This window comes from Coregonus clupeaformis, chromosome 33 (assembly GCF_020615455.1).
Source record: "Coregonus clupeaformis isolate EN_2021a chromosome 33, ASM2061545v1, whole genome shotgun sequence".
NCBI lineage: Eukaryota > Metazoa > Chordata > Actinopteri > Salmoniformes > Salmonidae > Coregonus > Coregonus clupeaformis.
This window is the reverse complement of record NC_059224.1, coordinates 5,733,394-5,868,681: the sequence shown is the minus strand read 5'-3', so window position 1 is coordinate 5,868,681 and position 135,288 is coordinate 5,733,394. Positions and strand designations below refer to the sequence as shown.

Below are 135,288 nucleotides of genomic sequence, written 5' to 3'. Positions count from 1 at the left end.
AACGTAGAGGTGATTGTCAAGGAGCCTCTGGAGAACCCGGCTAACATGCCCCTCATGTTCCTTCAGTGACCTCGAGAAGATGAGGATATCGTCCAGGTACACGAAGACGAACAGATTAAGCATATCCCGGAGAACATCATTAATCAGGGCTTGGAATACTGCGGGGGCATTGGTGAGCCCGAACGGCATCACCCGATATTCATAGTGTCCCGTGGGCGTGTTGAACGCCGTCTTCCATTCGTCCCCTGGCCGGATCCGCACGAGATGGTAAGCATTGCGGAGATCCAGCTTAGTAAAAATGGAAGCCCCTTGAAGCAGCTCAAAAGCAGTGGCCATGAGAGGAAGAGGGTATCGATTCGAACCGTGATCTTGTTGAGTCCCCGGTAATCAATACAAGGCCTCAGACCCCCGTCTTTCTTTTCAACAAAAAAGAAGCCCGCCCCAGCCGGGGAAGTAGAGGCATAGATGAGGCCGGCTGCCAAGGACTCCTTAATGTAGGTGTCCATAGCTGCGTGCTCGGGGAGGACAAGGAAAAGATCCGACCTCTAGGAGGGCAGCACCCAGGGAGTAGATCAATGGCACAGTCATAAGTGCGATGAGGCGGTAAGGCAGTAGCCCGGGCCTTGCTGAACACCGCCTTGAACCGATGGTAAACACTGGGGACTCGGGAGACGTCAACAGACTCTTGAAACTGGGTACTAGGGGCTGAGGAACTCTGAAGCATGCAGGTGAGTTGGCAAGTGGGACCCCAGCTAAGAATGGTGCCAGTAGGCCAGTCGATCTGGGGATTATGTCTGCATAGCCAAGGGTGACCCAGGATAATAGGATACTCGGGAGAGTCAATGAGATAGAAGGTCTCCTCCTGCTGGTGTTGAGAGATGGTAAGTCGCAGGGACTGAGTCGCCTCAGTAACTTCTCCTGGTTCCAGAGGTCTGCCATCTAAGGCTGTAACTGCCTGGGGTTGAGGAAGTAGTTGGGTAGGGATCTTAAGTTCCTTAGCCAAGGTTACATCCATAAAATCACCTGCGGCACCGGAATCGATCATAGCCTGGACCCGATGCTGGTGGCCCTCCCAGGACAGAGTGGCTGGAATAGCTAGGACCGCGTTAGTAGGAGGAGCTCTAATTTTCCCCATCACAACCCTCCTGTAGCTGGGCGGGGACAGGCGTTTCCCGAAAGCTCGGGGCAAGTGGAGCGGAAGTGGCCGGCAACCCCGCAGTAGAGGCACCGACGCTCCCTCCTGCGACGTTCCCTTTCGTTGGAAGAAAGCCTGGAACGGCCTAACTGCATGCTCTCCGGGGAATCCTGGGGCAGTTCAGGAGCCGGGGCAGCTCTGAATGACGGAGTCCAAACAGGAGAAACAGAGCTGCTCAGAGGAACTTGGGACTGAGACACCTGACGGCGAGCCGTTCTCCGCTCTCTTAGACGATTGTCCAGGCGGATGGCCAAGGCTATGAGGGACTCGAGATCTTCAGCTGGTTCACGGGTGGCTAACTCATCTTGAAGGGGCTCAGATAACCCTCCCTGAAAGCAGACCCTCAGCGCTTCATCATTCCATCCGCTCCTTGCTGCTATGGTTCGAACTCAATGGCAAAATCTGCCGTGCTTGGGGGCCCTGACGGAGAGACAGTAGGCGCTTGGAAGCCTCCCGCCCACTGACAGGATGATCGAACACCCGCTTGAACTCTTCTACAAATGCAGCGTGGGAGTCACAACAGGCCTCCTGGGACTGCCACACCGCAGAGGCCCAGGCGAGCGCCTTGTCTGAAAGAAGGGTAATGAGGTAGGCAATCTTGGAACGGTCTGTGGGAAAACTTGAGGGTTGGAGCTCGAAGGTGAGGGAGCATTGGGTGAGGAAACCCTGGCAAGAGCTTGGATCCCCAGAAAAGGGCTTGGGAGGTGGTAGTCGGGGCTCCGCCAACCGAGAAGGCCTGTCGTCACTGGGAGGTGACCGGGGGAAGGGGGAGGACCAAGGAGGCGTTCAAAGAGCTGGTGAAGGGAACTCATCATTTCGGCCAGGAGTTGAGAATGTCTAGCCATCAGCTCCTCTTGTCGGCTGAGAACGGCTTCATGGCGCTGGAAAGAAGCCTCATGTCGAATGATCACCGCCAACAGGTCCTGGGAACTGAGTGTTTCTGGGTCCATGATTGTCTTGGTTATTCTGTCACAATCCGGGTTAGAACTCCGGTCTCAGAAGTGTAGAGCTGGGGGTACCACCCCTTAGCCACAGAGGAGATGTTGTAGGACCCAAATGAAACACCCAAGGCAATACTCCAGGCAAGTAGATTTAATGTTCCAAAACAGAAGGCAAAACAAAACAACTCCACGAGGGGAGAAAAACGAACTAAAGATAACTTCAAAAACTTACTAGGACAGACACGGTGAGACAAAGCAGGAGACACACAGTCAGGACGCAATAACCAAGTGAGAAACAAGGGGAAAACACACAGCTAAAATACACAAGGGGAAACAAGGCACAGGTGACCTGGATAAGCTAATTAGGACACATGAGGAAGAACTAAGGCAAAGGGGAACACAGCTGACCTCTAGAGGCCAGGAGACAAACAGGGGAAGCAGGAAGCTGACACCTAACAAATACTAAATACTATTATTTACCCAAGATGCCCTGGTGCACCCTCCTCTTCCATACTAGGTTGTCCAACAGTGTGTGTGTGTGTGTGTGTGTGTGTGTGTGCGTGTGTGTGTGTGTGTGCGTGGACGAGAGGCATGTTGTTCCATTGCAATAACTACATGTGGTTATGTAATTACGCTGTGCTATGCTAAGTAGGGAAGAGAATAACCCACAAACCTGGTCTGGGAATGGAAAAATAGGGCTTTTCCTGGCCAAAATGACTGGTATTTACATACTTTATCCCAAATATGCTTCCAGCTCCAGTATTAGTAGGTTTCAGTCTCTTTACATGACAATGCTGTATATAGGACTATGTTGAGCTTTACTAATGTATGAACAAAGATTTGACTCTGGGAGAAAACAGCATTTGTTTTCTGGCAGAACAGGGTTTGTATTCCTCTGCTTTCTTTTCTGTTTACTTTCTTACTTAAGAGGGCACTGGGGTAGTCTGTATGTCTATCCATCCAGCCCACCTCTGCTATCTCCCTACCCCAAAATAGATACACAAATAAACAGATCTATCCTACAGTGTTGCATACAATTATAGAATTTCTAGTTTCTCAAGTCTGGCATCAGACTTCAAATTCTATAATTGTATGCAACACTGTAGGGGGTAGGGACTTGGGAACGCTATCGGACCACAGGCTGGGTTCCTGTAAATGAGAAGCCTGATGATATCCTAAAACAAACATGTTGGCTTTGCTAAAGACGTGACGACTGCCAAGGCACAGTGAGGTCCAGCCACTGACCGCGAGACCAGACCTCCCAGTCTCTCTCTGTCTCTCCCTCCCCTACCTCCCCCCAGGCCTGAGAGGGAAATAGAGAGAGAAAGAGAGAGAGAGAGTGTGAGAGAGGGGGGGCTTCCATTACCCAGGGTGCTCTGCAGTCGGAGTGTGTGATGACCACAGGAGAGGAGAATTCCACTCCGACCGCAAGCAGTTCAACAAGTTCAGCCAAGGTTGCTCAACATAGCGGTCACTCTCCGGGGCAGGGTTTGGCCTGAACCCTTGCCTAGTCACGGTCACGGTCACAGAGGTTAAACACTAAGTGACCGCTGGCTGGTCATGTGCCCAGGGTGATCACAGAACACCAGTGTGTTTTTGCTGCCTTTTCATTGTGCTCTTCCTCAGTTTTAAAGTTGTGGATAAGAATGGACACTTCCTAGAACACTGTATCATGCTGACCCAACACATGCATTAACACTGACCAAGTGTCGTAGCTTTGCTTAAGGAGCCTAGCTACTCCACCTCAAGACCATCACATCATTTATTTCACTTTTATTGAAGCAGGGAGATGAGCCCTGCATGAACACATCAATAAACAACAATTACACTATGCATATATACACATCAATTACACTATTGCATATCTACATACAGTGAGGGAAAAAAGTATTTGATCCCCTGCTGATTTTGTACGTTTGCCCACTGACAAAGACATGATCAGTCTATAATTTTAATGTTAGGTTTATTTGAACAGTGAGAGACAGAATAACAACAAAAAAATCTAGAAAAACGCATGTCAAAAATGTTATAAATTTATTTGCATTTTAATGAGGGAAATAAGTATTTGACCCCTCTGCAAAACATTACTTAGTACTTGGTGGCAAAACCCTTGTTGGCAATCACAGAGGTCAGACGTTTCTTGTAGTTGGCCACCAGGTTTGCTCACATCTCAGGAGGGATTTTGTCCCACTCCTCTTTGCAGATCTTCTCGAAATCATTAAGGTTTCGAGGCTGACGTTTGGCAACTCAAACCTTCAGCTCCCTCCACATATGTTCTATGGGATTAAGGTCTGGAGCCTGGCTAGGCCACTCCAGGACCTTAATGTGCTTCTTCTTGAGCCACCCCTTTGTTGCCTTGGCCATGTGTGTTTTTTGTCATTGTCATGCTGGAATACCCATTCACGACCCATTTTCAATGCCCTGGCTGAGGGAAGGAGGTTCTCACCCAAGATTTGACGGTACATGGCACCGTCCATCGTCCCTTTGATGCGGTGAAGTTGTCCTGTCCCCTTAGCAGAAAAACACCCCCAAAGCATAATGTTTCCACCTCCATGTTTGACGGTGGGGATGGTGTTCTTGGGGTCATAGGCAGCATTCCTCTTCCTCCAAACACGGTGAGTTGAGTTGATGCCAAAGAGCTCGATTTTGGTCTCATCTGACCACAACACTTTCACCCAGTTCTCCTCTGAATCATTCAGATGTTCATTGGCAAACTTCAGACGGGCATGTATATGTGCTTTCTTGAGCAGGGGGACTTTGCGGGCGCTGCAGGATTTCAGTCCTTCACGGCGTAGTGTGTTACCAATTGTTTTCTTGGTGACTGTGGTCCCAGCTGCCTTGAGATCATTGACAAGATCCTCCCGTGTAGTTCTGGGCGGATTCCTCACCATTCTCATGATCATTGCAACTCCACGAGGTGAGATCTTGCATGGAGCCCCAGGCCGAGGGAGATTGACAGTTATTTTGTGTTTCTTCCATTTGCGAATAATCGCACCAACTGTTGTCACCTTCTCACCAAGCTGCTTGGCGATGGTCTTGTAGCCCATTCCAGCCTTGTGTAGGTGTACAATCTTGTCCCTGACATCCTTGGAGAGCTCTTTGGTCTTGGCCATGGTGGAGAGTTTGGAATCTGATTGATTGATTGCCTCTTTGGACATACAGTGGGGAAAAAAAGTATTTAGTCAGCCACCAATTGTGCAAGTTCTACCACTTAAAAAGATGAGAGAGGCCTGTAATTTTCATCATAGGTACACGTCTACTATGACAGACAAAATGAGAATTTTTTTTCCAGAAAATCACATTGTAGGATTTTTAATGATTTTATTTGCAAATTATGGTGGAAAATAAGTATTTGGTCAATAACAAAAGTTTCTCAATACTTTGTTATATACCCTTTGTTGGCAATGACACAGGTCAAACGTTTTCTGTAAGTCTTCCAAGGTTTTCACACACTGTTGCTGGTATTTTGGCCCATTCCTCCATGCAGATCTCCTCTAGAGCAGTGATGTTTTGGGGCTGTCGCTGGGCAACATGGACTTTCAACTCCCTCCAAAGATTTTCTATGGGGTTGAGATCTGGAGACTGGCTAGGCCACTCCAGGACCTTGAAATGCTTCTTACGAAGCCACTCCTTCGTTGCCCGGGCGGTGTGTTTGGGATCATTGTCATGCTGAAAGACCCAGCCACGTTTCATCTTCAATGCCCTTGCTGATGGAAGGAGGTTTTCACTCAAAATCTCACGATACATGGCCCCATTCATTCTTTCCTTTACACGGATCAGTCGTCCTGGTCCCTTTGCAGAAAAACAGCCCCAAAGCATGATGTTTCCACCCCCCATGCTTCACAGTAGGTATGGTGTTCTTTGGATGCAACTCAGTATTCTTTGTCCTCCAAACACGACGAGTTGAGTTTTTACCAAAAAAGTTCTATTTTGGTTTCATCTGACCATATGACATTCTCCCAATCCTCTTCTGGATCATCCAAATGCACTCTAGCAAACTTCAGACGGGCCTGGACATGTACTGGCTTAAGCAGGGGGACACGTCTGGCACTGCAGGATTTGAGTCCCTGGCGGCGTAGTGTGTTACTGATGGTAGGCTTTGTTACTTTGGTCCCAGCTCTCTGCAGGTCATTCACTAGGTCCCCCCCGTGTGGTTCTGGGATTTTTGCTCACCGTTCTTGTGATCATTTTGACCCCACGGGGTGAGATCTTGCGTGGAGCCCCAGATCGAGGGAGATTATCAGTGGTCTTGTATGTCTTCCATTTCCTAATAATTGCTCCCACAGTTGATTTCTTCAAACCAAGCTGCTTACCTATTGCAGATTCAGTCTTCCCAGCCTGGTGCAGGTCTACAATTTTGTTTCTGGTGTCCTTTGACAGCTCTTTGGTCTTGGCCATAGTGGAGTTTGGAGTGTGACTGTTTGAGGTTGTGGACAGGTGTCTTTTATACTGATAACAAGTTCAAACAGGTGCCATTAATACAGGTAACGAGTGGAGGACAGAGGAGCCTCTTAAAGAAGAAGTTACAGGTCTGTGATAGCCAGAAATCTTGCTTGTTTGTAGGTGACCAAATACTTATTTTCCACCATAATTTGCAAATAAATTCATTAAAAATCCTACAATGTGATTTTCTGGATTTTTTCTCCTCAATTTGTCTGTCATAGTTGACGTGTACCTATGATGAAAATTACAGGCCTCTCTCATCTTTTTAAGTGGGAGAACTTGCACAATCAGTGGCTGACTAAATACTTTTTTTCCCCACTGTATGTCTTTTATACAGGTAACAAGCTGAGATTAGGAGCACTCCCTTTAAGAGTGTGCTCCTAATCTCAGCTCGTTACCTGTATAAAAGACACCTGGGAGCCAGAAATCTTTCTGATTGAGAGGGGGTTAAATACTTATTTCCCTCATTAAAATGCAAATCAATGTATAACTTTTTTGACATGCGTTTTTCTGGATTTTTTTGTTGTTATTCTGTCTCTCACTGTTCAAATAAACCTTCCATTAAAATTATAGTGGGCAAACGTACAAAATCAGCAGGGGATCAAATACTTTTTTCCCCTCACTGTATATACACATAAATTATACTATTGCATATCTACATATATACACATCAATTACACTATTGCATATCTACATATATACACATCAATTACACTATTGCATATCTACATATATATCCATCAATTACACTATTGCATATCTACATATATACACATCAATTACACTATTGCATATCTACATATATACACATCAATTACACAAAACACGAAAAGCAAAATACAAACACATTCTTCAGTAAAAAGTCCCTCTAACATTGCCTGAATTACCCTACAGCAGGGCTCTCCAAGCCTGTTCCTGGAGGGCTACAGTCCTGTAGGTTTTTCCCACCAACCCTAATCTAGCGCACCCGATTCTAATAATTAGCTGGTTGATAAGCTGAATCAGGTTAGTTACAACTGGGGTTGGAGCGAAAACCTACAGGAGGGTAGTCCCATGTAGCTCAGTTGGTGGAGCATGGCGCTTGCAACGGCTGGGTTGTGGGTTCGATTCCCACGGGGGGCCAGTATGAAAATGTATGCACTCACTAACTGTAAGTCGCTCTGGATAAGAGCGTCTGCTAAATGACTAAAATGTCAAATGTAAATGTAGCTCTCCAGGAACAGGGTTGGAGAGCCCTGCCATAGAGGCACCAATTCCACCAACTTTAAGGACTTTTGGAGATCATTCCACATGAGATGCACAAAAAAGCTAAAAGCAGATTTACCAGGGTTAGCCATCCCTGAGTCCATGTCCGGTAACTGGGTGGAGAGTGAAGGGATCTCCAGGGTTAGCCATCCCTGAGTCCATGTCCGGTAACTGGGTGGAGAGTGAAGGGATCTCCAGGGTTAGCCATCCCTGAGTCCATGTCCGGTAACTGGGTGGAGAGTGAAGGGATCTCCAGGGTTAGCCATCCCTGAGTCCATGTCCGGTAACTGGGTGGAGAGTGAAGGGATCTCCAGGGTTAGCCATCCCTGAGTCCATGTCCGGTAACTGGGTGGAGAGTGAAGGGATCTCCAGGGTTAGCCATCCCTGAGTCCATGTCCGGTAACTGGGTGGAGAGTGAAGGGATCTCCAGGGTTAGCCATCCCTGAGTCCATGTCCGGTAACTGGGTGGAGAGTGAAGGGATCTCCAGGGTTAGCCGTCCCTGAGTCCATGTCTGGTAACTTATATGTCTGAAGGTTAACAATGAGGTAAGGTATGGCAGAAGTTGATGCAAGAGGGCTTTATAGACAATGCATCGATCTATGAGACTTCAAGGAGGGCCAGCCTACTTTCTGATACAAAATGCAATAATGTGTCCCTATCACCCGTAATAAAGAGCAATGCACTATGATAAATTGCGTCCAATGGCTTTCACAACACTCAATGTGTTGTGAAACCTATTGTGAATGTATTGTAATGTTTTAAGAATTGTATACTTCCCACGGGGGGGGGGGCAGTATGAAAAAAATAATAATGTATGCACTCACTACCTGTAAGTCGCTCTGGATAAGAGCGTCTGCTAAATGACTAAAATGTAAATGTAAATGTATGTCACGCCCTGGCTCTGGGGACTCTTGTATGTTGAGCCAGGGTGTTAGTTTCTTTGTGTAGTGTCTATGTTTCGTTTTCTATGTTCTGTTCTAGGTTATGTGGTTCTATGTTGGCCGGGGTGGTTCTCAATCAGAGGCAACGAGAATCAGCTGTTGCTTGTTGTCTCTGATTGGGAACCATACTTAGGCAGCCTGTTGTGCACTTGTGTTTTGTGGGATCTTGTTCCGTGTTGGTTTGTGTTCATGACCGAGGACTTCACGTTTCGTTTTGTTGTTTTGTATTTTGTATCGTGTTGCTAGTACACTATTAAAGAGATGTACGCATATCACGCTGCGCCTTGGTCCAATCATTATGACGATCGTGACAATGTAAAAATGTATAACTGCCTTAATTTTGCTGGACCCCAGGAAGAGTACCTGCTGCCTTGGCAGGAACTAATGGGGATCCATAATAAATACAAACACACATACAGTTGCAGCTGCATTCACATAGAGGATAGCCCATGGGTCATTACTTAGCTTGGAGACACAAACAGAGAGATAGAAAGAGAGAGACAAACAGACCCCACAGAGCCCCAGGACACAATTAGACCTAACCAAATCATGAGAAAACAAAAAGATAATTACTTGACACAATGGAAAGAATTAACAAAAAAACAGAGCAAACTAGAATGCTATTTGGCCCTAAACAGAGAGTACACAGTGGCAGAATACCTGACCACTGTGACTGACACAAAATTAAGGAAATCTTTGACTATGTACAGACCCAGTGAGCATAGCCTTGCTATTGAGAAAGGCCGCCGAAGGCAGAGCTGGCTCTCAAGAGAAGACAGGCTATGTGCACACTGCCCACAAAATGAGGTGGAAACTGAGCTACACTTCCTAACCTCCTGCCAAATGTATGACCATATTAGAGACACTTATTTCACTCAGATTACACAGATACACAAAGAATTCGAAAACAAAACCAATTTTGATAAACTCCCATATCTATTGGGTGAAATACCACAGTGTGCCATCACAGCAGCAAGATTTGTGACCTGTTGCCACAAGAAAAGGGCAACCAGTGAAGAACAAACACCATTGTAAATACAACCTATATTTATGTTTATTTAGTTTCCCTTTTGTACTTTAACTATTTGCACATCGTTACAACACTGTATATAGACATAATATTACATTTGAAATGTCTTTATTCTTTTGGAACTTTGTGAGTGTGATGTTTACTGTTCATTTTGAATTGTTTATTTCACTTTTGTTTATTATCTATTTCACTTGCTTTGGCAATGTAAACATATGTTTCCCATGCCAATAAAGCCCTTTAAATTGAAATTGAATTGAGAGAGAGAGGGGGGAGAGAGGGGGGGAGAGGGAGAGAGACAGAGAGAGACCCATGTTCATGTAGTGTGAGAGGGTAGAGATCCACCAGAGTCTGGGAATGTGAACACAAACAGTGTGTGTGTGTTTGTGTGTGCGTGCGTGCGCGTATGCATGTGTGTACATGGGTGTATGTGGTTGCGTGGGTACATGCGTGCGCGTGCTTGCGTGTGTGTTTGACAATGAGGAGGAATCTCAGTCAGGAGCCCTCACAATGACCCTGCAGCCACAGTACTCATGTCACCCATCCACCCTGTTACAAAAGGCAGGAGGAGAAGCTCCTACAATGGGGAAAAAAAGTATTTAGTCAGCCACCAATTGTGCAGGTTCTCCCACTTAAAAAGATGAGAGAGGCCTGTAATTTTCATCATAGGTACACGTCAACTATGACAGACAAATTGAGATTTTTTTTTCTCCAGAAAATCACATTGTAGGATTTTTAATGAATTTATTTGCAAATTATGGTGGAAAATAAGTATTTGGTCACCTACAAACAAGCAAGATTTCTGGCTCTCACAGACCTGTAACTTCTTCTTTAAGAGGCTCCTCTGTCCTCCACTCATTACCTGTATTAATGGCACCTGTTTGAACTTGTTATCAGTATAAAAGACACCTGTCTACAACCTCAAACAGTCACACTCCAAACTCCACTATGGCCAAGACCAAAGAGCAGTCAAAGGACACCAGAAACAAAATTGTAGACCTGCACCAGGCTGGGAAGACTGGATCTGCAATAGGTAAGCAGCTTGGTTTGAAGAAATCAACTGTGGGAGCAATTATTAGGAAATGGAAGACATACAAGACCACTGATAATCTCCCTCGATCTGGGGCTCCACGCAAGATCTCACCCCGTGGGGTCAAAATGATCACAAGAACGGTGAGCAAAAATCCCAGAACCACACGGGGGGACCTAGTGAATGACCTGCAGAGAGCTGGGACCAAAGTAACAAAGCCTACCATCAGTAACACACTACGCCGCCAGGGACTCAAATCCTGCAGTGCCAGACGTGTCCCCCTGCTTAAGCCAGTACATGTCCAGGCCCGTCTGAAGTTTGCTAGAGTGCATTTGGATGATCCAGAAGAGGATTGGGAGAATGTCATATGGTCAGATGAAACCAAAATAGAACTTTTTGGTAAAAACTCAACCCGTCATGTTTGGAGGACAAAGAATGCTGAGTTGCATCCAAAGAACACCATACCTACTGTGAAGCATGGGGGTGGAAACATCATGCTTTGGGGCTGTTTTTCTGCAAAGGGACCAGGATGACTGATCCGTGTAAAGGAAAGAATGAATGGGGCCATGTATCGTGAGATTTTGAGTGAAAACCTCCTTCCATCAGCAAGGGCATTGAAGATGAAACGTGGCTGGGTCTTTCAGCATGACAATGATCCCAAACACACCGCCCGGGCACGAAGGAGTGGCTTCATAAGAAGCATTTCAAGGTCCTGGAGTGGCCTAGCCAGTCTCCAGATCTCAACCCCATAGAAAATCTTTGGAGGGAGTTGAAAGTCCGTGTTGCCCAGCGACAGCCCCAAAACATCACTGCTCTAGAGGAGATCTGCATGGAGGAATGGGCCAAAATACCAGCAACAGTGTGTGAAAACCTTGTGAAGACTTACAGAAAACGTTTGACCTGTGTCATTGCCAACAAAGGGTATATAACAAAGTATTGAGAAACTTTTGTTATTGACCAAATACTTATTTTCCACCATAATTTGCAAATAAATTCATAAAAAATCCTACAATGTGATTTTCTGGATTTCTTTTTCTCATTTTGTCTGTCATAGTTGACGTGTACCTATGATGAAAATTACAGGCCTCTCTCATCTTTTTAAGTGGGAGACCTTGCACAATTGGTGGCTGACTAAATACTTTTTCCCCCCACTGTATACCACAACTCGTCCCCTGTACCCTGCAGTGCTCTCTTCCTATCTCCCCCTCCTCTCCTCTCCTCTCCTCCTCTCCTCTCCTCTGTCCTCTTCCCCTCCTCTCTTCCTCTCCTCTCTTCCTCTCTTCCTCTCCTCCTCGCCTCCTCTTTCCTCTCCTCTCCTCTCCTCTCTTCTCCTCTCCTCCTCACCTCCTCTCCTCTCCTCTTCATCTCCTCTCCTCTCCTCTCCTCTCCTCCTCCTCCTCTCCTTTCTCCTCTCCTCTCTCCGCTCCTCCTCTCCTTTCTCCGCTCCTCCTCTCCTTTCTCCTCTCCTCTCCCTCTCCTCTCCTCTCCTCCTCCTCTCCCTCTCCTCTCCCTCCTCTCTCCTCCTCCTCTCTCTCCTCCTCCTCTCCTCTGTCCTCTTCCCCTCCTCTCCTCTCCTCTCCTCTCCTCTCATCTCCTCTTCATCTCCTCTCCTCTCCTCTCCTCTCCTCTTTCTTTTTCCCTCCTCTCTTCTTCTTTATTCTCTGCATTCACAACCGCAAAAACATTATCTATTTTCTTTGTAGGCCTACTCCCCCTCTGACCTCTCCACCCGACCCCTTCTCTTTCTATCCCTCATCACAGACTGAAACGGAAGGAAGAGAAAGAATAAGGAAAAAGAAAAGAAAAGTGGAGGCTGGATGACTTCATCATGGTTAACTGTCCTTTGACCTGTGTGAAATGTTGGCTTGCAGCCAAACAGGGAAACAATACTCTTTCCAGGCCAAGAGTCATTAACTGCGTGTGTGTGTGTGACTGTGTGTGTGTGACTGTGTGTGTGTGTCTGTGAATGTGTCTGTGTCTGTGTGTGTGCGTCTGTGCGTGTGTTACCTAACTACCTTAAGATGAATGCACTAACTGTCAGACTAACATCTGCTAAATGACTCAAATGTAATGTTAATGTAATTAAGGAGAATCCTATCATCCACCCCAGATGTTACAGAATCCTTCTGGACTTTGTCTCTGACCGTGTCATGGCTGACGGTCTGTCTATCTCTGCTGGAGAAATGGTTGGATAACCACATGAGAGTTCATCATACCTCTCCCCCCTCCTCCTCTCCACCCTCCTCTCCTCTCCTCTCTTCTCCCCTCTCCTCCTCTTCTCTCCTCTCCCCCCTCCTCCTCTCCTCTCCTCTCCATCCTCCTCTCCCCCCTCCTCCTCTCCTGTCCACCCTCCCCTCTACAGTCTACATAACATGGAGGACAGTAAAGGAGGAGGAGGAGGGGGGAGAATTGGACAACATGTTGAAGAGTAATGGGTGTCTGAGAACACTAGGCCTTAGGGTTAATCCAGCCACACTAGTTACACAACCCACCTGTTTCCTCTTCCCCACTCCAGATATTGTGGTTAAGTCTCAAAAGGCACCCTATTCCCTATATAGTGCACTACTTTTGGTGAGGGTTCATAGGGCCATAGGGCTCCTGTTGATACCTAGAGTGTTGACACGTTGTACTGTAAACGTTATAAATCTTAAGAAATGTAACACAGAGTGATTGTCTATTTGCTTTGGTCCTAACGTGGACACTCCTCAATGACAATGTGTTTGAACTATTTCATAAAATCTTTGAATCGGCTTGGCACACATCTATTTTGTTTGAGTCCAAACTCCTGTTCTATTCTGTCTGAGTAAGCAGACCAGTTGTAGAGTTATCTACTTCCTACAGTATGGGGACTTTGGACAGGAGGAGTGGAGCTGAGACATGAAGGGAGGAGGGGAGGAGGAGAGGAAGAGGAGAGGTGAAGGTAGGACTTCAGAGGTGAGTGGGTCTATCCTGCTAAACTCATCAGCGGTCTTGTAGGTTGGGGAGACGTCACTCATAGGGGCCCATTTTACTTCACAGAGGCTGCATGGATTCTGCCCTGATTATATCATCGTTATGTGTAATGTCAAACACACTGTACAGTTCTGTCTATTTACCAGCAATTGGTGCACTTTCCCCAGTGGCTTAAGAACCATAGACAAAATTACTTGTTGTGTTTTATTGGTTGCAATGAGATCAAACTATTTCAGTTAATAATAATAATAATAATAAACTTTTTCTTGTCCTGAAATAATATTCACCCTTGATTGGAATAAAACTGGAAAGGCTATTGACTCATTTATGTGTATTAATCTGTGAGTACTTGCACCTGTTAACCACTTGTAATGTACTCTGCCCCAGTACTACAAGCTATGTGAGTGTGTGTTATGTAAGGGGGGTGCTGTAAAAGACTTATGAAATAGCTCAAAGTTGAAAGCAGAGCGCTGTTTATCAGGAGTAGTGTGCCAATGATTGTCTGCTCCTATCTATGCCAGACAAGGTTAAAGGGCGACTGCGTTTCCTGATATGGCCTCGTTTTAGATTTAGTTCATTAAGAAATGCCAGCGGCCATGACTGAATTCAAACGTGAGTTGGTTTCAGGGTTTGGTTTGATGTGCGTGTCTCTTGTGTGTGTTCGCAGGTGGGAAGAGTTAGCCAAATTATTTTGCCAATTAACTTCAGCCGACTGGTGTGTGACTGTGGCAAAGTTAGGTTATCCAAAGTGAAACTATCTCCTATAGTTAGGGGCCATCAATAAATTACAATGTAAATTAGACAATATTTTCATGTTGCACACCTTTTAGTTGTCTCATGAAATGCTTTCAATATTTATATATTAATTTCTACAATTTATAGTTGGTTTGAGGTTTTTAAGTCATTGACATTTGGAGCTATTGGAATTTCTACATATTGTCCCATGTAATTTACAGATGGTACTTAACTAGCCCCATAGGGATATCCAAAGTCAACCCAAATTTACTATGAGCATTGCGAGTCGTGTGCTGCTGCACTCGGAATTGATGATTACTTGTATGCTGTGGGCATGTGGGCAGAATTGAAACAAACCCAACCTTCATTTACGTTGTGATGCAGTTACTGACTTTATGACCAAAACTATCCTATTTGGTCCTAGAGTGGATTTCATCATCTCTGAATCGGCTTGGCACAAATCTGTTGTGTTTGAGTCCAAACTCCTGTTCTATTCTGTTTGAGTAAGCTGACCAGTTGTAGAGTTATCTACTTCGTACAGTATGGGGACTTTGGACAGGAGGAGTGGAGCTGAGATATGAAGAGAGGAGAGGAGGAGGAGAGGAAGAGGAGAGGGGGAGGAGAGGAAGAGGAGAGGGGGAGGAGAGGAGGAGGAGAGGGGGAGGAGAGGAAGAGGAGAGGAGAGGAAGAGGAGAGGAGGAGGAGAGGGGGAGGAGAGGAAGAGGAGAGGGGGAGGAGAGGGGGAGGAAAGGAAGAGGAGAGGGGGAGGAGAGGAAGAGGAGAGGGGGAGGTGAGGAAGAGGAGAGGGGGAGGAGAGGAGAGGAAGAGGAGAGGAGGAGGAGAGGGGGAGGAGAGGAAGAGGAGAGGAGGAGGAGAGGGGGAGGAGAGGAAGAGGAGAGGGGGAGGAGAGGAGGAGGAGAGGAGGAGGAGAGGGGGAGGAGAGGGGGAGGAGAGGGGGAGGTAGGACTTCAGAGGTGAGTGGGTATATCCTGCTAAACCCCTCAGGGGTCCTGTAGTACATCTTGACAGTAGAATAAATGCTTCTGACTCATATCGATGACACATAGGCTGTTTTCTAAATTAGACGGTTACGCTTTAACATTGTCATGCTGTGTATGAGACAGGAGGAGGCAGAGAGAGTGTATGGGGGAGGAGAGAGGGTGTGTGTGTGTGTGTCTTTCCATGTGTATGTACTGTATGTCTGCGTACAACTGTCTGTTTACCATGTGGCAAATCCCAAATCCCCTGTACGTAATGACAGATCTTGGCTGGGGTCAGGGGTCAGGGGGCTGAAGGGAGCATGGTGGGAACTAAGGCTCCTATCCCCATCTATGTTATTGGAACCAGGCCTTAGCTATCTCATGGAGAAGAACCGTCTACATGAGACCCCATCCTCTGATGGCTCCCCACAAACCTCTACAGAGCGCCCCCCACCTCCCAAAGCAGCTCCACTCTCCCCCCTGGAGCCCCACACTCCTTCCCCTCAGCCCCTCCTCCTCTCCACTCCTCTTTCTTCCCCAGTCAGAACTACAAAGCCATGCAACCGAAGTCTGTGGCCTACAGTGTCTCACTCGGGACCAGTCTGTGACAGGAAGCCACATGAGAGAAAGACACTGTCAGGGAGAGCAGAGAGAGGCACTTATGGCTGTAAGAGAATCTCCCTCTCTCTGTTCCTCTATTCCCCCACTGGAAATTAGAGAATGAGAGGTTCCCAGCCACATGGTTCTCTCTCTCTCTCTCTCTCTCTCTCTCTCTCTCTCCACATCAACTCCAATAAGGCTCACAAACTCTATATCTCGATCCCCTTCCTCATAACATCCTAAATTCCAAGTGGGCTACATATGCTTACTACAAGTGGAGATAGACTGATCTCAAATGAGCATAATAGTCGCTCAACTTGCATCTGATAGATATTTACACCCTGTAAACTAGATTTCAGCTCCTCTACACAAAATCAAGGTGCCTGCTGATCAGGTACTGTACCTGTGTGGCCTTCAGCGATAACTCCATGAGTACTGGACATGGCCCTGGTCAGTGTGTATGTTGTGGTTTCTTGTAGGAGCCCACAGACAACAGAGAGGAAAACACAGGTTATCGTCAAAGAGTACTGTCCTTTCACCTTTTAAAATTAGCCTTGACCAGACCCCTTTCTGAGCTCTGTGTCCAGCTAAGCCAAACGCCACTAAAATCATTCCATCACACTAATTGCTCAAGCGAAAAACAATATCTAATAAAGCATACTGATAAATCACAATCAATATTGTCTGTATGACTTTAATCAGTTGAAAAAGACCACAACAATAATAAAATACCATATACAATACATCATAAACAAGGTTGTCTGTATGACTTAAGACAGTTGAAAATAATATGGCATTCATTAAAATCATCTTCAAGCCAGAGCGTTCTGGTTCTGGGGGGGTATTAAAACGCTTTCCTGTATAACGATTTCTCTCTGGCTCTGCGGGATTAAGTTGCATCCTGGGAAAGTGGTGAATGACACACATGCACAAATGACAGTCTTCTTTTTATTTATTTCATCACATTCCCAGTGGGTCAGAAGTTTGCATACACTCAATCAGTATTTGGTAGCTTTGCCTTTCAATTGTTTAACTTGGGTCAAACGTTTCGGGTAGCCTTCCACAAGCTTCCCACAATACATTTTCCTTCCTCATGATGCCATCTATTTTGTGAAGTGCACCAGTCCCTCCTGCAGCAAAGCACCCCCACAGCATGATGCTGCCACCCCCGTGCTTCACTGCTCCAAAAAGTACGATCTTTGTCCCCATGTGCAGTTGCAAACCGTAGTCTGGGATTTTTATGTTGGTTTTGGAGCAGTGGCTTCTTCATTGCTGAGCGGCCTTTCAGGTTATGTCGATATAGGACTCGTTTTACTGTGGATATAAATACTTTTGTACCTGTTTCCTCCAGCATCTTCACAAGGTCCTTTGCTGTTGTTCTGGGATTGATTTGCACTTTTCGCACCAAAGTACGTTCATCTCTAGGAGACAGAACCTATATCCTTCCTGAGCGGTATGACGGCTGCGTGGTCCCATGGTGTTTATACTTGCGTACTATTGTTTGTACAGATGAATGTGGTACCTTCAGGCGTTTGGAAATTGCTCCCAATGATGAACCAGACTTGTGGAAGTCTACAAAAAAGGTTTCTGAGGTCTTGGCTGATTTCTTTAGATTTTCCCATGATGTCAAGCAAAGAGGCACTGAGTTTGAAGTTAGGCCTTGAAATACATCCACAGGTACACCTCCAATTGACTCAAATGATGTCAATTAGCCTATCAGAAGCTTCTAAAGCCATGACATCCTTTTCTGGAATTTTCCAAGCTGTTTAAAGGCACAGTCAACTTAGTGTATGTAAACTTCTGACCCACTGGAATTGTGATACAGTGAAATAATCTGTCTGTAAACAATTGTTGGAAAAATTACTTGTGTCATGCACAAAATAGATGTCCTAACCGACTTGCCAAAACGATAGTTTGTTAACAAGACATTTGTGGAGTGGTTGAAAAACGAGTTTTAATGACTCCAACCTAAGTGTATGTAAACTTCCGACTTCAACTGTATGTGTGTGTATGTGTGTGTGTTTGTATGAAACAGAGAGAGGAAGAGAGAAAAGGAAAGAAAAGAGAGAGAAGATTCACGGTTGTCATGGCTCCTCTTCAGACCACTGCACTCTACACATCTCAGTTAGGACCAATGGAATCAACATTTTGACTCATTCATGTCAAAACCTGTGGAGTAGCTGTCATATTCACTAACTTGTAAATAATTGTCTTCACAAGTGTCCATGAGAAAGCATGCAACAGTCAGTCATAGAAAGGGTGTTTCTCTGTTCATGTACACACCATTTGCTACTGAACATAAGAGAGAGTGATCGAAACAGGGTTGGAATAGTGTTGTTTGGACGGTTGTATTAGCTGTCAATTCTTGCATCGCTCCTAACCCTGACTCATGGTAATGCTAATTGAAACCAAATCTCCTGTAGCTCGGTTTCTCCAACTGGTACCGGCCCAATACCAGAAGAGGTTTACTATGGCTTCACCTGTTCCATCCAAAGCATTGACCTGCAGTTATTAAATGTCCCCCCTGGCCTTGTGTGTCACTTCCACTGCCATTAGTTGAATCCCTAGATGATGTTAGGGCTCCAGGGAGCTGTGTCTCCTCCCCACATGTGGAAACCATCGAGGCCCAGGCCAGAGACAAGGGACTGGGCTCGGATAGGAACACTGCTCCCTCGGAACACGCTTTGGATCGGGCTCTGTGTGTGTGTGTGTGTGTGTGTGTGTGTGTGCGCGTGTGTGTATCCATGTGTATTGGCACGCTCTGTCTCCAGGGCAGGGTCTGTCTCAGCCTCAGGGCTCACTGATGGGCCCGTTTCATTGACAGGAAACTCCCCCACATTCCCTATTTTCTCTCTTCCCACTACAACCGGACGATTGGGAACAACAGCTGATTCCGGGAAACAGGCTTGCTGCACCGTCAGTTTATGATTAACAAACAGTCGTAGGAACTCAAACACTATGTAATGTTACAGTGTGCTCACTGCTCTCTGGGGGCTAAAACTGGGGGCTTTTGTTTGCAGACAGACAGACAGACAGACTGTGATTTGTGATGCAGTTAGATGTAGATCTAGGTCTAAGGCAATGGACCACTTTCCTACATCTCTCCAGACCTGACAACACAACCCTCCCTGCCTGCCTACCTCCCACTAGCATCCTAGTAAAGTCTGAGTTGAGTATTGAATCTATGGCACAGCAACTACAGCATGATATGAACACGATTGTAAACACGCACACACGCGCACACACACACACACACACATATACACACATACACGCACACACACACGTACACACACACACACACACACGTTTTTATCCATTTAAAATGTAAAAGACAAAAGCCCAGTTCCCCGTCTAAAAAGTACAAACATTTGATATAAAAGAGCTGCCTTGCTATCTGACGTCAAATGCCATGAACGGGAAGGATAGAAATTACGCAACAGGAATTGAAACAGGATGTTTTCATATAGTGTATATTATGCATTACGCTGAGCACTTAGTTTCCCCACGCTTCATTAACTTGGCAGTTGTTTTCATTAAAAGAAACCTTTGCACAGCCAGAAGAAGTGAGCAAAGAAAATCTAGAACCGGCAGAAACCAGGCCGCAAAAATAACAATACGGTCAAAGGGGCACAACCTCAGGAGGAGGTTTACTGTAGAACATACAGCAGCTGTTCAAATCGTACGCGTGTCAAATTGCCTTGTCACTATAACATATGTAAAAAGATAGGGCCTGGAGTTTTTCCCGCCCATGTGGCCTGGTCAAGATCATACTATGACCTAGTTACAGGATACTGGTACATTTAGGGCCCAGAGTTTTTCCTTCTCAATGCTCAGGTCACATGGCCTGGAAAAAACCCTGGCCCCAATCCTAGAGACTGACAGTTAATGATCTCTAGAAGTCTAGTCCTAATGGGCTCGTGTTCCTAAAGCATCTCAGTGTAGGAGTGCTGAACTAAGGGCGGCATTTAGCCTAGCGGTTGAGAGCATTGGGCCAGTAACCGAAAGGTCGCTGGTTTGAATCCCTGAGAAGGTGAAAAATCTGTCAATGTGCCCTTGAGCATGGCACTTAACCCTAACTGCTCCTGTAAGTCGCTCTGGATAAAAGTGCCTGCTAAAATCAAAATGAACTAGGATCAGGTCCATACAATCGTATTAATTATTATCTAAAAGCGCAAGTACTAAACTCACATTAGTTTGCAATATGAGCATGTAAAAACTGTCACTGTTCTTCGGCTTGCAAGCAGCCCCCTTTTTCCTCCAAACATAACGATGGTCATTATGGCCAAACAGTTCTATTTTTGTTTCATCAGACCAGAGGATGTTTCTCCAAAAAGTACAATATTTGTCACCATGTGCAGTTGCAAACCGTAGTCTGGCTTTTTTATGGCGGTTTTGGAGCAGTGGCTTCTTCCTTGCTGAGCGGCCTTTCAGGTTATGTCGATATAGGACTTGTTTTACTGTGGATAAAGATACTTTTGTACCTGTTTCCTCCAGCATCTTCACAAGGTCCTTTGCTGTTGTTGTGGGATTGATTTGCACTTTTCGCATCAAAGTACGTTCATCTCTAGGAGACAGAACGCGTCTCCTTCCTGAACGGTATGACGGCTGCGTGGTCCCATGGTGTTTATACTTGCATACTATTGTTTGTACAGATGAACGTGGTACCTTCAGGCGTTTGGAAATTGCTCCCAAGGATGAATCTGACTTTTGGAGGTCTACCATTTTTTTTCTGAGGTCTTGGCTGATTTCTTTTCATTCTCACATTATGTCAAGCAAAGAGGCACTGAGTTTGAAGGTAGGCCTTGAAATACATCCACAGGTACACCTCCAATTGACTCAAATGATGTCAATTAGCCTATCAGAAGCTTCTAAAGCCATGACATCATTTTCTGGAATTTTCCAAGCTGTTTAAAGGCACAGTTAACTTAGTGTATGTAAACTTCTGACCCACTGGAATTGTGATACAGTGAATTGTAAGTGAAATCATCTGTCTGTAAACAATTGTTGGAAAAATTACTTGTGTCATGCAGAAAGTAGATGTCCTAACCGACTTGCCAAAACTATAGTTTGTTAACAAGAAATTTGTGGAGTGGTTGAAAAACGAGTTTTAATGACTCCAACCTAAGTGTATGTAAACTTCCGACTTCAACTGTATGTGTGTGTATGTGTGTGTGTGTGTGTATGTGTGTGTTTGTATGAAACAGAGGGAGGAAGAGAGAAAAGGAAAGAAAAGAAACGACTGGTCACGTCTCTGGCAACCTAACCAGACTGAACGGCCAGCCGGCTTGGCTAGCAACCATAGATGAGTCGGGACTAGGTCTATATTTTTGCTGAGGGATGAAATGGTAGCCTATGAATACATTTATCAAAATAATGTTTTTTATTTCATTGGTAGCCTTGCAGAAAATATCAAGTACACTCGAGGTTGTGGAAAACAACTTTTTTAGCACGGCTGTGCTTATCTACGGCACTCGGCTCTGCCTCGTACATATGACCGCAGCACAGCCATGCTAAAAAAGTCATTTAGCACGCCCTCTCGTGTACAATTGCTTTATTTACCATTTCACATGAATAAAAATCAACCCCTCTGTAGGTTAGCCTTACACTAGGCCTATAGGCTATAATGAAGACGGGTTCAACAGCAATCCGTTGTCTTTTTCATCCTGGCTATTTTATATTCTTCTGACCCCAAGCTATTTAGAAATATTTTGTTGTTTAAAAAAATCAGATTGCTTGTTTTTCGTTTAATTGGATTAAAAACATAAAAGACAGTCAATACAAAACTTGAAGCAACCACATATTTAGCCATGGAGCACGTTATGATTGGCCAGTGAGGGGTCAAGCCCCCAACTTATTTATTCATCAAAACCCAGCCCTTGCACGCCACCGCCAGCTACTGCGCCCATAATTCCCGCAGGGAAAATAGCAAAAATATTTCTGACACACCCCTGAACCTATAGCGCTACTGCCAGCGCTAAGATTTACCACCGCGTTAGGTTTGTTAAAATAGTGCCCCTAGTCTGACATGATGTAGGAATACAGGCCCTGTACGGGGCTGTTTGAAGGAAATGTTAATTACACTATGACGTTAATAAGAAGCCTAACAGACCAGCTCCCACTTTGTGACCTGGTGTCCTACTGGGACGTCCCACCAAATGAGGGCCTTTTGCATCCTTTTGATAAGTACAAATTGTGCACCAATATTGCATTTTAAAAGCCTGTTATATTAAAGCTGCAATATGAATATATTTTTTCATTGTTTTATGTTCAAAAGCTCCAATAAATCACTAGTGGTCATCCAATGTGATGCAACAGTAACAATAGTGCACCCCTAGCCTGCCTCTGGTTGGATTTTCCCGCCAGATTTTGTGGTGCACACAATGAGTGACGTGTTTTCCGACAGTGAGGAGGCGGTGTGATAGCTAGCTAGCTGAGTCCATAGCCAACACTTGGCGAATGACTAGCGGAGATAGCTAGCTTACAGACAAGTGTACCAGCATGGAATAGCCACAAAGCCCAGTTCAGATACATAAGATGAGAAACGACGCAACGGTTTATTTGATCTGAACGGTCTAGTTTTAGAACGTCTCATGTCGTTTCCTGGAGTATTCAAGATTCAACATGTGAACTTTAGCCAAAGTCTGGTGACGAGACGGATCCATTTAGCCATTCAAAGAACAGTGCGCTAACATTCTTTGTTCAGCTAAGCAGCTAGCTAGCTAGCCAAGCAGAGAGCTTGCTGTACATAGCTAGCCTGGCTTGCTGACATTTCTGACAAGTAAAAAACTGTACCCTGTTTCTGGTGCATGTATTTCATGACACTTGTTTGTTACAACAAGTGGCAACTTTGTTTCAAAGTTTAATCACGGAATTGTAAAGTGGCACCGTTACCGTGGAAATGTTATTGATCTGAATGCCCGTCTTTAGTCAGCTGTTGTACAACACAACATTTAAAACTAGCTAGTTTAATCTCTGGTCTAGGTCAGGGATGGTCAACTCCAGTCCTCAGGGGCTTGATTAGTGACACACTTTTGCCCCAGCCCCAGCTAAGACATGACTCCAATAATCAAATAATCATGGCCTTCAGTTTAGAATGCAGTTAGTTTAATCAGGAGTGATAATCTTTCAGCTAAAGGAGACTCTACAATAACATGTCTCGAAGGTGAAGTGTCTACGCATTGAAAACTGCAAAGGACTTTACCGACATCGCAGAACTTCATAAAGCAGTGTTGAGAAGACTGGGCTCTCAGTTTGGGCTACCAAGGAGAATGGGCCTGAAATCAGATGACCCAAGACTCCCTGAAGTGCCACCACCAACAACTGCTGAGCTGCTACAACTTTGAGGTGATGTAGCGACGCAACACAGGGTGCAGTAAGCAGATCAGGTCAAATAGTTTTATTAGGGAGATAAACAAGAATACAAAGGTAGTCTCTGTAACCTTCCTCAAAATAACAAAAGCACAGTGTAAGGGAAACATTCTGATAAAGTACTGAGCTGATATCACCCAGTCCAAGGAGGAATGTTTTAATATGGTGAAACTATTCCTTTTTATAAATATGTATAAAAAAAACATAGACCATTTAATTAATCATAGTGTACAAGCAGGTGAGCTGGTTCTACTCTTTTTGGACATTTTCTGGTGTTTTGTGGTGGAAAATTGAGTGGGTCGAGCATAACACGTCAACCCTGTTACCCATATATAGACTGGATTTTGTGAAGCTTGCATTCAATTGCCACTCCCTGTCGCACACAACAAGCTTCCATTCCCCCTGTCACAAGGGGATTTATGGCTGATTTAAGATGAAATTGCCAACCCTCTTACGATCAACCTTGTTACGGTCAACCCTGTTACGGTCAAGCCTACAACGGTCAACCTTGGCACAGTCAACCCTGTTACGGTCAACCATGTTACTGTCAACCCTGTTACGGTCAACCCTGTTTCGGTCAACCCTGTTTCGGTCAACCCAGTTACGGTCAACCCTGTTACGGTCAACCTTGTTACTTTACTTGGCACTTAATAGGCACTACTATAGTATTTTTTTATTTAACCTCTTGATGGAAAACATGTTTTTTATGAAGTTGAAGATGTGCTCTTTATGACAATGTTCATATATATATATATATATATATATATACAGTGGGGGAAAAAGTATTTAGTCAGCCATCAATTGTGCAAGTTCTCCCACTTAAAAAGATGAGAGAGGCCTGTAATTTTCATCATAGGTACACGTCAACAATGACAGACAAAATTAGATTTTTTTTCTCCAGAAAATCACATTGTAGGATTTGTAATTAATTTATTTGCAAATTATGGTGGAAAATAAGTATTTGGTCACCTACAAACAAGCAAGATTTCTGGCTCTCACAGACCTGTAACAACTTCTTTAAAAGGCTCCTCTGTCCTCCACTCGTTACCTGTATTAATGGTACCTGTTTGAACTTGTTATCAGTATAAAAGACACCTGTCCACAACCTCAAACAGTCACACTCCAAACTCCACTATGGCCAAGACCAAAGAGCTGTCAAAGGACACCAGAAACAAAATTGTAGACCTGCACCAGGCTGGGAAGACTGAATCTGCAATAGGTAAGCAGCTTGCTTTTAAGAAATCAACTGTGGGAGCAATTATTAGGAAATGGAAGACATACAAGACCACTGATAATCTCCCTCGATCTGGGGCTCCACGCAAGATCTCACCCCGTGGGGTCAAAATGATCACAAGAACGGTGAGCAAAAATCCCAGAACCACACGGGGGACCTAGTGAATGACCTGCAGAGAGCTGGGACCAAAGTAACAAAGCCTACCATCAGTAACACACTACGCCGCCAGGGACTCAAATCCTGCAGTGCCAGACGTGTCCCCCTGCTTAAGCCAGTACATGTCCAGGCCCGTCTGAAGTTTGCTAGAGTGCATTTGGATGATCCAGAAGAGGATTGGGAGAATGTCATATGGTCAGATGAAACCAAAATATAACTTTTTGGTAAAAACTCAACTCGTTGTGTTTGGAGGACAAAGAATGCTGAGTTGCATCCAAAGAACACCATACCTACTGTGAAGCATGGGGGTGGAAACATCATGCTTTGGGGCTGTTTTTCTGCAAAGGGACCAGGACGACTGATCTGTGTAAAGGAAAGAATGAATGGGGCCATATATCGTGAGATTTCGAGTGAAAACCTCCTTCCATCAGCAAGGGCATTGAAGATGAAACGTGGCTGGGTCTTTCAGCATGACAATGATCCCAAACACACCGCCCGGGCAACGAAGGAGTGGCTTCGTAAGAAGCATTTCAAGGTCCTGGAGTGGCCTAGCCATTCTCCAGATCTCAACCCCATAGAAAATCTTTGGAGGGAGTTGAAAGTCCATGTTGCCCAGCGACAGCCCCAAAACATCACTGCTCTAGAGGAGATCTGCATGGAGGAATGGGCCAAAAATACCAGCAACAGTGTGTGAAAACCTTGTGAAGACTTACAGAAAACGTTTGACCTGTGTCATTGCCAACAAAGGGTATATAACAAAGTATTGAGAAACTTTTGTTATTGACCAAATACTTATTTTCCACCATAATTTGCAAATAAATTCATTAAAAATCCTACAATTTGATTTTCTGGATTTTTTCTTCTCATTTTGTCTGTCATAGTTGACGTGTACCTATGATGCAAATTACAGGCCTCTCTCATCTTTTTAAGTGGGAGAACTTGCACAATTGGTGGCTGACTAAATACTTTTTTCCCCCACTGTGTATATATATATATATTTTATATATATATATATATATATATATATATATATATATATATATATAGTTTTTTTTATCAAGTTACACTTCTTAAAAGACAACGAATTGGTGGAATGATACCCAATTACACTAGGAGGTAAATGAGGGGCCTAACAGACTCTCTGCAAGCCTGCACTTTGTCCCGGTCTCCTACTATAATTACAGCCCTTTGTCATCTGTGTGCTGTTGTCTGCTGTCTTTAGGTGTGGTGACATGCTGAAATATTTGTAAACAACCCTCCTGTTTGTTTGTCGGGTCTCAAACCCTAACCATTTGTCTGACCATGCAGACATCAAGAGTTGTGAAAGACACTCTTTCTGGCCTTGTTCTGTGTGTGTGTGTGTGTGTGTGTGTAACTCGAGAACTGGAACAAAATCATGTGGGACAGGTGTTGTGCGCAGGAAAGCACTCCCTCCCCATACATACTGACCCATTTCTGTTGTTACCCAGCAACACTGTTGCCATGTGCAGGTTAGACACACACACACACACAAACTGTGCTGTGTGATGACACAATCGCCAGAGTCATCGCCATTATTCAGTACAAAGACCTTGAATAAAATCCAGGCTGCCACATCACTACTAAAAAACATCTTATGGAACAGCGGGTACTGTGAAGAGACACACACAGGTACAGACACGCATACGCACACACACACACTTAGCACATGCACTCTGCACACACATACCTTGTAATATTGTTGTATGGTGGTATTATACATTTTGTATTGTAGATATGTAGTGGTGTAATAATGATGTACTATTTTATATTTAAGCAATAAGGCCAGAGGAGGTGTGGTATATGGCCAATATACCACGGCTAAGGGCTGTTCTTAGGCACGACGCAACGCTGTGGTATATTGGCCATATATCACAAACCCCCAAGGTGCCTTATTGCTATTATAAACGGGTTACCAACGTAATTAGAGCAGTAAAAATTAATGTTTTGTCGTACACATGGTATACGGTCTGATATACATGGCTGTCAGCCAATCAGCATTCAGAGCACGAACCACCCAGTTTATAATTTGTTTTATGTCTGATGTAAGTGCCTTAATGTGTTTGGACCCCAGGAAGTGCCTTGGCAGCAGCTAATGGGGATCCCTAATACATAAAAATACAAATACATGATCTATAGAGTGCTGCTGCATACTCTAGATGGCCAAAAGTATGTGGACACCGGCACGTCGAACATCTCATTCCAAAATCATGGGCATTAATATGGAGTTGGTCCCCCCTTTGCTGCTAGAACAGCCTCCACTCTTCTGGGAAGGCTTTCCACTAGATGTTGGAACATTTCTGCGGGGACTTACTTCCATTCAGCCACAAGAGCATTAGTGAGATTGGGCACTGATGTTGGGCGATTAGGCTTGGCTCGCAGTCGGCGTTCCAATTCATCCCAAAGGTGTTCGATGGGGTTGAGGTCAGGCCTCTGTGCAGGCCAGTCAAGTTCTTCCACACTGATCTCGACAAACCCTTTCTGTATGGACCTCGCTTTGTGCACTGTGGCATTTTCATGCCGAAACAGGAAAGGGCCTTCCCCAAACTGTTGCCACAAAGTTGGAAGCACAGAATCGTCTAGAATGTCATTGAATGCTGTAGCATTAATATTTCCCTTCACTGGAACTTATGGGCCTAGCCCGAACCATGAAAAACAGCCCCAGACCATTATTTCTCCTCCACCAAACTTTACAGTTGGCACTATGCATTCGGGCAGGTAGCGTTCTCCTTGCATCCGCCAAACCCAGATTCGTCTGTCGGGCTACCAGATGGTGAAGCGTGATTCAGTACTCCAGAGAACACATTTCCACTGCTTCAGAGTCCAATGGCGGCGAGCGTTACACCACTCCAGCGTTCGCTTGGCATTGCACATGGTGATCTTAGGCTTGTGTGCGGCTGCTCGGCCATGGAAACCCATTTCATTAAGCTCCTGACGAACAGTTATTGTGCTGACGTTGCTTCCAGAGGCAGTTTGGAACTCGGTAGTGAATGTTGCAACCAAGGACAGACGATTTTTACGCGCTACCCGCTTCAGCACTCGGCGGTCCCGTTCTGTGAGCTTGTGTGGCCTACCACTTCGTGGCTTTGCCATAGTTGCTCCTAGATGTTTCCACTTCACAATAACAGCACTTACAGTTGACCGGGACAGCTCTAGCGAGGCATACATTTTACGGACTGACTTGTTGGAAAGGTGGCATCCTACGACGGTACCATGATGAAAGTCACTGAGCGCTTCAGTACGGGCCATTCTACTGCCAATGTTTGTCTATGGAGATTGCATGGCCGTGTGCTCAATTTTATACATCTGTCAGCAACGGTATGGCTGAAATAGCCTAATCCACTAATTTGAAGGGGTGTCCAAATACTTTTGTATGTGCAGAAGATATCTAAAGCTTTAGAGGCTGAAATATGTGTCTCAATGTTTTAGCGCTGAAATGGTCTGTGACGTGATTTAAGGCGATAGCATTCCTCAGAACCCCTGAGATAACATAAAGCAGTGGAAAGAAAGGAGGGAAGAAAGAGTGAAAGAAATAAAGATAAAAGGGAAAGAAAGAAAGATATGAGGGAAAGAAAGAAAGATATGAGGAAAAGGAAGAAAGCCTGTTTGTGTTCGTTCACTCTGCACTAACAGCCGTGATCATCTCTTTCATTCTAACTCACATGACACCTTCTCAGGTCTCTACGGCAACCGTCCACAATGACCAAGATGCAACTGGGAATAATGACCTCATGATTCCGCTTCTGAGGCCGAGCAGTGACATTGGAGTTCACACTTGACACAAGTGCTGCCCATTGCCATTAGGCCTTTGAACACTTAGGAGAGAAAAATGTACTTGACAATTCTGTCATCTTCGGTCGAGTGCTGAAGCACAGCAAAGCTATGATGGTCACGGTTCATTATGGCGGGTTCACTTGAAAGCTAACATCCTGGCTGTAATTCAGATAAGGCAGTTGACTGTGTGTTTATCAAGGTTTGAAGGGAAGGGACAGATGCATTGTGAAATATGGAGTGTTTGATTTGGCAACCCAGCCGCAGTGCAAGGTCCACTGTCTGGGGTATGAGACAGAGACAGAGACAGAGACAGAGACAGAGACAGAGAGACAGAGAGACAGAGAGACAGAGAGACAGAGAGAGAGAGAGAGAGAGAGAGAGAGAGAGAGAGAGAGAGAGAGAGAGAGAGAGAGAGAGAGAGAGAGAGAGAGAGAGAGAGAGAGAGAGAGAGAGAGAGAGAGAGAGAGAGAGAGAGAGAGAGAGAGAGAGAGAGACGGATCAAGCAAGAGAGAGTGTGTGTTGTGTGGGTGAGTGTGTGTGTGCAAGTGCGTGTGGCCAGTGTGTGTGTGTGTGTGCGTCGGCCAGGGAAAGTCCCCAGATTCTCCAATCAGAGAAACACTCACCCTCCTCTGTCCATTTCATTTTGATGAATGATGGCCCAATTTTACCATACCAATTAGAATGCCACAATTACAAAAAAATTTCCAGGCACTGTTTGGAAACAATTTAGTGTAAAAAAGGCTTATTTTCCTAGAAAAAGTGGAGGAATCATTCAAGGACATAACCACTTCCATCTCTGTGGCTTTGAACATCCTGAAATAGTGTGCTGACTCCTCAGCACAAAGGATCTTGGTCTTTCATGTGACATGACAGAGTATTTCTGTCATGTTCATGGTCGACAATGAGGCGACCATGAACACAGGCCACTACTGAACCGTCACCTCTAACCACACAGGCTGGGGTAGATGGTCGGTTCACCTTCCAACCGTATGGTTTGATATCACCAAATCCCCAGAATGTCACGTCCATGTCATGTCCTGTCCATCCTGAGGCTATGGGCCAGTGACCTCAAAATACAAACCCAGGTAACACATAACATGTAGAGGAATCCCATGTGATAGTAGAAGAAACAAGCTATTCTCTCAGAGAAGTGGAGGGAAATAGAAGACAGCAATGTACTGTATCTACAGTCAATGACACTGTGATCACACAGAGCATAGCTCGGTCCCAGATCTATGTGCTTCTGTATAGACAGCTTATTTGGCATGACATTGACCACAGGAGTTGGCAAGACAGCAGATCAGGCTACATACAGTTTAGAGAGCTCAACAGGAGAACGTTATTACCATCGACCTACAGTCAGGGTTAGTGGTGGGAAAAAAAACACTATGTCGGATCAAAAATAATCAGATAAACATTATGTCATTCAAGTCAGGTGACTAGCATGGCTCTGAGCCAGGAGTGACATCATCATCACTGTCCACAGAGCTCAAAACATAGCTTGCCTTACTTCCTAAAAACACGTTAGCTCTCTTCAAGATGCACTAGGAGGCCTCACCAAGGGTTGAGTTTCATAGCAAAGTCTTTAGCGATGTTAACCTCTGATCTTTACCTCTCGACAGCTCTGGAAATACGTTATCTGTGTGTGTATGTGTGCGCGTGTGTGAGTGTGTGCTTGTGTGTGTGAGTGAGTGCATGCTTGTGTGTGTGTGTGTGCTTGTGTGTGTGCATACGAGTGTGTGTGTGCGTGTGCACGTGCGTGCTTGTGTTTGTGCTTGTGCGTGTTTGTACAAGCATGTTCCTCATAAATATCTGCCCTAGAAACCTTTGGCCTCACAAATCGTCTCGTTTCATTATGTGAGGCAATGGGTTGGGAATGTGGAGCATGGGGGATATTGCGTGACCAGGGGCTATTTCTGGTTATTGGATATTTACCCTTTACTATGAACAGATAGACATTTATGAGACTATGCCATCTATGACTATACAAATGAGAACAGACATGGCTTGTGTCCCAAATAGTAGCCTATTCCTTATATAGTGCACTACTATTGACCAGAGCCCTATCTCAAACATAGTGCACCAAATAGGGAATAGTGTGGCATTTGGGACACAGAGGAAAGAGCTATATTGTTTTCATCTCTTCATATTCTTCATGTGTTTGAATGTTGGTATTACGTCAGTTGGAAATTGTGCTGTTTGCTAGCCAGCTAGACAAGGGTTAGGACATATCCAGAAACATACACAGCGATCATACCTGGCTAGAACAAATGCTCTAGATAGTACTCTGTGTTCATATAGATAGTGCTCTGTGTTCATACAGATAGTACTCTGTGTTCATACAGATAACAGCTATTTGGTCATTGGAGCATAAAAGATCAAATCGAACTGGAACTGAATGCTTACACAATGAAGAGCTGCTATGGCATCCTTATATTCTCATATTACTCATTATAATATTATTCAATAACATTTTTGATCGAAACTGTTTTATTTATAGGATTGTATCATATAGAATCATTAGACTACATACAGTGGCTTGCGAAAGTATTCACCTCCCTTGGCATTTTTCCTATTTTGTTGCCTTACAACCTAGAATTAAAATGGATTTTTTGGGGGTTTGTATCATTTGATTTACACAACATGCCTACCACTTTGAAGATGCAAAATATTTTTTTCTTGTGAAACAAACAAGAAATAAGACCCAAAAAAAAGAACTTGAGCGTGCATAACTATTCATATTTTTTATAACCCAAGCCTGATCTGTACTTCTCCACAACTTTGTCCCTGACCTGTTTGGAGAGCTCCTTGGTCTTCATGGTGCCACTTGCTTGGTGGTGCCCCTTGCTTAGTGGTGTTGCAGACTCTGGGGCCTTTCAGAACAGGTGTATATATACTGAGATCATGTGACACTTAGATTGCACACAGGTGGACTTTATTTAACTCATTATGTGACTTCTGAAGGTAATTGGTTGTACCAGATCTTATTTAGGGGTTTCATAGCAAAGGGGGTGAATACATATGCACGCACCACTTTTCCGTTATTTATTTTTTAGAATTTTTTGAAACAAGTTAATTTGTTCATTTCACTTCACCAATTTTGACTATTTTGTATATGTCCATTACATGAAATCCAAATAAAAATCAATTTAAATTACAGGTTGTAATGGAACAAAATAGGAAAAACGCCAAGGGGGATGAATACTTTTGCAAGGCAATGTAATTGTAGTATATCATCACACTTTCTCTTTATGATGTATGCCTTAGTAATAGCTAGATTATTATCTTATCATTTTGACAGTTCTGATTCAGTATGAAACCTAATGGTGATGTTCCTTTCCAGATGTAATTCTAGATGATGAGACCCATGAGTCCAATGCTTTTGGCACTGCCAGAGGAACAACGCGGCTTACGTAATATTATTGACCCTCATACAAACATCTGCTCATGAACTCAAGGTGATCAGTCACCCAATGACAGTCACGATTGTGCAGGTGAGGGAGGCTGTCCCAGTCCCAGAGACTAACCGGCCTCCTTCGGAGGCCCACTCTTCCATATGTCACTCAGCGGTCAGATAAACATGTTACAGGAAGACGAGGAGGGGTGAGGGGGGGTGAGAACGGAGTGGACATGGGAGGGAGAGAGCGAGAGAGAGAGGGGGAGAGGGAGGGGAGAGAGGGAGAGAGAGAGAGAAGGGGGGAGAGAGAGATCGGAGAAAGAGAGGGGGAGAGAGAGAGAGGAATGAAAACTGGGTCGACTACGTGTGACCCCTCCCCTCCTCCATCTCCTCCCCCTTGCCTTTCCTCTGCCCTCTCCCTCCTTCCCTCCTCTTACTTCCTCCTCCCAGCCATGCAGCATGTTGCCAACACATGGACGGCTTCCTCAGTCGTGAGAAATGGTTTAGTCACATCAGCAAGCATTTCTGAGACATGACAGAGCATTTTGTCCGCACACACTATCTCTCTACAACTCTGTTCCTCTCTTTCTCGCTTCACAACTCTCTATTTTTCTTTGACTCACTGCACTCCAGTCGAAACATTCTCTTTCACTTTGTCCTCCTTTGTTTTTGCTGGTCTCCTTCTCTTCTTCGCTTCGTTAGAATAGATCATCCTTCTCTACCATCTCCAATACAACTAAATCAAATGTGTGTGTTAGTGTGTCTGTGTGTATGTGTGTTAGAATGTGTGTGTGTGTGTTTGTATGTATTTGTGTGTGTGTGTGTGTGTGTCCCCTTACAGTCCATGCTGTTCCATGAGATGTTGTTTCATCTTTTTTTACGGTAATTTTGCTGTTTACTTGAGTAATTGGAGATGGAAGGTAGTTCCATGCGATCATGGCTTTGTATAATACTGTGCGTTGCCGTGAATTCGTTTTGGACTTGGGGACTGTGAAGAGACCCCTGGTGGCATGCCTTGTATGGATGTCTGAGCTGAATGTTATTTGATTATGCAGACTATCTGGAATCTGTAATACTTCTCATAAAAACTAGAAGAGAAGCAGTTAATCTCTCATTAACTCTCAACCAGGAAAGGCTGACATGCATGTTGTTGATGTTAGTTCTGTATGTGCAGTTAAGGGCAAGGCGTACTCTTCTGTTTTGAGCCAGCTGCAGCTTTGCTAGGTCTTTCTTTGCTGCACTTGACCATATTACCGGACAGTAATCAAGATGGGACCAGACCAGAGCCTTAACAACTAGTAAAGTTGATCTTTGTGTCAAAAACACGGCACATCTTTTTATAACCGACATACCCCTCCCAATCTTCATAGAAACTTTGTCAATATGACTTGACCATGATAATTGACCATCCAATGTTATACCAAGGAGTTTAGCTATCTCAGCTTGCTCAATGGTCACACCCTTTATACACAACTCCAGTTGAGGTTTAGGTCTTAGAGAATGTTTTGAACCAAATACAATGCTTGTAGTTTTAGATGTATTATTACATTGCCCATTCTGATACTGACTGTAACTCCTTATTTAGAATTTCAGTGAGCTCACTGGCTTTTGGTGCTGACATGTAGTGTGGAATCATCCGCATACATAGTCATTCTAGCTTTGTGTAAGACCAATGGCAAATTATTTGTAAAAATAGAGAAGAGTAACAGCGCAAGGCAACTGCCCTGAGGGACACCGCACTGTACATATCTGATGTTAGAGAAGCTTCCATTGAAGAACACTCTCTGGGTTCTATTGAATAAGTAACTCTCCAACCATGTAATGGCAGGTGATGTAAAGCCATATCAAGTGAGTTTCTTCAACGACAATTTATGATCAATAAAATCAAAGGCTGCACTGAAATTTAACAACACAGCTCCAACTATCATCTTATTATGCATTTATTTTAACCAATCATCTGTCATCTGAGTGAGTGCAAAACAAGTTCAGTGGACCTTCTCTATATGCATGCTGAAAGCCAGTAGTTAACTTGTTCTCTGAAAAATAGCATTGTATTTGGTCAAACACAATTCTCTCCATCAGTTTACTAAGAACAGGCAGCAAACCGATTGGGTGGCTGTTAAAGCCAATAAAGGATTATTTACTATTTTTAGGCAGTGGAATTACTTTAGCTTCCTTCCACGCCTGTGGACACACACACTCCTTTAGGCTTTGGTTAAAGATATAGCAAATAGGGGTGGCAATACAGTCTGCTACCATTCTCAATAGTTTCCCATCAAGGTTGTCTATACCTGGTGGCTTATCATTATTGATGGATAACAATAGTTTTCTACCTCTTCCACACAAACTTGACCAAATTCAAAACAGCAATCCTTCTATTTCATTATTAGATATTTTATACAAAAAACATGATGGTTCAATGTTGTCATTTCACTTCTGAGTTTTCCCCTTTACTAGTGAAATAGTCATTAAATGACCATTAGGCTGCTCTGCGGCCTCACACTCACCGCCTGTGGGGGAGGGAACGGGGTGTCTGTGTGGAGGGAGGTGAGTGAAGGAGAGATTTATTTAAACAAATGGGGCTTGATAGAGGAGAGCATGAAGTGAGTGAGTGGAGATTGGAAGTTTGGGGGTGGAAACATCTAAACGCAAGTGGTCAGAGACATGCTGTCCATGTTTACATGCCCAGAAACTGACTTCTCTTGTGGAAAATGCAATCCGTGGAACACCCCTGAAATCCGTGGAACACCCCGCCTTCTGCGGTTGTTTTTTGTTATTTCAAGCTTTCAAATTGTTGCATGTGTCTTCTTCCTAAGGGGGTGGAAAGCTCTGTTTTTGGTTGAGTGGTCTGAACAGAACCAACTGTGACATGGACCACACAACTCCAGATGTGTTCATTCGTCTGGCTCTGAGCCTCTTGTCAGGCTTTCTTCCCAGCTGCGGTGGGGCCTCTCCCTGCGCAAACATTGCTTTTGTACAACATTCAATGTCAATCGGCTCGACATGAAGAAATCTCCCCCACTTATTATTAGGCTAAGACTTGACACTTCCTTGCATAATAACTTAACAGGCTCTTTCCTGCCTTTCAATCATCTTTCTTTCATTTGGTGGGAAAAAGAGAGAGAGTTAAAAAAGAGAAGACTGCACGCACGAAAGAGTTGTCTCAAAGGCTAAACTAACGCTTTGCATCCAATCCAGTTCATGTGATGGTGGAGTGACTCGATCCTTCATGGATTTTAATGGGGAGCTCTTATCTTGCCATGAACTTCTTGTGAAATAACATACCATGAATGAACTCAAATATATCACAGATGTGCTATTCAAACAGATAACCCGCCACTTTCCCACCTTTCCTCTCTTCCCCCCTCCCTCACTCTCTCTTCCTCTCCCTCAATCAAAAGCACACAGACTTTAATCCATTAGAACAATAACAAAGAAAAAATATGGGAAAATTGAGTTGCAACATGGTAGAAGGAAAATATGTTCTCAGAAAATAAACCACAGTCAATTTTGTATTGCAAAACAGCACCGTGTCAACAGGGTTAGACGTCCAACACTCTGCGCCAAGGTCTCTGGGCTCTGGTGAAGCAAAACATTCTGGTCGGAAGATTGCCATGGGGAGACTGAAATGGAGACTGTATGGAGAGATGGAAAGAAGGGGGAGAGGAGAGAGAGAGGAGGAGAGAGAAATATGGTTTAATCGTAATGTGGTTTTGTACAATTGGATTACTGCTTCCCGAAATCTGCAGATTGAAAGCTTTGTGGGACAACAACCAAATACCGTAGTATACTGTAGCTATAGCTGTTCCCTTATATTCCTCAGCTACCAGAACAGCAACATTTAACAAAAATGTTACACTATCTACACTCCTTTGTTCTCCGTTTCTCCCTCTCTTCAGATCATCTGTTCATCCTGCATACGCCGTAACTCTTATGGTATTTTCCAAACACTGTCATTCTCACAGAGGAAAAAGTTCCTGTCCTACATTCAATTCTCTGAAAGTAATTACATCATTTGTGTAATTAATCATCCGAATTGACATAATGGATTTTTCCTGACAGCCTGTTTCCTTGACTTGATGAGGACCAGTTAACTCAAGCCTAATGGGTCGTCTAACTAAAGAGCAAACATTAATCCATTTGACTTGGCCATCACTACAGATCAGTCAGACTTGGCCATCACAATAGATCAGTCAGACTTGGCCATCACAATAGATCAGTCAGACTTGGCCATCACTACAGATCAGTCAGACTTGGCCATCACAATAGATCAGTCAGACTTGGCCATCACTACAGATCAGTCAGACTTGGCCATCACAATAGATCAGTCAGACTTGGCCATCACAATAGATCATTCCACACTGATTATTTTGGATCATTGGTCAGTGAATCCTTGACCCTTTGTACTATCAACGAGTCCTCTGTAGCTCAATTGGTAGAGCATGGCGCTTGTAACGCCAGGGTAGTGGGTTCGACCCCCGGGACCACCCATACGTAAAAAAATGTATGCACACATGACTGTAAGTCACTTTGGATAAAAGCGTCTGCTAAATGGCATATTATATTAATATAAAAGCATTTTTAGACACTCTGACACAGAAATCAATAATTGTCTTACACACCACCATTTTCCACATCAGATCTTCTTTGCCTCCTATGTTCTGGAGAATGCTTTATTTTTACAAAACCGAATGTAAATAGTTGAAGGAGTCAGTCGCCCACATTGCATGAGGATGACTCTCTCCCTCTGAGTGTACCCTCCACCCAGCACCAATGAGAAAACGTAGGCCTACATTGTGTGTGTGTGTGTGTGTGTGTGTGTGTGTGTCAAAGCATACATTGGTCTCTTTGGTACCAGGCTCACCCGGAGAGAGATATTGAAATGGCAGTGGAAAAAGGAAGCAGTAAAGTTACATTTCCTTAGTGCCTCAAGCAAACCAGCACCTTCCACACAAAGCTAGCCATCCTGCATGACCTGGGGAAGTAAGCATCTCTGTGTTTAGTCATTTACATTTTACATTTTAGTCATTTAGCAGACACTCTTATCCACAGCGACTTACAGTTAGTGAGTGCAAAAAAAAATTCATACTGGCCCCCCGTGGGAATCGAACACACAACCCTGGTATTGCAAGCGCCATGCTCTACCAACTGAGCTACACGGCTAGATGTCATCCACCTACTGGGCACAGACGTAAATTCAACGTCTATTCCACGTTGGTTCAACGTAATTTCGTTGACATTTCGTGGAAACAACGTTCATTCAACCAGTGTGTGCCCAGTGGGCAGTTACTAGTCTTTCTAATGAATCATCTTGAACGTCTCAGTTAAATGTTCTTTGGATGGAAACTTAGTTTAATTCATCACTTGATAACATCTCTTATCTCTTATACTATTTAGGAGGTTAGGAAAAACTGTGAACATGCGTGATAATTACAGCCCTGTGTTTTGGTTAATCATGTCACATGACCTGGATTTGAACCTTTATTTAAAGTTTTTTCATCAAACTGTCCCCTTTTCTTTTTATGTCAGACGGTCCAGCGCCATCCTCAGGCAATTGCTTTCATTTTTGGTCTAACTCTCATTTCTGTCACACCCTGATCACACCCTGTCACACCCAGTTCCTGTTTTCTACTTTTCCCAGTTTTTACCATTCTGTCTGCCCTTGACCTGTCATTTGCCTGCCCCCTGTTTTTGTAATAAACTTTTGTTACTTCGACATTGTCTGCATCTGGGTCTTCTCCTGAAACGTGATAGTAACAACTGGTCATGACTGACCCAGCAGACTCGGACCAGCTCCGCAACGCCATCTCCTCCCAAGGAGTCACCATTGGAATGCACGAGGAGTTGCTTCGTTGTCTCGTTGAAGGGTTTCAGACCTTGGCCGAACGCCGTGACCGAGCATTTAACACATTGATGGAGCAATTCCGCAGGTTGTCAATTAGGCAGCCTACCACAACGGTAATCTCCCAGCCCCTCAGTAACCCGACTGTTAGCAGCGCGGCCTCCCCGGCAACCCTGGTTTCCCGAGAACCCTGCTTACCTCCCACGGAACGCTTCGCTGGAGAGTCGGGAACCTGTCGGGCATTTCTCGCTTAGTGTTCGCTCATCATCGAGCTACAGTCCTCCTCCTTCCCTTCGGACCGCTCTAAGATAGCGTACCTCATCACGCTGATGTCCGGGAAGGCTCTCGCCAGGGCTACGGCAGTGTGGGAACATGTGTATGCTTCAGTCTGGAGGAGTTCACGCAGGAGGTAAAGAAGGTTTTCGATGCTCCATTGTCTGGGAGTGAGGCTGCCCGGAAGTTACTCCAGCTTCGGCAAGAATCCCGCAGTGTGGCAGACTATGCAGTTGATTTCCGCACATTGGCAGCTGAGTATACCTGGAACACGGAAGGGCTGTTCGACACGTTCCTGCACGGAGTATCGGAGGAAGTAAAGGACGAGTTTACAGCCCGGGAACAACCGACGGATCTCGACTCGCTCATCGCCTTGACCATTCCGATCGATGGGCGACTACCGGAACGAACAGAAGGAGAGAAAGGATTTCACCCCGGAAGTGCCCGACGGCTCCGTTGCCGAGAGAACCCGAGGCTACCCGAGTTCCCCCTAGAGTCTCCGAAGTCTGCTGATTCACCTCTTCCCGAGCCAATGCAACTAGGCAGAGCTAGGCTGTCTCCAGCCAAACGGCAATACAGGCTTCACATGAAGAGTTGCCTGTATTGCGGGACTACTGGTCATTTTGTGTCCACCTGTCCACTAAAAGACCAGGCTCACCAGTAGGAGCGAGTAATCTGGTGGGACTTACGGATAACTTTTCCTCTCCCCTTACTTGCACCCCCTTTCATGCCATCTTGCTGTAGGGGAACCAGTCAAAATCTCTCCGGGTACTCAACGCCTCTGGGGCCGATGAGAGCTTTATGGACGCTACCCTGGCATCCGAGCTGGGTTTCCCCACTCAGCCCCTCTCCATTCCCATGGACGTTAGAGCGATGGACAGGCGCTCTATAGGCCGGGTCACCCACAATTCCACCCCCATCAACTTACGAGTATCAGGGAACCACAGCGAGACGATCCAATTCATGTTAATTAAGTCTCCTCAGGTTCCTGTGGTATTGGGTTTCTCTTGGCTCCAGCGACACAACCCCTTTATTGACTGGTCTACTGGTGCCATCATGGGCTGGAGCCCGTTCTGCCACGCTCATTGCCTGAAGTCAGCGCAGCCTGCCCCGGGACGTCTTCCTGGGGGCTCGGAAGTTGCCTCTGGCCTCTCCGCCATTACCACGGTGTACCGGGACCTCCGGGACGTGTTCAGTAAGGCCCGTGCCACTTCGCTTCCGCCGCACAGACCCTACAACTGCGGAATCGACCTTCTCCCAGGCACCACTCCGCCCCGGGGACGACTGTACTCGCTGTCGGGTCCTGAGATCAAGGCTATGGAGACCTACATTGAGGACTCCCTAGCAGCCATGTTCATCCGTCCTTCTGCTTCCCCCGCCGGCGCAGGGGTCTTCTTTGTGGAGAAGAAGGATAAAGCCCTGTGCCTGTGCATCGACTACCGGGGCCTCAACGACATCACGGTGAAGAACCGCTACCACTCATCTCCTCGACCTTCGAGCCGCTCCAGGGGGCCAACGTGTTCTCCAAGCTGGACCTTCGGAACGCCTACCACCTGGTGCAGATACGGGAGGGGGACGAATGAAAGACTGCCTTCAACATGGCCAGCGGTCACTACGAGTATCTGGTCATGCCATTTGGCCTTACCAATGCTCCAGCTGTGTTCCAGGCCCTGGTTAATGATGTTCTCCGCTACATGTTGAACCGGTTCGTCTTTGTCTACCTTGACGACATCCTTGTCTTCTCCTGCTTCGCCCAAGAACACGTGCTCCATGTCCGACAGGTCCTCCAACGCCTCCTGGAGAACCAGCTTTTTGTGAAAGCGGAGAAATGCGAATGCCATCGCTCCACCATCCCCTTCTTGGGCTACATCATCACTGCAGGGAGTATACAGATGGATCCCGGGAAGGTGAGAGCCGTGGTGGATTGGCCCCAGCCTACGTCCAGAGTGCAGCTGCAACGTTTCCTGGGGTTCGCCAACTTTTAGCGCCGCTTTATCCGGGGTTACAGCACCCTGGCTTCCCCCCTGTCTGCACTCACCTCTCCCAAGGTTTCGTTCACATGGTCCCTAGCTGCTGACCGGGCGTTCCGGGACCTCAAACACCGTTTCACCACTGCTCCCATCTTGGTTCAGTCCCTCTCATACACAATGAGGACTCAAACCAATAACCAAAGACAGGACAAAAATGAGCTGACTGCTGCAAAACTGTGGTGACCACCATCCAAAATGGCTGAATCTAACCGCCTCTCTCCATCTCGCTCTATTTTGCACGTTCACACACACACACTATATCAGAGAGAATATTGTCAAACCAAATCATGAAACGTATTTCAATTTTTCATCAATAAGAAAAACAAACGTGCTTCGACCAACAGTTCATCCAGAAGACCCTACTCATACAACACACCTGTAAGAGTGTAATTGTCTTTAGGACAGCGGTTCTTTAGTTATGACATTTGTGTTTCTTTACGTAATATGTAATTGTTGTACTGTATGTGTGTCTATAGCTTTGTTCAATGTTGTGTTAGTGTATGTATGTATGTTGTTTTGTCTGAAACTTTGTTCCCCCTGCTGCTGTTGGACCAGGTCTCTCTTGAAAAATAGATTTTATCTCAATGAGAAAAAAACCTGTATAAATAAAGGTACAAAAAAATGGAACCAACAGCCAAGGCAGCCGAATCACAACTTTGAGTCCCCCGGTGATGAATTATAAATGTATCAAAAGGCAAGCAGTGTTGGGGAAGCTACTCTGAAAATATAGTTTACGAAGCTACCAATTACTTCACACTGGAAGAAGTTAAGCTACTCTAAAGCTACCCTTAAGAAACATACAGTATAGTTTACTTTACTAAAGTTACTTTGAAAAAGTAGTTCACTACATCCAAACTACAAAAAAGTATAATATCTACCCACATGAAAAAAATACTATAGTGTATGCTATGGTAGGACTTTACGGTAGTATTCACAGTAGTGTTTTTACGGACTGAAGTCTGCAAAAACACTACAGTTAATACTGTAGTATTTACTGAAGTATACTGTAGTATTTACAGATTACTATAGTATAAATACTGTAGTAAAAAACAGCATTTACTACTTTAATTACTGTAGTGTTTTTGCGGACTGTAGTACAGTATACTGTAGTATTTACTGTAGTGTTTTTGCAGGCTGTAGTATACTGTAGTGTTTTTTGGGACATTACTGTAGTATTTACTAAAGTGTTTTTATTTTATTATCTTTGACATAGAAGTGGGGACTTTCTCCTTGAGGAAACCTACTGGAGAAACACTAAAAGAGCAAAGTTTCCATAACCTGTAGGTAGGTAGGACCGGGTTCTGAATGGGCGCTTACAAAGAAAGATTGCAGTCAGAGTGCAGTATAACTGCAGTATGCTGCAAATACTGCGTCCAAAAGAACACCATATTTTTTACTGCAGTAATTTTGCAGTGACACTGCAGTTATTCTGCAATTACTGCGTCCAAAATACCACAGTCGACTGCAGTTACTGCACTTTTACCACAGTTTCAAGGTCATTGGCCACAGATTAAATTAAGTCAAATCACGTTATATCTACAGTAGCTTTGATTGGACTGATCATGTCAACATCATACTTTCAAAATTTTAGCTAGCAGTCATCATCATGAATCAAGTGGACAATCTACTGGCAAATCCTTTTTAATCCTTGCCATATGAAGAGAAATAATGAAGAGAAATTATAGATAAAACATATCGGTGCTCATCGGCCATTGGACATAAACATTACACAACAAGTTGGAAATCGCAAATTCAACAATGAGTGGTTTGGAAGGAATCAGTGGCTAACTGCAAGCATTGCAAAGCAATCACTAGCCTGCTATTCAGTGGAGTGGCTGTGTGGTCCCAAGTCTGGAATGAAGGGTCTCTTTTCAAAGCTTAAAATGATAAACATTCAACATTGGCCATGCTGTCAATGAAGCATGATTTGTGCCGCGGTCAAAACAACTGCGAAATCTAAATTCAGTGAGTTCAAGACAACTGGGAACTCGGGAAAAACAAGCTCCGACTGGGAAAATACGTTTTGAACGGTCATCCAACTCGGAATTGTAAATCCGGAACTCGGGCCTCTTTCTAGAGCTACGACCTGAAGATCACTGACGTCATCATGATTCGACCTTGTTTTTTTTCAGAGTTCCCAGTTGTCTTTAAAGCATCATAAATCCAGAGAATGCCAGAATTTGATGACAACGTTTGATGACAAAATTTGCCAACGAAGGACCGCCGCGCCACCTTCCTGTTCAAGTGAGCACAGCACAACAAGGTGGGTCCAAAAATGTATTGTATGCTGCTGCATAAATTATGTAATATGCCAGGGAGATATGTATACTGTAGCTAAGAAAGTAATACTAAGTGTATGCTGTGTAGTAAGCTTTTAGTAGCCCATGTGCCTCACCCTAATCATTTGGTCTATTTTCCCCTCTTAATTTTGCCTACTGTTCTGACTTGGTGGTGCACATGTAGCCTATAACCTATTTTAGAAAAATTTAATCATTGAATATTGTAAGAGCTTTCATTGTCTGCTTATATGCCCCCTTTATTTATCCTATACGGTTCTGTACAGGGAGAACACTGTAAGAACGGCCCATGTTCTGAATTCTGTCGCTGTACATTTCAAAAGTGCTGAACAAATAGTTATATTGACTACGTCCGTCCTAGCTCGCTCATTAATGTCTTAATCGAAATGATGGATTGCCTCTTATCCACTTGTCATCCCCTTATGCCATAGTTTGTACATCTCAATTGTCAGTAGAGACCACATTTGTTTAAGCAAGTCAGCCATATCAGTTATGTTTTTTTTTAAGGCAGTAAATGAGGCTGAATGAACTGTTTCGCTGCCAGACAAGGCTCCGCTGATAGCCAGGTGTAGCAGTGGTAAGGTGTTGGGACAACTTTATGTAGGCCCTAACAGTTTGTGGGCACTGTTTGTCACCGTTATAGTGCAATTAATGTATTGTTTAGTGTTGTGTAGTGGCTTTGCTGGCATGCATCCTACATCATTTTATTTTTAGCCCCACCAAGATGTACATGCTAAAATCGCCACTGATGTTAACAGAATGTGAAATTTAGCCTATTAAACACAGCAACTATTCATTAGAATTAGGCAGGTCTGATGCCATATTTATTTTATTTTTCAAAAAAAAAAAGTAGTGTGTAGTTCCAGTAGTTAGCTACACCACTACATGGCAAAAAAAAGTAGTAACTACTGAAAACACTACCAAGATTTGAATTTAGTTCAACTACCACCAAGCTACAGCAAAATGTAATTAAATGAATAATTGAACTACATGTAGTTCACTATTCCCCATCACTAAAGCCAAGACCTGGGTGAAAAATGCATTTTTACTCTAAAACAAAGAAAACAATGTAATTAAAGTTTGGACCATAACTTGTCTAAAGATTCATCTCTACGCACGCAGACCAGCAAGACAGAAGTAGTGGGGGCGAGACAGTTACTGTACTTCATATGTCAATCGAACTCAGGCCCCTCCCAGCCAACATAACCATGCATACATGCCGCGTTTTAAAAGCGAACTGCGCTCAACTTTTGCAGGACAGAGGGGGCTCTCTGCAGGGCAGAAAGGACACTTACATCTGGACTAACTACCAGCCCTGTGTTTTAGGTAACTTTTTTTTTCTTTACAATATCCACAACAAAAATGACAGCAACTATCGTTTCTCCTTTCTTCGAATACACCGAAGTGAACAAGGTAACGAATGTTCATTGCTTGCTTTGAGCTGAGGGCTGGAGCTAACGTACCTGGCTAGCTAATTGCTAACTTGGCTAGTTATCATCGCCTAGCTAGTGCGTTAACTTTTTCGGGACTGTTTAGCAAACGCCAGCGAGTATTAACTATATGCACGGATTGTAGGTGACAAACTGACAAAGTATTTACTGGCTGTTAACCATTCAGTACATTATAATAATTCGCTTACCAGGCAACTTATGTTGCCGCTGTTTCTGTCACATGTTATGTTCATGTCTGGGTCTAGATCGGAGTGGTTAGCGTCGCAAGTTTATAATCTACCATTTTAAATGTTACCTAACTAGTTTATGTAGTAGCTAAAACGATTATTTGAAAATGCAACGCGTAGCCATCAAACTATGGGTTCACATAGCATGGTATTGAAAATGATTTGATGAACAAGCATATTCAACCCTAGCTGCTACTAGTTTTCTTGCAACCTTTTGCGCCGTTGACGTGTGCATGCATGCTTTGCTGTGTCGCGCAGAGCCTGTGTACGTGACTATTTTATTGGTCACATACACATGTTTAGCAGATGTTATTGCGCGTGTAGCGAAATGCTTGTGTTCCTAGCTCCAACAGTGCAGTAGTAGCTAACAATTCACAACAATACACAAATCTAAAAGTAAAATAATGGAATTAAGAAATATATAAATATTAGGACGAGCAATGTCGGAGGGGCATTTACTAAAATACAGTAGATTACAGTATGTAAACATTATTAAAGAGACTAGTGTTCCATTATTAAAGTGTCCAGTGATTCCATATCTATGTATATAGGGCAGCAGCCTCTAAGGTGCAGGGTTGAGTAACTGAGCAATCCACACTCAGTACGAATTGTAAACAGCTGTGCCTCAGCTGAAAACATTGGATACCGAAAGTAACATGTCAGCATTTGAATACAGTGTTTATCTATATCCCTTTTGAAATAGATAACCAGTAAACATCTGATGAAAGTTTTAATCGATTGTCTTATCTATGTAACTGGCATTAGTGCATATCACTGTGGCGCGCACATACTATGGCCTTAATTGTTTGCCAGTGCTTTTTATTTGCTTGACAGTTTGCTAGTTAGCTAAACTAATTGCCCATTTGTCATTACCATGTGACTATGGAGATGAGTCTTTCTATAGCTACCTAGTAGAATGAATATTCTGGATCTACTTGTTCAATGCGAGTAGTAGTGAAAGGTCTGGACTGTAACCTCGATCCAAGTACTGCTAGATCAAAACTTTTTTTTGAAAAGTGAATTGGGGTATTTTTTTCCATTCACTACTGATTGACATTGACACTTTATTTATTTTTATTAAGCGTGACTGTGTTTTTTTATTTGCAGAACAATAAGATGTTGAACTACAACAACAACACCTTCAGTGGGCCCAACTCCACCTCTGTCCCAGTCTGCACTAGTGCCAACAATGCCTCATCCTTGCTGGACAGGAAGGCAGTGGGGGGTGGTGGGCTGTTGCAGCACCGCCACTCGATCACCATCCCCAACTCCAAATTCAACCAGAACCAGTTCATCAACAGTCTAAATGTGGACTCCTCCTCGCTCCTGATTGGTGGTGGCGGTTGCGGCAGTAACAACAAGGAAAACCGCTTCCGGGACCGCTCCTTCTCAGAGACTGGGGAGCGCCTCAAGCCGGGAAGTCAGCTCCAGTGTCTCGGTGGCATCGGACAGAGCCAGGGCCAGCAGCAGGTCAACTCCAGCCGCTATAAGACTGAGCTGTGCCGGCCCTTCGAGGAGAACGGCACCTGCAAGTACGGTGACAAGTGCCAGTTTGCCCACGGCATGCAAGAGCTGCGCAGCCTGAGCCGCCACCCCAAGTACAAGACAGAGTTGTGTCGCACCTTCCACACCATGGGCTTCTGCCCCTACGGCCCCCGCTGCCACTTCATCCACAACGCAGAGGAGCGCCGCGGCCCACCGCCACCCCTCTCCACTTTCAACAAGATGGAGCGCCCCCGCCTCCAGCACAGCTTCAGCTTCGCTGGCTTCCCCAGCCATGGCAGTCTACAGGACAGCCCCACCTTGGTCACCCCGCCGACAATCTCCACCGAGGACCTGAGCGAGTGGCCCAGCAACCCCTTCACCTACTCCAGCCAGGAGCTGGCCAACCTGTTCGGGCCCAGCCTAGGTGGGGGCCTCCCTGTCTTGGAGCCTGGTCTGCTGGCCCCAGCAACGCCCTCACCGACCGCCCCCTGCTTCTTCCGGCCAATGTCGGAGTCTCCCGCCAGTCCCCCGGACTCTCTCTCTGACCTGGAGGGCTACCAGAGCAGTCAGAGCGGCTCTGAGTCCCCCAGCCTGGACGCCTCACGCCGCTTGCCCATCTTCAGCAGGCTCTCCATCTCTGATGATTAGAGTGTCTACATCCCCTCCCAGAGAGAGAGAGACTCCCCGTCCGTCCGTCCCGTCCCTCGCCTTGTTTACAACCCAGAAGTGGACATGGTGGTTCTATGCAGCAGTATTGTAGCCACTTAGTCCAATGAAAAAGCAGATTGCCTCCTCTCTGCAGAGGAACCTCCGCTCCTCCCCTGCCCTCCTCATCTCAGATAAATCCGATTAGCCAATGGACAGAGGTGTCTTTTATTTTACCCAAATGGTCATTCAGCCAAGTGGTCACTGAAGAATCATGATGAGTAGCAGTTAACATGAGAATCCTAGTTCAAGACAAGTTGTCCCTGGGTGAAGGGCTACAATAATGGTGAACAGTAGAAGAGATGGATAAGGACATGTCAGTGGAAAGCTTCGGTGTGTCGCATGCCAGGATTCCCCTGTCGTTTTGGTGTGTAGCAGTTCTGCATATCTTCACGTGGCCATTGCTGCCTGTTCAAACCTCTCATCCTTTTACGCCTCGAGAGGACTTGTGACAAATCAGTGCTGCATTTTACAAAGGGTCACCTTTCTCTTAAAATTAAACCAGCAACAATATTATTGGACAATCAGTTCTGATGAAGTGCCTTGGTGATGTCTGATCAATGTGTACCAAGACATTTGTGGGACTATAATGGTTACTTATTTTCACTTTTAATGATCCCACATTCTTTCCTGCTCCTCTATTTTTGAATTGTGTAATGTTTGGATATGAGGACTGGACAAACACACAGATGGCTTTTTGTTTAGAATCAGGGCGGGAAGAATTATAATTTTATTTTGGTGCTACTATGTGCTCTCTGGCGCCATGACGACAACCCCCAAGAAGAATCTGTGGTGCCCTTAGAAAATGTCTATCTGTAGTCATGTTGGAGAGTCTGTGGTGCCCTTAGAAAATGTATATCTGTAGTCGTTGGAGAAGGTGGGACGAGTAGGACTTCATATGTGTCAACTCTGGCCAATCAATATTAATATTGAGCTTGGCCTGTCCACCTTTCCCCCAGGCAACCCCCCCTCCCTCCACCACCTAGCTTAATAGCTGACTGAGATGACCCCTCAGTCTCCACTGTCAAAAATCTGAGTGAAACGCTCTTCCATCAATTCCACCTTGTTCAACATTATTATTATGATTATATTATTGTTTAGTTTGTTTTGAAAACCTTAATGTTTTTCCTTGTCACTGCTTATTTAACTTATCAGAATGTATTTATTGCTGATCTTAAGGCATTTTTTGTTGTTGGTGTATTTATCTGGATAATGAAACAATAGAATATATTTTCTTTTATGTTAAATTATGATCTTCCGTATTGATTGTGAAGACCTGTTTTTTTTTTTTCTCCCACAGTTAATATATTATACTGCAATTACTTTTTTGTTTTGTAACTACACTTTGATTTATTTACAAAGTTAATCTTAATTTAAACACTTTTTTTTGTTTTTGTATTTATTGTTTTTCCTCTTTCCTGATGTTGGACTGCGGTTTTCAGGTTCTCTTTTCTGTTCTAATCCTTCTTCCAGTTGTGGAATGCAGCAGCTCTCCAAGGTCCTCTAGAATGCAGACTGGGTTGGGTGTCGGTCCTTTTCCTGTTATTTCACTGTCTTTTGACCAGGACAAACATACATTTTAGTATTTAAGTCACTCTTAGCCTATATAACCAGTGTTTTATGCTGCTAACGACAAATGGAAACCTCTTGAATTAGTTAATTATGGACGCTCGCGTATTCCACAATGCCATGCACACACATTAGTACTTTTTTTTAAGTTGCCAAATAAGGTGATGTTGTGTTAGGTTGTTTTGGTCGTTGTTGTTGGACCAGTCATTCCCATGAAGTGCCTATAAATTAATTCCAGGTATCCCCAAGCATTGTGCCTTTATCACATGTTGTAGAACACAGAGCAGGTTTAAGCCTAAACCTGTTCTTGTAGTGGAATAAAAGTTAACAGGATTGACATAAATCAACAGTTGAATGTATTCTCTTTTTAGCAGCTGTTGCTTCTTTGTTCTCATGTATTCCTTTTGTAATGACAGATTGCAGTTTAAACTTTAAACCAATAAAACCCATATTTCTATTAAACGTCTGTCTTCCTGATTGACAAGGGCTGTTTGCGGCTGAGGTTGGGACCTTTTTCATTGTAATCCTTTATCACTGTTTTTGATGTAATCATTAAACGGCAACACTCACATCACATGACGAGGACGAGAGAATCGTTACGAGTGGGGAAAGCAGCACGTGTCCTAGGAGCTGGCTCCATTTGGCCTGGGCATGAAATGGGGACCATAGAGTTCATGTTGGCGAAGCAGCACTATTGAAATCTAGAGCAAACAGCCTTGTTTGTATCCTACCGCATATCTTAGACTTATTCTCTCACTATAGTCTATATACCAGAAAACTGGGGAACTTGGTTTGAAAGGTCCCGTTGAAAGGGTTTGAGCACGGCCAAGTAGCTAACTCCCACCGCCCAAATGCAGTCAAACAAAAAATTACTTAAACTGTTTTCCAGGAAAACATTTCCAAAGACAGGAAATATAACTTCTGTTTGTTCTCTCTCTCTCTCTCAGGGCCTCCTCAAACTAGTGTTGAGGGTTGGTGGGCTGCTTTACTCAGTTGATTATAAGCAACCAAGGAACAGCAACTATAACTTTCAGTGTTGCTACTCCCTGTCTCGAGGACCTAGATCAGCCTTTCACAGGCTGTGTCACCATGGTTACTGTAAGGTAGGAAACTTGAGCTTTTATGGTGTTGACTCTCCCGTGTGTTTTGGCCCCTAACCCCCCTCCCCCCCAGTCCCTCAGTTAGGCCTGTTACAGCTGATGAATTGCGGGTTCAGTTTATTTGTTATTCCACACTAGGCAGAGCCAGGGCTAGTCCCCCCGAGGCCTGGTCTTATCTCTAATTTCCTCAAAGAGACAAGTTAGACTAATTGAGCAGCCATGTTCCTAAGTCAATACAAACTTGAAGCAAAACAGTGGGGATGCATGGCATGGTACTTAGGTTTTCATTGTAGTACACTGAGCTGCGAAGCAAAGAACATCTCTTGATTTGCTTACTTCTTACCTCATGATCCAGCTAAGACTTTGTTGGTTCAGTTTTCAGTACAGGGTTTCCCAAACTCTGTCCTGGGGCCCACCCTGGGTGCATGTTTATTTTTTTTGCCCTACCCAGCTGATTCAAATAATCAAAGCTTGATGATGAGTTGGTTAATTGAATCAGCTGTGTAGTGCTAGGGCAAAAACTAAAAATGCACCGGGGGTGGGGGGTGGTTGAGTTTGGGAAACCCTACACAGGCTCTCAGCTGCCTTAAAGACATGCTCCGGAACTTTGGCGACTACTAAGTATTTTTTGTGGGCTGGATGTGTCAATGTTTAGTTCAAACATGCATAATCTATGAGCAGAATTACTGTCTTACCTCAATTAGCCACTAAATCCCTAGTTTGAAAGCGACAGTTTTTCTGGAAGCTGTGCTGCGCCATTTTCCCCTACATTTTCCCTACGTGGGCCAACCCCCTAGCAATTCCAGTTATAGCCAATGAGATTCAGCCCCTCGCCATTTGAGTGACTGCTAGCAAGATGAACACACAGCAGAACGAGAGAGAGCGCAATGACGTGGTACACGTCTGCACATATGTAACGCAGTATGCAATTTTCGAGGACCACCTTTGGCTCATGAGCGCTACTTTCAGAACTACTGGTTAAAAAGTAAACAAAAGTACAGGAGAATCTCTTTAACCCTTTTGTGATTGTAACCTATAAACCAAACCAATACCTGTTAATAATGACTAAACACACCCAAGTCGTGAAACTTGACTAGAGAGAGAAGTGTACTTGTTTCAGCGAGTGGGTGGGTGTTGTCTGAGGGACAGGGTATAAAATATTCTCAAGTGCTGCGAACCCTCAGCACACAACAGTGATTTCTGTTTCATGAGTAAAGACTTGTGAAGGAGGGTCACTGTGCCTTTAAGAAGTGCAGCTGCAGGGGAAAGAGAAGAGGCCAGTAATGTAGTTGTTGAGTAATGTTCCCGCTGCTGCTGTAGACTTTGCAATGCCTCTATCAGCTGTATTTGACCCTGTTTGAGAACTATTAGAACAAACAGAGAGGTCCATACCTCCTCCTCTGTAGCTCAGTTGGTAGAGAATGACGTTGGATAAAAGCGTCTGCTAAATGGAATATATTATATTATACCTCCTGGGTTCTCCCCATCAGACTAAAGCATTTGGCTCTGCCTACACCAATAGCACTGAGGAAGGCCCAGATTAAAAAAGATGTGATGAGCACACAAGGGTATAAATTAGGACAAGGGAAGGGGTGTGGGCAGGGTAACATAACAGTAGACCTATTTGACTGGCCAATTCACAGACGGGCCTACTTGACTGACTGACAACAGTCTTTGACTAAGCAGAGTTTGCCAAAGTAAAGGCATGATGGAGTTGATCAATGACAAAAAGGAGGAGAAAATCTAATTGTTCTGACTAGTTTTACTTGACAGCAGCACTCCAGTTCCTGATTATAGCTAAACAGGGGAGTGTGACTGAGATAGACCTTTAGTAAAGGCTATTATTTTTTAAAATCTGTATTATATACTTTCTCCCCAATTTGGTGATATCCAATTGGTAGTTACAGTCTTGTCCCATCGCTGAAACTCTCATACGGACTCGGGAGAGGCGAAGGTCAAGAGCCATGCGTCCTCCGAAACACGACCCTGCCAAGCCGCACTGCTTCTTTGACACATTGCTCGCTTAACCCGGAAGCCAGCCGCACCAATGTGTCGGAGGAAACACCGTCCAGCTGGCGACCGTGTCAGCATGCATGCGCCCTGCCCATCACAGGAGTCGCTAGAGCGCGATGGGACAAGGACATCCCAGCCGGCCAAACCCTCCCCTAACCCGGACGACGCTGGGCCAATTGTGCGCCGCCTCATGGGTCTCCCGGTCGCGGCCGGCTGCGACACAGCCCAGGATCGAACCCGGGTCTGTAGTGACGCCTCAAGCACCTCCGTACCTTAGACCGCTGCGCCACTCGGGAGACAAGTAAAGGACTTATTACACTAGCAGACAGAAAAACTAACCAGGAAAACGTCAACAAAAGCAGAGTGAATATGGAGCAGAGGGATCATTCCATCTATCTCCCCCAGGTTCTGGTCTCATTCTGTTTCTCATTGGGCAGGAGACAGTGTCGTGACAGGGATGAGCTGATTGGGACAGACGGAGTGTGCAGACTTCGCTCCCTCTCTCCCAGCCCCGTGACCCTTCCCCAATTCTTCAGCCATTGTATGACACTTTTTCCAAGACTCCAGTGCTGTCCTGGCTAAGTCAACCTGCAGGAGCGGAGCTCAAGAGTCCAGTCACGTGGTGCTCCCAGCCTCCCACAGGCTGTGTCATAAATCCTTGCTCCTGACTGTCTACGAAGACGGCATTGAAAAAGAAAGCAGGTGCAAGGAGGAACTGTGATTTGAGACGTGCGGTTTTGGCACTGACTAGGAGCTAGGCTAAGGTAGGATGAGTGAGATACTGCCTCTGGGTCTACTGTACCCAATCAGACTACCTGTAAAAACATGTCAGCTTTCCAACCACCATAAGGGTGTGTGAAGGGAAACAAAGGCTGACACCCCGGTGAGGGAGTGCTGTCTGTTTGTCTGTCCCTGAGGCTGTGCTGTGGTCCTGTCTAAACACTCTTAGCCAAGACTCAACAGCACTGCTTTCTCCAACAAACAGCTACAGACTGGCATTGCTGTCAGCACTGCACACCTATCATAGAGACTAGCTGTGTGTTTGTGTGCGTGCACTCACGATACCTTACTGCTGTTATTTTTCTTTCGCTTTGAGAGCCCTACAAGTGAAATAGTGGTGTGTTTGGACTTGACAGAACGTTCCAATCGGGCGAGTTGACCAAACCCAGAACATTAAACAGTGTGAGGATTACTGAGGGGAACGCTCAGGGGAAACTCCCATTGCTCTTTGATTTGCGTGAAAATAATGGCTCAGGAACAAACAGCATATGACTAGAAAGACAAACATACTGCCTTTTGATACTTATGAATACTTTATTACTGTTCCTCGTCTCTTGGGCTTTGAGCTATAACACAAACACATGCACATCAAGCAAAAAGCATGTGACTACTGTATGATGTATGTAAAAGAACACACACACACATAGTGTGTGTATATATAAGTGTTGGGTAAAACAACAGAAAAAGGAAGAACCACCCAAAATAACACCGTTGTTCATCTAATCAGCCAAACATCCCCTTAAGGCACTGGAGGAGCCATGGGAACAGAAGTCATGGGAATGGGTGCCATGGCAACGGCCTGTCAAGTCCCCTTTTTGTGTCAGCAGAAGATTGATGGGTCTTCTTCGAGCTAAAAGCCAACCAAAGGGAGGTTCAGGAATCCTGTCAATTAGTAGCCGACTGAAACTGCATTTTTCAGTCTCCTGGTAAACTCTCCCAGGTAATCTTCCACTGAGATTAGGACCGTGATTGTGTGTGTGTGTGTGTGTGTGTGTGTGTGTGAGTGAAACCTGTCCAGCCTGCTCTCTCTCTCCCTCCCTCTCCTCTCCCCTAAAGACAGACACAGCCAGAGCCATGTATTTAGAGAGTTGGGACAACATTTCAAATGTTTCCAATTATAAACATTCAGTTACAAAGCATTATTTAAATATTCCCCATGTAATGTTAATGTGGTGCTAACATGGCTGCCATATACTTTTGAAGTGTCATGTAAATTCATCATAATGCTCATTGTAGACATTATATTCCCATGTAATGTTAATGGGGCGCTAACATAGACCCAGTCGGTATTAGATATAACGTCGCGACCCTGCCCACCTGTGGGGAAAACAACCTAAGGTTACCTAGGTTACCCCATTGGCTCACAGCAAACACTTGACCTTTTTCAAACGCAATTTTGTTGTCTGCTTGTTTTAGTCAATTACAAAACGACATTTAAGAAAAGTACAACATGGATAAAGGTTATTTTTCAACATTGCCTGCTCCCTAGCATTCTCACTACTTAGAAAAACGTAGTATCGTAGCGCTTCCCTCATGCCCCTTTTCATGATGATACTAGCAGCCTCTTGAATGAGTGCTAGCTAGCTACTGGAACATTAAGCTAGCCAAGACCAACAACACAAACAAATGGACTATACAACTACAAGTAGTGAGTGGAGTTACGAACTGTGCTAAACGAGTTAAATGTCTTACCTTTGATTAAATGTTTTCCACATTCATAGCTACGTATAGCCTACTTGAATCGCCGCGTCCCCACATTTCCCACACTCCCACACCGAATAGCCTGAAGCCACAGGGCTCTTCTCACAGGCTCTATTTCCCTACATAGGAGCATTGTGAACTGTGCGTTGGGATTTTTTATTTGGTTACATGTACATTGAACAACACAGCAGCTTTTCGGCATGTTTTGTTATTTCTGAGTAACAAAAAATCTGGCTGCTTCTTTAACAATGGGGGTCAATAGGAAAGAATGTTTGTTTTCACCTATTTGTGGGTGTGGTCGAGGGGAATTCCTTATTATTACGTGAATAACAACTGGGACAATGGCTGCCATGGAATGTTGTAGTGTCATGCAAATGCATCATAATGCAGAAACCACAGTGTCCCAACTCTCTAAATACATGGCTCTGGCCACCACTATACACAATAAGCCATTACACAGCAGCCGCAGAACACCATGTCACTACTTAGTACTTACATCCCACTACTGAGCAGGCTAGGGAGACACATCTGTACATACAGATGTAGGATCTTAATTTGATCACTCTTTTGTTGCTGAGAATATTCCTGCACCGCAAGAAATACAGATGAGCTTCATGATTAGCATGAATTCACTGAAAACCCACACTAACACACAGTTATATTAACATTATTGCACTTTTCATGTAGCCTAATTCTGACCATATAATAGCCTAACCAGCGATCCAGCAACATTATGGACTAAACGTTCAAATACTGTTGCTGCAGGATTATTTTGATGCAACAATACTGGTCAAATTAAGATCCAACACCTGTACATTCAGGCCTGGTGGTGAAAGGTCCAGAGACTGGGATGAGTTAGTACAGTATGTTCTATACTGTACTGTCCTGTGGGATCATGATGGTATAGGATAGTCTCTGATCGGTGTCCAGGAGGAAATCTGCCCAGTTGTGTATATGAGAGTGACACTGAGTCCTACTACTTCTATAAAACATTGTCAGACCTGCCTGGCTGGCACTACTATCAGTCTCCCCCAGAGCAAACTCTTTGAACTAGCTTCCCCTGTCCTTCACCCCAGACAGAGAAGACAGACAGACAGCGGCATTGCAATAGAACAATGACCAATCCTTATTTCGCCCACACAGGAACTGATAAGGGGTTAATACAACCCTGACCTCGGTCTGGTAGGTTGGTCTGGTAGTGTTTTATTCCAATGTACACTGAGTGTTCAAAGCATTAGGAACACCTGCTCTTTCCATGACAGACTGACCAGATGAATCCAGGTGAAAGCTATGATCCCTTATTGATATCACTTGTTAAATCCACTTCAATCAGTGTAGATGAAGGGGAGGAGACAGGTTAAAGAAGGACTTTTAAGCCTTGAGAAAATTTAGACATGGATTGTGTATGTGTGCCATTCAGAGGGTGAATGGGCAAGACAAAATATTTAAGTGCCTTTGAACAGGGTATGGTAGTAGGTGCCAGGCGCACCGGTTTGAGTGTGTCAAGAACTGCAACGCTGCTGGGTTTTTCACGCTCAACAGTTTCCCATGTGTATCAAGAATGGTCCACCACCCAAAGGACATCCAGCAACTTGACACAACTGTGGGAAGCATTGGAGTCAACATGGGCCAGTATCCCTGTGGAACGCTTTCGACACCTTGAGTCCATGTCCCGACAAATTGAGGCTGTTCTGAGGGCAAAAGGGGGTGCAACTCAATATCAATGTTCCTAATGTTTTGTACACTCAGTGTATTGTTCACGGTATTTTGAGAACATTGTAAGTCACAAAAAGGGGAATGTTATAGACACTAAGACACAGACAGACACACATACTGTAAGCAGACATGTACGTGCAAGTTGACAAACTTACGCATGTACGGACACGTACTCATGCACCCCAAGCCCCTCCCCCAATACACACACACAGTTCTCAGAATCAAAGCAGCTGCAGCTGGCTAGCGGCAGGAGGAGTGGCTTGTGTCAGGTTGTAGTTGAATCCTGTCTGCACTCTGATTGGCTGGAGGCCCGGGTCTGTGCCTTGATGCAACACTTCCTGGTTGTCATAATTTCCTAGAAAACACACAAAACACAATACATGGCCTTTAACATGTAATATATCTGGTCCCACTGAAAACATCACAAAGAAGGTTTTACATTACCAGTGTATATGGATTTCCTTATTACTCATCCATCGGAGTTTTATTCCAGCTGACAAATACCCGTCATCAAGAGTGCTCTCGCTCGAGGAAATTGCCCGCCATTGGTTTGTTTCCATAGGTGACCATATGGGTAGGGAGTCAGGCACCGCTATGCAATTGTGTTTGAGGTAAACATTTACAGAAAATGTTGGTCCCAAACAGACTTTGTAAAACAAAACCCGATCCAAAGAAAAACAGGATGGATTACTACTTCCATATCTATTGACGTCATCGGGGGTATTTTTATAACATCTATTTGTTTTGCCATAATCCATATCCATTCCTCAAGGGAAAAGGAGCTGGGTTCAGAAAGCATAGGTCGGCTACAGATCGTGACATACAGCCATACGTCTGTGTGACTGCGTGGGGGAACACGTTAAGTGAAATGGGCCCAACTGACCAAATACACACTGAACTTTTAAAAGTGTTCTTTAGTTTAGACAGGCTTAAGAAGCTAGGCTATGGTGTCTCTGTTAGGTAATAACTATGGTGTCTCTGTTAGGTAATAACTATGGTGTCACTATTAGGTAATAACTATGGTGTCTCTGTTAGGTAATAAATATGGTGTCTCTGTTAGGTAATAACTATGGTGTCTCTTAAGTAATAACTGGTGTATCTGTTAGGTAATAACTATGGTGTCTCTGTTAGGTAATAACTATGGTGTTTCTGGTTGGTAACTTCTGAGGAGCTGGGAGGAGGTTCAAAAGGTGATAAACCCCTGAGTGCAGACTAGGTGTGGTTACAATGATGGAGGATAGGAATGATTTTGTAGTGACTTTCACTGCAAAAATTGTTCAAATCTACACCTGTTGAAGCTACATTTTAGTCATTTAGCAGACGCTCTTATCCAGAGCGACTTACAGGAGCAATTAGGGTTAAGTGCCTTGCTCAAGGGCACATTGACAGATTTTTCACCTAGTCGGCTCGGGGATTAGAACCAGCGACCTTTCGGTTACTGGCACAACGCTCTTAACCACTAAGCTACCTGCCGCCCCTAGCTACTGTACTATACTGTATCTTACCTACTAATGAAGACACCCTGCCCAGCCAGTGTCCTGCCACCACAATGCCGCCAGATTCACACGGCCCACATTTAGCTTTTGATAACAATAAAAACGGTTTAATCTCAAAAGATCATCTTGCTCCTGAAAGGGCAGAAATCAGAGTCATTAGGTATTGTCCTGAGAACAAAAAGCCATTGGGGAGAAGTCAATCTTAAAGGGAAGCAGCAGGACAATGAGGAGCCCAGGAGACTATTCTGAACCCTGCCAGGACCAAACCTAGCCGTTCCCCACCTGTTTCTGTTTCCATCACGGACATCCCCACTGCCCAGACACCAGGAAGTAAGCCGCATTGAATGAATCACTACTCTGTATCATTGGGAAATCCTGGAGGTTTATAAATGATCGCTCTACTGTAGGTCTGCTGGTGGCTTTGTATAGTATTTGTCTTGAATACGTCTTGTATAGCTATAGTCATTACTATAACTAAGAGGTGTTACAGTATGGGTTATACACTGCCTCTGGCGCACCCTCTCCACTGGACAGAACCACCCTTACAAAAAAAGATTGCGGTTTTGAAATTGCAGTAAAAGTGCAGCATTTTGGACGCAGTAATTGCAGAATAACTGCAGTGTACCGCAGCTGAACTGCAGTTATACAGCTCTCTAACTGCAGTTACACTTCAAAATTACTGCAGTAAAAAAAACTTTGGGATGCAGTATTTGCAGCATACAGCAGTTATACTGCAATCTTTTTTCATAAGGGCAGTCTGACAGGATGTAAGGAACATACAGTAAATTAAACAATGTTCCATCGAGGCCTAGTGCTTCAGCTCTTCAACTCCCTCTCACAGCCACATTACATTTACATTTTAGTCATTTAGCAGACGCTCTTATCCAGAGCGCCTTACAGTTAGTGAATGCATACATGTTTATTTATTTTTTAATCATTGTAATTTTTTGTATAATTTTTTTCATACTGGCCCCCCATGGGAAACGAACCCACATCCCTGCCGGCCAAACCCTCCCCTACCTTGGACGATGCTGGACCAATTGTGCGCCACCCATGGGTCTCCCGGTCACGACAGAGCCTGGACTCGAACCAGGATCTCTAGTGGCACAGCTAGCACTGCGATGCAGTGCCTTAGACCACTGCACCACTCGGGAGTACCTGAGTGGAAACCGTTGAGATATGAAATCAAATCAAATTTTATTGGTCACGTACACATATTTTGCAAATGTTATCACCAGGTGCAAAAAACCCTCTGAATGGCACACACACACAATCCATGTCTCAATTGTCTCAAGGCTTAAAAATCCTTCTTTAACCTGTTTCCTCTCCTTCATCTACACTGGCTGAAGTGGATTTAACAGGTGACATCAATAAGGGATCATATACTTTTCACCTGGATTCACCTGGTCAGTCTATGTCATGGAAAGAGAAGGTGTTCTTAATGTTTTGTATAGTCAGTGTAGGTATTTTTCTTGTCCAGATGGGATAGGGCAGTGCAATGGCGATTGTGTCATCCGTGGATCTGTTGGGGTGGTATGCAAATTGTAGTGGGTCTAGGGTGTCCGGTAAGGTGGAGGTGATATGATCCTTAACTAGCCTCTCAAAGCATTTCATGATGACAGGAGTGAGTGCTGCTGGGCGATAGTCATTTACATCAGTTACCTTCGCTTTCTTGGGTACAGGATCAATGGTGGACATATTGAAGCAAGTGGGTACAACAGAATGGGATAGGGAGAGATTGAATATGCCCATAAACACTCCAGCCAGCTGGTCTGCGCATGCTCTGAGGACACGGCTAGGGATGCCGTCTGGGCCTGCAGCCTTGCGAGGGTAAACACGCTTAAATATCTTACTTATTTCAGCCACGGAGGACGAGAGCTCACAGTCCTCGTGAGCGGCGGTGGCCCACGTCGGCGTCTCAGTGTTTTCCTCGAAGCGGGCGAAGAAGGTGTTTATTTTTTCCGGGAGCAAGGCTCAGGTGTCTGCGACGTGGCTGGGTTTCCCCTTTATAATCTGCGATTGTCTGGAGTGCCTGCCACATACATCTCGTGTCTGAGCCGTTGAATTGTGACTCGTGTCTGAGGACGGAGTGAATAGTCTAGGAGGAGGAGGAGGAGTAGGTGGAGGAGGAGCAGGTGGAGGAGGAGCAGGAGGAGCAGGTGGAGCAGGCGGAGGAAGAGGAGCAGGAGAAGGAGCAGGACAGAGCAGGAGGAGGAGGAGGAACAGGAGGAGGAGCAGGAGGAGGAGCAGGCGGAGGAGGAGCAGGTGGAAGAGGAGCAGGTGGAGCAGGTGGAGGAGTAGGTGGAGCAGCAGGAGGCACGTGATGAGGAGAAGACAAAAGGGAGAAAGACAGGAGCAACATTCCAGCTTCCGGAGGACATTTATTGACTTTGTCCACCGCAGGAGTTTCCATGACATCACCGGCACATGCCCGCTTATTTCAGTCCCCAGAATCTGACCTCTTGACCTTCTAAGAGTCCATCATGCAGCACGCTGCTACGCTCTCCCTGAGACAGATAAGCAAACAACAAACCCAGACCCATCCAGTCTGGTGGTTTCTACATGCTTGCTAAACGTGTTTCTCTAAACACCTTTGCGCGTTTCAGGCCTCCATTTTTCTACCTAAACTTTTGGCTCGTAGCAAAGCAGAAGTTTACTCCAGCAGTGTTCTAAATGTTGATGTGAAATTGATGTTCCGTTTCACTGCCTTTCTCCGTGCCGCTAAGCCTGTTATTACTACCACACTGTCAGAGTCATAACCGACAAATTAATTTCCACTGAGTTTTAACCCAACCACACTCATAAACTAGCCCCTAGATGAGTCAAGATAATAGTCATGGTGGATTTACTTATGACTGACTTTCTCTCGATTCCATAAATACTCAAAACAAGACAAAATGGGTCCTAGTGAGGCACCAGAGATAATAACAACTGGGATGGAGGAAGACAGATCCTCTTTTCTCCTCGACAGGAAGCAGAGATGCCGTTTTAGGAGGAGAGAAGAGTGAGGCATTCATGAGAGATGAGATGGTGTGTTCCTACAGATGTAGGAGCTTAATTTGAGGACATTTTTTGTAGAGGTTGATACATTTTTCGTTAGGGCAAATCAAGTCTGACATTTTAAAGTGAGAATTAAAACGTAGAAGCCTTTTTAAACCTCGAATACACTACAATTTTGCATATCCTGCTGTGCAGAAAAATTCTCAGCAACAAAAGAGAGATCCAATCAAGATCCTACATGTGTTTGTGCTTGCCTGCATGCGTGCCCCTACGTGTGTGTCCCTACATGTGTGTGTGTGTGTGTGTGTTCCTTTGTGTGTGTGCCGGAGGGAGATGAGCGATAGATAGCACTCCGCAGGCAAGGGTCCATGTTAACGATAGGGGATGGGAACAGGAGATCTGCGTATGTCTGTCTGTCAGAGAGGCTCCTGTATCCACCCCTCCACCTTAAATCTTCCACCCTTAACCCTCCAGCTTTCCTTTGATTTATGGCTCCTCAAACGGAGACAGCAGGGATCGGTGAAGGAGATAAAAAGCTGTCTTGAAATGAACACCTTGGTTAAACCTCCGCCCCACCGAACTCTCCACTGGCCAGTCCATTACCAGGGTAAACCTAGGGCTAAAATGTAGCAGGGTGGTGTGTGGGAGGGAGGGAGGGGGTGTTGGCTAGTAGCCTAGGACTACAGTAGGACGGACACACACACACACACATAAATAGACAGACATACACACATACACAGAGAGTGAGGGGACCTAAAACACCCCAATCCTCCACACTACGCTGGCCCTCTGCTGTACTGAGCACTCTGCCTGTTTGAAGTCTTACATACTAGTTTGTAATGAGCCCCTTCTCGCTCTCTGTCTCACAGGCCTGGGCCCAAGAAAAAACCCTCACCAATAATGAAACCAAACTGCTAAATTACAGAGGGGCTATTACCACTCGGCACGCAGTTCAACTTCTTCTCAGCACAGAGCCCCAGCCAGAGCCCCAGCCAGTCATGCGAGCTTGGCCCTTGCCGAGCTCCAGAACTGCAGCAACAGAGCAGCTAAAGGGTTCCAGATCCTCTGACTGCTAATAATGAGTCAGTGTACTTGGAGCTTGTATCCCCGGCAGGCAGAGACTCTGCTGGGCCGTGCGGTTATGTTTCCCCCCCTCTCCTCCACCCCTTAGGCCTGCTGGAAACATTGAGTCAGCCAAGCCAAGGACCCTTTTGTTTCATGTTTATCTATGCGCCTCTAACAGAAGGCCTTGGACCACACTGGATTACAGAAGAACATTGCAGCTCCACTCGGCTATGCTGCTGCTCTCTGTCTGGACTACTAATAAGCAGACCTGGGTTCAAGTACTATTCGAAAATCTTTCAAATACGTTGATCGTTTGCGTTAGGCTGCCCGGAGTGCCAGGTGATTGGGGTTTGCAGTTTTGGAACTGTTCTATTGGTTCCGTTGTGACAGGCAAGCTCAGTCAAGCGCAGATAAATAATTTGAAATGATTTCAAACCCAGGTATTTGAACCCCGGCCTGCTTCTAATAAGCTCCTCTTTAGAAAAAGCCATCTTTAGAAAAAGCCATATCCATTTATATTTCTCTCTCTCTCTCTCGTCCGTCCGTCCTCCTTCCACCAGGTGTCATGTTGAATCGGGTTTGGCTTGCAGAGCAGCAGGGAGAAGAACAGAGCATAAACAAAGGGCCCGTAACATAACGTGGCCAGGCCTTAGTGTATTAGGCTGAGCTGAGGGTATATCTGTGTGCCAGGCCAATGTAATACTGAGGGTAATGCCATCAGTTACTATAGTGGAACAGAGCAGGGCTGGCTCATCTGATACAAATTAGAGTTCATCTAATGCGAGCCAGAATGACACTAGGATGATTCATACATGATCCATTTCCCTGTGTGTGTGTGTGTGTGTGTGTGTGTGTGTGTGTGTGTGTGTGTGTGCGCGCGCATGCTAACCCCCAAACACTGTGCCTAAATATGGAGAGAACAAAAGTGGTTGTGTAATTCCACTTATATAACCAACACATTGAAACCCTCACCAATATGGTTCTTGTTTGACAGTTGACTATGAGCGTGTTTGCGCAACAGACATTCACTTAAGAACTGATGCATACCCAAGGATGACAGATGACTAGTTACTCACACCGTGTTCATGTTCATTAGGAACCAAATTGATACAAATGGACTGAAACGCGGAGGAACGACCTGGATTTGTCCAATAAGAAATTCTCTTTTTTGTTTTTCAAGTTTTGCTACATCTGCTCTAATGAACACTACCCCATGCACATTTCCCCAAATAACCTCTCTTGTGAAAGCACAGGAGATGTTAGATTATTTTGTTTATTTTTCAACAGTATTTATAAACTTTACAAATGATGTTTTCAGCTCACAGGGCCTGGGTCCAGGTTCTGAGTAATATTGAACGGAGTAGGTGGTACATTTATTTGTCTTTTATGGCTGTGGTTATTAGTGTGTTAGTGCATGTGATGCCCTTGACTGGCAGGGGAACAGGTTGTGCTGGGACTCATTTTGGGGAGGGGGGTTCCAACTTACACACATGCTTGCAAGCCGAGCATGCACACGCACACACACACGCACACACACAGACCAGGGACTTTAATGCAGAAAAACTAAAATCTGTTTGACCTAACTTCTAAATCACCTTTACTCTACACACAGAGACGTGTACAAAGCTCTCCCTCGCCCTCCATTTGGCAAATCTGACCATAACGCTATCCCCCTGATTCCTGCTTAAAAGCAAAAACTCAAACAGGAAGTACCAGTGACACGCTTAATACGGAAGTGGTCCGACGGATGCTAAGCTACAGGACTGTGTTGCTAGTGCAGATTGTTTACCAAATCAGTCACCGGCTTCATTAATAAGTGACCGTACGCACAGCCGTGGGAAGTAGGGGTGCTGGGGGTGCAGCAGCACCCCCTAAGAAAACAGATTATATATATATTTTTAATACAAAACATTTTTTCCCCCACAAAAGTAGTGCTTTACTTTACTAGTCCTGTACTAGTGGACTGATCTATTGCCTTCTGTAGAGTGGGCCATGTCTGGTCATGGCTCACATCAACACCATCATCCCAGAAACCCTGGACCCACTCCAATTTGCATTCCGCCCCAACAGATCCACAGATGACGCAATCTCTATTGTACTACACATTGCCCTTTCCCACTTGGACAAAAGGAACACCTACGTGAGAATGCTGTTCATTGATACGGCTCAGCGTTCAACACCATAGCGCCCTCCAAGCTCATCACTAAGCTAAGGACCCTGGGACTGAACACCTCCCTCTGCAACTGGATCCTGGACTTCCTGACGGGCCGCCCCCAGGTAATGAGGGTAGGCAACAACACATCTGCCCCGCTGATCCTCAACACGGGGGCCCCTCAGGGGTGCGTGCTTAGTCCTGTACTCCCTGTTCACCCATGGCTGATTGGCCACGCACAACTCCAACACCATCATTAAGTTTGCAGATGACACAACCGTGGTAGGCCTGATCACCGATGACGATGAGGCAGCCTATAGGGAGGAGGTCAGAGACTTGGCCGTGTGGTGCCAGGACAACAACCTCTTCCTCAACATGAGCAAGACAAAGGAGATGATCGTGGACTACAGGAAAAGGAGGGCCGAGCACGCCCCCATTCTCATCGACTGGGCTGTAGTGGAGCGGGTCGAGAGCTTCAAGTTCCTTGGTGTCCACATCACTAAGGACCTATCATGGTCCAAACACACCAAGACGGCACGACAACGCCTGTTTCCCCTCAAGAGGCTGAAAAGATTTGGCATGGGACCTCAGATCCTCAAAAGGTTATACAGCTGCACCATCAAGAGCATCCTGACTGGTTGCATCACAACTTGGTATGGCAACTGCTCGGCATCCGACCGCAAGTGGCTACAGAGGTTGGTGAGTACGGCCCACTACATCACCGGGGCCGAGCTTCCTACCATCCAGGACCTCTATACCAGGCGGTGTCAGAGGAAGGCCCTAAAATTGTCTAAGACTCCAGCCACCCAAGTCATAGACTGTTCTCTCTGCTGTTCTCTTTGCTACCGCATAGCAAGCGGTACCGGTGCGCCAAGTCTCCTTAACAGAACAGTTGGCTACCTGGACTATTTACATTGACCCCCTTATTTTATGATGTTTTGCACTGATTCTCTTGCACTGACTCGATGTACACTCACTGGACTCTAACCACACACTCACACATACTACACTGACACTCCAACACACACAAGGACAAACACACACAAAACACACACACATGCATATTGACGCCACACACACACACATTCACATTCCTTCACACTCTTCACATACGCTTCTGTTACTCGCTGTTTATTATCTATGCATAGTCACTTTAACAATACCTACATGTACATATTACTTCAATTACCTCAACCACCTCATACCCCTGCACATTGACTCGGTACCGGTATCCCTTGTATATAGCCAAGTTATTGTTATTTTATTGTGTTACTATTTTTCCTTTAGCTTATTCAGCAAATTTGTCTTCCTTACTTTTAAAAAACTCAGCATTGTTGGTTAAGGGTTCGTAAGTAAACATTTCTATGGTCTACACCAGCTGTATGTGACAAATCAAATGCATATACAGTACCAGTAAAAAGTTTGGACACACCTACTCATTCAAGGGTTTTTCTTTATTTTGACGATTTTCTACATTGTAGAATAATTGTGAATACATCAAAACTATGAATTAACACATATGGAATCATGTAGTAACCAAAAACGTGTTAAACAAATCAAAATATATTTTATATTTGAGATTCTTCAAATATAATATAATATATAATAATATGCCATTTAGCAGACGCTTTTATCCAAAGCGACTTACAGTCATGCGTGCATACATTTTTGTGTATGGGTGGTCCCGGGGATCGAACCCACTACCTTGGCGTTACAAGCGCTGTGCTCTACCAGTTGAGCTACAGAGGACCACGAGTCACCCTTTGCCTTGATGACAGCTTTGCACACTCTTGGCATTCTCTCAACCAGCTTCATGGCATAATGTTTCCACCGCATTCTCTCAACCAGCTTCATGGCATAATGTTTCCACCGCCATGTTTGACGGCGGGGATGGTGTTCTTGGGGTCATAGGCAGCATTCCTCCTCCTCCAAAGACGGCGAGTTGAGTTGATGCCAAAGAGCTCGATTTTGGTCTCATCTGACCACAACACTTTCACCCAGTTCTCCTCTGAATCATTCAGATGTTCATTGGCAATCTTCAGACGGCCCTGTATATGTGCTTTCTTGAGCAGGGGGACCTTGCGGGCACTGCAGGATTTCAGTCCTTCACGGCGTAGTGTGTTACCAATTGTTTTCTTGGTGACTATGGTCCCAGCTGCCTTGAGATCATTGACAAGATCCTCCTGTGTAGTTCTGGGCTGATTCCTCACCGTTCTCATGATCATTGCAACTCCACGAGGTGAGATCTTGCATGGAGCCCCAGGCCAAGGGAGATTGACAGTTATTTTGTATTTGCGAATAATCGCACCAACTGTTGTCACCTTCTCACCAAGCTGCTTGGTGATGGTCTTGTAGCCCATTCCAGCCTTGTGTAGGTCTACAATTTTGTCCCTGACATCCTTGGAGAGCTCTTTGGTCTTGGCCATGGTGGAGAGTTTGGAATCTGATTGATTGATTGCTTCTGTGGACAGGTGTCTTTTATACAGGTAACAAACTGAGATTAGGAGCACTCCCTTTAAGAGTGTGCTCCTAATCTCAGCTCGTTACCTGTATAAAAGACACCTGGGAGCCAGAAATCTTTCTGATTGAGAGGGGGTCAAATACTTATTTCCCTCATTAAAATGCAAATCAATTTATAACATTTTTGACATGCGTTTTTCTGGATTTGTTTGTTGTTATTCTGTCTCTCACTGTAATAAACTCAAATAAACCTACCATTAAAATTATAGACTGATCATTTCTTTGTCAGTGGGCAAACGTACAAAATCAGCAGGGGATCAAATACTTTTTTCCCTCTCTGTATATGTGTTGATAAGGTTTGTATCACAGCTAAAGTGGCCAAATAACTCTAACCGTAGCCTATAGGCCTAGGACCCCTGAAACAGGGTTGGAGAACCTATAGCCTACAGAGCCTAGTGAAATGTGTTCTTATAGGCTATAAGCCTAGTCATTACACATTCACTTCTGAAAACAGTTTTGAATGGCCAATATTTAAAAGAGGATCCCAGATTTCTCGTGCTGCGATATTTATTGCAAAAAAATCTTAAAATTAAGCACATTAATCCGCTTTACAACCAGTGTAGCCTACATGGCATATTGAAAACGTAACCACAGGAAGCACTTTCTCCATTCACTATTCAAGGTTTTTTTTTGTGGGCCATTCCAAATAAAAAATAACTCCACACAGATATTAGTAGGCTGTATGTAAAGACCAGATTAAATTGAGAAAAGTCTCATGGGTGAGAATATTATCAAGTGCTTGTCAAATTGTGAATGAGAGACTGATGAAGTTGTGTGCAGCCTGCGCAAGAAACAGAGCGCATGCTTTCATTAAACTTTTTCCAAATCATCATTAGAGTCACATCATGCAGCCTTAGAATGTACTACAAATCAAATATAGGCTAACATTTGTATCACAACTAAAGTTGCATAAATAACTCTACATTAGGCATATACAGTAGGAGGACCTGTTTCAAATGATCACTTTGGTAACCGTTCAACACAAAACAGCCACAGGTGCGCACTCACTCGGAAATCGTTTGGGGAAAATATCATTTTCTATTTTATTCAGCTATGTTCAATTGTATTCTTCTTACTATAAAATCGCATAAGGAGAACTCATTCTATTCTGCTCTTCTGAAATAGGCAACATTTTCTTCATATTACGTTTGTTTAGACCTGCCTAAAATAAATAATGGATTTATTGTGATGGTGTAGGCTATATTAAATGGATTTATTATACTTTTTTAAATGTAGATGTTTCAAAGGTCATTGCAGGCTATGTGTGGAAGCCAGGAGATGCTAAATGTGTTTATGTTAATTAACGGTCAATTACCATGAGACCGCAGTTATTTGCATGACAATTACCGGCTGACTAAATGTCATGACCGCCACAGCCATAGATGTACATAATACACACTTGTATCTATCAAAACGTCTGAACACCTGCGTATGTCATGAACCTTGGAGAGCGAGAGGGTTCACTCCTCCAGGAATGATTGAGGAGCCCATGTGAGCCCGATGTGTTTTAATGCTGCTCTCTGTTTATAATAAATGTCACACACACACACACACGTCTCTCCCTCTCTCTCACACACACACACACACACACACACACACACACACACACACACACACACACACACACACACACACACACACACACACACGTTATGTTATTATATCCTCTTGGGGACCTCAAATTAATTTCCATTCAAAATCCTATTTTCCCGAACCCCTAAACCTAACCCTTACTCTTACCATAACCCTAACCTGAGTGTAGCCTGGAGAGCTAGCTAGCTACTTATGTAGTATGATGAAGAACTCCCATTCACACTCTGAGGCAGCCCAGCGTGGACTCACACCGGAGCAACACTGAATAAACGGCATGTGACAGATCACACACCCAGGCTATAAAACACTCGTACTGTAAGCAGAAGTGATCAACAATACACTGGCTGTACTTGTAACCAAAGCAGGGCACAACAGTCTGTCTCACCTATTCCCACTACAATCTTGGTTTCACTCTCAAGATATCCTTTTGACTATCCCTCCCCTTGCTTCAACTGCAGTCTGAGATATCCCCTTTCTCTCTCTCCAGACTTTGAAAGCTTTTTCCTCTGGTCTCCATTTTATGACCCCCCCCGTTCCTGTCATTGGAGTCTTAATTACACTCCCTCTCTTTCTCGCTCTTTTTTTGGATTGGATGCCATTGCGAGGCACAGGAGATTAAAGTCCACCAGATTCCGTGTGCTGCTAACTAGGGGGTCCGAATAGATTTTCTTTCTGTCTTTTTCATTTCCCTGACCCTCACCTTATTTTATTTTCTCTCCCAAGATAAAGTCTTTCTCAATATGCAGCAGCAGCAACCTTGAGACGATTCAAACCCTCAAGGAAATTAAAAAAGAAAAGGCTTTGAAGAGAAATATGATATTTTGAAGTGTGAGGAGGAGAGGGGAAAAACATCAGAGGGCTTAGATAGAGAAGACGGGAGGGGGGGGGGGGAGCGAGTGTGGAAGTGGAACAGAGAGAGGGAACGAATAAGACGAGAGCTGAGACAGGTTGAGAGAGGAGGAAATAAATAGAGTGAGGGATGGAGGGAGACAGGAGGGGGGCATTTCTTTACAAGAGGAGGGAGAGGAGAATAAATAGGTGTTTGTGTGGAGTGTTGAGAGAATGAAGCTGAGCCAGGGATTAGGGAGTGTTTAACAGTATACACTGACTGCATTCCTGCAATGAGATTACGAGACACTTTAAATGTATTCTCCTCCAGGAAACAGACTTAAAACTTCCCTGCCCTCCTCTAGCACCCACCCACACACACACACCCACACACACACACACCCACACACACACCCACACACACACACACACACACACACACACACACACCTATACAGAACTTGCAGTCTGGATTTGGGATCTAAAAAGCATGCATACAAATCTCTTCTTATTACCCATAATCCCGTGGAGAGGCCACACTGGCAACATACTTATCTTGGTTACTTGAGGCAGGCAGGCAAGCAGATAGGCATGCAGGGGGAGGAGATGGGGGAGAAGGAGGGGGGGAGGACCATTCCTCAAAACAAACAGGGCACTGCTTATGGGACTGGGGGGACACAGGTGCTCATCTGGCCCCTTGGGTGAGTGTGTGTGTGTGTGTGTGTACAGTATGACTATGAGTGAGGAGAGTTAAGAGAGACAACCACCAGGCCTTAACCTCCCCATACTCTCCCAGATAAAACAACATGTAGTCAGACCATTGATCTCTGAGCCTCCTGACTGTTGACTCTGGTCTCTGCTCAGTACACAGCAGGGTTTGACTGGGATGTGTGTTAGGGCATGGCAGGCTGGTCTCTGCTCAGTACACAGCAGGGTTTGACTAGGATGTGTCTTAGGGCATGGCAGGCTGGTCTCTGCTCAGTACACAGCAGGGTTTGACTGGGATGTGTCTTAGGGCATGGCAGGCTGGTCTCTGCTCAGTACACAGCAGGGTTTGACTAGGATGTGTGTTAGGGCATGGCAGACTGGTCTCTGCCCAGTACACAGCAGGGTTTGACTGGGATGTGTGTTAGGGCATGGCAGGCTGGTCTCTGCCCAGTACACAGCAGGGTTTGACTGGGATGTGTGTTAGGGCATGGCAGGCTGGTCTCTGCTCAGTACACAGCAGGGTTTGACTAGGATGTGTGTTAGGGCATGGCAGGCTGGTCTCTGCTCAGTATACAGCAGGGTTTGACTGAGATGTGTCTTAGGGCCAGGTAGACTGGTCTCTGCTCAGTACACAGCAGGGTTTGACTGGGATCGGTGTTACGGCCATGCAGGCTGGTCTCTGCCCAGTACACAGCAGGGTTTGACTGGGATCGGTGTTACGGCCAGGCAGGCCGGTCTCTGCCCAGTACACAGCAGGGCTTGACTGGGATCGGTGTTAGGTCCAGGCAGGCCGGTCTCTGCTCAGTACACAGCAGGGTTTGACTGAGATGTGTCTTAGGGCCAGGCAGGCTGGTCTCATTCACCTAGTTTATATTAACCACTTTAGCGAATGATAGTCTGGTCCCAGATCTTTTTGTGGTGTCTTACTGTACGTGACATTGACCATAGGAGTAGGCAAGACAGCACAAAAAGATTGGGGACAAGGCTAAGAAAAGCCTGGCAAATTCAGATAGTCTTGACTGTCTCTAACAGTATATATAGAGAGAGCCTTCCTAGAGATCTAAGACAGTGGTTTTCAAACCTCTCCTCGGGGACCCCCAGATGTTTCACAATTTAGTTGTAGCCCTGAACTAGGTGATCTGATTAAACTAATCAGGGGCTTGATAATCAGTTGACAAGTTGTCATTGAATCAGGTGAGCTAGCTGTGGAATAGTTATAATAAATGGAACGTCTGGCGGTCCCCGAGGAGAGGTTTGAGAACCACTGATCAAGGGCACCCAGTAAGTCTCCCCATTCCAAAGCTAAAAGTAAATAAACAAAATAAGGGGTTACAACATGAGTACCCCCAAGAGAAGCAGAACCGAATGTGTAGGAGGAAGTGAACATGTTTTCATTTCAGAGAGCGATTCATGTTTACATACTGGTTTCATTTCTCTTTTCTTCTGTTTATAAATATATTGTGTTAATACCACTAACCTCAGCATTCTCCTCCATCAGTAGCCTGGTGAAACATCTATTTGTGCTGTGTTGCCAACTCCTATGGATTTGGTATTAACAACGACCATATAGGAGTTGGCTATACTACACAAACATATCTGGGACCTGGTTACTATTTTAATGCTAATGTCACGAAAACTCCTTATTACTGAGTTCCATAATGAGTGTGAAGTGTAGAATGTGACAGAGATTAGGTGTAATGGCTGTGGTGGCTGACCACAACCCAGGTGGCTGACTCCCCCGTCCCAGGGTTCAGACATGATGGTAGACCACAAACACACACAGAGAGAGAGACAGCCGAGTATCCAACAGTCCTACAGACCCGCCGCTCTCAAGTCTCACCACTGAGAGAGAGAGAGAGAGAGAGAAGGGGTGAACCGCCATCTCCAACAACAACCACCCCGGCATTCCCTGCCCAGCGTATTCCCTTCCATCCAGTACCCCTCTCTGGACAACTGCACCGTCGCCAGCTGTTCAGCATGAAGAGAGAGACCGTTTGGTCGGTGGAAGAGAGGAGGAGGAGGAGGGGGTGGTGGGCGAAGGAGAAGGCAAGTGAAAGTTGGCCTGAAGAAAACCCTCTTCTCAAAGGGATCAAAGCGTAGGCTTGGCAATTTCATTCCGAGAGGATATTGGTGTTCTCATAGGCTTCCCCTACTTCCTACCGCCCCCCCCCCCAGAGTCTTAAGTCGAACAGCCACAGACCGAACAGGGGGACCATTATTCCCCTCCGTCTCGCCCGCTTTGCTCGGCTCCTGCACCTATTCCAGTGTTAACTCTGAATCTCTGACACACATGGAGTCACGACCAAAGACTTCTGCTATGGAGTAGCAAGGACAGGAAACCCGATAGGAAACTAGGATACTGATGCTTAGGGGTTAAAGCAACTCAGGTGGTTGAGAGCCAAACTGTGATCAGTCGCTTAGAATGACATGCAGTATTGAGAAACAGAGAGGACATACCGTTTCCATTGGATCCCAGCAGAGCCATATAACCGTTTCATCACCACGGCCCTGTTAAGTAAATCGATGACGTTGAACTGGGAAAACACTGAGGGAGTTCAAAGGGGGTCGCTGCTGCATCTTTCATGCCATGGTGTTACTGTTCTGCTGCATCTTTCATGTCATGGTGTTATTGAAGTGGCTGCTGGTTGACCTGTGGTGTTATTGAAGTGGCTGCTGGTTGACCTGTGGTGTTATTGAAGTGGCTGCTGGTTGACCTGTGGTGTTATTGAAGTGGCTGCTGGTTGACCTGTGGTGTTATTGAAGTGGCTGCTGGTTGACCTGTGGTGTTATTGATGTGGCTGCTGGTTGACCTGTGGTGTTATTGAAGTGGCTGCTGGTTGACCTGTGGTGTTATTGAAGTGGCTGCTGGTTGACCTGTGGTGTTATTAATGTGGCTGCTGGTTGACCTGTGGTGTTATTGAAGTGGCTGCTGGTGTTATTGAAGTGGCTGCTGGTTGACCTGTGGTGTTATTGATGTGGCTGCTGGTTGACCTGTGTTGTTATTGAAGTGGCTGCTGGTGTTATTGAAGTGGCTGCTGGTTGACCTGTGGTGTTATTGAAGTGGCTGCTGGTTGACCTGTGGTGTTATTGAAGTGGCTGCTGGTTGACCTGTGGTGTTATTGAAGTGGCTGCTGGTTGACCTGTGGTGTTATTGATGTGGCTGCTGGTTGACCTGTGGTGTTATTGAAGTGGCTGCTGGTGTTATTGAAGTGGCTGCTGGTTGACCTGTGGTGTTATTGAAGTGGCTGCTGGTTGACCTGTGGTGTTATTGAAGTGGCTGCTGGTTGACCTGTGGTGTTATTGAAGTGGCTGCTGGTTGACCTGTGGTGTTATTGAAGTGGCTGCTGGTTGACCTGTGGTGTTATTGAAGTGGCTGCTGGTTGACCTGTGTCTCTGTGTGTGTGTGTCATATAGCTGGGCAATATGGACAAACATTCATACTGAGATAAATTGCTTAATAACGATAAATAGAACGATAAGTTTATCACATTCATGTTCAAAACAGGTTTTTAATTGATTTATTATCCATTAAACTAGCTATCAATTGTCCCATTAACAATCACCCATATTAGCAAACGTATTTCATTTCAAACTTCACATTTATCTAGTATAGGCTACTTATTGTAATGAACGATATCAGCAAAATTCCTGCGATAAGTGATTGGTGTCGATCATTTTCAGTTTATTGTCCCAGCTCTAGTGTGTCAGTAGATATATGTTTTTATTGTCACATACACCAGATAGATCCAGTGAAATGTGTTGTTTTACAGGGTCAGCCATAGTAGTACGGTGCCCCTGGAGCAAATTAGGGTTAAGTGCCTTGCTCAAGGGCACATCGACAGAATTTTATAGGCTTGGGTATTCGAACCAGTGACATTTCAGTTACTGGTCCAACGCTCTAACCCGCTAGGCTACCTGCCACGCCGTGTGTGTGTGTGTGTGTGTGTGTGTGTGTGTGTGTGTGTGTGTGTGTGTGTGTGTGTGTGTGTGTGTGTGTGTGTGTGTGTGTGTGTGTGTGTGCGTGTGCGTGTGCGTGTGCGTGTGCGTGTGCCTGTGCCTGTGCCTGTGCCTGTGCCTGTGCCTGTGCCTGTGCCTGGCCTGCCGGGTGGTTGTGCCTGTGCCTGTGCCTGTGCCTGTGCCTGTGCCTGTGTGTGCATCCTTGCATTTGTGTGTGTGTGTTGGCTAGGGGTCCTCCAGAGGATGTGGTCAGGGCAGGCGTGTGGTGTGGGAACGAGGCTGCGTGTCAGCTGTCAGGGCTGGAAAGGTCAGGCCGCCGGAGTGACACAGGGCAGCACTGTCTGTGTGTGGCAGGGCTGGGAGGGAGAGAGAGAGAGAGGGAGGGAGGGGATGTACAATATATATACAAAAGTATGTGGACAACTCTTCAAATGAGTGGATTCGGCTATTTCAGCCACACCCGTTGCTGACAGGTATTAAAAATCGAGCACACAGCCATGCAATCTCCATAGACAAACATTGGAAGTAGAATGGCCTTACTGAAGAGCTCAGTGACTTTCAACGTGGCACCGTCATAGGTTGCCACCTTTCCAACAAGTCAGTTTGTCAAATTTCTGCCCTGCTAGAGCTGCCCCGATCAACTGTAAGTGCTGTTATTGTAAAGTGGAAATGTCTAGGAGCAACAGCGGCTCAGCCGCGAAGTGGTAGGCCACACAAGCTCACAGAACGGGACCGCAGAGTGCTGAAGCACGTAAAAATTGTCTGTCCTCGGTTGCAACACTCACTACCGAGTTCCAAACTGCCTCTGGAAGCAACGTCAGCACAAGAACTGCTCGTCGGGAGCTTCATAAAATGGGTTTCCATGGCCGAGCAGCCGCACACAAGCCTAAGATCACCATGCACAATGCCAAGCATCGGCTGGAGTGGTATAAACCTCGCCGCCATTGGACTCTGGAGCAGTGGAAACGCGTTCTCTGGAGTGATGAATCACGCTTCACCATCTGGCAGTCCGACGGACGAATCTGGGTTTGGCAGATGCCCTGACCTCAACTCCATCAAACACCTTTGGGATGAATTGGAACGCCGACAGCGAGCCAGGCCTAGTCGCCCAATATCAGTGCCCGACCTCACTAATGCTGTTGTGGCTGAATGGAAGCAAGTCCCTGCAGCAATGTTCCAACATCTAGTGGAAAGCCTTCCCAGAAGAGTGGAGGCTGTTATAGCAGCAAAGGGGGGACTCCATATTAATGCCCATGATTTTGGAATGAGATGTTTGATGAGCAGGTGTCCACACACTTGGTCATACAGTTGAAGTCGGAAGTTTACATACACTTAGGTTGGAGTCTTTAAAACTTGTTTTTCAACCACTCCACAAATTTCTTGTTAACAAACTATAGTTTTGGCAAGTCGGTTAGGACATCTACTTTGTGCATGACACAAGTAATTTTTCCAACAATTGTTTACAGACAGATTATTTCACTTATACTTCACTGTATCACAATTCCAGTGGGTCAGAAGTTTACATACACTAAGTTGACTGTGCCTTTAAACAGCTTGGAAAATTCCAGAAAATGATGTCATGGCTTTAGAAGCTTCTGATAGGCAAATGACATCATTTGAGTCAATTGGAGGTGTACCTGTGGATGTATTTCAAGGCCTACCTTTAAACTCTGTGCCTCTTTGCTTGACATCATGGGAAAATCAAAAGAAATCAGCCAAGACCTCAGAAGTTGTGGCAAAATGGCTTAAGGACAACAAAGTCAAGGTATTGGAGTGGCCATCACATTGCCCTGACCTCAATTTGTGGGCAGAACTGAAAAAGCCTGTGCGAACAAGGAGGCCTACAAACCTGACTCAGTTACACCATCTCTGTCAGGAGGAGTGGGCAAAAATTCACCCAACTTATTGTGGGAAGCTTGTGGAAGGCTACCCGAAACGTTTGACCCAAGTTAAACAATTTAAAGGCAATGCTACCAAATACTAATTGAGCGTATGTAAACTTCTGACCCACTGGGAATGTGATGAAAGAATTAAAAGCTGAAATAATCATTCTCTCTACTATTATTCTGACATTTCACATTCTTAAATAAAGTGGTGATCCTAACTGACCTAAGACATGGAATTTTTTATAGGAGTAAATGTCAGGAATTGTGAAAAACTGAGTTTAAATATATTTGGCTAAGGTGTATGTAAACTTCCGACTTCAACTGTATATATAGAGAGAGGGAGAGGGGGGGATGCAGAGAGAGAGAGAGGGGGGGATACAGAGAGAGAGAGTGAGAGAGAGGGGATACAGAGAGAGAAACACCAAATTGAGACTCTGCATGCAGAATTCTGCAAAAATATCCTCAGTGTACAACGTAAATCACCAAATAATGCATGCAGAGCAGTTTTAGGCACCTAAAGGGAAGGGATTCCCAAACCTTCCATAACAAAGCCATCACCTACAGAGAGATTAAGCTGGAGAACAGTCCCCTAAGCAAGCTGGTCCTGGGGCTCTGTTCACAAACACAAACAAAACCCACAGAGCCCCAGGACAACAACACAATTAGACCCAACCAAATCATGAGAAAACAAAAAGAGAATTACTTGACACATTGGAAAGAACAAACAAAAAAACAGAGCAAACTAGAATGCTATTTGGCCCTAAACAGAGAGTACACAGTGGCAGAATACCTGACCACTGTGACTGACCCAAACTTAAGGAAAGCTTTGACTATGTACAGACTCAGTGAGCATAGCCTTGCTATTGAGAAAAGCCGCCGTAGGCAGACCTGGCTCTCAAGAGAAGACAGGCTATGTGCACACTGCCCACAAAATGAGGTGGAAACTGAGCTGCACTTCCTAACCTCCTGCCAAATGTATGACCATATTAGAGACACATATTTCCCTCAGATTACAGCGATCCACAAAGAATTCGAAAACAAACCCAATTTTGATAAACTCCCTTATCTACTGGGTGAAAAACCACAGTGTGCCATCACAGCTGCAAGATTTGTGACCTGTTGCCACAAGAAAAGGGCAACCAGTGAAGAACAAACACCATTGTAAATACAACCCATATTTATGTTTATTTATTTTCCCATTTGTACTTTAACTATTTGCACATTGTTACAACACTGTATATATACATAATATGACATTTGAAATGTCTTTATTCTTTTGAAACTTCTGAGTGTAATGTTTACTGTTAATATTTATTGTTTATTTCACTTTTGTTTACTATCTACTTCACTTGCTTTGGCAATGTTAACACACGTTTCCCATGCCAATAAAGCCCTTAAATTGAATTGAATTGAATTGAGGGGGGGGGAGAAAAAGAAAAAAAAAAAAAAAAAAAAGAGAGAGAGAGAGAGAGAGAGAGAGAGAGAGAGAGAGAGAGAGAGAGAGAGAGAGAGAGAGAGAGAGAGAGAGAGAGAGAGAGAGAGAGAGAGAGAGAGAGAGAGAGAGAGAGAGAGAGAGAGAGAGGGGGGTGATACAGAGAGGGAGAGAAAGAGGGGAAGGTGGGGGATACAGAGAGAGAGAGAGAGAGAGACAGAGGGGGGATACAGAGAGAGAGGGGGGGGATACAGAGAGAGAGAGGGGGGATACAGAGAGAGAGAGGGGGGGATACAGAGAGAGAGAAGGGGGGGATATATAGAGAGAGGGGGGGATACAGAGAGAGGGGGGGATACAGGGAGAGGGGGGATACAGAGAGAGAGAGGGGGGAGATACAGAGAGAGAGGGGGATACAGAGAGAGGGGGGGGATACAGGGAGAGGGGGGGGATACAGAGAGAGTGAAGGGATACAGAGAGAGAAGGGGGATACAGAGAGAGAGACAGAGGGGGGATACAGAGAGACAGAGGGGGGATACAGAGAGAGAGGGGGGATACAGCAAGAGCGAGGGGGGGATACAAAGAGAGAGAGGGGGATACAGAGAGAGAGAGAGAGGGGGGGGATACAGAGAGAGAGAGAGGGATACAGAGAGAGAGGGGGGGGATACAGAGAGAGAGAGAGAGAGAGAGAGAGAGAGAGGGGGATACAGAGAGAGAGAGAGAGAGAGAGCGAGAGAGAGAGAGAGAGAGGGGGATACAGAGAGAGAGAGGGGGGGATACAGAGAGAGAGAGAGGGGAGAGATACAGAGAGGGAGAGAGAGGGGGGATACAGAGAGGGAGAGAAAGAGGGGGAGGTGGGGGGATACAGAGAAAGAGAGGGGGGGATACAGAGAGAGAGAGAGTGAGACAGAGGGGGGATACATAGAGAGAGAGGGGGGATACAGAGAGAGAGAGGGGGGATACAGAGAGAGAGGGGGGATACAGAGAGAGAGAGAGGGGGGGATACAGAGAGAGAGGGGGGATACAGAGAGAGAGAGGGGGGATACAGACAGAGAGAGGGGGGAGATACAGAGAGAGAGAAGGGGGATACAGAGAGAGGGGGGGTACAGAGAGGGGGGATACAGAGAGAGAGAGAGGGGGGGGGATACAGAGAGAGAGAGGGGGGATACAGAGAGGGAGAGAGGGAGAGAGAGAGTGAGAGAGAGAGGGGGGATGGGGATACAGAGAGAGAGAGAGTGGTTGTTTCACTTTTGTTTATTATCTCTTTCACTTGCTTTGGCAATGTAAACATATGTTTCCCATGCCAATAAAGCCCTTTGAATTGAATTGAGAGAGGGGATATATATATATATATATATATAGAGAGAGAGAGAGAGAGAGAGAGAGAGAGAGAGAGAGAGAGAGAGAGAGAGAGAGAGAGAGAGAGAGAGAGAGAGAGACTAAATAAGAGTGGGATAAGAAATAGTCAGATAGACAGAATGATAGAGAGTGTGTGTGAGCGAGAGAGTAAATGTGAGTTTGTGCCTGTGCATTCCTGCGTGTTTGTGTATGAGAGAACCAGAGAGAGAGAGCGAGACAGCTAATCCCAGTGAACAGCAGCTGGCGCCTCTGAGACATATCAGGAACAACAGCACCACTCCAGCCCTCTGAGACATATCAGGAACAACAGCACCACTCCAGCCCTCTGAGACATATCAGGAACAACAGCACCACTCCAGCCCTCTGAGACATATCAGGAACAACAGCACCACTCCAGCCCTCTGAGACAGGAACAACAGCACCATTCCAGCCCTCTGAGACAGGAACAACAGCACCATTCCAGTCAGTGGAGGCTGCTGAGGGGAGGACAACTCATAATAATGGCTGGAATAGAACAAATGGAATGGTATCAAACATGGAAACCATGTGTTTAATGTATTTGATACCATTCCACTTATTCCGCTCCAGCCGTTACCACGAGCACTTCCTCCCCAATTGAGGTGCCAACCAACCTCCTGTGACTCCAGCCTACCGTCAGAAAGACACCACTACTAAAGGTTCATGAATAACAATGTATAGGACCACAATGAGATCAACATACCAAACAGCATCCATAGGAGCAGTACAGTACGGTGTGTGACAGACTGACACCTGGCCTGGCTGATGCGACCCACGTGACTCACAACGCAGGGAGAGCTGTGACCACACTGGTCTGTAATGGAGGCAGTTTGTTAATGCAATATTCACTCAGAAATTGTACGACGGGTTTGATTGGTTCTCTCAAATGTTTTTTTTTTTTCTCTGGAGTTGAGACCTCTTATTGTTTGGATTCGAAAATCCAACCGTTGTAATGGAAGGGGGCGGCGCTCGGGGCTGTGTGTGGCTGTACGTGTGGGTGTTTCAGTGTGAAAGCCAACCAGTAAAACCTTAATTATCGACACATTGTGCCGACAACATCAAAGACCCATTCCAGACTCTGAAGTCAGGAGGACATTAAAAGTGAGGTGTTAGCCAGACTAAAGTTAAACCCCACATCTTTGATGAAAATACAGTTTTGACCAAAGTTTAACCCAGTCATCCTGAGTGAGGGGTCAGCTAGCCGAAGCCCCTGTGGGTGTGAAAGAAGACTGGAAGTACAGCTGGTCAAGCTGACTTGGGATCAGTTGAGAGCCCTAATACTTCCTCTCTGGCTTGGCTGGCTGCTGACCTTGAACATCTCTGGGGTTGTATCACTATCCAGCATCTCAGAGTAGGACTGCTGATTTAGTATCAGGTCCCCCCTGTTCATGTAATTCATTGTGATCTAAAAGGCAAAACTGATCCTAAATCAGCACTCCTGTCCTCTGGGTTAAAGTAAACATTCAGCAAAGCCTCTGAGAAGTGAGAAGAGCTGGGGACATGTGATTAAGGCTCAGAGAGGGACAATGCAATGGTGGCTTGAGGTCAAATGGAATGGCTCTGTGTCATCGTCCTAGCCTGGATTTGTCTGTGGTGTCTTGATTACTCCTATGACATCTGGGACCAGGCTTGGACGATGACACAGTGTGATTACGTGTGACCTCAAGCCTCTGTTGTCCCTCAAACAGATCTGGGACCAGGCCATGATCGTCCCACACTGACTGAAACAATGCAGACAACTGACATACCTGCTCAGGCAGTGGGTCCACCATGGTCTACCCGACATAAACCACTAAATACATGACTACTAATAACAGAGATTTATGGTAAATTACAGAGAGTGGTTGCCAAACGGACTCATGTTCCACTCTCCTCAGACGAGGACAAATATGTAAACCGATCAGGACGGGCTGGCCGCTGACACACACACACACACACACACACACACACACACACACACATACACACAGAGAACAATGGCTTCCCACAGACAAACAGCACTCAAGACTCTGTGTAATCTAACCATGGATGCCTCCATTCTAAACAGAATGGGAAATGAACCCAAACCCAGCATCAGATATCAAACTTGGAGACTACAATATCTTGGATGCCATCCATCCGGCATTCCAGCGGTTTTTACATGTGTTCGGCAGTTGCTTGGCAACTTTAATGAAAAGCAGAACAACTCAATGAACTGAACCGCAAGAAATGAAAGAGGAAGTATTGCGGGGGCAGAGGAGGGGTGGAGGGGTGTATCAAGAGAGATTTCAGATGAAACTCAAACCTCACAAACAATACCCCTTTGGTCATAACTTCATTATGATTGATCACAACAGAGTTATAGGTCTGGGACCAGATCATACAAGGCCCTTCATTAGGACAGATCAACAGAATCACAACAGAGTGACAGGTCTGGGACCAGATCAGTGGAGGCTCATCAGAGGAGGAAGGGGAGGACCATCCTCCTCAGTGAATTTCATAGAAATAGAAATTGTAAAACATTAAAAAAGTTATCATTTTTAGATAAAACTATACTAAATACAATCACGTCACCAAATAATTGATTAAAACACACTATTTTGCAAAGAAGGTCTACAGTAGCCAGAACAGCACTCTGTAGGTTAGCACCATTGTGTAGCCGGAGGACATTGACTTCAATACAGAACCTAGGAGGCTCATGGTTCTCACCCCCTTCCATAGACTTACACAGTAATTATGACAACTTCTGGAGGACGTCCTCCAACCTATCAGAGCTCTTGCAGCATGAACTGACATGTTGTTCACCCAATCAAAGGATCAGAGAATAAATCTAGTACTGAAAGCATAAGCTACAGCTTGCTAGCATTGCAGTGCATAAAATGTGGTGAGTAGTTGATTCAAAGAGAGAGAAAGACAGTAGTTGAACAGTTTTGAACCAAATAATTTCTTCCAAAATGAAGGTGAAGCAAGAGAGAAATAGAGAGAGATGGCCATTTTTTTCACTTTCAGTTTCACTTACTTAGCTAGCAAATGCAGCTAGCTAGTTTAGCCTACTGAAACACCCTGCTCAAACAGAGGGATGCTATGTTAGCTAGCTGGCTATGACTTTCCAACACAGCACTGGAACTCTTCCAAGTCAAAGTAAGCTTTTGGTTTTACTAATTTATTGCACTGCTTACTGACTGTACACTGTAACATTACTGCATGATTGTAGCGGGTTTACTAACGCGTTAGTTCTATTAGATATGCTGACTATGACGTTACTTTAGCTAATATGGTGACAACGATGTAGGCTGTTTGTAGAGGTTTGGCTTGGAAAGGTTTTTTCAGCTGGTCACATACAGCTGATGTGTTGTGCATTGAAGTCCACAAGCGAAAGGGACAAGGTGAGAGGAGGAGAGAGCATAGATGCAAGAAGGAATACAATGTGGGTGCTATGAAACTGTGTTTATGTTTGATCAGGGGTGTACTCATTCTGCCGATTCTGTTGAAAACGTATCTTAAACAGAAGCAAACGGAACTAAACGGGGATAAACATACCTGAATTTGTCCAATAGAAACTCTTGTTTGCAAATGTTGGACTAATGATGAAAAAAATCTTCCTCCCTCATCTTAAACGGCACTGACCGCCACTGGACCAGATCATATAAGACTAGGAAGACCCAGACAGATTTGCACTGCTAACCTGATCAAACAGTCTTTCTGATCACTCAAACTACAGTTATTATAATATTGCCCAACAAAACCAACCACACAGAGTTTTGCAGTAAACCAGGTGTGTGACGGCCAATAAAATGATAAAAGTCAAGGGTTCTGACCCGTCGTAAACAAAGGCTGGCCCCTATGGCTACCTCGTCTGAAGGTGTTATGGTGGCTGGGTAGCTGGGTACACAGTGTACATTGGGAGGAGATTAGAAGATAGAGTGTACAGAACAGGGACATGGGTCCGGTATTATCCATCAGTAGCGGCCTGGGTCGTGTTCAGTTGGGGCACACTGTTTCAAAATGTTTTGCAACTGAAAACTAAAATGAGCATTTCTCAGTTCAGAGACTGGACGTCTCCATTTCACTCTGCTTTAAAAAGTTTTGTACCTACTGAACATGTACACTGTACTACCATTCACCCACTGGGATCACTCTCATTACATGGCCTCACATGTTCCACCTGTCTCCAGACGCAGAAAACAACATACACATGAAATAACACAGACTTTATTTGAGTAAGACCTCCCATTGTCACTGTGATGTTAAAAGAGGTCCAGAAAGGCCCAGACAATAAATGTACATGGTTTACTAAGATTACAGGAGGACAACAGTGGGGAATCAGAGAAGCGTGGTTGGGTCTCGGTCGTCTGAAAGGCAGGGGAGGGAGAGGAGGTCTGTGTCCTAGGTTTAATCCGGGAAGAGAACCTGAATACGTCTCCTTCGTGTCGCACACACACAAACGTACTCGACAACCCATGTCTTTGACACTTACGCAAGTCAAAACATGTGGATGTCACACGGCTGGGATCTGATTGGCAGAGAACTGTCTGTTGGGTTACACAATAACACAACATTAATTAACCAGTCCTATGGAGAAAAAACATTCCCTAAGTAATTGTATAAGTAAACACGCTGTAAGTATTTATCTCGGAATTAAACCTGCACTTTTTGGGCAACCCTACAAAATTCACATAGAAATGTGAGTTATAGATATGTCACTCTCATTGACTGCAAGTTTAAGAAGCGGTAGATCTGTTCTATGTGCACTATTTCTATGCTTCACGTTCTTATAGGAAAAATCCTCCCAAAACCACTCACTCCTTTAATTGACAGTGTTAAATAACACTAATATGTGAGAACAATATTTTTTGTGAACAAAAGTTTCATTTTAGAGTTATAATAAGGTTGGTAGCAACATGGGAAATCGTTGTGGAAATCTATTGCAGCTCAAGTCGACTACAAAATCCACAATGCAATGTTCTCTCTATGGGCTGGCTAGCTAGCAAACGTAGCTACACACAATAATACCAAAGACAATATCAGCATGTAACGTAGCTAGTTAGCTGTAAAATCACCTAAACAAACTGCACTATTAATTTAGGAGTCTACAATCTCATCATGTTCAACCTGCAGATCGATGAGCCTCACAGAGTGAAGTCTAACATTTGCAACTGCAGATATACGTTTGAGGAGATGTGAAACATTGCCCATGCTATGTCAATGGGCCACGCGGTGCATTCTGGGTGATTCTGGGACAAGGAGCACTCTCCTTCAAGGAGTGAATGGGAATCTATTGGGCGCTAGCTCAAAAACCCAACATTAGCACAAATGTAGTCGACAAGAAGTACAACATTACAAATATTTTCAGAGAAGTGAGATAATTAACTTGCTTTCTGTAGTATTGTATAGCTTTGGAATCATGAAATTGCATACTTTCGAGGAAAATAGGCACGTTTCTCAACATATTGATTTTGAGAAGGGATTGCGTGATGCAGCATGACAACGTGAACACGATTGGTCGACAGTCTGCTGGGTGAGGCGTTATAGGTTCCTTCATTCATTGGATTCCCATCTTCTTTCTATAATATCTCTGGCAACGGCACCATGCAATGCACCCTGGACTAAAGAGGCAGACGAACAGGAATGTGCTATACCCTCTGTTAAATTACACATTTCTTGAGGTAGGAATATCGCAAAAATATGATCAATGGCTCATCCCGAGTTATGACTTCAGCCAGTATTGAAATCTGACATGTATGATAGACGTTTTCACGATCAAAAAATTCGTATTCCTATTAACTTCCAGTGTAGTGAGAGCGACTTTATCATGGTGCTACGTCATACCGGCCAGATTTCTGCCCGCATGAACGCCAATAACTCAGATACACATGAAAACATGAAATTACTCAGGGAATTGAGAGAACATCACTCAGAGATGCACATAAACAATATAACATTCAGCATGGGTGAACCTTTCCTTTAAGTTTAGTTTTTGGTCTTTTACTTTCGGTTTTGTATCCCAGCTTCAAACAGCTGAAAATACAATATTTTTGGTTGTTGAAAATATATTTCACAATGGGTTAGATCGTACAATGATTATCTTGCTTGTTTTGTCACAGAAACTTAAATTAGGCAAACTATTAGAATTTTAGAACCAGGATATGGCACCTTTTAGCTATTAAGTGGCTGGCACTGCGTAGGATTGCGTAGGACCGTAGGCGACTACATGGAATGGCACAGACACAGCACCATAGAAATAAGAATGAATAGGAAGGGCGTCTCCATTCAAATCAATAATGGTATAATGGATGGACTGGCAGCCATTTTGAGTGTACATATGCCAGGAAGTAAAAGCAGGAAGTGTACCCTTCAATCTGTGCTGTGATTTGTTGAGTGAACTAAACTGACATTACAAAATATACATTCCATTGCATGAGCCACATCAGTTAGCATCATTTGAATGAACATTCTACATTATCATGGCAATCCAGCATCAGTTGATAGAACATTCCAAAATACCATGACAATTATTGCATCACAATACTAGGCTGCTATTGTGAGTGTACCTATGAGTTTGTTTACCAGTCAAAATGCCAGGGTTAGAGGTTCCAAGCCCATTCTATTCATTATTATTTCTATGCACGCTAGCAGAGATAGGGTCCGTAGCCTTATAGTTGCACAGGGTTGTGCAATGACAGCACTTTTCCCCCGTCGTGAGCTGCCAGGTTGGCCACTCCAGGCGGGCCCCTAAATAATCCTGGAGGCAATAACAATAAGTGAATTCCCAGGCATGCAGGATGTTGTGAAGAGGACGTTTCTCTGTGTGTGTGTATGTGTGTGTGTGTGCGCTGTGCGCTGTGGGAAACAGAAACAGAGAGCCCATCTGACAGGCCAGGCCCAGTGGATGAGGGGGTTGACTTTCTGGCAGGGCTATCCCAAACCCCGGTCACGAAACTGTCTCCTGACAAAAGCTGAGGGGAAGTTACGTAATGCCTTTAGGATAGCTAGCTGCTGCTCCAAATGAAAGATGGAATGGTAATGAGATCATTTATCAGTATGAAATAAAGAAAATGACTAAAATGTAAATTTAATGAGGAGGACAAGAGAGGAAGAGGAGGAAGAGAAGTGGAGGAAGAGGAGGAGAGGAAGAGGAGGAAGAGAAGAGGAGGAAGAGAAGAGGAAGAGGAGGAAGAGAAGAGGAGGAGAGGAAGAAGAGAAGAGGAGGAGAGAAGAGATGGAAGAGGAGGAAGAGAAGAGGAGGAGAGGAAGAAGAGAAGAGGAGGAGATAAGTGGAGGAAGAGGAGGAGAGGAAGAGGAGGAGAGGAAGAAGAGAAGAGGATGAGAGAAGAGGAGGAAGAGGAGAGGAAGAGGAGAGGAGGAGAAGAAGAGAGGAAGAGGGGATGAGGAGGAGAGGAGGAGAGGAAGAGGAGGAGAGGAAGAGGAGGAAGAGGAAGAAGAGAAGAGGAGGAGAGGAAGAGGAGGAGGAGAGGAAGAGGAGAAGAGGAAGATGAGGAAGATGAGGAAGAGGAGAGGAGGAAGAGAAGGAGAGGAAGGGGAGGAGAGGAAGAGGAGGAGAGGAAGAGGAGGAAGATGATGAGAGGAAGAGGAAGAGGAGGAGAGAAGAGGAGGAAGAGGAGGAGAGAAGAGGAGGAAGAGGAGGAAGAGAAGAGGAGAAGAGGAGGAGAGGAAGAGGAGGAAGAGGATGAGAGGAAGAGGAGGAGAGGGAGAGGAGGAGGAGAGAAGAAGAGGAGGAGAGGAAGAGGAGAGGAGAGGAGGAAGAGAAGGAAGAGAAGAGGAGGAGAGGAAGGGGAGGAGAGGAAGAGGAGAGGCGCAGAAGAGGAGAGGAAGAGGAGAGGAGCAGAAGAGGAGAGGAGGAGAGGAAGAGGATAGGAGGAGAGGAAGAGGATAGGAGGAGAGGATAGGAGGAGAGGAAGAGGAGAGGAGGAGGAGAAGAGGAGAGGAGGAGGAGAGGAGGATGAGAGGAGGAGGAGAGGAAGAGGAGAGGAAGAGGAGGAGAAGAGGAAGAGAGGAGGAGAGGAGGAGAAGAGGAGGAGAGGAGGAGGAGCAACAATCTACAACAGGGTGCCATTGACAACAGCAAATGACATTGCAGAGTGATGCCTCAATCCATAGCAATGTCCTTTCTCAAAGTAGCATTCCCAAGCGATCATGACGGTGTATGAATACAGCTCAACCATCCAGGGTCAGTTGTGTGTGTCTTCTACTCAGTGTGCGCATCAAGGGGACCTGTTGTTGGCATGACGATGTGATAGACAGTGGTGTAAAGTACTTACAGTGAGGGAAAAAAGTATTTGATCCCCTGCTGATTTTGTACGTTTACCCACTGACAAAGAAATGATCAGTCTATAATTTTAATGGTAGGTTTATTTGAACGGTGAGAGACAGAATAACAACAAGAAAAACGCATGTCAAAAATGTTTTAAATTGATTTGCATTTTAATGAGGGAAATAAGTATTTGACCCCCTCTCAATCAGAAAGATTTCTGGCTCCCAGGTGTCTTTTATACAGGTAACGAGCTGAGGTTAGGAGCACACTCTTAAAGGGAGTGCTCCTAATCTCAGTTTGTTACCTGTATAAAAGACACCAATTCACAGAAGCAATCAATCAATCAGATTCCAAACTCTCCACCATGGTCAAGACCAAAGAGCTCTCCAAGGATGTCAGGGACAAGATTGTAGACCTACACAAGTCTGGAATGGGCTACAAGACCATCGCCAAGCAGCTTGGTGAGAAGGTGACAACAGTAGGTGCGATTATTCGCAAATGGAAGAAACACAAAATAACTGTCAATCTGCCTCGGCTTGGGGCTCCATGCAAGATCTCACCTCGTGGAGTTGCAATGATCATGAGAACGGTGAGGAATCAGCCCAGAACTACACGGGAGGATCTTGTCAATGATCTCAAGGCAGCGGGGACCATAGTCACCAAGAAAACAATTGGTAACACAGTATGCCGTGAAGGACTGAAATCCTGCAGCACCCGCAAGGTCCCCCTGCTCAAGAAAGCACATATACAGGCCCGTCTGAAGTTTGCCAATGAACATCTGAATGATTCAGAGGATAACTGGGTGAAAGTGTTGTGGTCAGATGAGACCAAAGTCGAGCTCTTTGGCATCAACTCAACTCGCCGTGTTTGGAGGAAGAGGAATGCTGCCTATGACCCCAAGAACACCATCCTCACCGTCAAACATGGAGGTGGAAACATTATGCTTTGGGGGTGTTTTTCTGCTAAGGGGACAGGACAACTTCAATGCATCAAAGGGATGATGGACGGGGCCATGTACCGTCAAATCTTGGGTGAGAACTTCCTTCCCTCAGCCAGGGCATTGAAAATGGGTTGTGGATGGGTATTCCAGCATGACAATGACCCAAAACACATGGCCAAGGCAACAAAGGAGTGGCTCAAGAAGAAGCACATTAAGGTGCTGGAGTGGCCTAGCCAGTCTCCAGACCTTAATCCCATAGAAAATCTGTGGAGGGAGCTGAAGGTTCGAGTTGCCAAACGTCAGCCTAGAAACCTTAATGACTTGGAGAAGATCTGCAAAGAGGAGTGGGACAAAATCCCTCCTGAGATGTGTGCAAACCTGGTGGCCAACTACAAGAAACGTCTGACCTCTGTGATTGCCAACAAGGGTTTTGCCACCAAGTACTAAGTCATGTTTTGCAGAGGGGTCAAATACTTATTTCCCTCATTAAAATGCAAATCAATTTATAACATTTTTTCTGGATTATTTTGTTGTTATTCTGTCTCTCACTGTTCAAATAAACCTACCATTAAAATTATAGACTGATCATGTCTTTGTCAGTGGGCAAACGTACAAAATCAGCAGGGGATCAAATACTTTTTTCCCTCACTGTAAGTACAAATACTTTAAAGCACTACTTAAGTCGTTTTTTGGAGTAACTGTACTTTACTTTACTATTTATATTTTTGACAACTTTCCTAAAGAAAATATTGTACTTTTTACTCCATACATTTTCCCTCATAACCAAAAGTACTCGTTACATTTTGAATGCTTAGCAGGACAGGAAAATTGTCAAATTCAAGCACTTCTCAAGAGAACAGGTGGTCATCCCTACTGCCTCTGGCCTGGTGGACTCACTAAACACAAATGCATCTTTTGTAAATAATGTCTGAGTGTTGGAGTGTGCCCCTGGCTATCCATACATTTTAAAAACAAGAAAATGGTGCCGTCTGCTTTACTTAATATAAGGAATTAAAATTATTTATACTTTTACTTTTACTTTTGATACTTAAGTATATTTAAAACCAGATACTTTTAGACTTTTACTCAAGTAGTATTTTACTGGCTGACTTTCACTTTTACTAGAGTAACTTTCTATTAAGGTATCTATACTTTGACTCAAGTATGGCAATTGGGTACTTTTTCCACCACTGGTGATAGTGGGTGGAGAGAGAGAGCGAGCAGTGAGCACTGAGGATGAGTTTGTACCAGTCTACCCTCCTTATCATAAAGCCAATCAAAGCCCTGTGTATTCAGAGAGGAGATATAAGAAACACCATCCTGGTAGGAGAGCTCTATTTGGAGGCTGGCAGGAAGCAGCGATCGCATCACATCAAAGACACACTTGTGAGGAGAAGGCCAGATTAACACGACCCATTCACTAGAGGAGCGGGAGAGGAGAGAGAGAGAGAGAGAGAGAGAAGAGCCTTTCAAAGAAAGCCATACTGGATTACGACAAGAGGATACTAACACTCTCTCTTTCTCTCTCTCTCGCTCTCTCTCTCTCTCTTTCTCTCTCCCTCTCTATCTCTCTTCTCTCTTTCTCTCCCTCTGTTTGTCTCTATCTGTGTGTTTCTCTCTCTCCCTCTCTTTCTCTCCCTCTGTGTTTCTCTCCCTCTCTCCCTCTCTCCCTCTCTCTCTCTTTGACACAGAGACTAACAATGCTCACTTACATTCCCACATGGATGACTATGATGAGGTGAAAACCAGCCAGAGGGAGTACTTTGTAGAGATTCTACATCTCCTTGTGAAGAATAACAAATAGGCCTATTTTTTCAATGCAATGCTGAATATACTAAAGCGTGGAAAAAAACAGTATACCCCCTCCCTAAACAGAATGTTATTTTGTGATATTACATTTTCCACATAGATCAACAAGGGCCTGAGTGTTTGTGGGTAAATCAAACAGTTCCAACTAATGAACTATGACAGAGAGCCAGTGGGGGTGCGTAGGTTAAACAAGTTACGACACACACACACACACACACAAGACCTCAGGCACACACACACACATATGAATGCACATACACACCCCAAAATGTCCTCCCACCATTCACTCAAGGCTCTATCCAGCTCCTAACAGTCACCACACGCTCTTTTAGGCTTTGATTTATGTTACCATGTTCCAATAAGAACTCATGTTTCGGATTCAGAGTGAAAACAACCCCGTAAGTTATGGTGAGCAGCTTAAAGGCACATCTGTCCTGAGGGGGAATCTATGGTTTATGCAGTGGTCAGATAATACAGATGGGGGCGAAGGTGCAGGAGAGCTCCTCTTTCACTCCTCTCTTCAAGTTCTCCAGTTCATTGAATGTGCTGCTGGAATATGCAACAGCAAGGCTTTTCTTTCCAAGAGAGAACAGAGAGCTGCTCCAAGGAGATGGACATGAGTGAAAGAGAGAGAGCAAGCGAGAGAGCGAGAGAAAAGAAAAGAAAAGAGAGGGAGAGAGAAAGAGACAAAAGTAGAGAAAGATGGAGAGAGTGAGAGAGAGAAAGAGCGAGAGAGAGACGAAGGTTGGTTCACTGGGTTCTCAGACAGTCACATTCTTTAACAGAGGGTAAAAAACACCAGAGAGAGAGAGATCTCTCCAACCAGAGAGTGAGAGATGTTATTCATCACAGAGAGCAAGAGAGATCTCTCCAACCAGAGAGTGAGAGATGTTATGCATCACAGAGAGCGAGAGAGATCTCTCCAGTACGATACTTGAACCTGAGAGGACACGCAGGCAGGCAGACAGTGTGAAAGTTAGGCACTGTCGAGTGAAACAACGTGGCATGTTGCCAATGGGATCGGAGGAGAGGGAGGTGTGCGGTTGTAAGGTTACATGAGTTGCCCAGAGGCTGCCAAGAGTTTGCGTCACGCCTTTTGAAGATGCCAATGTCCCAGATCTGTCCCTTTGTCATCCAACCACAGATAAGCGCTGATAATGAGACATGGGGCATGGTGGTGGTATGGTGTCACATTACCCTGGTCCCAGATCTGTTGTGCCATCTTGCCAATTCCAGGTAATTCAGTACAAACAGATGTGGAACCTGGCTAGTGCTGCATGGCCTAGCTCAGTTCAAACCAGCCTGGGCCTTTTAGCTGCTACCATCGAAACTCAAAGGAGGAACTAGTCGAGGCCAAAACAAGACGGTTGAGGTTCCTGCAGCACATACTGGTGGAAACAATGCAGAAATAATGAGGAACGTCAAAACAATGAAGTTAAATCAGTGTTTTTGTTCATCAGGCTGGACAGACTGTTGGTGGGTTGAACGAGAGGTCAAAATTGAGAGATTGGGAGGCAAAAGTGCAGACATGGAATAACGTCTCTCCTTTTCATTGGATGTATGTGACCTTTGAGACAGCATTACCTGTGAAGCACTGTGCCCACATACACATTCTACAAGTTTTAACCTACTGATTGTTCTTTACTTTCAGTGATCTCGCTCACAGTGCGACCAGTCAGTTAAGCGTTTATTAAACCTCACAGTACAACCAGTCAGTTAAACGTTTACTTAAACCTTACAGTGCGACTAGTCAGTTAATAATAATATGCCATTTAGCAGACACTTTTATCCAAAGCGACTTACAGTCATGCGTGCATAATTTTTTTTTGTGTATGGGTGGTCCCGGGGTTTGAACCCACTACCTTGGGGTTACAAGCGCCGTGCTCTACCAGCTGAGCTACAGAGGACCACTCAAACCTCACAGTGCGACCAGTAAGTTAAGCATTTACTCAAACCTCACAGTGCGACCAGTCAGTTAAGCATTTACTTAAACCTCACAGTGCGACCAGTCAGTTAAGGGTTTACTTAAACCTCACAGTGCGACCAGTCAGTTAAGGGTTTACTTAAACCTCACAGTGTGACCAGTAAGTTAAGGGTTTACTTAAACCTCACAGTGCGGCCAGTCAGTTAAGCGTTTACTTAATCCTCACAGCGCGACCAGTCAGTTAAGCGTTTACTTAAACCTCACAATGCGACCAGCCAGTTAAGTGTTTACTTAAACCTCACAGTGCGACCAGTCAATTAAGCATTTACTTAAACTTCACAGTGCGACCAGTTAGTTAAGCGTTTACTTAAACCTCACAGTGCGACCAGTCAGTTAAGCGTTTACTTAAACCTCACAGTGCGACCAGTCAGTTAAGCGTTTACTTAAACCTCACAGTGTGACCAGTCAGGTAAGCATTTACACAAACCTCACAGTGCGGCCAGTCAGTTAAGCGTTTACTTAATCCTCACAATGAGACCAGCCAGTTAAGTGTTTACTTAAACCTCACAGTGCGACCAGTCAATTAAGCATTTACTTAAACTTCACAGTGCGACCATTTAGTTAAGCGTTTACCCAAACCTCACAGTGCGACCAGTCAGTTAAGTGTTTACTTAAACCTCACAGTGCGACCAGTCAGTTAAGCGTTTACTTAAACCTCACAGCACAACCAGTCAGTTAAACGCTTTACTCAAACCTTACAGTGCGACTAGCCAGTTAATAATAATATGCCATTTAGCAGACACTTTTATCCAAAGCGACTTACAGTCATGCGTGCATAATTTTTTTTTGTGTATGGGTGGTCCCGGGGTTTGAACCCACTACCTTGGGGTTACAAGCGCCGTGCTCTACCAGCTGAGCTACAGAGGACCACTCAAACCTCACAGTGCGACCAGTAAGTTAAGCATTTACTCAAACCTCACAGTGCGACCAGTCAGTTAAGCATTTACTCAAACCTCACAGTGCGACCAGTCAGTTAAGCGTTTACTTAAACCTCACAGTGCGACCAGTCAGTTAAGCGTTTACTTAAACCTCACAGTGCGACCAGTCAGTTAAGTGTTTACTTAAACATCACAGTGCGACCAGTCAGTTAAGGGTTTACTTAAACTTCACAGTGCAACCATTTAGTTAAGCGTTTACTTAAACCTCACAGTGCGACTAGTCAGTTAAGAATTTACTTAAACCTCACAGTGCGACCAGTCAGTTAAGGGTTTACTTAAACCTCACAGTGCGACCAGTTAGTTAAGGGTTTACTTAAACCTCACAGTGCGACCAGTCAGTTAAGGCTTTACTTAAACCTCACAGTGCGGCCAGTTAGTTAAGAATTTACTTAAACCTCACAGTGCGACCAGTCAGATAAGCGTTTACTTAAACCTCACAGTGCGACCAGTCAGTTAAGCGTTTACTTAAACCTCACAGTGCGACCAGTCAGTTAAGCGTTTACTTAAACCTCACAGTGCGACCAGTCAGTTAAGCGTTTACTTAAACCTCACAGCACAACCAGTCAGTTAAACGTTTACTCAAACCTTACAGTGCGACTAGCCAGTTAATAATAATATGCCATTTAGCAGACGCTTTTATCCAAAGCGACTTAGTCATGCGTGCATAATTTTTTTTTGTGTATGGGTGGTCCCGGGTTCGAACCCACTACCTTGGCGTTACAAGCGCCGTGCTCTACCAGCTGAGCTACAGAGGACCACTCAAAACTCACAGTGCGACCAGTAAGTTAAGCATTTACTCAAACCTCACAGTGCGACCAGTCAGTTAAGCATTTACTCAAACCTCACAGTGCGACCAGTCAGTTAAGGGTTTACTTAAACCTCACAGTGTGACCAGTCAGTTAAGCGCTTTACTTAAACCTCACAGTGCGACCAGTCAGTTAAGCGTTTACTTAAACCTCACAGTGCGACCAGTCAGTTAAGCGTTTGCTTAAACCTCACAGCGCGACTAGTCAGTTAAGCATTTACTCAAACCTCACAGTGCGACCAGCCAGTTAAGTGTTTACTTAAACCTCACAGTGTGACCAGTCAGTTAACCATTTACTTAAACCTCACAGTGCGACCAGTCAGTTAAGCGTTTACTTAAACCTCACAGTGCGACCAGTCAGTTAAGCGTTTACTCAAACCTCACAGTGCGGCCAGCCAGTTAAGCGTTTACTTAAACCTCACAGTGCGACCAGTCAATTAACCATTTACTTAAACTCAAAGTCGACCATTTAGTTAAGCGTTTACTTAAACCTCACAGTGCGACCAGTCAGATAAGCGTTTACTTAAACCTCACAGTGCGACCAGTCAGTTAAGCGTTTACTTAAACCTCACAGTACAACCAGTCAGTTAAATGTTTACTTAAACCTTACAGTGCGACTAGTCAGTTATTAATAATATGCCATTTAGCAGACGCTTTTATCCAAAGCAACTTACAGTCATGTGTGCATAATTTTTTTTTGTGTATGGGTGGTCCCGGGGTTCGAACCCACTACCTTGGCGTTACAAGTGCCGTGCTCTACCAGCTGAGCTACAGAGGACCACTTAAACCTCACAGTGCGACCAGTAAGTTAAGCATTTACTCAAACCTCACAGTGCGACCAGTCAGTTAAGCATTTACTTAAACCTCACAGTGCGACCAGTCAGTTAAGCATTTACTCTAACCTCACAGTGCGACCACTCAGTTGCGTTTACTCAAACCTCACAGTGTGACCAGTCAGTTAAGCGTTTACTTAAACCTCACAGCGCGACCAGTCTGTTAAGCATTTACTTAAACCTCACAGCGCGACCAGTCAGTTAAGCATTTACTTAAACCTCACAGCGCGACCAGTCTGTTAAGCATTTACTTAAACCTCACAGCGCGACCAGTCAGTTAATCATTTACTTAAACCTCACAGTGCGGCCAGTCAGTTAAGCGTTTACTTAATCCTCACAGTGTGACCAGTAAGTTAAGCATTTACTTAAACTTCACAGTGCGACCATTTAGTTAAGTGTTTACTTAAACCTCACAGTGCGACCAGTCAGTTAAGTGTTTACTTAAACCTCACAGTGCAGCCAGTCAGTTAAGCGTTTACTTAAACCTCACAGTGCGACCAGTCAGTTAAGCGTTTACTTAAACCTCACAGTGCGACCAGTCAGTTAAGCGTTTACTCAAACCTCACAGTGCGACCAGTCAGTTAAGCGTTTACTTAAACCTCACAGTGCGACCAGTCAGTTAAGAATTTACTTAAACCTCACAGTGCGACCAGTCAGTTAAGCATTTACTTAAACCTCACAGTGCGACCAGTCAGATAAGCGTTTACTTAAACCTCACAGTGCGACCAGTAAGTTAAGCATTTACTCTAACCTCACAGTGCGACCACTCAGTTGCGTTTACTCAAACCTCACAGTGCGACCAGTCTTAAGCGTTTACTTAAACCTCAGAGCGCGACCAGTCAGTTAAGCGTTTACTTAAACCTCACAATGCGACCAGCCAGTTAAGTGTTTACTTAAACCTCACAGTGCGACCAGTCAATTAAGCATTTACTTAAACCTCACAATGCGACCATTTAGTTAAGCGTTTACTTAAACCTCACAGTGCGACCAGTCAGTTAAGTGTTTACTTAAACCTCACAGTGCGACCAGTCAGTTAAGCGTTTACTTACACCTTACAGCACAACCAGTCAGTTAAACCTTACAGTGCGAATAGCCAGTTAATAATAATATGCCATTTAGCAGACGCTTTTATCTAAAACGACTTACAGTCATGCGTGCATACATTTTTTTTTGTGTATGGGTGGTCCCGGGTTCGAACCCACTACCTTGGCGTTACAAGCGCCGTGCTCTATCAGCTGAGCTACAGAGGACAACTCAAACCTCACAGTGCGACCAGTAAGTTAAGCATTTACTCAAACCTCACAGTGCGACCAGTCAGTTAAGTGTTTACTTAAACCTCACAGTGCGACCAGTCAGTTAAGCGTTAACTTAAACCTCACAGTGCGACCAGTCAGTTAAGCATTTACTCAAACCTCACAGTGCGACCAGTCAGTTAAGCATTTACTTAAACCTCACAGTGCGACCAGTCAGTTAAGCGTTTACTTAAACCTCACAGTGTGACCAGTCAGTTAAGCGTTTACTTAAACCTCACAGTGCGACCAGTCAGTTAAGCATTTACTTAAACCTCACAGTGCGACCAGTCAGTTAAGCGTTTACTTAAACCTCACAGTGCGACCAGTCAGTTAAGCGTTTACTTAAACCTCACAGTGAAACCAGTCAGTTAAATGTTTACTTAAACCTCACAGCGCGACCAGTCAGTTAAGCATTTACTTAAACCTCACAGTGCGACCAGTCAGTTAAGCGTTTACTTAAACCTCATAGTGCGACAAGTCAGTTAATCGTTTACTCAAACCTCACAGTGCGGCCAGTCATTTAAGTGTTTACTTAAACCTCACAGTGCGACCATTCAATTAAGCATTTACTTAAACTTCACAGTGCGACCATTTAGTTAAGCGTTTACTTAAACCTCACAGTGCGACCAGTCAGATAAGCGTTTACTTAAACCTCACAGTGCGACCAGTCAGTTAAGCGTTTACTTAAACCTCACAGTACGACCAGTCAGTTAGGCGTTTACTTAAACCTCACAGTACGACCAGTCAGGTAAGCATTTACACAAACCTCACAGTGCGGCCAGTCAGTTAAGCGTTTACTTACACCTCACAGTACAACCAGTCAGTTAAATGTTTACTTAAACCTTACAGTGCGACTAGTCAGTTAATAATAATATGCCATTTAGCAGATGCTTTTATCCAAAGCAACTTACAGTCATGTGTGCATAATTTTTTTGTGTGTATGGGTGGTCCCGGGGTTCGAACCCACTACCTTGGCGTTACAAGTGCCATGCTCTACCAGCTGAGCTACAGAGGACCACTTAAACCTCACAGTGCGACCAGTAAGTTAAGCATTTACTCAAACCTCACAGTGCGACCAGTCAGTTAAGCATTTACTTAAACCTCACAGTGCGACCAGTCAGTTAAGCATTTACTCTAACCTCACAGTGCGACCACTCAGTTGCGTTTACTCAAACCTCACAGCGCGACCAGTCTGTTAAGCATTTACTTAAACCTCACAGTGCGACCAGTCAGTTAAGCGTTTACTTAAACCTCACAGTGCGACCAGTCAGTTAAGCGTTTACTTAAACCTCACAGTGCGACCAGTCAGGTAAGCATTTACTCAAACCTCACAGTGCGACCAGTCAGTTAAGGGTTTACTTAAACCTCACAGTGTGACCAGTCAGTTAAGCGTTTACTTAAACCTCACAGTGCGACCAGTCAGTTAAGCATTTACTAAAACCTCACAGTGCGACCAGTCAGTTAAGGGTTTACTTAAACCTCACAGTGCGACCAGTCAGTTAAGCGTTTACTTAAACCTCACAGTGAAACCAGTCAGTTAAATGTTTACTTAAACCTCACAGCGCGACCAGTCAGTTAAGCGTTTACTTAAACCTCACAGTGCGACCAGTCAGTTAAGCGTTTACTTAAACCTCACAGTGCGACCAGTCAGTTAATCGCTTTACTCAAACCTCACAGTGCGACCAGTCATTTAAGCGTTTACTTAAACCTCACAGTGCGACCAGTCAGTTAAGCATTTACTTAAACCTCACAGTACGACCAGTCAGTTAAGCGTTTACTTAAACCTCACAGTACGACCAGTCAGTTAAGCGTTTACTTAAACCTCACAGCGCGACCAGTCAGTTAAGTGTTTACTTAAACATCACAGTGCGACCAGTCAGTTAAGGGTTTACTTAAACTTCACAGTGCAACCATTTAGTTAAGCGTTTACTTAAACCTCACAGCGCGACTAGTCAGTTAAGCATTTACTCAAACCTCACAGTGCGACCAGTCAGTTAAGGGTTTACTTAAACCTCACAGTGTGACCAGTAAGTTAAGGGTTTACTTAAACCTCACAGTGCGACCAGTCAGATAAGCGTTTACTTAAACCTCACAGTGCGACCAGTCAGTTAAGCGTTTACTTAAACCTCACAGTGTGACCAGTCAGTTAAGCATTTACTCAAACCTCACAGTGCGACCAGTCAGTTAAGCGTTTACTTAAACCTCACAATGCGACCAGCCAGTTAAGCGTTTACTTAAACCTCACAGTGCGACCAGTCAATTAAGCATTTACTTAAACTTCACAGTGCGACCATTTAGTTAAGCGTTTACTTAAACCTCACAGTGCGACCAGTCAGTTAAGCGTTTACTTAAACCTCACAGTGCGACCAGTCAGTTAAGCGTTTACTTAAACCTCACAGCACAACCAGTCAGTTAAACGTTTACTCAAACCTTACAGTGCGACTAGCCAGTTAATAATAATATGCCATTTAGCAGACACTTTTATCCAAAGCGACTTACAGTCATGCGTGCATAATTTTTTTTTGTGTATGGGTGGTCCCGGGGTTTGAACCCACTACCTTGGGGTTACAAGCGCCGTGCTCTACCAGCTGAGCTACAGAGGACCACTCAAACCTCACAGTGCGACCAGTAAGTTAAGCATTTACTCAAACCTCACAGTGCGACCAGTCAGTTAAGCATTTACTTAAACCTCACAGTGCGACCAGTCAGTTAAGCGTTTACTTAAACCTCACAGTACGACCAGTCAGTTAAGCGTTTACTTAAACCTCACAGCGCGACCAGCCAGTTAAGTGTTTACTTAAACATCACAGTGCGACCAGTCAGTTAAGGGTTTACTTAAACCTCACAGTGCGACCATTTAGTTAAGCGTTTACTTAAACCTCACAGTGCGACCAGTCAGTTAAGCGTTTACTTAAACCTCACAGTGCGACCAGTCAGTTAAGCGTTTACTTAAACCTCACAGTGCGACCAGTCAGTTAAGTGTTTACTTAAACCTCACAGTGCGACCAGTCAGTTAAGCGTTTACTTAAACCTCACAATGCGACCAGCCAGTTAAGTGTTTACTTAAACCTCACAGTGCGACCAGTCAATTAAGCATTTACTTAAACTTCACAGTGCGACCATTTAGTTAAGCGTTTACTTAAACCTCACAGTGCGACCAGTCAGTTAAGTGTTTACTTAAACCTCACAGTGCGACCAGTCAGTTAAGCGTTTACTTAAACCTCACAGCACAACCAGTCAGTTAAACGTTTACTCAAACCTTACAGTGCGACTAGCCAGTTAATAATAATATGCCATTTAGCAGACGCTTTTATCCAAAGCGACTTAGTCATGCGTGCATAATTTTTTTTTGTGTATGGGTGGTCCCGGGGTTCGAACCCACTACCTTGGCGTTACAAGCGCCGTGCTCTACCAGCTGAGCTACAGAGGACCACTCAAAACTCACAGTGCGACCAGTAAGTTAAGCATTTACTCAAACCTCACAGTGCGACCAGTCAGTTAAGCATTTACTCAAACCTCACAGTGCGACCAGTCAGTTAAGGGTTTACTTAAACCTCACAGTGTGACCAGTAAGTTAAGGCTTTACTTAAACCTCACAGTGCGACCAGTCAGTTAAGCGTTTACTTAAACCTCACAGTGCGACCAGTCAGTTAAGCGTTTACTTAAACCTCACAGCGCGACTAGTCAGTTAAGCATTTACTCAAACCTCACAGTGCGACCAGTCAGTTAAGGGTTTACTTAAACCTCACAGTGTGACCAGTAAGTTAAGGGTTTACTTAAACCTCACAGTGCGACCAGTCAGTTAAGCGTTTACTTAAACCTCACAGTGCGACCAGTCAGTTAAGCGTTTACTCAAACCTCACAGTGCGGCCAGCCAGTTAAGTGTTTACTTAAACCTCACAGTGCGACCAGTCAATTAACCATTTACTTAAACTTCAAAGTGCGACCATTTAGTTAAGCGTTTACTTAAACCTCACAGTGCGACCAGTCAGATAAGCGTTTACTTAAACCTCACAGTGCGACCAGTCAGTTAGGCGTTTACTTAAACCTCACAGTACAACCAGTCAGTTAAATGTTTACTTAAACCTTACAGTGCGACTAGTCAGTTAATAATAATATGCCATTTAGCAGACGCTTTTATCCAAAGCAACTTACAGTCATGTGTGCATAATTTTTTTGTGTGTATGGGTGGTCCCGGGGTTCGAACCCACTACCTTGGCGTTACAAGTGCCGTGCTCTACCAGCTGAGCTACAGAGGACCACTTAAACCTCACAGTGCGACCAGTAAGTTAATCATTTACTCAAACCTCACAGTGCGACCAGTCAGTTAAGCATTTACTTAAACCTCACAGTGCGACCAGTCAGTTAAGCATTTACTCTAACCTCACAGTGCGACCACTCAGTTGCGTTTACTCAAACCTCACAGTGTGACCAGTCAGTTAAGCGTTTACTTAAACCTCACAGCGCGACCAGTCTGTTAAGCATTTACCCCGTTAACATTTACTTAAACCTCACAGTGCGACCAGTCAGTTAAGCGTTTACTTAAACCTCACAGCGCGACCAGTCTGTTAAGCATTTACTTAAACCTCACAGCGCGACCAGTCAGTTAATCATTTACTTAAACCTCACAGTGCGGCCAGTCAGTTAAGCGTTTACTTAATCCTCACAGTGTGACCAGTAAGTTAAGCATTTACTTAAACTTCACAGTGCGACCATTTAGTTAAGTGTTTACTTAAACCTCACAGTGCGACCAGTCAGTTAAGGGTTTACTTAAACCTCACAGTGCGACCAGTAAGTTAAGGGTTTACTTAAACCTCACAGTGCGACCAGTCAGTTAAGCGTTTACTTAAACCTCACAGTGCGACAAGTCAGTTAAGCGTTTACTTAAACCTCACAGTGCGACCAGTCAGTTAAGCGTTTACTCAAACCTCACAGTGCGGCCAAAAGTTAAGGGTTTACTTAAACCTCACAGTGCGGCCAGTTAGTTAAGAATTTACTTAAACCTCACAGTGTGACCAGTCAGATAAGCGTTTACTTAAACCTCACAGTGCGACCAGTAAGTTAAGCATTTACTCTAACCTCACAGTGCGACCACTCAGTTGCGTTTACTCAAACCTCACAGTGCGACCAGTCTTAAGCGTTTACTTAAACCTCAGAGCGCGACCAGTCAGTTAAGCGTTTACTTAAACCTCACAATGCGACCAGCCAGTTAAGTGTTTACTTAAACCTCACAGTGCGACCAGTCAATTAAGCATTTACTTAAACCTCACAATGCGACCATTTAGTTAAGCGTTTACTTAAACCTCACAGTGCGACCAGTCAGTTAAGTGTTTACTTAAACCTCACAGTGCGACCAGTCAGTTAAGCGTTTACTTACACCTTACAGCACAACCAGTCAGTTAAACCTTACAGTGCGAATAGCCAGTTAATAATAATATGCCATTTAGCAGACGCTTTTATCTAAAACGACTTACAGTCATGCGTGCATACATTTTTTTTGTGTATGGGTGGTCCCGGGGTTCGAACCCACTACCTTGGCGTTACAAGCGCCGTGCTCTATCAGCTGAGCTACAGAGGACAACTCAAACCTCACAGTGCGACCAGTAAGTTAAGCATTTACTCAAACCTCACAGTGCGACCAGTCAGTTAAGTGTTTACTTAAACCTCAGAGTGCGACCAGTCAGTTAAGCGTTAACTTAAACCTCACAGTGCGACCAGTCAGTTAAGCGTTTACTTAAACCTCACAGTACGACCAGTCAGGTAAGCATTTACTCAAACCTCACAGTGCGACCAGTCAGTTAAGGGTTTACTTAAACCTCACAGTGTGACCAGTCAGTTAAGCGTTTACTTAAACCTCACAGTGCGACCAGTCAGTTAAGCATTTACTAAAACCTCACAGTGCGACCAGTCAGTTAAGGGTTTACTTAAACCTCACAGTGTGACCAGTCAGTTAAGCGTTTACTTAAACCTCACAGTGAAACCAGTCAGTTAAATGTTTACTTAAACCTCACAGCGCACCAGTCAGTTAAGCATTTACTTAAACCTCACAGTGCGACCAGTCAGTTAGCGCGTTACTTAAACCTCATAGTGCGACAAGTCAGTTAATCGTTTACTCAAACCTCACAGTGCGGCCAGTCATTTAAGTGTTTACTTAAACCTCACAGTGCGACCATTCAATTAAGCATTTACTTAAACTTCACAGTGCGACCATTTAGTTAAGCAACGCTTACCTCACAGTACACAGTCAGTTGCGTCACCTCCACTTACAAGGCGGCCAGTCAGTTAAGCGTTTACTTACACCTCACAGTACAACCAGTCAGTTAAATGTTTACTTAAACCTTACAGTGCGACTAGTCAGTTAATAATAATATGCCATTTAGCAGATGCTTTTATCCAAAGCAACTTACAGTCATGTGTGCATAATTTTTTTGTGTGTATGGGTGGTCCCGGGTTCGAACCCACTACCTTGGCGTTACAAGTGCCATGCTCTACCAGCTGAGCTACAGAGGACCACTTAAACCTCACAGTGCGACCAGTAAGTTAAGCATTTACTCAAACCTCACAGTGCGACCAGTCAGTTAAGCATTTACTTAAACCTCACAGTGCGACCAGTCAGTTAAGCATTTACTCTAACCTCACAGTGCGACCACTCAGTTGCGTTTACTCAAACCTCACAGCGCGACCAGTCTGTTAAGCATTTACTTAAACCTCACAGTGCGACCAGTCAGTTAAGCGTTTACTAAACCTCACAGTGCGACCAGGCCAGACCAGTCAGGTAAGCATTTACTCAAACCTCACAGTGCGACCAGTCAGTTAAGGGTTTACTTAAACCTCACAGTGTGACCAGTCAGTTAAGCGTTTACTTAAACCTCACAGTGCGACCAGTCAGTTAAGCATTTACTAAAACCTCACAGTGCGACCAGTCAGTTAAGGGTTTACTTAAACCTCACAGTGTGACCAGTCAGTTAAGCGTTTACTTAAACCTCACAGTGAAACCAGTCAGTTAAATGTTTACTTAAACCTCACAGCGCGACCAGTCAGTTAAGCGTTTACTTAAACCTCACAGTGCGACCAGTCAGTTAAGCGTTTACTTAAACCTCATAGTGCGACAAGTCAGTTAATCGTTTACTCAAACCTCACAGTGCGGCCAGTCATTTAAGTGTTTACTTAAACCTCACAGTGCGACCATTCAATTAAGCATTTACTTAAACTTCACAGTGCGACCATTTAGTTAAGCGTTTACTTAAACCTCACAGTGCGACCAGTCAGATAAGCGTTTACTTAAACCTCACAGTGCGACTCAGTCAGTTAAGCGTTACTTAAACCTCACAGTACGACCAGTCAGTTAGGCGTTTACTTAAACCTCACAGTACGACCAGTCAGGTAAGCATTTACACAAGCCTCACAGTGCGGCCAGTCAGTTAAGCGTTTACTTACACCTCACAGTACAACCAGTCAGTTAAATGTTTACTTAAACCTTACAGTGCGACTAGTCAGTTAATAATAATATGCCATTTAGCAGATGCTTTTATCCAAAGCAACTTACAGTCATGTGTGCATAATTTTTTTGTGTGTATGGGTGGTCCCGGGTTCGAACCCACTACCTTGGCGTTACAAGTGCCATGCTCTACCAGCTGAGCTACAGAGGACCACTTAAACCTCACAGTGCGACCAGTAAGTTAAGCATTTACTCAAACCTCACAGTGCGACCAGTCAGTTAAGCATTTACTTAAACCTCACAGTGCGACCACTCAGTTGCGTTTACTCAAACCTCACAGCGCGACCAGTCTGTTAAGCATTTACTTAAACCTCACAGCGCGACCAGTCAGTTAAGCATTTACTTAAACCTCACAGTGCGGCCAGTCAGTTAAGCGTTTACTTAATCCTCACAGTGTGACCAGTAAGTTAAGCATTTACTTAAACTTCACAGTGCGACCATTTAGTTAACTGTTTACTTAAACCTCACAGTGCGACCAGTCAGTTAAGGGTTTACTTAAACCTCACAGTGTGACCAGTAAGTTAAGGGTTTACTTAAACCTCACAGTGCGACCAGTCAGTTAAGCGTTTACTTAAACCTCACAGTGCGACAAGTCAGTTAGCGGTTTACTTAAACCTCACAGTGCGACCAGTCAGTTAAGCTGTGATGTCACGAGAGGCTGTGTCCTGGAGGGACGTTACATCCCCCTGAGATGGCTGCAAACCCAGACAGCTATGGCTCCATCTGCTGGTATGGTCGGGAACTCCAACCCCTCATGGCCAATCTTCCCACGCAGCGTGAAACCAATCAGAGCTGATGAGCTGAAGGTTTGGGAAGGGAAGAGACACAGTCTCCAACCTGGGCTCTCTGGAGGACAAGAGTGCTGCACGTCCACTTCACATGAGGAATATAAGGATTTGGAGATACTTACCTTTGGGAAATACTCACCTTTGGATATATGCACCTGTGGAAATACGTGAGAGATATTTGGAAGGACTTTTTGCTGGGTTGGCCACTAGCGCAACGTGGACTACAGTAAGGCTGGGGAAAAGTTATCTGAGCGAGTGAGAATTATGATTTTGGATGGGAAGAGACATCCTGAACTGTTAACCCTTAAAGAGCCACAAGAGAACAGAATTTTGTTATATTTTCGTTAATTTCCCAAGACCTATAATAAAATCCTTGTTTGATTGAACCTGGTCTCCTTGCACTACTTGAGCAATCCCGCTGAAAGCTGTGTAGCCTCTCGTGACATCACAGATGGTGGAGAATACGGGCACGCTGCGTTAATAGTGCATGTCAGAGGAGGATACCGAAGGTTTGATCACCCAGTTTTCCAAGTTGGCCGTAGGCTCCCCGCCGACTGAAATGGAGGACATATTGAAAGCCCTTGTTGCTGGCCAGCAAGCCCAGATGCAAGCAAACGTGGCTCTCTTGGAGGAGCAAAAGAAAGCCAACCTTCTGAAGGCAGAGGAATTGCAGTTGCAGAGACAGAGGGTGGTCCAAAATACCCGCCCAATAAAGGCAAGTGACTTTATATCTAAGATGGGAGCTACCGATGACATTGAGGCATACCTGCATGCATTTGAGGCCACCGGCCACTAGGGAAGCCTGGCCCAAGCAACAGTGGGTTGGTCTGTTAGCCCCTTTTCTAACCGGGAATCGCTGAATGCTGTCCGGGGACCTGGGCCCTGACCAGGTTACTGACTATGATGCCCTGAAGTCTGAGATCCTCAGCAGATATGGACTCACAAAGTTTGGATGGCCCAGCGCTTTCCCAGCTGGACCTTCCAACGAGACCAACCTCCTCGGGCGCAGATGCATGAACTGGTCCGAATCGCAAGGAAATGGCTGGATCCGCAGAGGAATACAGCAGCGGCGGTGGTGGAGGCCGTTGTGGTGGATCGTACTTACGCGCCCTGCCTTATGAGGCAAAACGGTTCATCAGTCAACAGGCCTTGACCACGGCCGATCTGACCGTGGAAGCTGTGGAAAAGTACCAGGCCACAGCGGAGATGCTGAATGCTTCCCGAAAAGACCCCAGGAGTGCGGCCCCACCACAAATGGGAAGAACCCGTCCAGGACCCCCAAGGTCCGAACCCAGCCACGGCCAGGAATCCCGGCTCCAGGGGGAGCCAGAAACCAGGCGGGTCCAAGAAGAGTACACCAGGAGGGGGAAACCCGACAGTGTTACCGGTGTGGGGGAGATGGGACATATCTCCTGGCAGTGTGGGAAACCAGCCGATGAACCTATGCCCACTGCGGGAGTCCTCCAGCTCAGCACCCACACACCGTGTTGCCTCGCTCTTGGGAGTCGAGATGGCGGCCCAGATCGACCCCCCCACCTGCCCGGAACTGTGAATCACCATGATGTGGAGGCCTTACTGGATTCTGGTAGCCGGGCCACCCTGGTGCTGTAAGGGATTTGTGCCCAACGATTGTCTGACCCCGGGAAAGTCCTCCCAGTTTCCTGTGTCCAGGGGGACACTAGAGAATACCCCATTACTGAACTTACAGTGACCAGCACACGGGAACCATACACACGACGGCGGGGTGGTTGATTCCCCCCCGTCCCTGTCCTAATTGGACGAGACTGCCCAGCCTTTTACCCACTCTGGAGAGAGTCTCAGGAGAGGATAACCAGTACCTCGGAAACGGAGAGGCAAGACTCATCCTGGGAAGGCTCCGGTGCAATCCTCCGAGTTACTCACTCCCGCCCGGGCTCTGATAGGGATGGCAGGTGCCCAGACCGACACAGAGACGGAGCTACAGAATCTGGACAAAGAACTGTCTGGTCTGAAGGGGACCGCTGAGAGGTATCGTTTGTTAAAGCAACAGTTAGACATGAAGACAGAAGAGTTAGATATCCTCCAGGCTAAACTCCAACAGAGCTCCTTCCATAAGCAACAGGAGGAGCTGGAGAGGCTGCCAGGACCATCGAGGAGTGTGAGGAGACCTGCGCAGTAGTAAGGAGGATCCAGAAGAAGGCAGAGGAGAAGTACAAGGTGTTGGAGAACAAGATGAAGAATGCGGAGGCAGAGAGAGAGAAGGAACTGAAAGCTGCTCAACAGAAGCTAAACTCTGCTAAAACCAAGGCTGATGTTCCAGTAAGAAACTCAAGGAGAGACAACAGGAGGCTGAGTCCCTGGTCCTAGAGTTGGAGGAGTTGAAGAGAGAGCAGTCTGGCAAGCACCACGGCAATGCGGACGCCCTCTCCCGGCGTGATGCCTTCTTCGCTGCCTTTACCCCGACGAGGACGTCGGTCCCGAGGAGGGATGTGTGATGTCACGAGAGGCTGTGTCCTGGAGGGACGTTACATCCCCCCTGAGATGGCTGCAAACCCAGACAGCTATGGCTCCATCTGCTGGTATGGTCGGGAACTCCAACCCTCTATGGCCAATCTTCCCACGCAGCTGAAACCAATCAGGAGCTGATGAGCTGAAGGTTTGGGAAGGGAAGAGACACAGTCTCCAACCTGGGCTCTCTGGAGGACAAGAGTGCTGCACGTCCACTTCCATGAGGAATATAAGGATTTGGAGATACTTACCTTTGGGAAATACTCACCTTTGGATATATGCACCTGTGGAAATACGTGAGAGACATTTGGAAGGACTTTTTGCTGGGTTGGCCACTAGCTGCAACGTGGACTACAGTAAGGCTGGGGAAAAGTTATCTGAGCGAGTGAGAATTATGATTTTGGATGTGGAAGAGACATCCCTGAACTGTTAACCCTTAAAGAGCCACAAGAGAACAGAATTTTGTTATATTTTCGTTAATTTCCCAAGACCTATAATAAAATCCTTGTTTTGATTGAACCTGGTCTCCTTGCACTACTTGAGCAATCCCGCTGAAAGCTGTGTAGCCTCTCGTGACATCACAAAGCGTTTACTCAAACCTCACAGTGCGGCCAGTCAGTTAAGGGTTTACTTAAACCTCACAGTGCGGCCAGTTAGTTAAGAATTTACTTAAACCTCACAGTGCGACCAGTCAGATAAGCGTTTACTTAAACCTCACAGTGCGACCAGTCAGATAAGCGTTTACTTAAACCTCACAGTGCGACCAGTAAGTTAAGCATTTACTCTAACCTCACAGTGCGACCACTCAGTTGCGTTTACTCAAACCTCACAGTGCGACCAGTCTTAAGCGTTTACTTAAACCTCACAGCGCGACCAGTCAGTTAAGCGTTTACTTAAACCTCACAATGCGACCAGCCAGTTAAGTGTTTACTTAAACCTCACAGTGCGACCAGTCAATTAAGCATTTACTTAAACCTCACAATGCGACCATTTAGTTAAGCGTTGCTACTTAAACCTCACAGTGCGACCAGTCAGTTAAGTGTTTACTTAAACCTCACAGTGCGACCAGTCAGTTAAGCGCTTTACTACCCAGTGGCGGCTCCTGAAAAAATTCTCAGGAGGGGCAATTTTTCTGATGATTTAGGTGACCTACACACGTGCACGTCCGTGCACGCGATTCCAGATATCTTTACCTCTGAATAAACTGCCTTTATTATACCATATCCACCCTGTCCAAAGTCTCTACTTGGTCTCAGTTCTCCAGTAAACTTGTGATTATCAACAGTACACAACGGTAACAAACAATTGGGGGAACTCACAGGGCAGATAGTAACCACTTAAAAGGAAGCGATTCCCAAACCTTCCATAACAAAGCCATCACCTACAGAGAGATGAACTTGGAGAAGAGTCCCAAGTAAGCTTGTCCTGGGCCTCTGTTCACAAACACAAACAGACCCCACACAGCCCCAGGACAACAACAACAACAACAACAACAACACAATTAGACCCAACCAAATCATGAGAAAACAAAAAGAGAATTACTTGACACATTGGAAAGAACAAACAAAAAACAGAGCAAACTATAATGCTATTTGGCCCTAAACAGAGAGTACACAGTGGCAGAATACCTGACCACTGTGACTGACCCAAACTTAATGAAAGCTTTGACTATGTACAGACTCAGTGACCATAGCCTTGCTATTGAGAAAGGCTGCCGTAGGCAGACCTGGCTCTCAAGAGAAGACAGGCTATGTGCACACTGCCCACAAAATGAGGTGGAAACTGAGCTGCACTTCCTAACCTCCTGCCAAATGTATGACCATATTAGAGACACATATTTCCCCTCAGATTACAGCGATCCACAAAGAATTCGAAAACAAACCCAATTTTGATAAACTCCCCTTATCTACTGGGTGAAAAACCACAGTGTGCCATCACAGCTGCAAGATTTGTGACCTGTTGCCACAAGAAAAGGGCAACCAGTGAAGAACAAACACCATTGTAAATACAACCCATATTTATGTTTATTTATTTTCCCATTTGTACTTTAACTATTTGCACATTGTAACAACACTGTATATATACATAATATGACATTTGAAATGTCTTTATTCTTTTGAAACTTCTGAGTGTAATGTTTACTGTTAATATTTATTGTTTATTTCACTTTTGTTTACTATCTACTTCCCTTGCTTTGGCAATGTTAACACACGTTTCCCATGCCAATAAAGCCCTTAAATTGAATTGAATTGATAGTAAGGTCGCAATGACACAGAAAGCAGTTCAATGTCGGGGTACAGAGTCGCTCTCTTACCAGGATCGGCGGTCCGCTCTGACCAGGGTGAAGGTGGCTCCACTTCTCTGTCCGGGACTCATCCAGCCAAGTCTCCCAGCTGTATTGGGATTCAGCTGCCAGCAGCGTTTTCATTATTTAGTCCGTTCGTAGCGGGTATGTACACGATCAACAAGATCAGTCCAAAACCAACCACTGGAAATCCATGGTTGGCAGAATGTTTGTAAACTAAGTCTACAAATTAAAAACATAAAATAACGCCTACTGCAGGTCGCAACAGAGACGCTTCTAGCCGCCATTGTCTTAGTTACGTTCAACGTTACGCCACGTATGACGAAGCGCGTAAGTGCAAGCCCACAGACACCCATAGAGAATGTATTGAAAGCTTTGAAATGTGAAAAAATAGATTTTACATGACAGGCTATGAGAGACTTCTGGGCGATTTTCAACTTGACTGAAATCGCCCCAAAAACGGGCGGGGCCATTTGAAGCACGACTTTAGCCTGATTTGACATTTAGTGGCTGGCAGATCAGACGTGAACACTGATAACTGCTGTTGCCGTGATATAATTGATTAGAAAAAAATCCCTTCCTTTTCCCGCTTGGCAGGTGTCGGCCATATCGCCCCTATTGAACAAGCCCGTCCCTGCTTACACCTTACAGCACAACCAGTCAGTTAAACCTTACAGTGCGACTAGCCAGTTAATAATAATATGCCATTTAGCAGACGCTTTTATCTAAAACGACTTACAGTCATGCGTGCATAATTTTTTTTTGTGTATGGGTGGTCCCGGGGTTCGAACCCACTACCTTGGCGTTACAAGCGCCGTGCTCTATCAGCTGAGCTACAGAGGACCACTCAAACCTCACAGTGCGACCAGTAAGTTAAGCATTTACTCAAACCTCACAGTGCGACCAGTCAGTTAAGTGTTTACTTAAACCTCAGAGTGCGACCAGTCAGTTAAGCGTTTACTTAAACCTCACAGTGCGACCAGTCAGTTAAGCATTTACTCAAACCTCACAGTGCGACCAGTCAGTTAAGGGTTTACTTAAACCTCACAGTGTGACCAGTCAGTTAAGCGTTTACTTAAACCTCACAGTGAAACCAGTCAGTTAAATGTTTACTTAAACCTCACAGCGCGACCAGTCAGTTAAGCGTTTACTTAAACCTCATAGTGCGACAAGTCAGTTAATCGTTTACTCAAACCTCACAGTGCGGCCAGTCATTTAAGTGTTTACTTAAACCTCACAGTGCGACCATTCAATTAAGCATTTACTTAAACTTCACAGTGCGACCATTTAGTTAAGCGTTTACTTAAACCTCACAGTGTGACCAGTCAGTTAAGCGTTTACTTAAACCTCACAGCGCGACCAGTCTGTTAAGCATTTACTTAAACCTCACAGTGCGACCAGTCAGTTAAGCGTTTACTTAAACCTCACAGCGCGACCAGTCTGTTAAGCATTTACTTAAACCTCACAGCGCGACCAGTCAGTTAAGCATTTACTTAAACCTCACAGTGCGGCCAGTCAGTTAAGCGTTTACTTAATCCTCACAGTGTGACCAGTAAGTTAAGCATTTACTTAAACTTCACAGTGCAACCATTTAGTTAAGTGTTTACTTAAACCTCACAGTGCGACCAGTCAGTTAAGGGTTTACTTAAACCTCACAGTGTGACCAGTAAGTTAAGGGTTTACTTAAACCTCACAGTGCGACCAGTCAGTTAAGCGTTTACTTAAACCTCACAGTGCGACAAGTCAGTTAAGCGTTTACTTAAACCTCACAGTGCGACCAGTCAGTTAAGCGTTTACTCAAACCTCACAGTGCGACCAGTCAGTTAAGGGTTTACTTAAGCCTCACAGTGTGACCAGTAAGTTAAGGGTTTACTTAAACCTCACAGTGCGACCAGTCAGTTAAACGTTTACTCAAACCTCACAGTGCGGCCAGTCAGTTACGTGTTTACTTAAACCTCACAGTGCGACCAGTCAGGTAAGCGTTTACTCAAACTTCACAGTGTGGACAGTCAGTTAAGCGTTTACTCGAACCTCACAGTGTGACCAGTCAGTTAAGCGTTTACTTAAACCTCACAGTACGACCAGTTAAGCGTTTACTTCAACCTCACAGTGCGACCAGTCAGTTAATCGTTTACTTCAACCTCACAGTGCGACCAGTCAGTTAATCGTTTACTTAAACCTCACAGTGTGACCAGTAAGTTAAGGGTTTACTTAAACCTCACAGTGCGGCCAGTCAGTTACGTGTTTACTTAAACCTCACAGTGCATCAAGTCAATTAAGCATTTACTTAAATTTCACAGTGCGACCAGTCAGTTAAGCGTTTATTCAAACCTCTGTGGGACCAGTCAGTTAAGCGTTTATTAGACCTCACAGTGTGACCAGTCAGTTAAGCGTTTACTTAAACCTCACAGTGCGACCAGCCAGTTTACTTAAACCTCACAGTTCGACCAGTCAGTTAGGCATTTACTTACATTTCACAGTGCGACCAGTCAGATAAGTGTTTACTCAAACCTCACAGTGCGACCAGTCAGTTTACTTAAACCTCACAGTTCGACCAGTCAGTTAAGCGTTTACTTAAACCTCACAGTGCGACCAGCCAGTTTACTTAAACCTCACAGTTCGACCAGTCAGTTAAGCGTTTACTTAAACCTCACAGTGCGACCAGTCAGTTAAGGGTTTACTCAAACCTCACAGTGCGACCATTTAGTTAAGCGTTTACTTAAACCTCACAGTGCGACCAGTCAGATAAGCGTTTACTTAAACCTCACAGTGCGACCAGTAAGTTAAGCGTTTACTTAAACCTCACAGTACGACCAGTCAGGTAAGCATTTACACAAACCTCACAGTGCGGCCAGTCAGTTAAGCATTTACTCTAACCTCACAGTGCGACCACTCAGTTGCGTTTACTTAAACCTCACAGTGCGACCAGTAAGTTAAGCGTTTACTTAAACCTCACAGTGCGACCAGTCAGTTAAGCGTTTACTTAAACCTCACAGCGCGACCAGTCAGTTAAGCGTTTACTTAAACCTCACAATGCAACCAGCCAGTTAAGTGTTTACTTAAACCTCACAGTGCGACCAGTCAATTAAGCATTTACTTAAACTTCACAGTGCGACCATTTAGTTAAACGTTTACTTAAACCTCACAGTGCGACCAGTCAGTTAAGCATTTACTTAAACCTCAAAATACGACCAGTCAGTTAAGCATTTACTCAAACCTCACAGTGCGACCAGTCAGTTAAGCATTTACTTAAACCTCAAAATACGACCAGTCAGTTAAGCATTTACTCAAACCTCACAGTGCGACCAGTCAGTTAAGGGTTTACTTAAACCTCACAGTGTGACCAGTAAGTTACGTGTTTACTTAAACCTCACAGTGCCACCAGTCAGTTAAGCGTTTCCTTAAACCTCACAGCGCGACCAGTCAGTTAAGCGTTTACTCAAACCTCACAGTGCGGCCAGTCAGTTAAGGGTTTACTTAAACCTCACAGTGCGGCCAGTTAGTTAAGAATTTACTTAAACCTCACAGTGCGACCAGTCAGATAAGCGTTTACTTAAACCTCACAGTGCGACCAGTAAGTTAAGCATTTACTCTAACCTCACAGTGCGACCACTCAGTTGCGTTTACTCAAACCTCACAGTGCGACCAGTCTTAAGCGTTTACTTAAACCTCACAGTGCGACCAGTCAGTTAAGCGTTTACTTAAACCTCACAATGCGACCAGCCAGTGAAGTGTTTACTTAAACCTCACAGTGCGACCAGTCAATTAAGCATTTACTTAAACCTCACAATGCGACCATTTAGTTAAGCGTTTACTTAAACCTCACAGTGCGACCAGTCAGTTAAGTGTTTACTTAAACCTCACAGTGCGACCAGTCAGTTAAGCGTTTACTTACACCTTACAGCACAACCAGTCAGTTAAACCTTACAGTGCGACTAGCCAGTTAATAATAATATGCCATTTAGCAGACGCTTTTATCTAAAACGACTTACAGTCATGCATGCATACATTTTTTTTGTGTACGGGTGGTCCCGGGGTTCGAACCCACTACCTTGGCGTTACAAGCGCCGTGCTCTATCAGCTGAGCTACAGAGGACCACTCAAACCTCACAGTGCGACCAGTAAGTTAAGCATTTACTCAAACCTCACAGTGCGACCAGTCAGTTAAGCATTTACTCAAACCTCACAGTGCGACCAGTCAGTTAAGTGTTTAATTAAACCTCACAGTGCGACCAGTCAGTTAAGCGTTAACTTAAACCTCACAGTGCGACCAGTCAGTTAAGCGTTTACTTAAACCTCACAGTACGACCAGTCAGGTATGCATTTACACAAACCTCACAGTGCGGCCAGTCAGTTAAGCGTTTACTTAAACCTCACAGTGCGACCAGTCAGATAAGCGTTTACTTAAACCTCACAGTGCGACCAGTCAGATAAGCGTTTACTTAAACCTCACAGTGCGACCAGTCAGTTAAGCGTTTACTTAAACCTCATAGTGCGACAAGTCAGTTAATCGTTTACTCAAACCTCACAGTGCGGCCAGTCATTTAAGTGTTTACTTAAACCTCACAGTGCGACCATTCAGTTAAGCATTTACTTAAACTTCACAGTGCGACCAGTCAGTTAAGCGTTTAATTAAACCTCACAGTGCGACCAGTCAGTTAAGCGTTAACTTAAACCTCACAGTGCGACCAGTCAGTTAAGCGTTTACTTAAACCTCACAGTGCGACCAGTCAGTTAAGCGTTTACTTAAACCTCACAGTGCGACCAGTCAGTTAAGCGTTTACTTAAACCTCACAGTGCGACCAGTCAGTTAAGCGTTTACTTAAACCTCACAGTGCGACCAGTCAGTTAAAGCGTTTACTTAAACCTCACAGTGCGACCCAGTCAGTTAAGCGTTTACTTAAACCTCACAGTGCGACCAGTCAGTTAAGCGTTTACCAAACCTCACAGTGCGACCAGTCAGTTAAGCGCTTTACTCAAACTTCACAGTGTGGACAGTCAGTTAGCGCTTTACTCGAACCTCACAGTGTGACCAGTCAGTTAAGCGTTTACTTAAACCTCACAGTACGACCAGTTAAGCGTTTACTTCAACCTCACAGTGCGACCAGTCAGTTAATCGTTTACTTAAACCTCACATTGCGACCAGTCAGTTAAGGGTTTACTTAAACCTCACAGTGCGGCCAGTCAGTTACGTGTTTACTTAAACCTCACAGTGCGACCAGTCAGTTAAGCGTTTACTTACACCTCACAGTGCATCAAGTCAATTAAGCATTTACTTAAATTTCACAGTGCGACCAGTCAGTTAAGCGTTTATTCAAACCTCTGTGCGACCAGTCAGTTAAGCGATTATTAGACCTCACAGTGTGACCAGTCAGTTAAGCGTTTACTTAAACCTCACAGTGCGACCAGCCAGTTAGGCATTTACTTACATTTCACAGTGCGACCAGTCAGATAAGTGTTTACTCAAACCTCACAGTGCGACCAGTCAGTTTACTTAAACCTCACAGTGCGACCAGTCAGTTAAGCGTTTACTTAAACCTCACAGTGTGACCAGTAAGTTAAGGGTTTACTTAAACCTCACAGTGCGGCCAGTCAGTTACGTGTTTACTTAAACCTCACAGTGCGACCAGTCAGTTAAGAATTTACTTAAACCTCACAGTACGACCAGTCAGGTAAGCATTTACACAAACCTCACAGTGCGGCCAGTCAGTTAAGCATTTACTCTAACCTCACAGTGTGACCAGTAAGTTAAGGGTTTACTTAAACCTCACAGTGCGACCACTCAGTTGCGTTTACTTAAACCTCACAGTGCGACCAGTCAGTTAAGCATTTACTTAAACCTCAAAATACGACCAGTCAGTTAAGCATTTACTCAAACCTCACAGTGCGACCAGTCAGTTAAGGGTTTACTTAAACCTCACAGTGTGACCAGTAAGTTACGTGTTTACTTAAACCTCACAGTGCCACCAGTCAGTTAAGCGTTTCCTTAAACCTCACAGCGCGACCAGTCAGTTAAGTGTTTACTTAAACCTCACAATGCGACTAGTCAGTTAAGCGTTTACTCAAACCTCACAGTGCGACCAGTCAGTTAAGCATTTACTTAAACCTCACAGTGCGACCAGTCAGTTAAGCGTTTCCTTAAACCTCACAGCGCGACCAGTCAGTTAAGCGTTTACTTAAACCTCAAAATACGACCAGTCAGTTAAGCATTTACTCAAACCTCACAGTGCGACCAGTCAGTTAAGGGTTTCCTTAAACCTCACAGCGACCAGTCAGTTAAGCATTTACACAAACCTCACAGTGCGACCAGTCAGTTAAGGGTTTACTTAAACCTCACAGTGTGACCAGTAAGTTACGTGTTTACTTAAACCTCACAGTGCCACCAGTCAGTTAAGCGTTTCCTTAAACCTCACAGTGCGACCAGTCAGTTAAGCATTTACTTAAACCTCAAAATACGACCAGTCAGTTAAGCATTTACTCAAACCTCACAGTGCGACCAGTCAGTTAAGGGTTTCCTTAAACCTCACAGCGCGACCAGTCAGTTAAGCATTTACACAAACCTCACAGTGCGACCAGTCAGTTAAGGGTTTACTTAAACCTCACAGTGTGACCAGTAAGTTAAGCGTTTACTCGAACCTCACAGTGTGACCAGTAAGTTAAGCGTTTGCTCAAACCTCACAGTGCGACCAGTCAGTTAAGCGTTTACTCAAACCTCACAATGCGTCCAGTCACTTAAGGGTTTACTCAAACCTCACAGTGCGGCCAGTCAGTTAAGCGTTTACTTAAACTTCACAGAGCCATCAGTCAGTTAAGTGTTTACTTAAACCTCCGATTTACCACAAAAATGGAGGAGGTAAGTGGAAGAGGGAGAAGGTAGGGAGCTTGTTTGTCTGCCATATATTTAAGTTACAAATTGGCTGAAAAGAATTGGTATAAATAGAGAAATATACCAGTTTCATTTGAGGACAAAAATGTTGACAGCTGCGCCATACAGTTTGCAAAATAAATGGTAAGAGATTTCCAATGTACCAATTCCATGGCACATGGTTTATGAACTGATACAAAAAACAACACTTGATTCAACGCTTTGAGTTTTTCACTTTAAATTATTATACAAAATTCTTGCCACCAACAGAATGCTATATATATGGGGCATACAACAATCTCAGCTCTGTAGATTTTGCTGTGAAGAGACAGAATCACTAGATCATTTATTCTGGTATTGCCCCTATGTAGCTTGTTTTTGGTCACAGGTTCAGGAAGGGTTAAAAAATCACAACATTCACTTAAAATGTACCTTACAAATAGCAGTGTTGGGCGATTTGGAAAGCCATAGTCAGTCAATAAGTAATATAATAATACTCGTAGGTAAGGTTTTCATCTTTAGCTCACAATCTGTGGATACTATACGATTAGAACGGTTCAAAATGTATGTAAAACATCACAGCACATTTAAAAAATATATGGCACATAGAAACCAAACAAGGGTGGTCTATGGTGATGGGTAGGATGGGCTGAGAGTGGCTGAGGGGTGGGATTAATGAGTTTATGTTCGGTAATGTATTATTGTTATGTGATTGCTGTATATAAAAGTAACATGTATGTAAAATGTGTATGCAAAATGTATATGTAAAATGTATATGTGAATTGTATGTATATTTAGCAGAAAAGCTGTAAAAAACAAAAAATATGTCCTCTGAAGAGGGGGGGATGGTGTATGGGTTAAAAAAATAAAATAAAATAATAATACAAAATTATAATAATAAACCTCTGATTTGCACTAGTGGACGAAATGATCCCAATGGCATCCAAGAATCCAAGTTTGCTTTCCTGAGGTGCAGTTTCCAAATTTGAGCATTTATCTCCACTTAGGGCCTAACCAGCTACAGATGTCTGCTGTTGCTTTATTTAAGTTAAAAACAAACCTGAGTGCTATTAGATTACCTGTAGTCGGTAATTAGTCATTTTCGCTAAACCCACTCGAATTAGGACCAGTGTGAATAAATGCCATCTCAGTGATTTTCACAGGCATGCAGGTCTCCACGGACCTCAGCAACCAGTCAACTCTGTGTTTTGAAAACCTCTATGCCCACAGTAACATGTCATTAACTCTGACAAAGACATGTCTCCCTGCATAAAGACCTCTCATGTTTTCGCTAATCAGTTCAATCTAGAGGGAAATGGTGGTGAGATGAACACTAGATACAGTGAGGGAAAAAAGTATTTGATCCCCTGCTGATTTTGTACGTTTGCCCACTGACAAAGAAATGATCAGTCTATAATTTTAATGGTAGGTTTATTTGAACAGTGAGAGACAGAATAACAACAAAAAAATCCAGAAAAACGCATGTCAAAAATTTTATAAATTGATTTGCATTTTAATTAGGGAAATAAGTATTTGACCCCTCTGCAAAACATGACTTAGTACTTGGTGGAATAACCTTTGTTGGCAATCAGAGAGGTCAGACGTTTCTTGTAGTTGGCCACCAGGTTTGCACACATCTCAGGAGGGATTTTGTCCCACTCCTCTTTGCAGATCTTCTCCAAGTCATTAAGGTTTCGAGGCTGACGTTTGGCAACTCGAACCTTCAGCTCCCTCCACAGATTTTCTATGAGATTAAGGTCTGGAGACTGGCTAGGCCACTCCAGGACCTTAATGTGCTTCTTCTTGAGCCACTCCTTTGTTGCCTTGGCTGTGTGTTTTGGATCATTGTCATGCTGGAATACCCATCCACGACCCATTTTCAATGCCCTGGCTGAGGGTTCTCACCCAAGATTTGACGATACATGGCCCCGTCCATCGTCCCTTTGATGCGGTGAAGTTGTCCTGTCCCTTTAGCAGAAAAACACCCCCAAAGAATAATGTTTCCACCTCCATGTTTGACGGTGGAGATGGTGTTGTTGGGGTCATAGGCAGCATTCCTCCTCCTCCAAACACGGTGAGTTGAGTTGATGCCAAAGAACTCGATTTTGGTCTCATCTGACCACAACACTTTCACCCAGTTCTCTTCTGAATCATTCAGATGTTCATTGGCAAACTTTAGACGGGCCTGTATATGTGCTTTCTTGAGCAGGGGGACCTTGCGGGCACTGCAGGATTTCAGTCCTTCACGGCGTAGTGTGTTACCAATTGTTTTCTTGGTGACTAGGGTCCCAGCTGCCTTGAGATCATTGACAAGATCCTCCCGTGTAGTTCTGGGCTGATTCCTCACTGTTCTCATGTACATTGCAACTCCACGAGGTCAGATCTTGCATGGAGCCCCAGGCCGAGGGAGATTGACAGTCTTTTGTGTTACTTCCATTTGTGAAAAATCGCACCAACTGTTGTCACCTTCTCACCAAGCTGCTTGGCGATGGTCTTGTAGCCCATTCCGGCCTTCTGTAGGTCTACAATCTTGTCCCTGACATCCTTGGAGAGCTCTTTGGTCTTGGCCATGGTGGAGAGTTTGGAATCTGATTGATTGATTGCTTCTGTGGACAGGTGTCTTTTATACAGGTAACAAGCTGAGATTAGGAGCACTCCCTTTAAGAGTGTGCTCTAATCTCAGCTCGTTACCTGTGTAAAAGACACCTGGGAGCCAGAAAGCTTTCTGATTGAGAGGGGGTCAAATACTTATTTCCCTCATTAAAATGCAAATCAATTCATAACATTTTCGTCATGCGTTTTTCTGGATTTTTTTGTTGTTATTCTGTCTCTCACTGTTCAAATAAACCTACCATTAAAATTATAGACTGATCATTTCTTTGTCAGTGGGCAAACATACAAAATCAGCAGGGGATGAAATACTTTTCCCCCTCACTGTAGACAGACAGACAGACAGACAGACAGACAGGCAGGCAGGCAGGCAGGCAGGCAGGCAGGCAGGCAGGCAGGCAGGCAGGCAGGCAGGCAGACAGGCAGACAGGCAGACAGGCAGACAGGCAGACAGACAGACAGACAGACAGACAGACAGACAGACAGACAGACAGACAGACAGACCGACAGACCGAAAGACAGAGGCACACACACTTTCAATGAACCAGCCCATTGACTCAGTGCCCCCAGGCACCAGAGTGAAGCCTCAATGGACCAGTAGTTGTGGACTGCTGCTTTTCCTTTCACGGTCATTTATTTTGGGGAGATGTGGATCGTAAAAAGAAAAACTCACAGCCTTTCGTTTGGGCCTCCGAGGCTTTTTGGGAGTTGACTGTGGAATGCACTAGCAACTCTGAGTCGTGCAGGATGAGACTAGAGGGAGAATATTATGTGTGTGTGTATGTGTGTCTGTCTGACCCAAGGGAGAACAACTGCCCTCTCTGATTGAAACCACGGAAGTTCAAGGCCGACTGCGGTACTGCAGTAATTGTTTGCAGAAAACAGGATCTCCCATTATAGTTAACGGGAAAATGTCAATCTTCGTGGTCAATCTTTGTGTAAATAAATACAAATTTGAAGACAATCATGGTACCAATCATTGCTTCTAATACACCAGATGTATATCCTTGAACCGATTATTTTTAAATCGCACACAGAACAAGTTATAAGGATAATTTAGTTGCTAATGGCAGCCTGCAGTACCTCAGTCGGCCTTCAATTTGAGTTACTAAATGAGAGGGGGCAGAACTGAGCTAGCCTGTAACGTCACTTCCTGGAATAGCTCAAACTGTGCATGCTATGTATCCATGAGACTTAATTTGGCTTCAATGCACTATTGAGTCTTCACATAGGAATGAATGGTGTCACGTGATCAATGGCTTTGTCCATTCATATACATGAATTAGTCTGACCACACTATTTCCCCAATAGATAATCCAAGCCTGGTCATATTTCAGTAGTATTAACTGTGTATTCTGTGAAAGTCTGGTAATAACAGTTAAAATCACAGAGGCCCAAAGATGACATAGGAAGACAGTTCCTTGGTTAGTAGAACTAGAACGTTATCTTCTGTGACACCGTCGTGTCTCACCTGTCGTTGGTGTGAGTCCACGTATTGGACGATGAGGCGGGTGTTGATGCTGTGACTCCATGTATTCCCTAGAGCCGCCGTCACATACCCAGAATCCCCCCTCATCGGATGCTGCAACACATGCTAAACACACATCGCAGGGGTTGAGTTCAACTTTGAACAGCGGACTAACACTTGTGTGATTCATAATCTTTATTTGTTGCATACTGACTGTACATAAACGTGACAAATGGCAATCAATTCAGAGATACTGCTAATTCAAAACAAACTACCATGAAGCTTGACAAACTTGACAAACTAAGCAGGTAGCTTAGTGGTTAAGAGCGTTGTGCCAGTAACCGAAAGGTTGCTGGTTCTAATCCCCGAGCCGACTAGGTGAAAAATCTGTCGATGTGCCCTTGAGCAAGGCACTTAACCCTAATTGCTCCTGTAAGTCACTCTGGATAAGAGCATCTGTTAAATGACTAAAATGGAAATGTAAAGGCTTATGACAAGGGCTGGGAATTGCCAGGCACCTCACGTTACGATACTTAGGTGCCGATGCGATATGTATTGCTATTATCACGATTCTATATGTATTGCAAATCGATACTGTGATTTTATTGCGATTTGATGTTTCAAACATATTGCTCACTGTATGTCTGCTGCAGAGAGACAAGAGAGAGCATGAGAAAATGAGATTTGATCAGTCATGGAAATAAAAGTGCTGAGAACATGTTGGCTCCCTATTTTAAAAAAGATGGGTGAAAAACGAAAAACAAAGTATCGATATAATGTCCAAAATAATATTGCAATATGTAACAGTATCAGGTGTTTTCTCCTTCACTTCTTATGACTACAGGTCCTTTAACCTTCTACTGCAGTGGGCTAAATCAAGGTCACACAGAGTGTTTCTTGGTAGTCTTAAACAAATCTACTTTGAAACAAAAGTACAAACCTCACACACATGGTTATGGACAACAACAAAAACCCCACCTGTACCATGTCAGATATAGAGTTAAAATGTATTCAATTTTGAGTTTGCATCCCAATATTACACTTTATATACATCACAGAAGACTGAAATATAACAAAACCGTTTTTGACATAGAAACACCGGATTTTCTGTGTTTTTTCAAAATATTATTGATTAATTATGAGATTATGAAATATACACTACCGGTCATAGGTTTTAGAACACCTACTCATTCAATGCCAAGAGTGTGCAAAGCTGTCATCAAAAGTTTAACACTTTTTTGGTTACTACATGATTCCATATGTGTTATTTCATAGTTTTGATGTCTTCACTATTGTTCTACAATGTAGAAAATAGTAAAAATAAAGAAAAACCCTTGAATTAGTAGGTGTTCTAAACCTTTTGACCGGTAGTGTATAAATAACATTCCACCCATGAGGCCACTAGAGGGCGATTTGGTCATTTGACTGCAGGAACTACATATCTTCATTGTTTACACCATAATTCATCATTATTTCCACTTTACACATGGTCTGACATCATTGATTATAACAAGCAGCAAGTGAATAATTAGCCACATCCTTTTGTGTGTGTGTGTGTGTGTGTGTGTGTGTGTGTGTGTGTGTGTGTGTGTATGTGTGTGTGAGACCCTGCAGGCTGTCTAATGACCATTAACCAGTCCAGAACACAGCCCTAGCCACCTGACACACTGTTATCATCTCTTGCTTTTGTGTGACCATGATTCCCTCTGCTCCCATGACACCAATAAACCTTTGCTGGGCCTGGGAGAGCTAATTCTGTCTGCTAAAGGATGAGCCCTGGCGTGTGGCGGTGTGTATGTGTATGTGTATTGCCTGCACGCCTGTTGTCACCATGTCCTTTTTATTCCCTTCCTTTATGTTTTTTCCATGGAGTAAGAGGGGATTCGGCTCGTACAAGTGTCCTATCAGCAACTCTCAATTCCTCAAAACATTTCCTGTGGAAACGTGCGAGGCCGAGGAAATAGAATAGGCCCACCAGCATGTGACAGAAGTTCCCCCAGCGGGAGGAGCAGCAGCAGAGCGAGACGGTTGATTTTAATATCACAATGTACTACAGAGAAAGACATAGAGTACAATAGTGCTAAGAACACTGGTTAAAGACAAAGAAGTTGAAAGATGACTGAATAAACTAGACAGAACATACAGCACTATAAGACCAGCGGTTTCAGAGTCAAACCAAAGTTGAATAGAAGTGAAACTAACGCATGGGGCCTGGGTGCATCTAGCTAACCATTAGGGCTCTTTCACTACAGAATCAGTGTTTCCCCGAGTTTCTGAGCTGATGCAAAAGAGAAGGGAAGAGAGGGGAAGAGAAGGAAAGAGAGGTAAAGAGAAGGGAAGAGAGGGAAAGAGAGGGGAAGAGAAGGGAAGAGAGGGGAAGAGAGGGGAAGAGAGGGGAAGAGAGGGGAAGAGAGGGGAAGAGAAGGGAAGAGAGGGGAAGAGAGGGGAAGAGAGGGGAAGAGAAGGGAAGAGAGGGGAAGAGAGGGGAAGAGAAGGGAAGAGAGGAAAAGATAGGGAAGAGAAGGGAAGAGAGGAAAAGAGAAGGGAAGAGAGGGGAAGAGAGGAAAAGAGAGGGGAAGAGAGGGGAAGAGAAGGGAAGAGAAGGGAGGAGAAGGGAAGAGAAGGGAGGAGGGACAGAGAGGTAGACTAAACTAACGCCATGTGCGCTGCTGTACAGCTCCCATGGAGAAGGATGGGGGACTCTCAGCCTCTTTTCCATGCCTAGCTCTCCCTCGGCCTGTTAGACAGGCCTCACACACAAACACAGACCATAAGACAAAGGAGATGATTGTGGACTACAGGGAAAAAAAGAGGACTGAGCACGGCCCCATTCTCATCGACGGTGCTGTAGTGGAACAGGTTGAGAGCTTCAAGTTCCTTGGTGTCCACATCACCAACAAACTATCATGGTCCAAACACACCAAGACAGTCGTGAAGAGGGCACGACAAAGCCTATTCCCCCTCAGGAGACAGAAAAGATTTGGCATGGGTCCTCAGATCCTCAAAACGTTCTACAGCTGCACCATCAAGAGCATCCTGACTGGTTGCATCACTGCCTGGTATGGCAACTGCTCGGCCTCCGACCGCAAGGCACTACAGAGGGTAGTGCGTTTGGCCCAGTACATCACTGGGGCCAAGCTTCCTGCCATCCAGGACCTCTATACCAGGCGGTGTCAGAGGAAGGCCCTAAAAATTGTCAAAGACTCCAGCCACCCTAGTCATAGACTACTATCTCTAATACCGCACAGCAAGCGGTACCGGAGCGCCAAGTCTAGGTCCAAAAGGCTTCTTAACAGCTTCTACCCCCAAGCCATAAGACTCCTGAACAGCTAATCATGGCTACCCGGACTATTTGCTGCTGCTACTCTGTTTATTATCTATGCATAGTCACTTTAACTCTACCCACATGTACATATTACCTCAATTACCTCGACTAACCGGTGCCCCCGCACATTGACTCTGTACCGGTACCCCCTGTGCTTTAATTATTTTTTACTTATCAATTTTTTACTTAACACTTAAAACTGCAATGTTGGTTAAGAGCTTGTAAATAAGCATTTCACTGTAATGTCGACACCTGTTGTATTCGGTGCATGTGGCAAATACAATTTTATTTGATTTTATTTGATTTAACACACACACACACACATATGCACACACATATGCACACACTCCTTCACTCACCCCACACACACACACACTCCTTCAGACCCTACCACTATCCCCACTCCTGTGATGTAGTGGTAAACATATAGGTGGGTAAACTCTCTGGTTGAGGTGAAACAATGAATGCTCCTTATATGTTCAATGTATTTTACCCTCCACTACACCACTGCCCCCATCCTAAACCCCCACTGATCCTACAACGCCAGCATCCCATATGTTATCCCACAACTGGACAGGAACAGAGAACAGATGGTGTAGGAGTCTAAAATCCACTCCAGTATTTTAACACCCTATCTAAGTCACAACTTGACCTCTGGACGGCTCCCTGAGTGTCACCATAAGTCTAAGTGCATTAAAAGTGCTTCAAAACAACAACAACAACAACAACCCAGGACATGTGCTTACTTGTACATAGCTAGAATACCTTGTTCAGCGCTCAAGAGTTCGCTAAGAAAAACAAAAACGTTGTATGATGGAGACCATGCTGTGTTTCCCTCTCTATGCTAATAGAGAGAATGGATATCATATGCTGCAGAGACAATAGCCATCTCTGATAGAGAGAGAGCTCTCTGGAAAAGCTGCCCCGCTGTGAAGAGGAGAGGGAAGTGGCTCCAATAAACATGTCCAGCACAGATCAAATCAAATGTTATTTGCCACATGCGCCAAATATAACAGGTGTAGACCTTACAGTGTGCTTACTTACAAGCCCTTAACCAACAATGCAGTTTTAAGAAAAATAAGTGTTAAGTAAAAAATAGATAAGTAAAAAATAACAAATAATTAAAGATCAGCAGTAAAATAAAATAACAGTAGGGTGGCTATATACAGGGCCTAGACTGCCATGTGGTAGCAGAGAGAACAGTCTATGACTAGGGTGGCTGGAGTCTTTGACAATCTTTAGGGCCTTCCTCTGACCCCGCCTGGTATAGAGGTCCTGGATGGCAGGAAGCTTGGCCCCAGTGATGTACTGGGCCGTATGCACTACCCTCTGTAGTGCCTTGCGGTCGGAGGCCGAGCAGTTGCCATACCAGGCAGTGATGCAACCAGTCAGGATGCTCTCGATGGTGCAGCTGTAGAACTTTTTGAGGATCTGAGGACCCATGCCAAATCTTTTCAGTCTCCTGAGGAGGAATAGGCTTTGTCGTGCCCTCTTCATGACTGTCTTGGTGTGTTTGGACCATGATAGTTTGTTGGTGATGTGGACACCAAGGAACTTGAAGCGCTCAACCTGTTCCACTACAGCCCCGTCGATGAGAATGAGGGCATGCTCAGTCCTCTTTTTTTTCCTGTGGTCCACAATCATCTCTACCTCCTTTTTTTACCCTTTCCCTCTCAACAACTCTCTCTCTCTCTCTCTCTCTCTCTCTCTCTCTCTTTCTCTCTCCCTCTTTTTGGCTTCTGTTTTCCTTTACCCTCTGTCCCTCAGTAAACCCTAGTGGTCTAGTGGCTTGGGAGTCTCTGTTCTGTGTGACTGTGTTGCTGTGTGTGACCAAACCTTGAGGGTAGGACGTGGCGGTCGATTAGGGCGACCGATTGAGGAGGAGGAGGAAAACCCAATCATGCAGATAAGGCCCGGGTGAGGGCATGGAAAGTGTCTCAGTGTGTTGTTGGCTGTCTGCACACAGTGGCTCCCTTATCAGAGGCAGATCACTGCAGCCTCTGTCACACACAGTTAATGAAGGACCCCTGCTGTTGACAAAGAGAGTCTGTCTGTCTGTCTGTCCGCTGGGCCTTGCTGTTGACAAAGAGAGTCTGTCTGTCTGTCCGTTACAGACCTGGGCTCAAATGCTATTCGAAATCATTTCAAATATTTTGTGCTTTTCCTTAAGCCTGCATGGAGTGCCATCTGGGCAGGGTTTGCACTTTTGGGACTATTTTATTCATTAAATTGCACCAGGGCACACACAGTTTAAGGATTCTAAATTATTTCAAATAGTATTTTGAAAACAAGTCTACTGTCCTCTGGGCCCTGCTCTCTGGCTGTCTGTCTGTCCACTGGGCCCTGCTCTCTGGCTGTCTGTCTGTCCGCTGGGCCCTGCTCTCTGGCTGTCTGTCTGTCCGCTGGGCCCTGCTCTCAGGCTGTCTGTCTGTCCACTGGGCCCTGCTCTGGCCTATGGCCCTCCTCTCCCATCCAACCCCAGAGGGAGCACAGGGGGTTAAACCACACCGGATGGCTCTGTTGAAGCCTATTAAAGCCTATTTTTATTTACATCCCTCCCTCACACAAACACTCCACACAGAGGCAGGCGTGCACATGCATACACACACGTCACACGAGCATTCACTAGGAACACCAACCCTCATCCATAACTTTAGGCTTTACGCTTGCCATTGTGAACAGCCAGCCAAGGGTTTGGGGGATTTTCAATGCCCTGCCTTGGGGATCGCCTGTCTCAACTGTTGGCACTAAACTACCGTTGGCACTGGGCCGGCTATTGAGTTTTCATCAAAATGAGGTCAGAGGGAGCTTCAGTTGGACAACTGCAGTTTCACTAGATTAAACACAGAGAGCTGGGACAGGCCTTAAAGGCATCCCATGTCCCTCAGAGATTTAACTCTTTCTTTCTCTAATACTGTCTATGTCAACATACAAAAACAAAAACAGATGCAGACATTTTCAGAAGTTAGGCAGTTAGGCATCTCTGAAGACAAGCACAGTATGACAGCAATAGAGTATCTCTGTACTGATATCTGGGCTAGAGCGGGTGCTGGGAAAGACAGCATGTGTAGGTCAGTCCAGCAACCAGCTCATCTCTACCCAGTAGTTTCTAAACACACTCATCAGGCCTCTGCAGCACCAGTCACAGTACTGATCCTAGATCAGGTAGAAACCAGACTCTTCCTTTTCCACCTGAGTCACAGGACAACAACCTCTCCCTCAACGTGAGCAAGACTAGCCAGTGCCCCCGCACATTGACTCTGCACCGGCACCCCCCTGTATATAGCCTCCCTACTGTTATTTTATTTTACTTCTTCTCTTTTTTTCTCAACACATTTTTGTTGTTGTTGTTTTATTTTACTTTTTTATTAAGAAATAAATGCATTGTTGGTTAAGGGCTGTAAGTAAGCATTTCACGGTAATGTCTACACCTGTTGTATTCAGCGCATGTGGCAAATAAGATTTGATTTGATTTTTGATTTTGATTTGATCCTAAATCAGGTAGAAACCAGACTCCTACTCTCCCACCTGTCACATTACTGATCCTAGATTAGGTAGAAACCAGACTCTCTCTCCCACCTGAGTCACAGTACTGATCCTAGATCAGGTAGAAACCAGACTTGATCCCTCCCCCTCTTCAGACTAGACAGAGGGCCTTTTCAAACCTTGACCATTACGGGCATCACGCTTGCCGCCCCAGCCCCATCCCAGGAGCCCCTGGATGGGAGAAACCCGGGGACGACGGTGACGGAGGCTGACATTTGACTGGAAACCTGAGACGCACAATCTCTGGTTGAAAACAGCGGAATGTAGAACCCTGCATGGAGGAGACAAAATGAGCGGGAGAGAGAAAGGGAGGTAGAGAGGAGTCTGACTAGAGGAGGGGAAATGTGAATCTGATTACATGATCAAAGAGAGGGGTGAAGCAGATACACCCTACTGTTGAACTCTCCCCCCACCCCCATCCCATCCCAGGACAGATGGAGAGAGAGAGAGAGAGAGAGAGAGAGAGAGAGAGAGAGAGAGAGAGAGAGAGAGAGAGAGAGCCTTTGTATTTAATGAGAGACAATAGTTTGTCAGAGAGAGAAAGAGAGAGTACTGTTACAGGTCAATGCCATGTGTCTATTAGATAACGTAAGAGAAACAACCCGTATCCCTTTACTCAAAGGCTAGCCTTAGCATAATGTTGGTCCAACATTCACTGGTCCGACTACTCCGCCGGGACACAGATACATATCCACACACAGGCAATGCTGAGGGAGTGATGGAGAGAGATACAGGATACAGGTCATAGAATAGCTGTGTTACCAAGGCGATGGTGGATACAGGTCATATAATAGCTGTGTTACCAAGGCGATGGTATCAAATCAAATCAAATGTTATTTGTCACATACTGTGAAATGCATACTTACAAGCCATTAACCAACAACGCAGTTCAAGAAATAGAGTTAAGAAAATATTTCCTAAATAAAATAAAGTTAAAAAAAAATTTTTTTGTAACAAAATAATAATAACAATAACGAGGCTATATACAGGGGTAACGGTACCGAGTCAATGTGTGTGGGTACAGGTTAGTCAAGGTAATTTGTACAGTAAAGTGATAATAAACAGCGATTAGCAGCAGTGTAAAAACAATGCAAATAGTCCGGGTGGCCATTTGATTAATTGTTCAGCAGTCTTATGGCTTGGGGGTAGAAGCTGTTAAGGAGCCTTTTGGACCTAGACTTGGCGCTCCGGTACTGCTTGCCGTGCGGTAGCAGAGAGAACAGTCTATGACTGGAGTCTTTGACCATTTTTTGGGCTTTCCTCTGACACCGCCTAGTGTATAGGTCCTGAATGGCAGGAAGCTTGGCCCCAGTGATGTACTGGGCTGTACGCACTACCCTCTGTAGCGCCTTATGGTCAGATGACGAGCGGTTGCCATACCATGCGGTGATGCAACCGGTCAGGATTCTCTCGATGGTGCAGCTGTATAACTTTTTGAGGATCTGGGGACCCATGCCAAATCTTTTCAGTCTCCTGAGGGGGAAAAGGCATTGTCATGCCCTCTTCATGACTTTCTTGGTGAGTTTGCACCATGATAGTTTGTTGTTGATGTGGACACCAAGGAACTTGAAACTCTCGACCCGCTCCACTACAGCCCCGTCGATGTCAAAGGGAGTGTGTTCGGCCCTCCTTTTCCTGTAGTCCACGATCATCTCCTTTGTATTGCTCACGTTGTGGGAGAGGTTGTTGTCCTGGCACCACACTGCCAGGTCTCTGACCTCCTCCCTATAGGCTGTCTCATCGTTGTCGGTGATCAGGCCTACCACCGTTGTGTCGTCAGCAAACATAATGATGGTGTTGGAGTCGTACTTGGCCACGCAGTCGTGGGAGAACAGGGAGTACAGGAGGGGACTAAGCACCCCTGAGGGGCCCCCATGTTGAGGATCTGCGTGGCAGATGTGTTGTTGCCTACCCTTACCACCTGGGGTGGCCAGTTAGGAAGTCCATGATCCAGTTGCAGAGGGAGGTGTTTAGTCCCAGGGTCCTTAGTTTAGTGATGAGCTTTGTGGGCACTATGGTGTTGAACACTGAGCTGTAGTCAATGAACAGTATTCTCACATAGGTGTTCCTTTTGTCCAGGTGGGAAAGGGCAGTGTGGAGTGCGATTGAGATGGCATCATCTGTGGATCTGTTGGGGCGGTATGCGAATTGGAGTGGGTTTAGGGTTTCCGTGATGATGGTGTTGATGTGAGCCATGACCAGCCTTTCAAAGCACTTCATGGCTACCGATGTGAGTGCTACGGGGCTGTAGTCATTTAGGCATGTTACCTTTGCTTTCTTGGGCACAGGGACTATGGTGGTCTGCTTGCATGTAGGTATTACAGACTCGGTCAGGGAGAGGTTGAAAATGTCAGTGAAGACATGTCATGACTCCCGAGTGGCGCAGTGGTCTAAGGCACTGCATCGCAGTGCTAGCTGTGCCACTAGAGATCCTGGTTCGAATCCAGGCTCTGTTGTAGCCGGCCGTGACCGGGAGACCCATGGGGCGGTGCACAATTGGCCCAGCGTTGTCCAGGGGAGGGAATGGCTGGCAGGGATGTAGCTCAGTTGGTAGAGCATGGTGTTTGCAACGCCAGGGTTGTGGGTTCGATTCCCACGGGGAGCCAGTATATAAAAAAAATAATAATGTATGCACTCACTAACTGTAAGTCGCTCTGGATAAGAGTCTCTGCTAAATGACTAAAATGTAAATGTAAGACACTTGCCAGTTGGTCCGTGCATGCTCTGAGCACATGTCCTGGTAATCCATCTGGCCCCGCGGCCTTGTGAATGTTGACCTGTTTAAAGGTCTTGCTCACATCGGCTACGGACAGCGTGCTCTCATGCATGCTTCAGTGTTGCTTGCCCCGAAGTGAGTATAAAAGGCATTTAGCCCATCTGGTAGGCTTGCTCCTTGAAAGCGGCAATTCTAGCCTTTAGCTCGGTGCGGATGTTGCCTGTAATCCATGGCTTCTGGTTGGGATATGTATGTACGGTCACTGTGGGGATGACGTCGCCGATGCACTTATTGATGAAGCCGGTGACTGAGGTGGTATACTCCTCAATGCCACTGGATGAATCCCGGAACATATTCCAATCTGTGGTAGGAAAACAGTCCTGTAGCGTAGCATTCGCGTCATCTGACCACTACCGGTTTGAGCGAGTCACTGGTACTTCCTGCTTTAGTTTTTGCTTGTAAGCAGGAATCAGTAGGATAGAATTATGGTCAGATTTGCCAAATGGAGGGCGAGGGAGAGCTTTGTATGCGTCTCTGTGTGTGGAGTAAAGGTGGTCTAGAGTTTTTTTTCCTCTGGTTGCACATGTGACATGCTGGTAGAAATTGGGTAAAATGGATTTAAGTTTGCCTGCCTTAAAGTCCCCGGCCACTACACAGTGGGATCAAACAAATGTGTTTCAGAGAGTTGCAGGCAAGGGGACATGCTACAAACATCACTACATCAGAATGTGTAGAATCCAATGTCTATGTTCAATAGTAAGTAGTAGTAGTAAGTAGCCTTGAACAAGCCAGGAGCCTGTTTCTGTAGCGTGAGGCAGTACACCCCTGGACAGGACGTTATGTTCAATAGGGTGTCTAGCATTATATACAGAGTTGCATTCAGATGTTGTCAGCTAACATGGAGGCTATTTCTTTTGTGTTTGTTTACATCCTCTGAATGACACGGCGCCTCTCTCTCCTCGATCGCCCACAGAGGGAGAAAATAGAGAAGCATGAAGATAATATCATGAAGATTATACCATGAAGAGACAATAATATCATGAAGATAATTCCTTCCACATTTTGCTGGTTTGTCATGCTTAATGTTAATTTCATGGTTTTTAGGCAGTATCTGAAAGCAATATACTTTAGATTATGAATACAAAATACTACAAATCCTTGTTTGATAAGACCTGTCATTAAAATTTGAGATTGCTTTCACTTGACCTTAAAAGACTGATAAACAAAAGTCAGCAGTAGGTCAGAGGTCAAAAACATTGAGACAATATGGAAGGTCAATATGTATCCAAACCAAACCAGGTCTCAGATAAATGCATTCTGAATTTCATCGGGTCTGAGACTGACACAGCAGAATTTTGAGTAGATTCACTCAAATAATCAGTAGCACTTTGTAAATCAAATCGGCCTTGATGAAATACCAACGTGATAAAACTAACTGCCAATACAACAGACTCATAAAAATAACTATAATTGTCTTAAAGCCTCCAGCCTCTGGCTTGAGAGAGCTACATGGTGCCTTGTAGTCAGCTGCAGCTGACATAAGTTGAAGTCCATAGGTCAACAAAAAGGCTCCAATAATAAGCTCATGTTTGGGCAAGTGATGAGCTCTCCTGTGTTGTTCTAATCCAGAGAATCAACACAGCTGAACTTTGAACTCATAGCCTCATCTACATCCTGTAAACTTACACCAAATCAACAATTCCACACAACCTAGGAGCGGAGTGGAGGCAATGGGCTCCAATCTACCACAGTCATCCAGTCTCGCAAAATTTGGCACCGTGTCATACATATAAACAAGAACTGGTAAATGTAACGACCCTGTTGGTTTGGCCCTGGGTGCTAATAACAAAAGTCTTTACTTGTTTAATCATGATAGCCCTTATAAAAAACTCATAAGTGGACCCTAGCAAGGTAGGCTAACCTCACTTTGGTCTCGTCAGGGCACATTCTTGTTGATAATATGGAGGGGTGAAGGCAACGTGCTCTGTCAAGTCCAAACAGCTCTCACATTAACTACAAACATGCTTGAATGGCAAAGGGCGGCAGGTAGCCTAGCGGTTAAGAGTGTTGGGCCAGTAACTGAAATGTTGCTGGTTTGAATCGCCAAGCCGACTAGGTAAAAAGGTATTTCGCTGTGCCCTTGAGCAAGTCACTTACGTCGCTCTGGATAGGAGCGTCTGCTAAATGTCTCAAATGTAAAACATGGGTGTATATTACTTACACACAAGTCCAATGATCACAAAGGTACACAGATAAAATGAAGAAGACAGGTTAGCTAGCAAATACATCATCAATTAGTTCAAAGATGAATAGGACAAAAGCCGTCAAATTCAAATCTGAGCCCCAAAGCCAATTCCACTGCTTTTTTTCAGTCTTCCCCTCTAATCAGGAACGGATTTAGACCTGGGACACATCAGGTGGAGGCCATTATATTATCAGGTAGTCGAGACCTCGTAGGGTAAGGTTGTAATACCCCTGGCCTAGAGTATAGAATAGTACAGCGTATAGTATAGTTGGTATATAAGCAGAAGCTTACAGAGTTCAGTAACCATCAGAAGGATCCCGTTGCTATGTAACGGCAGGAATGTTCACATGTGTAAATACAGTCATGACATTCGGACTAGTTTTAAACAGCCCTGTCTACGCCTTTATGACAGTAGCGGCCACTGCATCCTCTGCAGACATAGAAAAATAGCCGCCAGTAAATAAGCTGTCAATCATGATAAAAGGACAAGCTGTTTACCTCAGGCTGTCAGATGGAATAATTTGTTTCTAGGGGGAAATTTATTAATGTGTTACTAGGGGGAATGGAGTCATGTGTTACTAGGAGGAAAAGGAGTTATGAGTTACTAAGGGGAAATGGAGTCATGTGTTACTTGGGGGAAAAGGAGTCGTGTTACTATGGGGGAAATGGCGTCTTGTGTTACTAGAGGGGAAAGGAGTCATGTGTTACTAGGGGGAAATGGAGTCATGTGTTACTAGGGGGAAATGGAGTCATGTGTTACTAGGGGGAAAAGGAGTCATGTGTTACTAGGGGGAAATGGAGTAATGTATTACTATGGGGGAAATGGCGTCAGGTGTTACTATGGGGGAAATGGAGTCGTATGTTACTAGGGGGAAATGGAGTCGTGTGTTACTAGGGGGAAATGGAGTCGTATGTTACTAGGGAGAAATGGAGTCGTGTGTTACTAGGGGGAAATGGAGTCGTGTGTTACTAGGGGGAAATGGAGTCGTGTGTTACTAGGGGGAAATGGAGTCGTATGTTACTAGGGGGAAATGGAGTCGTGTGTTACTAGGGGGAAATGGAGTCGTGTGTTACTATCGGGAAATGGCATTGTGTGTTACTAGGGGAGAAATGGATGTTGAAACTCATACACTCTCCCAGGAGACTGAGGAGGAAAGCCTGAGTAACACAGGCCAGGCACTGAGTGGGTAACTGGGGATTACTTCAGATTTGTATCCGGTGGAAAGTTCCAAATCAAATCAAAGAGTATTATTATAATTTTTATTTTAAGTTGAGAGGGAAGTTGTTGCTGTAGTAATAACTGATTTCACTCCCCAGTGCTAATAAGCTAGCTAGGCTAGCAGTTGGAGAATAGAACCCAGTAGGTGAGGTGATCAGATATTGCATACACCAGGGGGTTTCAAACTTTGCGATAGCAAATTCATCAGGGACCCCCTCATAATCAGAACACAACTCAAGTGCGATAAAAATTGCCTACATGGAGTTTTACTATGACGTCTGCAGTGCATGGCTGGACAAACCAAGTCTCGGGCCCAGGGAAAGAACATTTAAAAGGCATCTTGGCATCGGATATAGTATTGTACTGTCGATAACAATATCCCTGTGAGCCTCCCAGGCCCATATTGCCCAGGGTTAAGAAAATAAATTGTAGATTAATAATATTACATTGTATGGTATTGTATTAATATATCATAATAATATAAGCCATTTAGCAGGCTATTTTATCCAAAAAGACTTAGTCATGCGTGCATACATTTTAAGTATGGGTGGTCCCGGGAATCAAACCCACTATCCTGGCATTGCAAGCACCATGCTCTACTGAGCTACAGAGGACCACATACGGAAAGAAACAAATATTATATATTCTTAATTCTATTTAGAGATCTGGCCACAGACGCCTCTCCACTCTGAGAACCCCTGGCATACACTTTCAACTCCAATAAGTGTTCTTTCCTTCCCTCTTGTGTTGAGCTGTGTTACTGACTTCAATAAGAATGCACAGGGCCCAATAACACATTCATTATTCCTTGTGAGATATGGGGATTTATACCATTTCTGATATAGGCCTAGATTAGTTATTTTATTCAATTCTAGATTTCAGAAAAACTTTTCCTACAAAGTGCAATGCACTAATGCCTTTCCACATCCCACACAGTTGGCAGCTTCTTTTCTCTTGGCTTATTTTATGGGATAGCACTGACACCTAGTGTCTAAATGGCGGTTCTGCAATATATTAAGGTGGTCCTCTGTAGCTCAGCTGGTAGAGCACGGCGCTTGTAACGCCAAGGTAGTGGGTTCGATCCCCGGGACCATCCATGCACAAAAAATGTATACACGCATGACTGTAAGTCGCTTTGGATAAAAGCGTCTGCTAAATGGCATATTATTTATTTATTATTTTAAGCATGAGAAGTGGTAGTCTTAAGGGACACATTTTTGATTCTCCAGTTTAAAATGTTCTCCATTGTACTTTACCCTATGTAGATAACACATCTGTCGAGGCCACCCATGTTCTTGGGCAGAGTGGCCGGCACACTGAGCATCATACACATCTGGCTCTTCCCACAACCTGAAGGGCCTATCACCTGAAGGAGGGAAAAGAGGTTTGTGAAGTTATTTTTACCATAATCATCATATAAATGATTGTTGTACTAAGGAAGGTGTGTAACTTCTGACATTCATTTTCTCTTTCTCTATCTCCTTCACCATTATAATCCTCACCACCACCACCACCATCTCTGTACCTAAGAAAGGTGGGAATGTTTGTTGGGCTACAGACGGCTATATCGGTCCCCACTAATAAAGGACTAGTAAAGGCCCAGTGCACTACATTTGGGAAAAAAATGTATATTTAAATGTTTTGTATTTTTAAAAAAATGATTTTTCAAAGCATGTCCAAAGTCTTTAGTGTTTTTCATTTACTTATGTTTTTCATGTTGAGGCTATGTAATGTTTCTAGTCTCATAAAGCAATCTGGTTTAATTTTTTTATTTTTCTTGTCATTGTGTGAAATGAATTACACCCCCCTACTTCAAATCAAATCAAATCCATCGGCTATGTATGCGAGTGTCCCCCGTGGTAGCCCTCCCTGGAGTAGGCTGTCCCAGGCCAGTTATGGATGTGGAGAAACGCAGGTCAACTCTCTGCTTCCACAACTTCAAGGCCTGAGGGAGAACAACTGTCATGGGAAAGGTTTTATCCCCCAGCAGGACAGCAGGCCCCAGCAGTTATATTTCCCCAAAGACAGAACTGTGAGGTATGACCGTGACGCTTGTGGCTGCTGGCAGCATATAGCAGCACGTTCGGTTGTGCTTCAAGAATTCAGCATAGCAAGTTTGTATGAAGGTCTGGTTATTAAATGGGTAAATAGTTTAATCCATTCTCTGTTTAATGGATTTATTCACAGGTAAATAGATATACGCTCTAAACCGCTCTGGTGACAAACAAACCGCTCCCGTCTCCAATCGTCCACATGGCTGGGAGAACCTATTCAAGTAAGTAAATATATTTTGAAAATAAATAAATAAATATTATTATTAGCTAGATACAGTGGGGGAAAAAAGTATTTAGTCAGCCACCAATTGTGCAAGTTCTCCCACTTAAAAAGATGAGAGAGGCCTGTAATTTTCATCATAGGTACACGTCAACTATGACAGACAAAATGAGAAAAAAAATTCCAGAAAATCACATTGCAGGATTTTTAATGGATTTATTTGCAAATTATGGTGGAAAATAAGTATTTGGTCACCTACAAACAAGCAAGATTTCTGGCTCTTACAGACCTGTAACTTCTTCTTTAAGAGGCTCCTCTGTCCTCCACTCGTTACCTGTATTAATGGCACGTGTTTGACCTTGTTATCAGTATAAAAAGACACCTGTCCACAACCTCAAACAGTCACACTCCAAACTCCACTATGGCCAAGACCAAAGAGCTGTCAAAGGACACCAGAAACAAAATGGTAGACCTGCACCAGGCTGGGAAGACTGAGTCTGCAATAGGTAAGCAGCTTGGTTTGAAGAAATCAACTGTGGGAGCAATTATTAGGAAATGGAAGACATACAAGACCACTGATAATCTCCCTCGATCTGGGGCTCCACGCAAGATCTCACCCCGTGGGGTCAAAATGATCACAAGAACGGTGAGCAAAAATCCCAGAACCACACGGGGGGACCTAGTGAATGACCTGCAGAGAGCTGGGACCAAAGTAACAAAGCCTACCATCAGTAACACACTACGCCGCCAGGGACTCAAATCCTGCAGTGCCAGACGTGTCCCTCTGCTTAAGCCAGTACATGTCCAGGCCCGTCTGAAGTTTGCTAGAGTGCATTTGGATGATCCAGAAGAGGATTGGGAGAATGTGATATGGTCAGATGAAACCAAAATAGAACTTTTTGGTAAAAACTCAACTCGTCGTGTTTGGAGGACAAAGAATGCTGAGTTGCATCCAAATAACACCACACCTACTGTGAAGCATGGGGGTGGAAACATCATGCTTTGGGGCTGTTTTTCTGCAAAGGGACCAGGACGACTGATCAATGTAAAGGAAAGAATGAATGGGGCCATGTATTGTGAGATTTTGAGTGAAAACCTCCTTCCATCAGCAAGGGCATTGAAGATGAAACGTGGCTGGGTCTTTCAGCATGACAATGATCCAAAACACACCGCCCGGGCAACGAAGGAGTGGCTTCGTAAGAAGCATTTCAAGGTCCTGGAGTGGCCTAGCCAGTCTCCAGATCTCAACCCCATAGAAAATCTTTGGAGGGAGTTGAAAGTCCGTGTTGCCCAGCGACAGCCCCAAAACATCACTGCTCTAGAGGAGATCTGCAACAGTGTGTGAAAACCTTGTGAAGACTTACAGAAAACGTTTGACCTGTGTCATTGCCAACAAAGTGTATATAACAAAGTATTGAGAAACTTTTGTTATTGACCAAATACTTATTTTCCACCATAATTTGCAAATAAATTCATTAAAAATCCTGCAATGTGATTTTTTGGATTTTTTTCCCTCATTTTGTCTGTCATAGTTGACGTGTACCTATGATGAAAATTACAGGCCTCTCTCATCTTTTTAAGTGGGAGAACATGCACAATTGGTGGCTGACTAAATACTTTTTTTCTCCACTGTAGCTACAGTGCAGGCTAACTCAAGTGAGCTGCTAATGTAGCTAGCTAGTAAACTTTACATCAGAGGAGGAAGGGGAGGACCATCCTCCTCAGTGAATTTCATAAAAATTGTAAAACATTAAAAAACGTATCCTTTTAAGATAAAACGATACTAAATATAATCACGTCACCAAATAATTGATTAAAACACATTATTTTGCAAAGGTCTACAGTAGCCT

General features: G+C 44.7%; 1 protein-coding gene and 1 long non-coding RNA gene across 3 annotated transcripts; both read left to right on the top strand.

Moving 5' to 3' along the window:
* The first annotated feature begins 43,701 nt into the window (after positions 1–43,701).
* LOC121548554 (mRNA decay activator protein ZFP36L1) lies at positions 43,702–48,381 on the top strand. Of its 2 annotated transcripts, none has more exons than XM_041860023.2 (2): positions 43,702–43,808; positions 45,268–48,381. In XM_041860023.2, exon 2 carries the CDS (start codon positions 45,277–45,279, stop codon positions 46,291–46,293), a length of 1,017 nt encoding a protein of 338 aa, XP_041715957.1. In that variant the 5' UTR covers positions 43,702–43,808; positions 45,268–45,276; the 3' UTR covers positions 46,294–48,381. The 2 variants fall into 2 exon arrangements, with proteins under 2 accessions (XP_041715957.1, XP_041715956.1); XM_041860022.2 differs by having other exon boundaries at positions 43,714–43,895.
* A 488-nt stretch (positions 48,382–48,869) lies between these two features.
* Positions 48,870–132,930, top strand: LOC121548553. Its single transcript, XR_005996666.2, has 2 exons — positions 48,870–49,022; positions 132,430–132,930. It is a non-coding gene; the product is annotated as an uncharacterized LOC121548553 (long non-coding RNA).
* Positions 132,931–135,288: the final 2,358 nt, after the last annotated feature.

What these genes read in the sequence shown, in the direction of transcription:
- LOC121548554 (XM_041860022.2), top strand. Translation starts at nt 43,845, where the DNA reads ATGACAGCAACTATCGTTTCTCCTTTCTTCGAATACACCGAAGTGAAC. An exon ending in AATACACCGAAGTGAACAAG is followed by an intron (nt 43,896 to 45,267) that starts GTAACGAATGTT and finishes TTTTATTTGCAG; the next exon opens with AACAATAAGATGTTGAACTA.